The 142928-nt window shown below is 36.5% G+C and overlaps 11 protein-coding genes and 3 long non-coding RNA genes across 22 annotated transcripts in view; 7 read left to right on the top strand and 7 right to left on the bottom strand.

Moving 5' to 3' along the window:
• LOC147404078 (polyadenylate-binding protein 3-like) overlaps positions 1-9860 on the top strand; it is a 12811-nt gene extending 2951 nt beyond the window's left edge. The window contains exons 3-8 of the mRNA XM_086437655.1: positions 1491-2285; positions 2388-2465; positions 2580-2669; positions 3660-3968; positions 5089-5313; positions 6510-9860. Of these exons, the coding sequence (XP_086293781.1) occupies positions 1491-2285; positions 2388-2465; positions 2580-2669; positions 3660-3968; positions 5089-5313; positions 6510-6734 (1722 nt within the window). The 3' untranslated portion in view covers positions 6735-9860. The remainder of the gene's footprint in view (positions 1-1490; positions 2286-2387; positions 2466-2579; positions 2670-3659; positions 3969-5088; positions 5314-6509) is intronic.
• MGP1 (MALE GAMETOPHYTE DEFECTIVE 1) lies at positions 9726-17755 on the bottom strand. Its single transcript, XM_086439920.1, has 7 exons — positions 17594-17755; positions 15833-15935; positions 14631-14775; positions 12979-13089; positions 12133-12279; positions 11184-11306; positions 9726-10083 (listed from the first exon to the last, which is right to left on the bottom strand). The coding sequence occupies exons 1-7, from the start codon at positions 17630-17632 to the stop codon at positions 10020-10022; spliced, it is 732 nt and encodes a 243-aa protein (XP_086296046.1). The 5' UTR covers positions 17633-17755; the 3' UTR covers positions 9726-10019.
• Positions 17756-22415: 4660 nt separating this feature from the next.
• LOC147404076 (uncharacterized) lies at positions 22416-36400 on the bottom strand. Of its 3 annotated transcripts, XM_086439918.1 has the most exons (10): positions 36174-36400; positions 30193-30244; positions 29625-29698; positions 28145-28246; positions 27858-28001; positions 25398-25449; positions 24479-24552; positions 23953-24042; positions 23153-23231; positions 22416-22848 (listed from the first exon to the last, which is right to left on the bottom strand). In XM_086439918.1, exons 1-9 carry the CDS (start codon positions 36296-36298, stop codon positions 23189-23191), a joined length of 756 nt encoding a protein of 251 aa, XP_086296044.1. In that variant the 5' UTR covers positions 36299-36400; the 3' UTR covers positions 22416-22848; positions 23153-23188. The 3 variants fall into 3 exon arrangements, with proteins under 3 accessions (XP_086296044.1, XP_086296045.1, XP_086296043.1); XM_086439919.1 differs by lacking the exon at positions 23153-23231; XM_086439917.1 differs by lacking the exon at positions 22416-22848 and having other exon boundaries at positions 22990-23231; positions 36174-36399.
• Positions 36401-39962: 3562 nt separating this feature from the next.
• On the bottom strand, positions 39963-43520 carry LOC147404075 (disease resistance protein RPM1-like). Its single transcript, XM_086437654.1, is given in 4 exon segments — positions 39963-40242; positions 40497-41502; positions 41505-43062; positions 43064-43520. Coding segments are annotated over 3 exon segments (2847 nt in total). The 5' UTR covers positions 43361-43520; the 3' UTR covers positions 39963-40242; positions 40497-40510.
• Positions 43521-50525: 7005 nt separating this feature from the next.
• Positions 50526-52882, bottom strand: LPA66 (Pentatricopeptide repeat (PPR) superfamily protein). Its single transcript, XM_086439914.1, has one exon. The coding sequence runs from the start codon at positions 52721-52723 to the stop codon at positions 50828-50830; it is 1896 nt and encodes a 631-aa protein (XP_086296040.1). The 5' UTR covers positions 52724-52882; the 3' UTR covers positions 50526-50827.
• A 1049-nt stretch (positions 52883-53931) lies between these two features.
• On the bottom strand, positions 53932-63201 carry LOC147404073 (ras-related protein Rab7). Its single transcript, XM_086439916.1, has 7 exons — positions 62954-63201; positions 62726-62752; positions 62095-62194; positions 61857-62003; positions 56609-56689; positions 56392-56537; positions 53932-54310 (listed from the first exon to the last, which is right to left on the bottom strand). The coding sequence occupies exons 1-7, from the start codon at positions 63004-63006 to the stop codon at positions 54244-54246; spliced, it is 621 nt and encodes a 206-aa protein (XP_086296042.1). The 5' UTR covers positions 63007-63201; the 3' UTR covers positions 53932-54243.
• A 2068-nt stretch (positions 63202-65269) lies between these two features.
• Positions 65270-71080, bottom strand: LOC147404072 (uncharacterized). The gene is made up of 6 exons (XM_086439913.1): positions 70834-71080; positions 70667-70721; positions 70456-70506; positions 67660-67751; positions 67505-67582; positions 65270-65608 (listed from the first exon to the last, which is right to left on the bottom strand). The coding sequence occupies exons 1-6, from the start codon at positions 70887-70889 to the stop codon at positions 65458-65460; spliced, it is 483 nt and encodes a 160-aa protein (XP_086296039.1). The 5' UTR covers positions 70890-71080; the 3' UTR covers positions 65270-65457.
• A 2068-nt stretch (positions 71081-73148) lies between these two features.
• LOC147404068 (uncharacterized) lies at positions 73149-101381 on the bottom strand. Of its 2 annotated transcripts, XM_086439910.1 has the most exons (4): positions 80211-80370; positions 79181-79706; positions 75283-75342; positions 73149-73572 (listed from the first exon to the last, which is right to left on the bottom strand). In XM_086439910.1, the coding sequence occupies exons 2-4, from the start codon at positions 79673-79675 to the stop codon at positions 73258-73260; spliced, it is 870 nt and encodes a 289-aa protein (XP_086296036.1). In that variant the 5' UTR covers positions 79676-79706; positions 80211-80370; the 3' UTR covers positions 73149-73257. The 2 variants fall into 2 exon arrangements, with proteins under 2 accessions (XP_086296036.1, XP_086296037.1); XM_086439911.1 differs by lacking the exons at positions 79181-79706; positions 80211-80370 and adding an exon at positions 100665-101381.
• Positions 81548-83109, top strand: LOC147404071 (uncharacterized). Its single transcript, XR_015177211.1, has 2 exons — positions 81548-81923; positions 82592-83109. It is a non-coding gene; the product is annotated as an uncharacterized LOC147404071 (long non-coding RNA).
• LOC147404070 (disease resistance protein RPM1-like) lies at positions 85170-89824 on the top strand. 3 transcript variants are annotated; one of them, XM_086439909.1, is made up of 4 exons: positions 85170-88152; positions 88823-88932; positions 89027-89161; positions 89436-89824. In XM_086439909.1, the coding sequence occupies exon 1, from the start codon at positions 85269-85271 to the stop codon at positions 88134-88136; it is 2868 nt and encodes a 955-aa protein (XP_086296035.1). In that variant the 5' UTR covers positions 85170-85268; the 3' UTR covers positions 88137-88152; positions 88823-88932; positions 89027-89161; positions 89436-89824. The 3 variants fall into 3 exon arrangements, with proteins under 3 accessions (XP_086296035.1, XP_086296034.1, XP_086296033.1); XM_086439908.1 differs by having other exon boundaries at positions 89237-89824; XM_086439907.1 differs by having other exon boundaries at positions 89027-89824.
• Positions 95988-99885, top strand: LOC147404069 (uncharacterized). Of its 4 annotated transcripts, none has more exons than XR_015177694.1 (6): positions 95988-96410; positions 96666-96802; positions 97829-97897; positions 97983-98077; positions 98333-99182; positions 99473-99885. It is a non-coding gene; the product is annotated as an uncharacterized LOC147404069 (long non-coding RNA). The 4 variants fall into 4 exon arrangements; XR_015177695.1 differs by having other exon boundaries at positions 97983-98527; positions 98909-99182; XR_015177696.1 differs by adding an exon at positions 97400-97546 and having other exon boundaries at positions 97983-99182.
• Positions 101382-101729: 348 nt separating the features above from the next.
• LOC147404067 (uncharacterized) lies at positions 101730-105602 on the top strand. The gene is made up of 5 exons (XR_015177692.1): positions 101730-101952; positions 102046-102137; positions 103084-103183; positions 104706-104839; positions 105329-105602. It is a non-coding gene; the product is annotated as an uncharacterized LOC147404067 (long non-coding RNA).
• Positions 105603-113297: 7695 nt separating this feature from the next.
• Positions 113298-132141, top strand: LOC147404066 (uncharacterized). Its single transcript, XM_086437653.1, has 14 exons — positions 113298-114102; positions 115045-115144; positions 115216-115732; positions 115824-116446; positions 116532-116984; positions 118783-118930; positions 119126-119354; positions 120654-120741; positions 120842-121478; positions 122643-123039; positions 124173-126482; positions 130746-131178; positions 131262-131356; positions 131927-132141. The coding sequence occupies exons 1-12, from the start codon at positions 113540-113542 to the stop codon at positions 131173-131175; spliced, it is 6495 nt and encodes a 2164-aa protein (XP_086293779.1). The 5' UTR covers positions 113298-113539; the 3' UTR covers positions 131176-131178; positions 131262-131356; positions 131927-132141.
• Positions 132142-136536: 4395 nt separating this feature from the next.
• On the top strand, positions 136537-141184 carry LOC147404065 (uncharacterized). Its single transcript, XM_086439906.1, has 3 exons — positions 136537-136696; positions 137600-137833; positions 140961-141184. Exons 1-3 carry the CDS (start codon positions 136679-136681, stop codon positions 141006-141008), a joined length of 300 nt encoding a protein of 99 aa, XP_086296032.1. The 5' UTR covers positions 136537-136678; the 3' UTR covers positions 141009-141184.
• Positions 141185-142928: the final 1744 nt, after the last annotated feature.

The following is a 142928-nucleotide window of genomic DNA, read 5'->3' as shown; positions in this document are numbered from 1 at the left end:
ATTTTATACTTTTTCAAAAAAAAAAAAAAATGTTTTGGGAGGATGGTTGGTTAGAGTTTCTTATGGGTGCATTGCCTAGAGCGGTATTTGCAAAGTTTCTAGAGAGTTTCTTAAGTGCCTTAGATTCAAGGTTGGGAGAGGGGATCATGTTCACTTTTTGGAGGAGGAACCAATTTTTTAACCCAACCATTTTGGTTAGTTGAATTTGTCAGTGGATTCGACAAACGAAATAGTAAACATATAACTGATATTTTTGATAAATTTGATTATGCCTCTTAATCTTCCTTCTTCATACACACACACATATAAAAAAGCACAGCTTAGATGTTTTTAACGTTCTAGTTGTACTCGTAACTTGTCTGCACAAGCAAATTGAACTAGCACAAGCGAATTGAACAAATGAACTTAAGCGAACCAAGAAACGATTATTTCTGCCTACCCTTATGAACTGGGTTAATTTTAGAATGGTGAACCACAAACTGTGAACTGGAATTCAAATCAACGAACCCAGTAATATAGGTTTGATTTATTTGAATCCTTTTCAGGATTTGGTAGTGTGTTAACGTAGATGAGGTTTGCGTTGGTTGAAGTTGGTGTGACTTGGCAATCTGCTTATGCTGCACCCTTTGTGGGACCAAACTAGAACATAGTTCAAATGAAGTTTGTTTAGATTATTTTGGTGGATGAAGATCATGCTGGAGATTTTTCATCAATAAAGATATAAATCTTACAATTGTAAGATCTTGCAAATATAGAAAAAAAAATCAAAAGAACTGTCTTTTTTTTTTAAGGGCCACATAACTTGGTAAACTCTTTTTTCTTTTGTTTATCCATTCTTTTTTTTTTCTCCTCCATTTCAAAGACGGACTCTACATGTTAGAAAACAGCTTCTGCATGGTTGTATTAATGACTTGATGTGTGCTATAATTTGCCAGTCTCTTCTCCACACAATCGCTGCCACATTATATGATAAATTTTTTAGAAGCTATCTTTCACTGATTTGTTTTGTCCCAAAATTGAATGTATGTTTTGCTGGCTTTGTACCAAGCTTAGATTATTTTGGTGGATGAAGATCATGCTGGAGATTTTTCATCAATAAAGATATAAATCTTACTTTTGAAAAAAAAATTATCCATTCTTTTTTTTAAGGGCCACATCTCCTGGTAAATTTCAAAGATTCTTTTTTTTTTCGGACATTTACATGTTAGAAAACAGCTTCTGCATGGTTGTATTAATGACTTGATGTGTGCTATAATTTGCCAGTCTCTTCTCCACACAATCGCTGCCACATTATAGTGATAAATTTTTTAGAAGCTATCTTTCACTGATTTGTTTTGTCCCAAAAATTGAATGTATGTTTTGCTGGCTTTGTACCAAGCTTCATTATTTTTAATTTAGAACTTTAAGACCAATGATGGTTGTAATATCTGATGGCATATATTTTAAATTTTAAATGATCTTTCTGGAATGTGTTGGCTTGAATCTGATCATTTGAATTGCATATTGCAGCCACAAATGCCTTGGAGATTTTGAATTTTACACCCCTCAATGGGAAACCTATCAGGATCATGTTCTCACATCGAGATCCCAGTATTCGAAAAAGTGGGCATGCCAATATATTTATTAAGAATTTGGACACATCAATAGATCACAAGACCTTGCAAGATACTTTTGCTGCTTTTGGTACCATCCTTTCTTGCAAGGTGGCCACTGATAACAATGGTCAGTCAAAAGGATATGGGTTTGTACAGTTTGAACATGAAGAAGCAGCACAAAATGCCATTAGAAGACTGAATGGGATGTTGATAAATGATAAACAAGTCTATGTTGGCCTCTTTGTCCGTAGGCAAGAACGAGATCAAGCAAATGGATCACCAAAATTTACTAATGTATATGTAAAGAATTTGTCTGAAACAACTACTGATGAGTACCTTAAGCAAGTTTTTGAAAATTACGGTCCCATCACTAGTGCAGTTATTATGAAGGATGGAAATGGAAATTCTAGAGGTTTTGGTTTTGTTAATTTTCAGAACCCAGATGATGCTGCTTCTGCTGTTGAACAACTGAGTGGAGCTACTTTTGACGACAAGGCCTGGTATGTAGGAAAGGCTCAGAGGAAGGCTGAAAGAGAGGCTGAGTTGAAGGCCAAATATGAACAGGAAAGAAACGGTCGACTGGAAAAGTTACAAGGGGCTAATTTATATCTGAAAAATCTTGATGATGACATCAATGATGAAAAACTGGAGCATTTGTTTTCTGAATTCGGCACTATAACATCTTGCAAGGTAAGTGTCACACTAGGTGCAGCATCTTAAAAGGTTTCTACTGTTCTGGTCCTTGTAGAAGTTGAGTGTATATAAGAATGTAATGTTTTCTGCTTTATTCAGGTCATGCTTGATCCACAAGGGCAGAGCAGGGGTTCTGGTTTTGTTGCATTTTCTACCCCTGAGGAAGCTACTAGAGCTGTAAGTTGCTAATGCTCTTTTTATACTACATTTTTTTCCTTACTAAATATTTGTGCGTGAGTGAAGTCTTCTACATAGTTGATTCTCTCCCCCCTGTCCCCCTCTCCTTTTTAGGTGAATGAAATGAATGGCAAGATGATTGGGCGAAAACCTTTGTATGTTGCTGTGGCCCAACGAAAAGAAGAAAGGAAGGCAAGGCTGCAGGTGAGATACGCTATCGAAATTTTTTATTTCATGGAAATTGATTTGATCTTTGCCTGATCATATGTTTTTGTATTCTTACTAATTCATTGGACGCTCTGTAAAAGAAAGTACTGAGTGCCTGCAATTTTTTTTTTGAATCTAGAATGTTTAGGATTGTAATCAGATGCTAAAGAAATCAGAATCATTCTTTTGACCTAAGGAGGCAATAATGACTTCTTCCTTCCCATCCACATTTGCTGGAATAGCTGTAGTAAGAAAGAATACTCAAGTTGTTTCCCTGAACTTATCCTCATTTTTACTGTCCTCATGTGCTGAAGTACTCATAGCCAATATATGCTTTTAGTTCTGAAACGATACGGAATTACTGGCCAATATCCTCTTTTGGTGTTACGAATTGTAACTCTCAACCAGCTGTCTCTCTTTCTTGTTCGGTATCTCGCTTTCATAGCTGGTTGATTAAATTGCAGTGTTTTTTTTTGATAGCATTATCTTTTTTTTTGTGTGTGTGTGTGAGATTAATATGTAAATCAAACTTTACGTTGAATTAGTGGTTGGTTGAAGTTCATCAAATGCATAGGATGGTGTCAATCATTACTTCTGAAGAGGAAGATGCCATGACCCTGAGGTCACTATTTCTCCATGACTTCACGTGCCAAAACCAGTCACGTGGTGTGCTAAATCACCAGTCAGGATATTCTTGTGTATGGTTCACCAAGGCATTGGCCAAAAATATGGGGTCAGTGGACTCCTATATAATGCCATGTGGCTGTTTTGGGCATGTGGTGTCAAAACATTCTCCATTTTTAAAATCCAGCAAGTTCTTTGGCTTGTGCTTGGGATAACAGATTATGTCTGACAGTTTTTTTTTCCACATCTGGAAGTTAATTGATATGTTTTGTCATATTTGTTCTCATAAACTTGTCATTAATGAGGCATGTCTATCATTCTGATGTTAATTGTCAAATGATCCATGGTTATTTTCTTTTACAGGCACATTTTGCTCAGATTCGAGCACCTGGTGCAATTGCACCTGTGCCCTCGGGTATACCTGGATTCCACCCTGGGGCACCTAGGCTTGCCCCTCAGCAGATGTACTTTGGTCAAGGTACTCCTGGCCTGATTCCACCTCAGCCTGCAGGGTATGGCTTTCATCAACAACTCTTTCCTGGAATTAGGCCTGCTGTTCCACCAAACTTTATAATGCCATACCACCTCCAAAGGCAAGGACAACCCGGACAGCGGATTGGTGTCCGGAGAGGTGGAACTCCACAACAGATGCAGCAGCAGCAGCAGCAGCAGGTGCATTATTATTCTAACTCTGATCGTAATTTCTTTCATTTTCTGTTTTTTCCTTTTGGGGGCATGTCATGAGAGCACTACTTTATCGAGATATTCATACCAATACATTTTAAGGAAAAAATAAATTGACTTCTTATGGTCCCAAAGTTCCTTTGATTTTTTGGAATCGAAGTGTAGGATGCCTTTAACTGTGACACAAAGTCATTAAATTGATTCATCTCAATATTACCAAATATTCTTCCCAAAGGCCACTCCAGGTTGGCAGTGGGTAGTTAAAATATATGAGAAAGCTCATCACTCTTTTGATACTTGGGAGCCACACCCATTCATTCATCCTGTGTTTCTTTCTGTTGCTGAATGCTCTCCAGATGAGCATAGGGTTTTAAAGCTCGCCTCCTGGTTTTGGTTATTGCTGTAATTAAGTTTCTTCAAGGTATCACTAAGCAGGTGGTAGCTAACATGTCTTTGAATGCAGAATAATCATAGATTTCTACAACATTTGTTTTTATTTTTTTGTATTATTTCCAAATTTGTTGTTGCAATCTTAGCCATCCTAAAACTGGCATTGCTGCTGGGTCAGGGTAATTGAATATGATAGTTGGAGGTCTGTTTTTTGGGTGTAATGTAGATCTTTAGTAATTCCCTTAGGATAGTTCATAAATCTCTGAATGGTTTTTTATCTATAATTTTTTTTATAGGTAAATCAAGATATATTAAAATAAACTGACTGGTTGACATAACCAGCCACATTACAACAAGCAAATACAAGGAAACAAAATATTAAGACCTACAATACTAGTTCAAGCATAAAGAGTCCCATCTAAAAACAAAATCTTCAAAGAATACCCCTGTAAAATTGGCATCCAATTTGCTCCAAAAGAAAATAAAGCCTAATTTTTTTAATCTATAATGATGAGTGTGATGCGTACTTCTGCAATTACATCCATTTTGCTTAGCTCTCTTTTATGGCAAGTGAGCCGTAATTTTTTTAAAATGGAAATTCTTGTTTCTACACGCAACACCCATACTTTTTGATGTAGTCAAATTGATCTCGCTCCCTTTCTCATAGTAGGAGTGATGTATAACTCCTAAATAGTTTATTGATTTCTGATATTTTCAGTTGATACAGCGTAATGCGAATCAAAACTTCAGATACATGCCTAATGTAAGGAATGGGTTGGACCCGTCAGCAGTACCTCAGGGTCTTATGGGTCCAATGATGCCATTGCCACTAGATGTTTCTGGCATGCCTGTGACTCCAATTGATGTACAACGACCTGGGCCAGTGCCAATCACAACACTTGCCTCTGCTTTGGCTTCTGCAAGCCCAGAGCATCAACGCCAGGTTTATTAATTTCCCCCCTTTTTATCTGTGGCATGAATATGTTCTGTATGGTGAACAGGTGTTGCTTTACAAGCAGGTCTTCATTCATTTGCATTTAAGTCCCTTTCATTTATTTCAAGTTGCAACTTATGTGGCAATTAGATGGACACATGTTTTTGGTGTCTGACTCACATTTGAGGTGTCTGGCATGATGCCTAGGAGGCTAAACATCAATGTGACCATACAAATATATAATAATTTAGCTGTTATAAAAATTAAGATATTCATGGAAGTGAAAGAAAACATCTCCATACATCATAGAACATTATTAGGGAGGATCTGTTGGTCAAGGAATTTCAAGATGAGATGTTTCCTTGATTACACATCAATGCCACCTTTATAGATTTAATTCCGAAATAGAAGGGAACCAAGGACATCTTTCGTCAAAGGGAGTAAATGTTTTTTGAGTGTTCTAAGAGCCAATGAAAGCATCTACTCATGGGTGCAATCAGGTACCCCTAGGGTTATGTGCAAAAGTGACAGAGAAAAACATACGTTCATGTGAATTGGGTGTTTTTGAAGTATCTGTTGGGATGTATGGGTTTTGGGTACAGATGAATATCTTGGGTTATGAAATGTGTGTCTTTCCTTTACTTCTCTATTCTAGTGAACAGAAGTCTAGTTGGTGTTTTTAGGAGTTCTAGATGGCTAAGACAAGGTGTTGTCCTCATATCTATTATCGTTTTGTACTGGTTTTGGAAGCGTTGGGTAGGGGCTGATCAACAAGGGTGGCCATGTCTATTGCGAAGTTTTCTGGGATCATGGTTCGCATGATGGTCTGCTCCTTGGTATATATCTCTAGGTGGGGTAGGTGGGGGTTTCCTTTTGGGGACGTATCTTGCAGCTTCTTATTGTAGAATGCTACATGGTATCCTGTATCAAAAAATTTGTCCGAAACTTGAGGTCATGGAAGTCAAGATACTATCCAAAGGTTAGAAGTTGTGATCCTGATGAATTTTGTCTTGGCTGTTTTTTGTATTTTTTTGCATTTCTCTCCCAAATTTGGCGACAACCAATTTAACGTAACTGCCCTCCTACTTCTCAACCATTGCCTAAAACTATAGAGCTGATGTTGTACCATTTCTTCTATTTTATTTTATTTTTTTCCTTATGTAGATATTAATATCTATATTGTGTTCTACTTGGTAAAATTACAGATGCTGGGAGAACAGTTATTTCCGCTTGTTGATCGTCTCGAACATGAATTTGCTGGTAAGGTCACTGGGATGCTGCTGGAGATGGACCAAACAGAGGTCCTCCATCTCATAGAGTCCCCTGATGCTCTCAAGAAGAAAGTGGCTGAGGCCATGGATGTGCTTCAGTTATCTGTCTCGGGACCTGATGCTGCAGATCAACTTGGTTCACTGTCGCTCAACGACTGAATGGATGCCTTGGTAAGTAATAGGGGTGTTAAAGGGGGGCCCATTTTGTTATAATAGGGCGTGGTGAGCCGTCAATGCTTTAGGTTTTCTTCTAAATTAAACTTTAGACATTTAGTTATCTGGTTTTTTTTTTTTTTTCATATTTAACAAACTACCGAGCGTCTTCTTGCTTTTGACTCTCTATATGTGAGAGATTTGGAAACTTATTAATATTTATGGTACTCTATGGTTATTTTAAAGTTTGTTTAAAGTAATTTTCCTTGACAGGTTTCAGGATATGTTCTTGGTGGTGACTATCTTGTCCTTTGTTATGCTCTCTATTTTGTCGGTTGTTTTGTTGATGCTTGTCTAACTGCAGGGGTTAAAGTGGTACTGTGGCCACACAACTCAAAGGACCGCAATTGGTCATTTTGATGTTTGACGATTGCTCTCTTTATATATATATATTTCTTTTTTGAGTGCAATTTATGCTCTTTTAATATGGGGTTTTGCTGACCTTTCCTAATTTTGTTCGGGAAAGGCTTTCTGGGGCAATAGTAAATAGGCAGAGAAAGTTGATTTTCCCTGAAAGATGTGAACTTTTGGGGTGTGATTGCACATTTCGTGGAACTCATTTTTGAAAATATTTTCCCACCCTGTTGTGGGGAAATGGTTTTGCCACCTTGGCCCTTGAAATGATTTTCCTACATTTGACTATTAGCCTCTTACGCTTATATTATTATTATTATTAGGGTGATTTAGACTTGCCCCCATTTCTTTTTGTCAATATTAAAGATGCATCCCCATCGTTTTCAAACTGATGACATGCCCCCTTGGCCTAGGTTTGGTCTAAAGACACCAACTAGAAATTATGTTAAATGCGTTGCCTATGGCTTCAACCTCAAATCAAAACTCCCTTCTCTCACACAGAAAATCTGTCCTTTTCAAGTTTAGTACTACGAAGGTAAATTGTTTTTATTTTTAACTTACTCCAACCTCTTCTTCAATTAATTCATTATCTTCCATATAGTGTAGAGAATCATTGATTTTTCTAATAAAAAATCAATTCTTCTCTTTCAAATCCTATCTTGTTCATAAGGTTTGGAGGTTGAAGGAGATGGAATCTTAAGTTTGAGAAACCTTCAAATTTCAAAGCGGTAAATTCTAGGGTATAGTTTTTCAATTGGTCCTTTTCAATCTTCCTTCAATGTCTTAAGTGGAAAGGAGTCCATCGAATTACTTCTTCAAAACCTTATCTCAAGGTTGGAGAAGATGTCTCTTAAGCTTTACTCTTAAGGTTGAAAAGAAAAAGCTTAAGCCTAAGGTTGAATATGACTAGTTTTGGGGAGAAAATTAGTTAAAAGTTAAATGAGTGATTTTTGCCATTTGAAGATAAGACTCTTAAGGAAGAGGATTGAAAAACCAGGTTGAAGGTGACTGGATGGGGGAGAAAATCAGCTTGCGGTCAATGATGATTACATTTAGGTCTAGAATCTCACGGCACAGGGCAAGTCTAAATCACTTATTATTAATTATAATTATTGGAGGCAAGTAAGATAGGCTTTGAACTCAGTTCTTGGTTTCAGGTGGGATTCAAATTTTTTCTACTTAATTCAATTTGGTTCAAAATCCGATGACTGTTTTAAGTCATTTGCATTATTAGAGGGAGAAAAGAGAAAAAAAAAATGGAGAAAAAGAGAGATGTACTTTGTGAGTAGGGAGATAATGATCTGGATTAATCTTTCATTTTGTGTTGTAGAAATACAACTAGTTTTAGGGTCTTATTAATGTGTGTCCTTAGGACACACGTTATTGTGCAATAAACACAACCTAGAAAATTGAATTAAAATACCCTAACAAATTTGTTTTTACCAAAATACCCCTCAGATTCAAATTTCCCAGGTGTATTTATTGCAATTAACAAGACCCTTATATTTAATATAAAAATAAATGGTAAATGATTATGTCTTTGTTATTTAACGACTTAAAAGATGCAATAAAGTCTAAGATGAATTGCTAATTTTAACGAGGATAATCTCCGAACCCCTTTCACCATTTCCCATGACACGTGGAATGGTTTATTTGACATCATTCATATTCTGGGAAGTTACGTTATAAGTTCACCAAACCTAGTTGACCACTAACAATGAATATGACCATCAGCCACTCAGAAGCAGGTACTTCTCATCTCCCATCGCTACTTCTTTGCTAAAAAAAGATATATTGCTAAAAAAAGGAGGTCCTATGGGCACCCCAAGTTTTACTTATTATACACCTAAATTTCTTATATTATTTCACCCCTAATTAAGGATTAAAACACAGCATTCTAACATAACAAAAGTTTGGTTCAAATTATTACCTCAACATTATAAAACATACAAATAGAACCTCAATTAGGATTTAAGCTCATAAAATCCTAAATCTAAACAAAAATAAAATAAAAATAGAGTTTCTATCAGCACCCAACTTTTAGTTATTCTCAGCCATTGACATTATATATATATATATAGATATATAATAAGCCAAAGTTGGGGTGCCAATAACAGCCTTAAAAAATCAAACTTTAATTTTTTTCAAAGTATCACATCATTCCACAATGGTGATGATTTTATATTTGAATAATGCTGAAGTGACCTCAGGCTGTAACCTCATATCGCACTACTTGTTGAAAGTGTATGGGAATCATAGATACTTCCCTTGAGATATGAGTGAAAAAGCATCTATGATTCCTATCCATTTTCACGTCAAGAAGTGCAATATGAGTTTCCATCTTGAGGTCACTCCAGCATGATTCTCTATATTTAAAAAAGCATAGCAGACAGTCCAGCCAACCTTACATTAGAGTTTAGGGCTTTAGAAACAAAAGCCCATATCAATGAAGACCCAAATATTCTAACCTCCAGAGCTTTTGATAGAAAAGCTAAGGATGCGACCAACAGATTCTCTGCTGTGGTCCTGCAGGGATGGGTAAACTTACAGACATGACTAAGAGCATAAAATCCACAAAAGATCTATAAAAAAATCTCAGTCCACATTGCTGCCTTCATTTCAATGTAGTCAAAGCAGTTATGGCTACGAACATGCTTTAAAGTTAAAACAACTTGCAAGTAGTACACCTTGAAACAAACAAAAAAAAAAAAAAAACAATACTAGCCATAAAGTAGTAGTGTCAATTTCTCATATCCAGTCGCAACACCTTCCAACTGGCTGGTCATTGTTTATTTTTATTGGGGAAAATGACTACTATGCAATCCTGCATGTGGTGAAAGAAAGCAACTCTTATCAGCACAAACACCAACTTCAGTCTCATAAGAAGTTCCTAATGTCCAATGACTTAACGTCCACCATTTCCTCATCCTTGAACTCCTCCCTGAAATAAATATAAATGGAGGGTAGACATCAATTCCAAGATAAATAAATCTGTACCAATTACATTGACACAATGAGAGACTTCTTGATGCTTGAGCTTCACATGCGTTATGAAGGTTCCTCTTAGGATTTGGTAAAGTTTGTGTACAATACCAGACCAGGGTTCAAAAAAAAAAAAAAAAAAAGGAAAAAAAGAAGCTGCATACAGAGCATTCTCAAAGCTTAGCATCCAGGATACCACTCGACACATGGTAATCATCTTTAGACCATTTGAACCTAGTCACCATTCCTTGGGCTGCCTACAACCAACAAGGGCATATTAAACACCATCATCATTATTATCTTATGCCTTTTTCCCGAACATTGGATCAGATGTAAGACGATTTTCTTGAATCTATTGAACCTTCTTTGGCTCTTTTCACATGTCTAGATACAGACTGATCTATGGCACAGATGTTATCCTTTTTATTAGTATGATTGTTGTTGTTGTTGGGTATATTAAACACCATCATCAATATTATATTATGCCTCTTCCCAAATATTGGATCAGAGGTAAGACAATTTTCTTGAATCTATTGAATCTTTTGACACGTCCAGATACACATTCTGATATGTGTGGCACAGATGTTACTGTTTATTATTTATTAGTTTATTAGTTTAATGATTTTTTAAATACTACCATATTTGTTCATCTATTCTCATTTACAAATTTACTTTGCATTTATTTATTTATTATTGGACCGTGCTATAGCATATGAAATGTTATCTTTGACTTTTCTCCTATTTGTTTCATATCTTTATTTTAAAAAATATTCTAATTTGAATAAATCTAAAACATTTTATTATAGTGTACATGTGCAAGACATGTCTGCGGTTCAGGCTTCTTGAAGATGCCTTGTCAGACACCTCACATCTGTGCTAGATACTGACACAAGTCAGTGCAATGGGTTGGCAGTAAGTCATTTAAGAAAATATGGTGCATTTCATGAACAATTGTCAAATGCCAACAATACCACAGCAATCACAGCTACTATAAAGAATCTTCACTTAACAAAGTCATATTGGCAAAGAGCAAGTTTATTCAAGGAATATGGGGTGTACCGTTTCTTTTGAGTTTCCATTGCTTCAAGAGCCTCCTTTTTCAGCTCCTCCATCTGAGCCTTCGCAATTTTAAGCTCCAACTCTTCTTCATACTTTGGCAACTCTTCTTTCCGAATGCCGAGTCTGGTTTAAAATTAACAAATGCAACAAGAGCAATAAGAAGCATGTTCTCCCATATCTAAGAAAATATTGATCAGCAAAAATAACATTAAAATTTTGATTGGAATTATGTCAGACATCAATAGAGTTTTCACACAAGCATCACAATGCTACAAGTTGCAGAATGTTGGGCAAATTAAAAAAAGAATAATGATAAATTGACTCCCTCCTCTGACAAACTCCCCCCACGGCGATGTGCATAGAACCATAGATTTTTCCTTGGGATACACAACTGCATATATTTATGGGGACGTACAGTTGTATCCCGAGGAAAAATCTATGGTTCTATGCACAGCCACGTGGGGAGAGTTTGTCAGAGGGGGAGTTAGAAAATCATGACTCCAAAAAAACAGATACTTACGAATGAGATTGGCAAGATGAGAAAGCCGAGATATGGAAGAATGGCGTAAGCCAATTAGGAAGAAACACATCCAAAGCTGAAAGTAGTGCTACAATATCAATTTATGACAATATAATGAAGTTGATTGTGATGGATTGGTCATGTGCAATAAGTGCCAAGGTGGGTCAAGGTAGTAGTGACAAATGATTTGATGGTGTACCTGTTCATGAAGGAAACACCCTATATATGATGATGGTGGAATTGGATTTGTGGCAAACCAAATAATTGGGACAAGGCTTGGATGATGATAAATGGAAATTATAGAGGCATACAGTTATGCTGGACATACATCTGATGATACCTTGCCATGTCAGACTGAACACTTGATCATGCCTACCTTAAATAAGTTGTGATAATCTCATAATACCTAGGGTTTGGACCAGAACTTACTTCTTATTAATCTTATCAAACTCTGCCAGAAGAACAGCCATCCCCTTCTTGTCAGACCTCATAAGTGGCTTCTTAAGCTCTTTTTCAACTTTCTCCAATGCGTCCATCATCATAGCCTCTGCACCAAGTTCATCGGTGAGGCCTCTCCTGTAAAAACATGCGGTACATAAGGTATGAGTTGCAATGCACATACTATGGAGATAATTCACACACACAATCCTAACTACCACAGAAGTCTACTTGAAATTGAAAATCAAGACCATTCAAATAACCATCCCTTCAAGTCAACTTCCACCTGTTCAATCATTCAACACAGTTTCCAGGTGGGCCCACAAGCAGGAATACAAGTGGGGAGGAAGTGTAGAATGCCTTGTTAAAAAAACTTGGTTTTGTTACATCTAGATAGTATAGTCTTTTAATACATTTATTTTTAGTATAGGTCATAATTCCACATCTAGTTCACAGCCTAACTTGAATTGGTGAAAACACCTCATAATCCTAGTGGTGCTATGCTACGTGGTGGTGGACAGACAGACCGTAGGACCTGAAGGTTAATGTTATAAGGGTTTTTTTTTTTTTTTTGATGGGTGAGCTGGACTTGAACGCACAACCTCAGGGTTTCTTTGCAATGTGTCAAACCAACTGAGCTATGCGTCTAAGTCCTACTGTTTTAAGTTTCTTTGACGGTTACGTCAGTGATCATACCTCTCTAAAGGAGTTTGTCCAGATTAAGTATAAGAAAATGTCCAATTATCCAAAGGAACATAGTAAAGGCACAAAACTTAGATGCATTACTGAAACCTTACAAAATTCCAAATAGTGGAAGAATCATATATCAAAACATACTTGATCCTTATCTCCTTCAATGTCAACAGATATGATCGAGCATCTGGAATATTTTGTGTTCGCGTCTCGATGGTGTACTTGATCCTTTGGGATTCTGAGAACAAGTCTGCTCTGCATGTGAGACAAGACGATACATGTAAATGTGTCATGGCATAATAGTAGTAGCAAGTAGCAACAGCAGAGCAGTAGCAGCAGTAATAAAAAATATTTTTATATAAAAATAATACTAATGTAATAACTAATAAGAATAACAATTATAAGAATGTTGAATCATAGGACAACAAATAAGCAGAGGCACACCCAGTATCAAGGATATGGCTTCATTTATATCAAAGATTTTGAATTTCAATGTCAGTCTATATTTTAGTCATCTGCAAAATATATTTTTTTGTAGAAATATTTCCATCAGAGCAGAAGTACTGTAACCTTTTAGAAATCATGAAGTATTAGGAAAAAGGTAGGAAATATATAATAAATCTTAGGAGGTGATGAAATTAGTATAGAAAAACTCAAACCCATCACATCATAATAACAAACCATTTGAACAAAGAAAAAGTAAGATCAAAAGTGTCTAATAAACTTATCCCACTAAAAAATGGTGTTTGGCAAATGTTGACACAGGTAATTGAGAAATCATCTTATGCATTTATCTATTCATAATCATGTCATCTAAGAACAATAAAGCAAAGAATAAGAAATAAGAACATAACAGACTTGAAACCTGAGGACATAACCACATGAACTTAGACCAACTGATATCATATTTTTTTTTCACCTGTTACTTTTTCCATTTTCAACCAAAATAATATTTTATAATAAAAATAAACTTTAACCATTAAAAGCTAGATGATAATCCTCTGAAATTATAAGTTCTAACTACTACAACTTGAAAATTATGTGAAATATCATCCCATTGAATTTGTTACTTACTACTACCGTACATCATTCATATCTATAACTTACTAAAGTCACGAATCCCAAGTATTTATATTAAGAGAGATGAATACCAAGAGAAAAATACAACCTGGAGACAACGTCAATAGTCTGTAACAGAAAAGAATAGAACTAGCAGGTCTATTACAACCTAGAAACACATGCAAAGTGAAGACTTAATCTTCAAGACTATCTTCTCCATGGCTTCCACTTTCCCATTACAGTGGAGCATGGACCAAATAACTCAACCTGAAAAAAGTTAACTCATTTGCCTGCTCGCAGCTGAAAACCTCCACACACACTCTTGGACTTCCAATTTCCAACTAATGGCAAAGAGCATGTACCAGTTACAATGTTGTCAAATTGCATAAGCGATGCTGTATGACCATGCATATGTTGTTCGCATATGTGATGTAAGAATCACATATTTGATGGCATATGCACAAGAAGAAGAAAAAAATACAAAAAATGAAAAAAATACCACATACCTAGAAAAATATATTTGTTAACTTTTATTTCCACTTTGAATTTAATGTATTACTTTTGCATATTTAACAAGTATACAAGAAGCCAATAATGCATAAACTCAAAAACTTTAAGAAAAAAAAATCAATCACTTTCTTGCAGTCACTCCACCAAATCTTAAAAATAAAATAAAATGATGTACCAAGATGTAATATTTAATCTAGATATGCAATCAAACTAACTGAAAAGCTTACTCTTTTCTTACTGTCTTCATGACCTTTGCATACTGAGCTACCGCAGCCGGATCTTCTGGAGCAATGGTGATTTTCTCCTTTCGAAGTACCCCCATGGCTGTCTCAAATTTCTTCTTAACCTCCAAAAAGATGTTCTTCAACATTTCTTCAACCCATAAGCATGTGCAATTATCAGCAATAATACATAGAGAAATAAACATTAGCAAGCGAAATTGCCTACTTTTGACTAAAAGGTGATACAGATATTCAACTGTTGATCACAGAGACTGCAAAAAATGTTGACAAGTAAACTTTATCTAATGTTGAATGAGTGTTACGAAAGAATTGATAATAGATGGAGGTCCATCACAGATCGTATAGCTTTATCCTAACGGATTTAGGAGAGGACAAGGAGTTTCAGAAATATTATAGTTAATGATTTGTATCTTAGAAAAAATATACAAATAAAGAAATGAATACAAGAGTTGTAGGAAATCGAAAAACTAATGAAGAAAAGGTGCTAGCCTAAGAAATACTATATAAGAAGCCTAAGAAATACTATATAAGAAGGGTTCTTCACTTGTCAATCAAAATATAACAGAAAAAATAAATAATAAAAGCCACATGCACCAACTCAAAGACTGATATTTCCAACATGTAACGCACAAAAACTGATAAGTGTAAGAAATATTATAGAAGAGGTTCAAGAAAACTCGAAAAGAGCAATTTTTATTTGATATATAAACTTGAAAAAAAAAAAAGCAAACAACCCACATTCATAGTTTCAAGCACAAACCTAAATAAACTCCTATGAAGTCCCTTTACTTTTCTTTGGGGAATTCAACCCATGTTGCACAAACAATAATTTAAATGTCGCAGTCAATGCAGCTTGTGCTTCATCCAGGACAAAAAGCATATGCTTCCCTAAGATTACACTTCAAGATGCACCTAAAGGTTGAACATTATGCACCTTTACACCAAGCCCAAACTCTCATCAGCTTTTAAAAAGAAGAGAAGTTTATTGATCAATGTCAGCTCACAAAAACTGAAAATTGAAGGATTTTGTAAATATTATAGACAGCACACTGATTTCATTTTTATAAGTGACAGTTTCAAATCTTTTTTTTTTATAAGTGACAGTTTCGAATCTATTTGTCTAATACCCTTAAGGCTAGATATTTTGAGATGCTAAAAAAATATAATAAATCTACAAATCTACCGACCATCTCCCTTAAGGGCTGTGGGAGCTGGGGGTGCAGCTTCTTTGGCAAAGTAGCGGACGGGAACAGCATAATCCTGCTCCAGAATGATCTGACCAGCGTACAACTGTAAAAACACAAGAGTCAAAGAAACACTTATTTTATAATCAAAGAAACATAACAGAAAACAACGACTAAGGTAAAACATATCTTGAGAGAGTTCAGCAAGATAAGAGTTCAAACAAGAGCTTCACGCAACCCCTAAAAGCATCTCCAATGGTCTCTCAAATTGGGATGGAAATTCCAAAATTTGAAATAGCTTCTCAAAAATGCGCTCCAATGCACATCTCAAATGGTGTCTCAAAAATAGCACATGCTAAAATCAATGCTATATTTAACATTGGTTTTAGCATATCTCATAATTTGCTAAAGTGGTTTTTAGGTTATAAAAGGTGTCTTTGAATTGTTTTTTGACCAAATTGCCATCCAAAGCAAACAAATTGCGTTTTTTTTTTATAGATGAAGCATTGGAAAGGTAAGTGTCAAATGTGGCATTTTTGCACTCAAAAAATAGAATTGCTAAAGCAAATTTAGTATTAGCATTGGAGATGCTCTAACAAGGTAAAAATAGCATTCAAGAAACAGATATTTACAGAAAAAGGAAAGCAAATACTTGAAACAGAGCTCCTTTTGAAGCTCATTCAAGCTGAAAAACCATAGATGAAGTCTCCGAGAAACATAACCTAGTTTCAGTCCTAGAGATCATCGCAAGTCACAAAAAAACAGATGAAAAGAAGAGGAAACAAAGCTCTTGCAACAAATTGAAGCTTCAGCTAAATAAATTGATCATTTGAGTGCGAAGAATAAAATTAAGGGATGTTGGAAATGACGGAACCATTGGAGGAGGTTTTGCTGATCAGGTGGGATACTTCAATCCCTTAGAAGAACAAAATCTTTGGGATAAATTTTTTTTTATTTTTTTTGGATGAGTAAAAGAAACTCTATTTATAAAAAGTGGTCGAGATGATCAACAAATACAGCAACCGTTAAATACAATTTCACAGATTTGCCAAATAACAGACCCACACCCATCTTCCTATGAAGCAACAAAAAAGACTCCTCAAAAAACTTTGAACAACTTACTCCAAAAAAGCTGTGGACTTAAGAACATGGGATCCTATGATTACTGTAAGCTAGTACAGCAAAAACCAACCCCCACTCAAAAAAACAATTTTTTTGCAGGATAAATCTGTTAGTTTCTGAGAAAATTTGTCGACATAAAATGATGTCTTGGACAGCGTTCACAACTCAGTTACTGCTTCCATAGAGCTAAGCTCTTTTAACAAAGACCTAAAAAAAAAAGGGAATTTCAACCCAAGAATTAACAAAGCATAATCTTATATATATATATTTTTAAAAGCCATAATTGCTGTGCACCCGAACTCGATCACAAGCTTTTAACCAGAGCTGAGATCCATGATATGTTCGATTGAAGAAGAACGCAAAAATCTAAAGGTATTTAGAATGTTACCCACCATTTTTTAATCAGGAAAAACAGACACCATCCACCCAAAAAAAAAAAAAATGAGACCTTGAAATCCAAACAAAGTTCAGATCACCCACATTTCAATTTTCAGCGTGATTTGGATAAAAAATAAAACCCTAGTGTTTTATTTCTGATTTGAGATTCGAAATAACAGTCGTGATCTTATACAAAATCTAGATTTCATAGATAAAATGAAAAAAAACGAATCAAGAGTACTCGATCGATAAACAACAGGATACCTGTTTGGATTTCGATAAGAGACGGGAAGCGAACGCCATGATTGGGGTTTCTGTTTTTCGATATTTTTCAGGTTTTAGATCTCTCTCTCTCTGCCAAAATTATTTTGCCCTAAACAGAACCAGGTACTCAGCGTAGCAAAATTACTCTGTAGAAGGAATGGTTTTAAAACTCGGTTGCTCGTCTCGTCTCGTCCAGGCCCGATACCGAGTCATCTAGGACGAGTTTTCCGATACGTTGGAGACGTCTCGTGAGACTAATCAAAATATTGCACGTGAGTCCTAAATCTCGTTAAACAATGACTTTGTGAGTTGGTCTCGTTTAACTCTAACACCGAGTTAACTCGGATGATACTTCTAATTTTAGTTACATTTCATAATCTCTAAGGTGTGTCGTAACAAATGATATACTGCACATTATATTGTAGGTCCTCCTCCTTCTTGGTTTTAAACTCGGCAATTTAACCCATAAAATTACTTAGTTGAATCGTTCGAGTCATCTTATCTTGAAGAAATTAAATCCTTTAACTTGATTATCGAATGCTCATGAATATATATATATATATACACAAACACATATATTCACCATAGAGATCATCCTCACTAAAAATCAGTTTATTCCAAAACTTCTATCCCATGTAAGACAAAACACGTAGGGCAAATAGTAAGGTGCCGAACATATCACCATAGATATCATCATAACCAAAAATCAGCCCTTTTTGAAACTTCTAACTCTAATTTACAAGTTGAAATGTGAATTGGGCACAATGTTTGACTCTTTTTAAGGCCTTAGAGCGCCACCCATATACATATAAATTAGAGTTCGCCTGTGATTCGATGTTGAATCAATCCTTAACTTCGTTCGGTCACTTCAGAAGCTCATATTACATTGACCCTAATTCTATTGAGTTGATTCCATCTCCTTGACTTTGTTCACATTCAGTAGCAGCTTGCTGGTGTCCCTTCAGGTCAGGAACTCCTGCAATAGGCAGCTACCCTCATCCCTCTCTTAGGTAGCTACTAAAAGTATTCGTGCTCCTTAAAAGGGAAGGCCTGCCAAACTATATGCCCATGGGTGCAGGATTCTTTGAAAAGGCGCGAGTTGACTCGGAGACCTGGGATCTTGGCTTAACAACGAACGAAGGGAAGCTTGATATATATATATAAACTACAATTCACTTATGACATAGGCACAAACATCCTCTCTCGAATTAAGGGGTTAAAATGTAAAAAATAAAGTTGGAGGGGTATTATTAAAAAAATTTAAGGTTAAGAAAGTAAAAGATGAAAAATAATAAAGTGGATTAAAGGGTTAAAAAATAAAATATAAAAAAATTATAAGGGATGAAATGTAAAGAAAATAAAGTGGATCCCACATAATTATGGCTTAATGGAAGGGTTAAGGGGGTAAAAATGAAAAAAATAAAATTTGAAATGTATTATTAAAGAATTTTGAGGTTAAAAGGGTAAAAGATGAAAATAATAAAATAAGTTAAAATTAATTAAAGAGGAGATATAATAAAGTTAGAGAGAGTGAAGAAGAAAGAAAAAAATTTTGGTATAAGTCGAAGGGACATTTGTCCAACCATAAAATTGTAGTTGAGGGGACATTTATCCCAACTCAAAAAATACAAAATTGTAACAACTTGTGTTTTATTATATAGATAATTATAATTTTTTTTTTCTAGAAAAATTACATAAAGCACCCTGGTAAAGGGACGTTTTTTTCTAAATAGTCCCTAAGTTGTGGGCAGTTTCTTAATGGTTCAATTAGTAAACTTTTATTTTCTCAACAGCCCATGGACATCATCTCACATGTATAATGTCATTGAAATACCCAAACTATCATTTTCTCATCATCTTCACATAGTTAGATTTTCCAACAGTGATTGCGATCGTTTCTGACGATCGTTGATCATGAAAGATGAATGAAGAATGAGATCATCTTAATTTTGAATATCTAGATGTATTTTTTGATTTATTTAAAAAAAACGAAGAACGGAGTTGAGATTCAATTTTTATATTTTTTATGTTTATATCGTAACTTTTGATTTGCAACCATGATTTACACATTTTGGATATTTCAAAGAGATTTACCAAGTATCAAAATTGGAAAAGCGAAAAAAAAAAAGATTATAGTGTTCACCACTTTCATAAGAAAAAAAACTTGTCAAGTTGTCACTACTTTTGAAAAAAGAGATTATCTTAGTATCGAGTTCATCGCTTTTTTATTTAATTATTGTCAAGTTTGACAATATTTTCATAAGAAAAAAATTGTCGAACTTAACAATAAGTAAATAAAAAGAAGTGAACTTGATGTTGTAATGTGAACCAAAATTTTCATTTATTTTCTTCCATTTTTTCAACTTTGATATTTGGTAAATCTCTGAAAAATATATATAAAAAAAGCATAATTTATGATTACGAATCAAAAGTTACAATGCAATCATAAAAAAAAATCCAAATCTCAACTTCGTTCTTTAATTTTTTTTTATATATCATCGGAAAAAAAAATATATGTTTAGATGTTCAAAATTAAGAGAATATCATTCTCCATTCGTCATCCATGATCGAAGATTATCATAAATGATCACAATCACTGATGGAAAACCTAGCTATGTGAAGAAGATGAAAAAATGATAATTTGGGCTTTTCAAATACCTTATGCAGCATATGGGTGAGATGAGGTCAGGGACTGCTAAGGAATGAAAAGTTTACGAATAGATTATTAAGAGATCGCCCAAAACTTAGCGGCTATTTAGAAAAAAGTCCCACCCCCAAGTATCCCTTAAGTAATTTTTCCCTTTTTTTATTATAAAATAAGGTGAAATAAAATATTCCTATAACAAGACCATATTTTTATTTATATACTTAATATTTAAATTTAAAAAAAAACAATTATTTTAATCAAAATAAAAAATCTAATTGATGAGTTTTATTTACTCAGCCAAAAATTTCAAAATATTCCTTGAATCATCTTGGTTGTGAAGGAAATAATATGCGAGACGATTCACATTGAATATCTACTCATTCTTGAATAATACTGAGATTTTGAGCAAGTCATCTTAATGTCGAATGGGATTTGAAATGATGCTCCCCTCCGGCCCTCCCCATTGTTTAAAACCTGGTATCTCGTCTCGTCTTGCACCAGATCGATATCATGTTGACTCATCAAAATGATCTTGAAGCCGTTTAAATTATTTATTGACATTTTTTTATATTGAATTTATGGTCAGGATTCCTTGACTTTGGGGTGTCAATGGATAGCCGAAATCCGAATTCAAATTCGAAAAATCGAATATTATCCGAAATTTTCGGATATCGAATTCGGATTCAGATGTTATTTTAACATTCGAATGAGTTTCGGATACGAATTCGGATATTACGATATCCGATTTGATAATATCCACTCTGATAATAATACATATATTATGTATTTATGTTTGGGAAATGTTCAGCACCCTAAGTTTTACCACACACTTTAACAAACGTTTTTTGTCCTACATGGGTTAGAAGTTTTGGAATGGGCTGATTTTTGGGGAGGATGATCTTGAGATCATCCTCCCCAAAAATCAACCCATTCCGAAATGTTTAGCCCCATGTTTACACGTTGAAAAATCGTGGACCGTCCATTTTTTGTAAACCATTTTGATGGGGTTAGAAGTTTTGGAATGAGCTGATTTTTGGTGAGGATGATCTCCTCACCAAAAATCAGCCCATTCCGAAACTTGTAACCCATGTAGGACAAAACATGTTTGTTAAAGTGTGTGGTAAAACTTAGGGTGCCGAACGGGACCCTTTATGTTTTACAATAAAATTTTATATATGTAAATATACAGTGTTATGTATTCGTGTCATACAACAAAACTTATTTTTAAAACTTTCTTCTCAAAACTACCTTCAACACTAAAACACCAGACGATGTTAATGGTGGGTTTCCATTTTGATCGAATTCCGTAATCACCATTTTCTCCGGCCGACGAGCATTAGGTACATATTCTCTCTCTCTCTCTCTTCGATTTGAATCAATCGGAGTGATTTTTTGAAGGAAATATGTGGATTTCAACTGTGCGAACTCCGACACGTCTACTCCGATCTGTGAGCATCCAGGTATATATTCTCTCTCTCTCTCTCTACGATGTGAACCCGTCGGAGTGATTTTTCAGATGAAATCTGTGGATTTCGACTGTGCAAACTTCGATCAGATCGAATATCCGATATATTTTTCAGATTCGAATTTGAATGTTTGTTAGGGATATTTGATTAGATTCGAATTCAAATTCGGATAATAATTTTTTTTTTTCGGATTTGAATTCGGATATAACAGTATCCAATCGAATACCTATTCATTAACAGCCCTACCTTGACTCATGAAGAATGACTCATGAAAAAAACACATGGCCCCAATCATTTATACACAAAATTGAATGGTTGAGATTTATTATCAGAAAGAGTATCTCTGAGATGTGTGTTATCAAGATAAGCATAAATCTCAACTGTTGGGTATCGTATCTAAACAATTGCGATCACGTGTTTTCTCATAAGTCATTCCTCATGAGTCTAACTGGTCCCAAACCATTATTATATACTTTCTAAGTTTTTGTTTGTTTATTACAGTGTGAATTAGTAGATGACTCACTCAACTTCTTATTTTTATATAGATAATAAATATTTAATTCATTAAAAATTAATAATTTCAATAAAAACCGCAAAATCTGATTAAATTGTCAAATAAATATTTTTAAAATACCATACAAGCCATCTCGGATTTAATGTGATGGCTTCAAAGGCCTTTAGATTTTGAGAATCAAATAATGAAAAATGATTTACAAAATCAAGAAGTTCATTTTACTACACTGTTTCTCACAACTAATTTCAAAAATAATGAATCAAAAACCCCTTTTTGCTGGCCCCATTTCAACATTTGTGATACAAAATATTAAAATCATTATTTAAAAAAACAGATACCAAATGGATAGCCACACCAACTTTTTCTACCGCCACCCCAACTAGTGCAATTCTTTTGCAATCTACATTGGAATTGGTGTGGCATTAGCAAAAGTTAGTGTAGCAATATCAGTTCTCTTAAAATTATCATGCATATAAACCACACAAGCGGGAGTACAAATATAAACTCTCATTGTCTAATGTACAATTCTGAGCCAAGTTCCAAGAATTACAACTCCACGAAAGGCAAATGAGTTTGGCAACACTCCTCATCTCAATACTCCTTCAAACTCGTTAATAGCACCTGTTTTCTGTCGTACCATAAACATTAATAAAATTCTTATAAGACCCAAACTGTTTTTGAGCAAATAAGAATGAAAAATACGCTTTAGAAGTATATGGGAGATTTTTATATAGATAATCACTTAAATAAGATTTCCAATTAAATAAAATATTGTAAATTAGCAGTGCTTGAATTTGATATTTATATCCTCAAAAATTTGATCTACAAACAAACAATGAGTGAAAGATATCTGATAAGCATGCAATCCCAATATAGTTTCACAAATAGTAAGACACGACAATTAAATACTTTGAAACAGTGAAAAGTTTTGCCTTTTTCTTTGCCACAACCCAAGAAAAACGTAGTGATCAAGGACTTGCTGAAGATGTAATTAACATCTTAAAACCATCCCTGAAACAACACATTCAGATAATAAAAATTAAGATCAATCTGAAATACCCAGCAAAAGTATTGGTGAAAGAGTTAAGTCTCCCAGAACTGTAAAAGTCCTCATTTCGCAATCGATTTGGTCGACATATTGCAAAGCAACTTTGGGATCTTATGTTTAAGCTTACTCATAAAAATATAAGTGCAAAAGACATGAACTTCTAAACAAAACCCACTGAAGTGATTCCATCTACGTAATGTTAGAATGCGTCTCTCTAACCTTGCTTCTATTTCTCATTGCAAACACACCCTAAGATCACACTAATAGTGGGATTCAACATCTTATTTGTGACATGTAATCTTTATTATGATGATTTTCCCACTAAAACAATTTTCCAAAGAGTGATTCGCTACACATGTCACGGAGATGAAGTCGTTGATGCCACCATGTGAGCATAATGGCAGAAAACAAACACCACACAATATAAAATATTTCATGGAATATCTCATCAATCTGAGATACATTTTAATTTTACAGGGTAAGAGGAGGTTTCTTATGGGAAATTCAATGTTCTCTCCAAATTATTTTATATGTTACCTTCATCATTCACACATAATATTCATTGCAATATATCATAGAATACCCAGATGGTAATTCTTTTGGATTTGCAATTTAAATGAATTTCTGGCACTAATTACAGGTATAATGAGTATTTGAAACTTAAAACAAGTGCTTCATACTTGCCTGCTTCGACTACTTAATAAAACAAGGTAGAGCGGATCCTGGGGTGAGAGCTTGAAAAGCTGTATGACAATGTAGGTGCATGTAGTAAAGCTGAAATCAGAGAAACAAGATGTCAGTACTAACCTCAAAAACAAATTGATTCATATTCTAATGGTTTCAATGTCTAAATAACGTTTCAACCATGAAACTAATAGAAGACTTCCCCTAGAATTCAAATATATCAACTTATGAACGATGAGTTCCAACGGCAACATAAAAATCCAAAAAAGTAGAAACAAACAAATTTGGTTTGAATCCCATTCTACTTAATTGAGATTAAAGGAGAGGCATGAAGCAAGGCTGAATACTTATAGCATCATATTAGACATGTAACTCAAAAAAGGTTTCAAGAAAATGACTTATCATGCCAAGAAAAAGATAACAACAGATTGATATTCATAACTTGATATACAATAGTGTAGCGTATTGGCAGATAAAATGTGTAGAGGCTGAGATCTCAAAGATTGAAACAAAAGATTTACATTACCTGCCCAGACATATTAACATTACTATCCAAAAGAGTGCGGTTATCCAACTTGATTCTTTGTAGACAATCCAAACCTGATATGATAAATGTGTAAACAGGAACGTGTAAGATTATTTATTCAAATGAAACCATAAATTTTATAATTGAATCTCCACATAGTGGATGTGCTTCAACAAAAGAATTTCTGATAACAGTGAACCCAGAGGAAGGTTCTTTGACAATCTACTTATGAACATAAAGGAACATGGTACGACAGCTGTTCAACACTAAAGCAATTCCTAAAGAAGCTAAGACATAAGTGTTGGGAGTCTATTAAAGAGACCCACACTGTCTACAAAGGGTAAACAACTCTACAAAAAAGATATATAAATCGGCTCCCCCAACTTCATGACCAGATTCCTTGCCATGAACCATGTAAAATCCCTCTCTCTCTCTCTCTCTTTCACACACACTCCACTATCAACATGATTTTGATAGTGGCATGCAACCTGAGGTCTTACCACACACTTCAAACCAAGTAAACCTTCCTCAATCTGGTCTTGGGACCAGCAACACAAACGCTAATAGGGCTCAACATTGACAGAGTTTAAAAATCAACTCAGAGATCTTTTTAACTTCGAAGTACTGTATGATACAGATTCCACTCTATAAGTTACAGTTCCTATATCCCTACATAGTCATCAAAAGAAACTTGGAACATTTTGTGTACTGCATTGATTTTTAGTAAGATAGAATGAAACACTAATAAGAAAGCCACATAAGCTTAATAGTTATGTTGTTGTATTCCACAGAGCACAAATCATTTGTTTCAAGTTAACTTTTGCATGAGTTAATTTTCCCCCCATAGAAAATAAAATAATAACATCTAGTAACTTCTGTAGAGCAATGAAACAACAAATATGAAGTAGTTGTAACATACCGAGATAGCCACAATATTAATATAAAAATCAATCAGCGTTGCTTCCATCCACCTGCACACATTTTCATAACACCAATTTAATTCACATTAGCATATATGTGCAAACTAAGCACAAGTAAATCGACTTGATGGTTGGACTTTTCTATAGGTATTGAATGGTGTTCTATGCTTTGTAAACTGTATTACTAAATGATCAGAGCTTTGCACAAGAAAAAAATTCTAAAGATAAAATCAAGTGATAATAACTCCACCCACATAGTATTTTTTTTTCTCTTAACACTACATTGCTGATCCCACACTAAGGAGGAAGGTTACACTAAGTGGGAAGTCGGCACAGGAACTTTACATCTTCTAACATGAATCCCGATCCTTCCTTTCATTTAGTTCACGCTAGGGTCTTCCCTAAAAGTGAGTCAATGTAGTAGAGTTTGACTGCAGGGGGAGGCAGGGCAAAATACATTTAACAGATTATATAGCTTTAAACTGAATTGAATGGAGGAACGTGATTTGTTCAGCAGACCCCCAATGTTTGGATAAGGGTTTGATGATAATGATAACTTTTTGATAGGTAAAGATCAAGATAATTTCATTAAAAAAAAGGGGCAAGGTGACCAAGCAAAAGATTACAAAACCAAAAGACTTATCAAAAGAACACCCCACATGAGTCACTACTCCATGATTGGATTACAAACCCTCTCCCATCTTACAACAAAATCCTTAAAGAAGATGCCCCAAAATTCTTTGACAGTTTATATAAAAAAAACAAAAGAGCTAAGATGGCTAACTCAATGTCCTGAGGATGATGACAATGAGAATCAAGATTCAAGACTACATATCAATGAAATGGAAGGAGGGGCAAGACAACAGTCAACAACACAATCCCATGGGTAACCAATTAGTCAATGCCTGCCTGCCCAAAAATACGAGTGATTAAGAAGAAAGAAGCTATTGGCAGATCTTTAATGTTTTTAGTTTATTTTAAAATAAAGTGTACTTTCCAAGATACAAAAACACTATTTATCATATTATGTTTTTTTTTTTTTTTTCCCTACTTTGGATAGATAGAGAATTTTCTTATGATAGTGAAACCAAAAAGGAGGTCGAGTAGACCAGCCTACTGCAAGCATGAGGCTAGATTATGGGGCTTCTAATCTCATTACAAACTGACTCGCATTTAAAATTAAGATCATATAAAAGGAAACCCCCCTAAGTTACTTGAAAGCTGTACAACCAAAAGAACAAAGAGCCTAAATGCTAGTAAAAACCACCACAACGAATGCTCCGTCAGCCCTTCCCTTTGAAGATTTTGCTATTTCTTTCCTTTTAGATACCTCAACTTACAAGTTACAACAAAGGGAACTGGACTCCACAGGATCCTTGCTTTAGAAGAAAATGACATGATATATGGAAGAGGGAAAGGAGATGGGCCCAAATTTCTCACAAAAAGCTGCAATGTATGAATAGATGATTAACAATAGCTTTTCAAAAATAACAAAAATGGATTGAAATGGTACCCTTGACGATGATATGGAGCTAGTTAGATTCTTGTCAGGGCAGCAAACTAAATGAAAAAAAAAAAAAAAAAAAGAACTTTTGAAGGAACCTAGGGCTCCACATAGCAGATGCCAGATGGGTCAAGAAAGATGTAGGGTCTATATATTCATAACATGACCTAACAATGAATATTATTCCATCCTGATTAATGACCTACACCCTTTGATCCTCATCTAAAGATAACAAGTAAATGAAAGGGATTTGATTGATGAAAGAAGCAATAGAATGAAACTCCCAGTCATTGGCATTCCTTCTGAAACCAAAATCCATATACGACTCCCCGATCCAAACCATAAAATCTAGGATTGGTAACCTTTTTTGGATGATAACATATAAATGTGACCTGTTCCTTAGGAGGTGATATATCACATTAGCGATCCCACTAGAAACGGACTCTACACTATCCCTACCCTGACTTTGCATATTTTGATAGTACTCTTTATGTACATTTTACGGTTTACCAATTACTAATTTCTGTATAAGCTTACGGCTAGAAGGATTTATGATCCAAGATAATCTTCGAAACCCCACAAGAATTCTCCCTCTAGAAATCCACCTGAATTTAGTTTGATGCACCCCAAGCTAGGTTTATATTTGTTAATAAGAAAAGTTTTGGTTATCTTTAGATACATTTATGCAAGAGAACTAATAGTCCTTAAAATACAATTTCTTTAGAACTTTGGGGGAATACGAAGTTCATGTTAATACTGAAGTGGAAGCGCCTTGGAAGAATGCAACCAAATAAATGTACAGAAATGGATCATATTCCCTGGGATCCAAACTAATATTCTTAGTTATCATATCTGAAGTCTTCTCACCTCTACTCATATTCTTTTGATATAGATTTATTTCTTAACCTAAATAATAAGCAAAAACCAGACATAAAGCTGCAAAAGAAAAACTTACGGTGTCAAAAGCTCTCCGCGGAAAGGAGAGCCATCGGTCAAGATAGTATAAATTAGTGTGCCCAACATCAAGCAACCCAATGCACTGAATAGGAATCGTGCAGCCACAACATATGAAAACTTTGTCTTTCTTTCAATATCATCCCTAAAGAAATAAAATTTCTCATTTGTTAAATGAATCTAACTTTAGAGGAAAAATTGCAAAAAGAAACAGATTTGACTCCATCAAGTGGTTGATACAATCCCAAACTTTGGGATAAGTCTTTATTGAAGTGGTTGAGAACTTACTTGCTGTGATACCGCATTAAAATACAGTACATGGGATCTTGTGAAGGATCTTGAAAAGAGAACTTGAAAAGTTGCACAACAATGAAGGCACATGTAGCAATGCTGAAAATTTGATAAAAAAGAAGATTCAATATCAATCCAAAAACACATAAACATAATGAATGATGGGTGGCAATGAACTGCTAACTAACTATATCAAATGATTAAATAACCATTTTATATACGATCATAGCTAACAAATAGAACAATCATTAGCCAAGTAAACCACTTTATTTTTCATTCAATCCAAATCCAACTACATTGTTAACAAATAATCAGAAACTTATTACTGAACAATAGGACGAATAATGAATCATCAACCATATAAAACAATTACTAAGTATTTTATTCACTTGTTTCAAGGTATTTAGTAATTATTTAACTCAGTACAGATTGAGGGCTCTAAAAGGGATAGTAATGTAGGATGTGAATGATTATGCAAGAAAATATTTCAAGACACGTTCTAAGATAAGATATGGCTCTATCTTATATTAGAGGCAACCCCAAATGGTAGAGATAAGGCATTGATGATAATGGCTTTGTACAGTCACAGAGCAATGAGAAATCATCCATAAACATATGATGCAAAGATTTCTTTTATGATTTGAAAATTGTAGATGTCAATTAATGGACATATCCTAAATAACAGGACATTTAGCGTATTATAACAACCTTACTCCTCGGTGGGACCCATCACATGATGGTTACTGATCTCATATGTGCATCACATGCCCAAATATTCCATCTATGGATGGTAATTACTGAAATCTAAAATTAGAAATGAATGCATTCATAGAAGTGTGGGAGTATCTCCAATGGGTGATAAACTAAGAGAATGATGGTTAGGGCATGCGCAATGAAGGCCAATAACAACCCCAGTAAGAAGGAATGTGCAAGTTGAAGGTTCTAAAAGAGTGAGAAGAAGACCAAAGAGGATGTGATAATAGATTTGAACATATCTGAATGAACAAAAAACATCATTTGAGACAAAATTGAATGGAGGAACATGATTTGTTTATCTGACACTAAATTTTTGGGATAAGGTTTTGATGAAGATGATGAATTGATATCCATACCACTATAAATGAAGATTCACCCAGAAAAGAACCGACAATAACATTAAAGAATGAAAATGAAACTAGAGGGAGAAAGTTAAGTAACAATTATTATCTTTTTGAAAAATAACATGATTTTTCTGAATGAAGATGTGGCTTGGGCTAGTGGACTGGAGGAACAAGATTTGTTTTGCTGACCACAAATCTTAGGGACGAGGTTTTGTTGATGATGATTTTTTCTGAATCTTTTCACAACCTCCAACTACTAAAAGCAACTATGTTAAAGGTTTGCTGCCAAACTTTCCTTGAACATTTTGGTATAAACTTAAACAACTAGTACATTTAGCAATATACAAACATAAAGAAATATTAAAAGAAGTATATACCTTCCAAAACATACTAACAGGACTATCCAAAGTACTGCAGTGATCCAATTTGGTTCCTTGTATGAAACCCAAGCCTGACATAGTACACAAGAACATGTAAGGTATCTTCATTTAAAAATTAATGAATTGGAGGATTGGAAGGAACATAATGGCCAGTGCTCTGAGGGGAAGGGTGTGGCAGCTTCAGTTGTTCCTACATCTTTTCTTTTGATGTAAGGTCTTCCAAGAGTTTAGGGGAGTGTCCTTTGATTACTTTGTCGGTAGATGGGCTTGCATTTTTAGTATATTTGTTTCTTAGTTTTATTTTTTTCTTGTAACCTCTTTAGTTGGTCATCTCGACCACTTAATAAAATTTCTTTGCTTATCAATATATATATATATATATTCCTATGTCTAAACTACCTTAATTTTGTGCATTATAGGGAGAAAGATGTCCTGAGATTGCAATAAGAGCACGTTTCAGTTTAAGCTAGAAACTTTGCTAGCTCTCTAGAAAATTCAAATAAGTAACCTATCAAGCTTGTTTGCAGGAAAATAAGATAGAAGGCATAAGCTTTTTGTGACATACCGCTAGAGGTATAACATTGATATAGAAATCAATCAAGGTTGCGACCATCCACCTGTAAAAGATCCCAAAAAGTAAGTTTACTGAATATTGATTGTCTAGTAAATAGACTCTTTATTAATGTCCAGCTAGGGATCCTACGTTCTCGAAGAAAATTAACAAACAATTGAACAAGAAGAACCGGAAAAAACTTTGAAGCGGGCAGGCTGCTTAAAATTTTTGAAGGAACCCTCTCCATTAGATTACACGTGGAGTTTCGAAGGAGGTATTCCAAATTTTGGCAGAAATGTAGGGGTTAAATAAATTAAAAACGCCAACACATGCCTTGTAACGAAGAGGGTTTCTTCAAAATTTTGGACTCAGCAGAACCTGTTTAAAAAAGACATGGGAATATGTATCGGTATCCGACATAGGTACAAAGTGTTAAAAAGACTTATTAATTCCCACATACCCAATACAATGTTTATGTATTGTTCAGAGATGTGCCTTTTAGAGCAATTTAATTCATGTCATGTACACAAGATAGAAAGATTTGCATTTAGATCAGGTGAGGGCATTTAAACTATTTAAACAATGTATTAAGTTTGAATTTATTAAAGATCTCTTTGGTAAAGAATAGTGTATTGGCTGACACCACAAATTCTTTGTAAGACATAAGGTCCAAAAACATGCAAATTCTAACAGAGCATTGGAAATTTCCAGTAACATAATGTGTAAAATTCTTGTCAATCCCTAAAAGAGGTAACAGGATCTTAATGTGACAAGGGTTGAACTTGAATCCTTTAGTTGTAAAAATCAAGATTCTCCATCAGTTCTGTCGCTTATTTGTGTTTTTAACACACACACAGATTGAAATTTTAGTATATCTCTTAAAGTCCAAGAATGGGCTCTTAGTTGTCACGAAATTTATTCATCTTTGTATATAGAAGATTTAATAGGATATCTCCGGATTATTCTTGATTATTCTTTATTATTCTTGTAATATTCTAGATTATGATAGTTGGGACTTTCTAGATTATTCTTACAAACTTTTAGATTAGGATAGTTAAGACTTTCTAGATTATTCTTACAATCTTCTAGAATATGATAACTAAGACTTTCTAGATTATTCTTGTAATGCCTATAAATACCCTATTTGGGCATTTGTAACAATAATCTAAGAATTCTAAATCAAATAAGACCTTTACATGGTATCAGAGCCTCAAGGCTAACGCCACCCATTTCTTAACGCTAGCCGATCACACCTCCACCACAAAAATTTTCTTTCTAAGTCATGGCCTCCACTCCCACCACACCGTCATCAACCACCCCCCACCCCACCGTCATTAATCCTCTAGACAACACCACACACCTCATTGCTATTAACGTTTCAGCACAAGCACCCCTAAAACTCACATCCACAAATTACACCGCATGGAGGCTCCAATTTCAAACGCTTCTCATCGGCTACGACTTACTCGGATTTATTGATGGAACAAAGCCATGTCCACCTTCCACCATCATGCAAAACGGTGTCTCATCACCCAATCCCGATTATCTCATATGGATCCGTCAAGACCAACTCTTGCTCAACGCCATCATCGGTTCTCTCACACCGTCACTAATCCCATTCATTGCTACTGCAAAAACATCCTATGATGCTTGGACTACTCTTTCCAACACCTATGCTAAGCCGACTCGTGGTCGCATTCTCGGTCTCAAGGGCCGCCTCACCAACCCCGTCAAAGGTACTCAGTCTATCACTGAGTATATGCAAGGCATCAAAACCACTGTTGATGCACTAGCCCTTATGAACGTCTCGATTGATTCTGAAGATCTCGTCATGAAAATTCTTAATGGCCTTGACGAGAATTATAAAGAACTCTCTAATGCTATTCAAGCACGAGAAACATCCATCTCTTTCGATGAGCTACATGAGAAACTGCTCAACCATGAAGCACAACTGGCGGCCAAAACAGATTCATCTTCTCCTATCCCTGCCACAGCTTTCCCTACTACTCGGTCTTCCCCACATAGTTATGCTTCATCACCCCAACCATCGCGTGGTTTTCCCCGCCCCTTTAACCAAACTCGCGGTCAGTCAGTCCGATCGCCACACGCCTCCTTGACATCTCGACCTCCATTTTCCATCGACAATCAAGGACAACGCCCGTATCTCGGTCGCTGCCAATTGTGTGAACAACAAGGCCATTCCGCAAAACGTTGTTCCGTTTTCAAGCATATTCCATGGACTCCTACTGTCCAACAGTCACGTCCCCGGCCTCGTCCAGCCTATACGGTGCCAAGTGCTCACACGGCCACTCATCCATCAGCTTCTTCAACACCATCTGAATGGATCCTAGACTCTGGTGCTTCTCATCACGTCACTACTGATCTTGCGAACCTTTCGCTTCATTCTCCTTATGATGGTTTTGATGACATTGTCATCGGTAATGGTAAAGGCCTGGTCATCACTCATACTGGCTCTCTAAACCTACCCACTTCATCCTCATTATCCTTCCCAAATACTCTTTGTGTTCCAACTATGACAAAAAATCTTATCTCTGTCTCCCAATTATGTAACACTAACAATGTTGTTGTTATATTTTCCATGTCTGGCTTTCAGGTGAAGGATCGTCAAACGGGGGCCCTTCTTCTCCAAGGACCACATAAGGACGGAGTTTATTATTGGCCGGTCACGACGGGCTCGTCAGCTCCACCACGTGCTCTCTTGTCTGTCACTCACTCCTTGTCTTTGTGGCATTCCCGTCTTGGTCACCCATCCCACAAAATTATTCGTCATTTAGCCTCATCTAATGTTTTTTCTTTATCTTCCCGTCTTCTATCAAACTTTTCTTGTAATTCTTGTAAAATTAATAAAAGTCACAAGCTTCCGTTTTATGAATCTACCCTTTCATCTTCAACACCCCTTGAATTAATTTTTTCTGATGTGTGGTCTTCTCCTGTTCTCTCGGTTGATGGATTCAAGTACTATGTTGTTTTTGTTGACCACTTTACTAAGTACATTTGGTTATATCCTCTACGGCGAAAAGCAGATGTTCTTGAAACCTTTGTCAAATTTAAGTCTCTTGTAGAAAACTACTTCAAAACTAAAATAATTACCTTATACACAGACAACGGGGGGGAATATATTGCACTTCGTTCATTTCTTGCATCCAGTGGGATTACCCATCTCACAACACCTCCACATACTCCCGAACACAATGGCTTTTCAGAACGTCGACACCGTCATATTGTCGATACCGGTCTCACCCTCCTCCATCATGCGTCCATCCCTCTTACTTTTTGGCCCTTTGCTTTTGCCACAGCTACCTACCTCATCAACCGCCTACCCAAATCCAATCTCTCCATGATGTCTTCATTTGAAAAATTGTTTGGTCATCCCCCTAACTTTCAAAAGCTTCGTGTCTTTGGTTGTCAATGTTACCCATGGTTGCGTCCATATACCGTTCATAAATTGGAACCTCGATCTCGTGCTTGTGTCTTTCTCGGCTACTCCTTAACACAAAGTGCATATATCTGCTATGATCAATCTTCTTCCAAAATATTTACTTCTCGTCATGTTGAGTTCGTCGAAGACGTTTTTCCATTTTCCATGCCCGTCTCATCTGTCCCACCCTCGAGTCCTTCGTCATCTTCCCCTCTTTTCTTTAAAGTCCCGTCTACCTCACGTGGTGGTGCTGCCGGTTCGTCTCTTTTGCTCAATGATAAACCCTCATCCTCGGTCTCGCTCACGGCCTCCAACGATGATTCATCACCACCGAGCTCTTCCTCTGTCCCTCCCATTTCTCCGATTACTTCCACCTTGCCCAGACCCATTTCCAATAGCCACCCTATGCTCACCCGCTCCAAAAATAACATTCACAAGCCGAACCCCAAGTATTGCCTTATCTCTTCCCATCCATCTACTGACTTTGAGCCCACAAGTGTAACTCAAGCCCTTACTAATCCACGATGGCGTTCTGCGATGTCCACTGAGTTTGATGCTCTCCTTCGGAATGGTACGTGGGATCTTGTTCCTTCTACTGGCTCACAGAATATAGTTGGTTGTAAATGGGTGTTTCGAATCAAACGCAATCCTGATGGATCTATTGACAAATACAAAGCTCGTCTTGTTGCCAAAGGTTTTCACCAACGACCCGGCATTGATTACTATGACACTTTTAGCCCAGTTGTTAAGCCCACTACTGTTCGTCTTGTTCTGAGTCTAGCACTGTCACGAGGTTGGGCTCTTCGGCAACTTGACGTCAATAATGCTTTTCTCCATGGCCATCTTGATGAAGAGGTCTATATGGCACAACCACCTGGCTTTATTGATGCCAATTTTCCCTCTTATGTTTGTAAACTTAAGAAAGCCATCTACGGTCTTAAGCAAGCACCTCGGGCGTGGTATCAAGAACTTCGTAGCTTTTTGCTTCAGCTGGGCTTTGTTCATGCACAGTCGGACACGTCTCTCTTTGTGTTTAACCGTGATGGTCTCATTGCTTACTTCCTGGTATATGTTGATGACTTAATCATCACAGGTAGCGATACTGTTTTTGTTTCTCGCATCATTGATCAGCTGGCTGCCAGGTTCTCTATCAAAGACTTGGGATCGTTATCCTACTTTCTCGGTATCGAAGTTCTCTTGCACCAAAACTCATGTTTCCTCTCTCAACGGAAGTACATTGTGGACTTACTTGCTCGACACAACATGCTCTTTTCTAAACCGGTTCAGACACCTCTTGCAGTTGGTACTATACTTTCACTTTATGATGGCTCTCCCCCCACGGATGCCACTTTGTATCGACAGGTTATTGGAAGTCTTCAGTACCTCCTTGTCACGCGCCCAGACATTGCCTTCGCAGTTAATAAACTCTCACAATTTATGCATGCACCGTCTGAACGTCATTGGGGTGCTGCCAAGCGTCTGCTCCGCTATTTAAATGGTACTCGTGATCTTGGACTTCGACTTCGTGCAAGCTCTTCTCTGTCTCTTCACTGCTTCACCGATGCTGACTGGGCCGGAAACTCTGATGATCGCACCTCTACAGGGGCCTATGTTCTTTTTCTTGGTCATAATCCCATCTCTTGGAGCTCGAAGAAACAACGCTCTGTGGCCCGTTCCTCTACTGAAGCTGAGTACAGAGCGATTGCCTCTGCTGCATCAGAAGTTCAGTGGGTTAGGTCTCTACTTACTGAACTTGGGGTCTCACTCCCCTCACCACCAGTTATTTACAGTGATAACATTGGCGCAACGTATCTTTGTGCTAATCCCGTTTTTCACTCTCGCATGAAGCACATCTCCATTGATTATCATTTTGTCCGGGATCTTGTTCAACGCTCTATGCTTCGCGTGTCCCACGTTTCTTCCACTGATCAGCTTGCCGACGTTCTTACAAAGCCTCTTTCTCGGACTCGACTGCGTGACTTAGTTTTCAAGATTGGTGTCTCCTCTGGATCACCATCTTGAGGGGGCCTAATAGGATATCTCCGGATTATTCTTGATTATTCTTTATTATTCTTGTAATATTCTAGATTATGATAGTTGGGACTTTCTAGATTATTCTTACAAACTTTTAGATTAGGATAGTTAAGACTTTCTAGATTATTCTTACAATCTTCTAGAATATGATAACTAAGACTTTCTAGATTATTCTTGTAATGCCTATAAATACCCTATTTGGGCATTTGTAACAATAATCTAAGAATTCTAAATCAAATAAGACCTTTACAGAGATAATCAAAAGACAGAGAGAGAGAGAGATTTTAGTATATCTCTTAAAATCCAAGTTTGGGTTCTCTTAATTGTCAATGAATTTTTTCATATTTGTATATAAAAGATTGAGATAATCAAAAGTCGTAGAGAGAGATTCTCTTAAAATCCAAGTTTGGGTTCTCTTAGTTGTCACTGAATTTCTTCATATGTGTATATAAAGGACTGAGATAATCAAAGCTTATATATATATATATATATATAGAGAGAGAGAGAGAGAGAGACTAACGGTGTGAGAAGCTCTCTGCGGAAAGGAAGACCATCAATGGAGAGAGTGTAAATTAGAGTGGCCAACATCAAACAACCCAAGAAACAGAACAGACCTCTTAACCCATTAACAAGCAAATACCCCATTACCGCTACTATCTGCAACCCTCAAGTCTCAACAGAAAGAAGAATACAATTGCTAACAGAGAGGAAAAGAAGAGCTGGCCTGAAACTTGAAAGAAAAGAAAGCTTCTGTGGAAATGAAATTGTGGGTAAGTAATGTACACGTCATCAACTAAAATGCCACGTGTCACAATATTGCAGGATGTTTGGCCTGACAAAAGCTTTTCTAAATGTTAGTGGTGGGCCGGAACATTTTGTGGGACATATATATGAAATTGTTTTTTCGACGAAGGGAAAATTACTTGAAGGAGATCCAGCCGGAGGGATTTCTTTGTAACGAGGGCTCCTCTTAATAGTCTATTTAGTAAACAAAATTCTTTCTAATTGATTTCTAAAACTCACTCCTTACGTTTCTCACAATTAAAATGATGAATCTGTCCTAATTATTTGATTTCATCATTTTTATCCAAAAATATTAAATTTTCAGCATCCCAATCAAATTTCAGAGACTTCAATCCGACGAAAAAAATTTAAAAATGAAAAAGAAACTATTTTCAAGTATTTTAAAAATGTAAGTAATAAAACATATGTCTTTTTTTTTTTTTTTTTCCTTAATGAAAAATGATCGATGATGATTCTTTTGGTTTGAAATCATCTAAGACAAATCATTATGTTAAATTTTTAGTCTATCTTTCAATGTATTTTATTAGAAAAAACTCAAAAAATAAAAATAGGTGGATTTTACTAATGTCAAGTTCACCACTTTTTATTGTTGAGTTCGACATTTTTAAAAAATTATCGAATTTTAAAATATAAAAAAAATGTCGAATTCAACAATAAAAAATGGTGAGCTTGACAATAAAACGTTGACCTTGAAAATAAATAAAAGGAAAATTTTATTGACACGTCACAAATCTCTAAGAATAGGTTAAAATGAAAAAAAAAAAACAAAAAATAAATAAAGTTTTATTTTTCAAGGGCATCCCACAAAATTAAACTTCTTTTTCTGGTACCTCTTGTCTTCTAGGTGAACCAACACCCGGAAACTGGCTACAAACTGAAATCTTCTTCTTCTCCTCCTCCTCCTTCGACAATCTCTCTCTATCTTCTTCTGCTTCTCTCTTTATTCTCCTCCTCCTCCTCTTTCTCCTTCTCTCTCTCTCTCTCTCTTTTTGATCACCACCGGATTTGATGAAGTTACCTGAGTTGTCGAAATCGTTTGAGGATGAGAGAAATGCAAGGGGTGCCCTTTGATATGGAATGCTTGCAACAATTTTTTATTTTTAGAGGTAACCCTTAAAAGGAAGGACCATTAAGAAATAAAAAGTTTACTAAATGAATTATCAAGTTACCGTCCAAAATTTGGAGACTATTAGAAAGAAATCCCTTTGTCAGGTCGGTTAATTAATTTTACCTTTCATAAAGATGTCTTCATATTTGTTTTTTAAGGAAACATATAAAAATCAACATGATTGATAATCATCGATAGTCATTATATTGGAGCATTTTTTTTCTTAATAATCGGATTTGAAGGTTCTTGAGTGATGTCATGGATTCAAACGTACCTTCACTTACTAATTATTGACCACTAATCTTGTTTGTTTAGCAAAATAAAAAATGTGAATCTCTATACATATAGGGATATGGTAGCATCTAAGTCGAGCATGAGATGCTCATTGTGAAAATGATATTTTGAAGAACTATGGTTTTGGAGGTTGTCAAGATATATGAATATTAATGTAAGGAATGGACGATGGAAACACAAATATCCTTTGGGGAACTTTCAAATTCTAGCAACGGAACCAAACTACTTTTAAAATCCCTTCTTTAATCTAAAGGAGATGTTCCAGTATTCATTATCAAACCATCTATAGTGGTCATATCTATTTTATTACTTCGATATATATATTTATATATTTTGTTTTTTTTTTTTTTTTTCAAAAGTCTTTAAAAAACAATCTTTTTCGGTATTCTTGTAGGGGACTACATGTGCCCTGAGGATTCCTTAGGTGCTCTACAAGGTCTGGATACCTTAGTTCTAAAAGAAAGAAAAAAGAAAAACACCCAAAGATTTTTTTGTCATTGTATAATGTTTTGTTCATAATTATTACGAGCATGAGGGGATTGTTGAGAAAAACAGGAACAATTGAATCAGGAAATGAATAAAAAACAAAACACAAATCACACACAGAAACACAGATTTTTACGTGATTCCCTCAAGATTTGAGGTACGTCTACGGATCACACCGATTCCATTATGAAGAGAAAACTCGTAATTAAAGATTATACCTTTTCACCAAAACAAGAAATATAAATACCTTAAGAAACCTAACTAGTGTTTTACATAATATTAGTAAAATTAGAAAAATACCTTTGAAAATTTTCTTTTAGGGGCCGCTGCCCCATCAAACCCCCCCAGTGAAATCACCGCTAAACTTGACTAATGCGAAGGCGTGGTTTGATCTACAATACCTCATTGTTGACCAATATTGTCAGGCCCCACAAACCACAAAAGGGATTAGACCCATAGCACATATGGTTTGACACATTGCAAAACAACTTTGAGGTAGTAGGTTTAAGTCCAATTTACAGACAAAAATAAAATAAAATTACAAGCATGAAAAAGTTATGTACCAAAATATCATTATACAATGACCATAGAACGCCCATGCCTTCCGTCACTAGAAGACATAAAAGATTGCCTTCTAGATGCTTTTACGAAGAAAGACATAGTATTAGAGATTGCTAATATTCAATACTTGCATTGTTCAATATGGGTTCAATTCTCTATTTGCACCCCTGTGTAGCTTATAGAGATGACATTTTGAACAATCCAACAGTCCAATGAATTTTCCATTAATGAGAGACCATCCTCACAAAATTTCATTCAATTCGCGACCTTAACCTCATTAAAAATTGACTTGAATTTAAAGAATATGGATTGCTCATTTGAACCCAAAAATAGTAAATTTTATGTAGTTAGAAACTATGAGATGGAGTGATTTTTTAGTGACTATGATCATTGTGTTGAGAATGACTTTATGTATGGCTTGATTGCTCAAAATATTTTTCATACCCCAACCCACTAGAGAGAATACAACTCCAAAAAAAAAAAAAAGAAAAACGAGAAAAAAAGCGAACATTGTAACAGTTGAAGGATTATGACTCCGAGTAGTTTGGCATTCCAAACACGCACGTTGAAGCAGCAACACTCACTCCTAATTGCATGTTTCAAATCTCACCCTTGACTCAATACTCCTCCAAACTCGTTAATATCACTGGTTTTCTGTTGTGCCATAAACATTAACGAAATTCTTGTAGGTTCCAAAATGCTTTTGAGCAAATAAGAATGAAAGACAATTCATTAACGAAATTCTTGTAGGTTCCAAAATGCTTTTGAGCAAATAAGAATGAAAGACAATTTTCTGTCCAGTTTTATTTTATAAGCTTCATCATTCACACATAATTTGATTGCTATAAAGTAGAGAACACCCAGATGGGTAATTCTTAGGGACAAAACTTTATATGTGTACATATTTATCTAATAGCAACACACCCAAATTTGAAATATCATAGGGTTACATAATCATCTTCATTAAACTCAAGGAAATAAATCTATCAAATGGTGGAATTAACCCTTGTAAATGTTTTATGTATAACACAGAAAAGTCTTGAAGCTCCATCACTTAAAAAAACTAATTTAACACCACTGTCAAATTGATCTGTGTGTTACCACACCAAAGAGTTACATCAATATACGTTAAATATGCTATAAATCAAGAAAAATTTAATGCTCCATTGATCTCTGTACACAAACTTATACAAAAATCTTGAAAATAAAGAAGAGAACACATCAAGGATGATCCACCATAAATCCACACAGAAAAAAGAAGCATCTTTACAACCTTATTCGATCCCACTGATTACCTGCTTTGCAAGCCTTTCTTCATCTTCCCACCGTGAGAGACCTTTCAATTGAAAATTTACTAGAATAGTCAATAAAGGGTATAAATAAAATTTAACTCTTTTTCTTTTTATCTGCAACTACTGATAATTAATTTAGAATTGGCAGAAAAAAAAAATAAAAAAAATAAAAATAGATGGTTTACAACATACCAATGCTACTTTACTAAAGGGAAAAAATTTATAAGAAACAGGAAAGCTTAGGAAATCAATAAACAAATTATTAGTTTAAGTTTACTAGTATAGTGAAGAGACAAACCTTGTATATTTCAATTAATTTTTGTTGATGTTTTCCTGTGTGAGTAATACTAGTCCATCAAAGCTTTGATTTAAAACAGTAGGAATGTGTTGGATCATCCAATGGTCCTCTCCTTCTCCTTCTTCTACTATTTCACCTTCACGACATTGGCGCAATCTCTTGATGAAGTCATCTGGCATGTTTTGTATTCTGAAATTACGGAGAGATTTGAGATGTTGAAAACCAAGAGGAAGCTTTTTCAACTTTGGGCATTCATTTATAAAGAGATCTTGTAGGCAAGGCATTATCCCTTCTTGTATCTCACTCAACTCCTCCAGCTCAAGCATTTTCCTTATAAAGAAATATCTTAGTTTTGGAAAACTTAATCTTCCCTCATTTATGTTGTTGCCACCCCAACCAATCTGCTTTCCAAAGTAAACCTTCTCATGTATTACAAGTATCTCCAAATTAGGAAGTTGTGCCAAGATGCTAACTGGGTCTTCCATTAAATTGCTCCAATATAATTGACATTGCCGGAGGCATTTCAGAGAGCATATCCATTGAGGTAAGTGCCCTTCCTTCATAGCCGCAATTAAAACCAATTTCTCAAGACCAAGGGGAGGTGCTGACATGGTTCCCAAATCAAGGATTTCCTTTCTATCACCTTGATCTATACTTAAAGAGCGAAGAAATTGCATCTTCTCAATGGCAGCACAGAACTTTACACAATATTCTTCTTTGACTTTAATAAGATTTACTTTTCGAAGTTGGGTCAGGTAACAAAGTTGACTTACTAAGCTTTCATCAGCGAACACGTACCCCAATGTTTGCAGGTTACTTGAGCTTCTATTAATGGTTCTTTCTAATGCAGATAATCTCAAATGGACTGCAGGTTCGTAACTCAAGAGAAGATATCTCAGCTGTGGAAACAATAGAAGACTCTCCACCTTTGTATCACGAACATCTAAAGTTTGTAAGCTGTATAGCTTACGTAATGAATCCGGAATTTCATTCACCTGTGTCCCCTCACACTTAAATAACCCAAGTGAATCAAGTGAACCACATTACTTGGAAGATGTTCGATGTTTGTTCCCGACAGATCCAACACCCTCAACCTTTTTATGCTCAATACCATTTGAAATAAGGCTGATGACAAAAACTGGTTGACTGAAAATGTCAGAAAGGAGCGGGTCTTTATATTAACTGCATTCGATGGGGCGCTAACTAATGATGTGTTTTGAATTGTTACACAATGTTTTCCCTCAATGATTCTGTTATCACTTTGCCTCGTGAAAATCTCACCAAATTCTTCCTTCTTAATTACATGAATGGCAATGTCATGCATGAGGTCGTGCATTCTACAAGCCATCAACCCAAAATTGTAAGTCTCGTTATCAGCTTGCAACATGTTCCTATCAATGAGCTGAATGAGGTATCCATATGCTACCTCCTCTAGTGTTTTCCGAGGGTGATCTTCAATAAAACCTTCAGCCACCCACAAACGGATCAATCTTGATGTCTTGATTCGATAATCTTCCGGAAACATACCACAGTACAAGAAACAATATTTTAAGTGAGGAGGTAGAGAATTGTAACTTGTTAAGAAGACCCGACTTAATCTTTCAAGATCTTGATTATTACTTAGTTCCCAATCAAGATTCCGTAGTACGTTATTCCATTCTAATTCATTTGGACCCTTCTTTGACATGAGACCACCGATAACAACAATTGCCAGTGGCAATCCCCCACACCTTTTTACCATTTCCTTTCCGATTTCCTCCAAGTGTTGTGGACAATAACCCAGGAGGGATTCATTCTTGAATGCTTTTTTGCAAAAGAGACTCCAAGCTGATTCATTGGATAATGACTGAACTTGGTGAACATAGCAAGTCTCTCCTACAGGAGAAGCTACATCCCTATTGCGGGTCGTGAAGATGACGCTTTCAAGTGGTAATGCATATTTTACTCGTTCCCAAGCATTAAGATCCCAAATATCATCGAGGACGAGTACGTACCTTTTTCCTTGCAAATAGTTGTATATTGTTTCATGCAAGATATTTGGTGCCATCGCCTCCACATTACCAGGAATTGTCTCATGCCTACTTTCATGAAATCCTTGGAGCATTTGTTTCAACATCTCATTTACTTGGAAGTCTTGGGACACATAGACCCAAGCATTACATTCAAATTTCCCTCCCAATATGCTCTTGTAAGCTTTCTTGACCATGGTGGTCTTTCCGGATCCTCCCATACCAACCACTGAAACTATTGTTCGTCGATTGGCATGTTCTTGTTTTAGCAGCCATGCTCGTAACTTCTTCACATCTTTATCGATCCCGACGATATCATCTTCTTCGACAAAAGGATAAGACACACTGTGATCTCCTCCCCTTGTTTCTTCATCTTCTTCCAGGCTTGGGCCAGCTTCTTCTTGTCGAAGGTCATATCGCCACCTTCTCGTGGAGATGTCATTTAACCTCCTTCCTGATGGTTTCAATCTGAGAATGAAATTGATGACGAGCTCCCATTTGCTTGAAGAAGCGATATATAGAGAAATTACAGAACTTGATGTGTAGACAATTACTAGCTGTCGGTCTTCCAGAGTACTCCAGAGGACTTGTCGTTCTAAATAAGAATTCCTCGAGAACATCTTCAACTTTGTAAGCTTCATCTCTCACTTGTGCCACCCACTGATTTGCCACCTCATCTCTCGCTCTTCGTTTCTCCGCATCCCTTAGGAAGGCCTTCATGGTACAAAGTTCATCACGTATGAACCTAATGTCATCGCCAATTCCTCGTTGGAGGAGGAATTTTTTGACAATTTGTTCGATAATCAAGTCTGTTAATTTGGTGGTAACAACCGATAGTAAAACTTCGGCTGCCATTTCCAATTCTCTTCTGGATGTAAGAATTGGTTCAAACAGAACTCAAATCTCAGCAACAATACATTGCTCTTCAATCTCTTACTCTTTATTCTTTCATTTGTTTGGAAGCAAAGTGACCTTTAAAGTACAAATCCTCATCAAAGAAAAGAAAAAGATATGGGCATCTATTCTTACTTCATGCCTAAGCTCTGAATGGTGCAAGAACATATGCCTTACCCAATGATTCTAATTGCTCTATAAAAATAATCTAATTACTATCTTCTTCTTGTTGAAGTTTCCTAATCAGGTGACCTTAATAAATCGGTTGGGGTTCATGTAATAGGTGCTTTGCATTTTTAAAATTTTGCTCAAAAATAGAATTTCTTTCAAGTTTGGCAAACTGACAATAAATTAATTTGGTAATATTGTTAACTTGAATAGCTTAAGTGAAGATTATAGAGGTAAATTCTATATATTACAAAACCATTTCAAATGATTAAATGTTTATGAGTTGATAGTATAAGGATTTAAAAAAAAATGTGACAAAGGATTCATTTTCAACAGAGGCTATGTTCTTTCAGAGACAAAACCCATAAAAAAGAAAAAAGGATAAGCTTACAAAAAAAATTCGATTTCAATTAATCACTGTTGATGATTAAAAACATCAGGAATATGTAGTAGTCTGTTAAATTGTTAAAACCTTATAAACAACTTGAAGAAAAAATATCAAATAAAGAGGAACGCCAAATGCAATTCCATTGATTAGTTTAGTGATCGAATAGCTGCACACCATCCCTTACCAATTGCACTCCATCACTTAAAAATTCCATTTGGATGATTACGCTCCAAAAATAATTAAAAAATGTTGCACTCTTTTTTTTTTTCATTATTATTGATTGAGTAATTTTTTGTAAGGAATACTTGGTTGTTTCTAAACGATATTTACAAAGTTGCATTTTGCGAGAAATACTTTGGTCCAAAGAGAACACGAGTAAAATCAATCACGCCAGTAGAGATCATGAACAAAGTAGAGCATGAGCACAGAGGATACATAGCTGTAAAAGGTCACATGTTAACATCCAATCAGTAGGTTAAAAAAGTGGTTATAAAACCAAAAAAAGGAATTTTTTTAAAGGTTGGTGTGCAACTAGTTGGTCCCTTTATTTATTAAGATAGATCTTAATTGATTTCTAAGTTCGGTTGACGTCCATTTTCAACACCTTGGATCAAGCTAAAAAAAAAATTCTTTATATTTTTATTATTAATCTGAGGTTTTTTGTGAAACCTATAAGGGTATGGTGTTGGATTGCCAATTTGGTAATGCATGTGGCCCAATGGCCCTTCGAAAGATTTGAAATCTTCTAAGTTAATCAGTCTAGCCCAACTCAAAAAAAAAAAAAAAAAAAAAGATATTAATTAGTTTAACTTTACAAATATAGCGAGGAGAGAAACTTACTAGTCAATTTTGGATTTCAATTAGTTTGAGTTGATGCTTTCTGCAAAGACCAATTCTTCATTATTGGACCGACTTAGATTTAAAACAGTAGGAATGTGTTGGATCATCCAATGATCCTCTCATTCTTGTCAAACCCAACATGAGCACAAAGTAATAATCTCCACTACATGTATGATTAATGGTGAAGAAAATAAATTTTAGATTAATTAATAATCTCTTTCAAGATTCAGGCCACTCATCTTAGGTGTTGACTAATAATAACAGTACTTAAGTATAATAACTTAGGGTCAGGATCCCTTGACGACTCATGAAGGTTGGGATCATGCGTTTTTTTCATGAGTAATTCTTAGGAGTCAACGGATCCCAACCCAATAACTTATATTTTAATTTCTTGAAATTATGTAAGGGAATCAAAAATAAAAATTTCACTCTTGAGATAATATAACACTCTTACGTAAAATTGATAATAATTCTATAGTAATTGTTTTGTTTGTCTTGCAGCTTTGATCCTACTTCCTTTCACTGTTTGTTTGGATCTTTGAATCTTTGGAAAAAAAAAAAAAAAAAAGCAATTGGTTCAAGAACTAATTATGCCAATGAGAAGCCTCATTTAAAAAAAAAATTTAATGCTTCATTGATCTCCGTACACAAACTTATACAAAAATCATGAAAATAAAGAAGATGACACATCATGGATAATTCACTATAAATCCACATAAAAAGAGAATGTGAAACACCAATACCATGTAAGTTTAGTGAGGAAAATGAAGATCAGAATTATGACATTTCTGAACAAATTTCAATCACTATTTAAGAACAGTTGATAAGGACTGATCAAACTGGTCAGCATCCCTTCTCCCTTTCGAAAAGCTATGATAGACCATTAGAAGCATCTTTACAACCCTTTCTTGAATCGAAAATTTACTAGAATTTAATCAATAAAGGGTATAAATAAAATTAAACTCCTTTTCTTTTTATCTGCAACTACTGATATTTATAATTGACAGAAAAAAAATTTAAAAAAAAATTTGATGGTTTACAACATACCAATGCTACTTTACTAAAGGTCAAAAAGATATAAGAAAAAGGAAAGCTTAGGATTGTTAAACCCATGGGCCTAACTCATCCTCACAAAAACGACTTGCAAGGAGAGAGTTAGCCTCACTTTATGCATTGCACCTCCCAATAGTACCTAGATGATGTGGGACTATTCTAACACTCCCCCTCAATGCCAGGTTTGGAGACACTCGGCTCTCCCCCTCCATGTAGGACCCCTACCCATCCCTGATACCATGTTAAAGCCCATGGGCCTAACTCATCCTCACAAAACCGGCTTGCAAGGAGAGGGTTGCCCTCACTTTATACATTGCACTACCCAATGGTACCTAGGCGATGGAGGATTCTAACAAGGATATCAATAAACAAATAATTAATTTTAGTTTACTAGCATAGTGAAGAGAGAAACTTACCAATCAATTGTATATTTCAATTAATGTTGGTCGATGTTTTCCTGGCTGATTAGTCTTCTACGAGACACAAGCTGATTTAAAGCAGTAGGAATGTGTTGGATCATCCAATGGTCCTCTCGTTCTCCTTCTTCTACTATTTCACCTTCATGGTGGTGGTGCAATCTCTTGATGAAGGGGAGGTGCTGACATGGTTCCCAAATCCAGGATTTCCTTAGTATCAACTTTACATATACCTAAAGTGCGAAGGTATTGCATCTTCTCAATGGCACCACAAAGTTTTACACAATATTCTTGTTTGGCTTTAAGAAGAACTAATTTTCGAAGCTGGGTCAGGTGACAAAGTTGACTTACTAAGCTTTCATCAGTGAACACTCTCCCCGATGTTTGCAGGTTATTGGTTCTTTCTAATGCAGATTAATCTCAAATGGACTTCTGGTTCACCACTCAAAAGAAGATGCCTCAGTTGTGGAAACAATAGAAGACTCTCCACCTTTGTACCACGAACATCTAAAGTTTGTAAGTTGTACAACTTACATAATGAGGCTTGAATTTTATTCACCTGTGTCCCCCTCACACTTAAATAGCGCAAGTTAATCAAGTGAACCACATTACTTGGAAGATGTTCGATGTTTGTTCCTGACAGATCCAACACTCTCAACCTTTTGATGCTAAATACCATTTGAAATAAGGTATATGGAAAAAATTGATCAACAGAGAAAATGTTAGAAAGGACCGGGTCATTATATTAACTGCGTTAGATGGAATGATAACTGATGTGTTTTGAATTGTTACAAACTGTTGTCCCTCAATGATTCTGTTATCACTTTGCCGCATGAAAACCTCACCAAATTCTTCCTTCTTAATTACATGAATGGCAATGTCACGGAAGAGGTTGTGCATTCTACAAGCCATTAACCCAGAATTGTGAATCTGGTTATCAGCTTGCAACATGCTCCTATCAATGAGCTGAATGAGTTACACATGTGCAACCTCCTTTGTTGTTTTTTGAGGGTGATCTTCAACAAAACCTTCGGCCACCCACCAACATCAATCTTGATGTTTTGATTCGAAAATCTTCCGGAAACATACCACAATACAAGAAACAATATTTTAGGTGAGGAGGTAAATAATTGTAACTAGTTAATAAGACCCGACTTAATCTTTAAAGATCTTGATTATTACTTAGTTCCCAATCAAGATTCCCCAGTACGTTAGGAGCACCCTACAATAGTATCAAAATTTGGGATGGGGTGATCGAGAGATTGCAAAAAAGGTTAAGCACGTGGAAGGCCAAATATCTGTCTAAAGGAGGGAAAGTAACTTTGATTAAAAGTATCTTGACGAGTATTCCGGTTTACTTTCTCTCCTTGTTCACGCTTCCAAGATCCGTCGAAAATAGATTGGAAAGACTTATGAGAAACTTTTTGTGGAATGACAAGAATGGGAAGAGGAAATATCACCTGGTTAGATGGAAGGTTATTTGCTTACCCAAGAAGAATGGGGGGTTAGGGATTAGAGGCCTTAGATTGGCTAATAGAGAGCTTCTAGGAAAATGACTTTGGAGGTTTGGTGAGGAGAGGGAGAGTCTATGGAGGAGGGTCATTATGGCAAAGTACGGAGATAGGAGGTTAGGTTGGTTTAGTGGTGAGGCTAAAGGTTCCTACGGGTGTAGTGTGTGGAAGGGGATTCTCAATGTTGGTGAGGAGTTCGAAAAATGGATTAGATTTAAAGCGGGGAAGGGGGACAAGGTGAGATTTTGGGAGGATAATTGGTGCGGCACTTCGCCTCTAGCAGTTCAATTTCCGTCATTGTATGCTTGTTCTCTGAAAAAGAACCAGTTAATACAACAGTGTTTGATTCACAACGATTCCAGCTCTTCTTGGGATTTGGGGTTCAGGAGAAACTTTAATGATTGGGAGCTAACAGAATTGGCATCTTTCCTAGATTTCCTGCATTCAACTCATCTCAACAAAAGTGAACAGGACAGGTGGGAATGGTCGAGGGCTAAGGATTTGAGATTCTCTGTTAGTTCCTTTTACAAGTGTCTTACCCCCTTTGCCGAGAGATCCATCTTGGGATCCATCATTTGGTCTAAGTCAGTTCCTTCTAAAATATCTTTTTTGTTTGGTTGGCCTCCCTCGGGAGGATTCTTACGTTGGATAATTTGATTGTTCGGGGGTGGATCATTCCAAATTGTTGTCCACTTTGTTTGAGGGATGGAGAATCTGTAGATCATCTTTTAATTCATTGTTCCTTTTCTCACAATATCTGGTCAAATTTCCTTGATCTGTTCCGGATTCATTGGGTCTTTCCTTGTAAGTTTTCCTCGTTATTAGTAGAGTGGGCCAACAATGCTTTCTCATCCAGAAAAAGATTCCTTTGGACTATACTTCCCTCAGCTATTGCTTGGGGGGTGTGGAATGAGAAAAATAACAAGGTGTTCAACAATAAGATGAGAAGTCCACACGGCAATTTTTTGGAGATCTTGGGGTATTTGTATCTTTGGTCTAAACAGAACATAGACTTTGGGGGAACTTCTTTTGATGACTTTGTTTTTAGATGGAACTCTTTATGTAACTCTTGAAGTTTTTTCTTTATCTTTTCTTTTTTGTTTTGTTGCTCTTTGTGAGGCCTCCTCAACCTCCTTGTACTCTTTTCCACTTTATCAATAGATTATACTTATCAAAAAAAAAAAAAGATTCCCCGGTACGTCATTCCATTCTAATTCATTAGGGCTTTTCTTTGACATGAGACAACCAACAACGACAATTGCCAGTGGCAATCCACCACACCTTTTCACATTTCCTCTCCGATTTTCTTCAAGTGTTCTGGACAATAATCCAAGAGAGATTCACTCTTGGATGCTTTCTTGCAAAAGAGACTCCAAGCCATTTCATGGGATAATGGCTCAACTTGGTGAACAGAGCAACTCTCTTCTATAGGAGAAGCTACAGGCCTATTGCGGGTCGTGAAGATGACCCTATCCGCACTTTCTCGTGGTAATGCATATTTAATTCCCTTCCAAGTATTAACATTCCAAATATCATCAAGGACAAGAACATACCTTTTCCCTTGCAAATAGTTGTACATTGTTTCATGCAACTGGTATGGTGTCATTGGCTTGGAGCATTCATTTAAGTATCTCATTTACTTGGAAGTCATGGGACACATAAACCCAAGCATTACATTCGAATTCCCCTCCCAAAATGCTCTTGTAAACTTTCTTGACGACAGTGGTCTTTACAGACCATCCCATACCAACCACTGAAACTATTGTCCGTCGATTGTCCCTGTTCTTCTTTTAGCAGCCACTCTCGTAACTTCTTAACATCTCCATCAATACCTATGATATCTTCTTCTTCGATGAAAGGATTAGACACGACATGATCTCCCCATTTTTCTTCATCTTCTTCGAGGCTTGAGTTAATTCCTTCTTGTCGAAGGTTGTACTGCAGCCTTCTCATAGAGATATCATCACTATCCTTCTTAATGATTTCAATCTTAGAATGAAATTCATGACAAGCTCCCATCTTCTTGAAGAAAGTAAGTACATAATGAATGCAGAGCTCGATATCTAGACAACAACCTAATTCTCCTGACTCCTCCAGAATTTTCGATTATAAACTGGAACTCCTTGAGAACATCTTCGATTTTGTAGTCTTCATCTCTCACTTGTGCCATCTACTGATTCACCACCCCATCTCTTACTCTTCTCTTCTCTACATCCCTTAGGAAGGCCTTCATGGTAGACAGTTCGTCACAGAGGAACTTAATGTCGTTGCCAATCCCTTGTTGGATCTGCCATTCTGTGACAGCTTCTTCAATCTCCAAGTCTTTTAATTTGGTGATAACAGACTTTACTAAGCTTCTGCTGCCATTTCGAATTTTCTTCATAGATTCAAACAGAGCACACATCTCTCTTGAGCCAACTCTCTTAATTCTTTGCCTTCAAAAGTCAACCTCTCATCAAGGAAGGGAAAACATTAAAAAACAAACCTGCCATTAAGAATGATATTAATCCTTTAATAGAAATAATAGTGTCACTATCTTATTGGTGTTGACCCTAGAAGAATGGTTGCACACCACCAACTAGTCATCCATGGTTTCAACTTTCAAGCTATGTTTTAAAACAAACTCGAAAACACAAATTGATTGGACTCAGATTTCCATAGAATCTAATCAGCTGGATGAATTATGAACCGACCCAGGCGAGTCAACAAGTATACATTCAGGCCCTGCTTGGAACCCAAGAAAAAATCAATTCTGCGGAATATTTTTCTCCATATACTACTACCATTTCAAGGTCATTGGTGAGAAGATGTCGCAGTGCTCTTCTCTAATAATAAAAAAAAATTCAAACTCTGCTATTAAGATGTCACAAACCTCCCATCCTCGCAGGACTGCTTCTCAAATATGCATCTATTGGTACATATAACACAAAAACTTGATCAATAGATAATTTTATATTTCATCAAATAAAAGATACATTGTCGATTCAACCTCTTGATTACCAATTTAAGGGACTGAAGCTAACACGCACCATTCGTTTACGCACACTGTTAATTACCAATAGTCCATGCACGAGCATAACCCATTTTCAAAATGGTGGAAACGGTTCCGATCCCTCACAATTATCCTACGATTATAAATTTTTGAAAAAAGTTTTATAGACAAATGACAATCCCCACACATACGAAGGTTCTTCACTATTCGCAATGTTGTATCTGGCCTCGTACTAATTAAGCCAAAAGCAATCGCAATCTTCTCACTATGATAGTACAGAGCACTCTGTTTCTCTTCCTCTTCCATGTTAAGGAATACTTGTGTAGTGTCCGGTAAGTACCCACTCAACCTTAACTGCTTCATCATCTCCATCAACATTAAATGGATCTCTTTGGCTCTTGCATGAGAGTCATCTTCGACAAGAAACTCATGAATCGATCCATCAACTTCGATCCAACTACATCCCGGGTCTTTCCTTATATCCATCTCCTTCATCATTAGCCTCACCTCTGCAACAGCCTCCCAGTTTCCTAAAGAAGCATACATATTCGATAGAGCCACATAACATCCGCTATCACAAGGAGCCAACTCAATAAGATGCTTAGCGACACGTTTTCCCATCTCGATGTTACCATGTATTTTACAAGCACTAAGTAAGGCCTTCAATATCACGTCATCTGGCTTAATGGGCATGTTCAACATAAGTTCCTCGGCTTCTTTAAGTAATCCAGCACGACCTAAGAGATCAACCATACATCCATAATGTTCAATCCTAGGTCTTAACCCATCTATTCTAACCATGTGGTCAAAATACAATCTTCCCTCATCTACTAACCCTGCATGGCTACACGCATTCAACACACCAATGTAACACACATCAGAAGGCTTTACTCCCACTTGCTTCATCTTCGAGAAATAATTGAGAGCATCCTTAGCCCTACCGTGCATAGCTAGCCCTCCAATCATTGTACTCCAAGTGACGGCATTCCTCCAGGAAAGCCTCTCGAATACTTGAATCGCCTTCTCTATGCTCCCACACTTAGAATACATGTCAATCAAAGCGGATCCAAGTACATCATCCACCTCAATCTCATTCTTTTCTGCATACAAATGAACCCATTTGCCCAATTCAAGTGCCCCTAGACGTGAAATTGCGGGGAGAACACTAACCAAAGTCACATAATTCGGGCGCACATTTTCCATTTGCATCATGTGGAAGATCTCCAAGGCCTCCTTGAAAAATCCGTTTTGCGCGTACCCAGCTATCATTCCGTTCCAAGACACCACACTTCTTTGGGGCATTGCATCGAACAGTTCCCTTGCAGCTAAGAAATCCCTAATTCCAATATACCCATTAATCATCACATTCCAAAGAACCACAATTCCATTGTTCGAATAATCACAACGTCTAATAATGCTTTTTTCGAACAGTTGACGAGCATCACCCATGATCCCACAAATTGCATATAATCGAACAAGATTACTAAGAACGAATTCGTCGGAATCTAACCCTAAGCCACGCTTTATTATCTGACCATGAACCTGTCTTCCTTCTTCAACTCTACCCATTCGAGCACACGCTTTTAAAACAGATGGGAAGGTAAAACAATTGGGTTCGATTGATTCATTGTAAAGCATTTGACGGAAAATGATTAAAGCTTCTAGAGATTGGTGATCACTTTCGGAGAAAGCTCTGATAATGGTGTTCCAAGAAAAGCAATTAGGTTGCTCCATTCGATCAAAAACTAAACGAGCGTATTCAAGATCTCCATGCTCTGCCAAAGCACAGAATCGTAAGATCTCTGCAGCAGCAAAAGGGTCTCGAATTCGACCGGTTTTGATCTTTATGGTGTGAAGTTGCATCAAATCTCTCATGGTTTTGCAAGTTTTGATTTCTGTGTGAAGGCATGGTAAGGGCGTGTTGTTGAGTAGTGTGGAATTCGAAAGTGTGAGCATTGGTGACCGTTATTAACGGCTCATTTCATTTGATCTGCTTATAACTGAATTGGCAATCCTGATTTTGTACTCTAGGAGGGGCTGAATAGCTATCTAACTACATTACTACACACATTTTTGTACTTGTTTTTTTTTTTTTGTTAAGTATTTTTGTACTTGTAAATTGTAATGAAGAGGGATTTCTTTCCAAATTCCCCAGTAATTTCATAGTCCATTTAGTAACCTTTTTCTTTCTTAATGGCCCCTCAACCCCTTTCAATCAGTGAGATTGATGATTCAAAATGTCAAGATCGACAATTCAAACAATTGATATCAACTTTTGATCCAATCATCGATCTCATGATTTGACGTGAATATTGAGATCAACAATTCAAATTTGTTGAGATTGACCTTTTTACAATCGTTGATCCTGATGCATGAACATAAATTATTATTATTGAGATCAACAATTTTAATAGTAAATCATGACGATTTAAGTTCGAACCGTGCTAAATAACAATCAAATGGGTTGGAGCTTTAAAGGTCAGATCTGGGTTGGATTTGATTGGTTTGACCCAATTCTGTTCAGTGTTTTGGACTGAAGGAACCAAGGCATTTCAATTCATCTGATTCACTCTCCAGGGAACAGAAAATATTTCCAGAGACATTTTATTTTAGAGGCATCTTAATTAAGGAGGCTTACATGGAGTTGGCAGCCAGTGTAAAAATCCTCTGCCCACCAATATAAATCCTGCTCAGGCTTTGATGACCATATCATATTGTAGAGAATTTTTCAATTTTAGACTAAACCCGAAATGAAGCATAAAATATACTTCTTTGGAAGACAAGCTTTGAAATTTTTTGTTTCTTTGCCTTAAAAAAAAAAAAAAAAAACCATTTTAGACTTTGCAATAAAAAATTTCTTTTGGAAAAACATCTTTTAGAAAGAAAATACAAGAACAAAAAAATACAAACTTTCCATATAAGGCCTAAAAGGAAACTTAATACTGTTGTGTGGCATTTGGGATCACCAGCCACAATAGAAGAAATTCTTTTTCAGTAAGTGTTTTAGGTCCATCAACACTAATTTGAGCTTTTGACGATGGTGCTAGGCAACGTAGGTAAAATTTGTGAGCTTCAACCTAGATTTGAAAGCCGTCTTCACCAGCAAGAACATAGATTAGAAGCAATATCCATCTACTAATCAAAGCTGCATTTAATACCAGATGAAACAAACCAAATTGGGTCCATGAATTTAATCTTCATGAAAACTATAATTATTTGTTACAAAAATAACAACAGAAACACTAAGTGGAATTGATGATGAACCAAACCAAATTGGGCTTATTAATTTATTCTTCATGAAAACTAGAAATTTATACAAAAATAACAAGAGAAACACTTGGAGGTCTTTATGATGAGCATAGTATACAAACAGTGGGTACAAAAAAAAAATTGGTACGAATAATGAAAAGGGAAAAAAATGATGAATCATGCAAACCATATGGTTAAAGATAAGCCCATCCACAAATCAGTTTATTTCAACAAGCACAACCTCCGCCTCTTGGTTCAGTTTCTGAAACTGCCTCTGGGATGGTCTGGAAGTATCTGCAAATGGAAAAGCATCACACGAGATGATCCAGTAAAAAAATCAGTAACTTTCAGCACTCAAATGAGTATAGTGAGTTATTTATTGGAAGTTAAAATTTTGAAAATGCCATAGAAAAAGTGAAACAATTAATTGTGATCTGATCCCAAACTTGGCTTTAATACAACAAAATCTGAAAAAACGCGTGACCAAAAAAACACAACTTTGAGGGATAAAAAGAATAAGATTAATTAACCCCAATATTGCAGAAAGATGTGGACATGGCCAACATAAAGGATACAACAACTGTTCCCATCATTGATGCCTGCATCTCAAGGAGACCAGATGCACACCTGATAGGGAAGGTAACATTTTTACCGACCACCTATTGGTTCTACTGTTCTACCATTTGTGTCTGCTAGACATGTTTATAGTCTGTTCCACTTCCCTAAACTAATTAGCAGGTTTCGATTGAGTCCCATAAATGTTCAACTTCAAATAATTTTTCCTTTGGAGCATCCACTCGCATTAAATCCAATTGATATGTCAAATATAGGGATGTCCTATTGGCCATGACCGGATCATCTCTGAGGAAAACATTTTCTCCAGCACCCCTTTGGTAGAAAACCTTGTACAACATTCCAGGATTGGGGTGAGTTTTTTGGGCACATCCACCATATAACCCACCTTTACATTCAGACCAGGCCCTCAATGTTCAAGGAAAATTCTTCAACCTTGGATACATGGAAAAAATTCATCCATATTATGCAAAAAGAATGGTAGGCCAAAAGAAGAGATAAAACTTCGATCATCGTTGAAGCGATTTCTTAGGGAAATCTAGGAAAAATCTCGGAAATTAATTTGTGAACTCCTTTAAAATGTTCACATAACATCAGTTTATAAGAATACAAAATCCTAAAATCTAATTAAAGGTCTAAGTAGCAAATCTCAACAATATATCTAAACTACCATAAATAATTTTTTAATTATATTATAATACCCCTAAATCTCAGTCACTACTAGACTTAAACTTTCAACATAGTTTTGAGCACTAAAACTTCAGAATTGAGACAAAAGTAGTAAAATGACACTTGTGGATATCCAACACACATCACAACTTTTCAATAGGATATCTATGTAAAAGATTGTCTCAAAAGGAGTCTGCCTATGAGCCTGATAGTATTGAAATTTTTTGGACCTCCTTTTACGACATCTATGGACTGTGGCTTCAGACAAGCCTTTATCTTCAATCAACCATATGATTTACAATGCCTACTACTAAGCCACACCATTCTCCCCCGGTTGGAGAAAAACCTGTCATCAACTGTGATTGAATGCTCATTTTGGTTGGGTTCATGAAGCTTTTTCAAAGTAAACCTTCAAACACTAATGGACCTTTCACATATTAGAGCAGGAAAAGGAATTGATAATTTCACCTATAGCATCTTAGAAAACAACCCAATTCCAGTATGACCCAATGAACTCTATGCACTCCCATCAAAGAATTAAGTTAATCCACTTATCCACCTTCCTCTACTTTTTTCCAAATAAGACTCAATCTCCTCTACCAAAAACTGCCATATAGCAATCCCTTCAAAATTGCAACCTTATCCTCATTTTTTAACTATAACTTACTCAATTCATGTCAGGATTACATAATCCTGATCTCAATGTAAAGATAATCGGATACTCTTCTCATTGGTACCAAATAAAGACATTTAATTCCAATCATATCATGCATTCATGTGCAAAATCAATCTTTCTTGAATAAGTGATTAGCAGTTAAGTAGAAATATAAGTAATTGTGTTTTTTGTCTAGAAAGTTTCTCATGATTATTATATATATATATTAAAAATCAGGACTGCATGTCTGCATGCAAATAAAATACAATCTTCAAGAAGTTTATACTCTATACAATATGCAGCAAGTGTAATATCTAAACCAAACAGCCTGAATCTGTGCTGTGTGGACACTGAAAGAAATCAGTAGAACCCATGTATAACAACACTTCGATTAGGTGTAAATGCAGTGTCCATGGTGTACACAATCAACATAAGCCGAAATCAAGTCAAAACTGGAAAGAAATCAAGATATACTTACATATCCTGCTCGTGCTCATTGGCTAGGGCAGTCTTTGCAACACAAAGGAATGCAGCATCAACATTGAAATCCTCTTTTGCGGAGGTCTCGAAGTAAGGTATGTTTCCCCTAGATGAGCACCACTCCTTTGCTTTCTTTTCAGAAACCTGCACACATGGAAAACTTAGAACCAGATACAAGTCATAAAAGAACTTTGTGAGGCATTTCCTGTCCTTACCACTCGGCTGTTCCCACCATCTATGTCAACCTTATTTCCAAGTAAAATAAATGGAAAATTTTTGGGATCATGCGGACTTGCCTGGTGTACAATAAAGAGCAAATCAGTGTAACAATAAGAGCGCACAAGGCAACTGCAGGTGATGCATCTTCAGATATAAGTTAGCAGTCTCATACTCAAAGTAGCAAGACTATTTTTTTGATAAGTATAAAATTTCATAAATAATGAGAAAAAGTACAGGAAGGCCGAGATAGCCCCTAGAACCGAAAAGACAAATTAAAAGGACATAACAAAACACAAGCGTTGCACAAACATAAACCAATGGAAGACTAAAAGCATAATGAGCAAAACTAAAACTAAGGCTACACAAGCCCGTCCCATCTAAACACAAAATCTTCAAAGAAGACCCCAGCGAATTCCTTGTTAAGCTTGCCCCAAAAGAACATCAACCCTAATATCTCCATACAGACCAAGTGAGCATTTCTCACTTTTTCTTTGAAACCCCTGTTGTTTCTCTCCTTCTAGATGTTGAAACAATTATGGTTGTGTGTTCTTGAAACAAACAGATCTTAAATAATATTAGATTATAAAAGTAGGAAGAAAATGGAAGAACTTATCAGTGACTAAGGTACGGAGAAACCGCTGCCCTTAAAATCAATTTCACCCTCTCAGGATTGAATCCACAGTGCAATCAGTCTTAGGCTTCTAGTTTCTAAGATTCAACAGTCACACTCTCTGCTAACCGTGCACTCGTAAGTAGCAGATTTATGTCGAATTCGATCGTATCAAACGTTGCACAAGCAACCGAATATTTGTGAGGAAAATAGAATGTTTTTGAAGCTCTATTAGAGATAATAGCAGAGAAGAGTTTTTTGTGTATATATAGCACTAGGGCCCGATCTGTTTTATAGACAATGGGCCCAATGGTCCACTATAGTAATGATAGAAACGTTTGAACCTAATTGGCCCGTATCTGAATGTTGAAGGATCCAAAAGGTCAACATATTGACTCTAACGGTTAGTCAGATCAACGGTTGAGATGGAAAGAAGAAAAATGGATCTTAGAATAAAATGGACTAAATAAATTTTAGCAAAAGTGGGTCTTTCATGCACACCCACGTGAGACTTAAATCCGATATTTGCAACCCCCTTGCGGGCGCATCGCATACGCACAAGCGCACTAAGATTTTCCAATGAGTTGACCCCAAATACAATGGACTGCAGTCTCATAGTGCCTTAGCCCCCCATGTGCGCACGAAGCCCACTCTCTTTCTCACTCACATTCTAACACGAGAGAGCAGTTTTTTATTAGTTGAACAGTATTCTTGTATTTATTCGATGTGGGACTAAAGATTTGAAGAGTTGTTTCTATAACTCTCACAAACAAGAAAGTAAGGAGAATCTTCAACTTTCAACTTAAACAAAAAAGGAAAACGACTCTTTTAGCTTATGTTCCACCAATTAAAGAAATCTCTACACTTTACAAATAACACTCAAGAGGTCTTGAGTTCAAACCTTGCTCTCAACAAAATATATGAATAAAACTATGAATTTTACAACACCAGAGGTCCCATGCTATAGGCGAGGGAAGAATAGACCACAAATGCCTCTTCTTATGAAAGAAGATATTATAGCCCCTCCCTCTAGTAAAAAAAGGAAGTTATTGGGGAAAACCCAACTCATATGAAAGGAATTTATCTCCATATGCATGATGATAACTACTGTTCAATCCAATCGAGAGAGAGAGAAGGTTGATGAGCATGCACAAAATGTTGACGAAACCCAGAAGAAAAAAAAAAAAAAAAACATAGATGATTTATGGAGAAATGTTATTGGCGACATATTCAGTTCTTAACAAAATTGTGGGTTCATTAGTTTTAATCTATTGTATATTTGATCAACTCTCACAAAAAGTAATCCTACTGTTAGTTTTTGTGCATATATGATAGCTAGCTTCTAACATGCAAATGATGTTTGGAACTTCAAAGCACAAGCTTGTGCAACTTATGGGAATATTTTTTGTTCTTTTTTTTCTGCCTTACATCAGCAATTATTTAACGCCTAACAATTGATCAGGTTCCCACATCCAGGCAATATATCAACCTAAGAGAAATACTAGCACTAGTTAGATAACACAAATCATACGGTACTCATAATGTAGTACCAAACAACACAGATCCTAACTTGTGCCATGTGCAACCAAAGGTTCACTCAATAGCATAGTGTCAAGCCAGCTAGAGGTATGCCTGTAATTGTATAGTCCATCTTAAGCATGCATGGCATGATGAGATGTATATTAAGATAACCTAGACTGTTTTACCTTCACCATGCTATTAAAGTCCTTGTCATAATCCATGGTTTGTAATCTATGGATAGCAAGTGTGTCATTTATCCACGGATCAATGTGACTAAGCAGTGCCCCACCAAACCTAAAAATAATGGTGTGGAGAAAGAGAAACAAGTTTAAGGGGAAAAAATGGTATAGAATCATCAAGAATGAGAAATTTCCACAGAAATTGACAAATTGTCAATAGTTGTCAGAAAATGCCAATTATATCATAGCCTAAGGATTGTGTCAAATTGAATAATGCAAAGGAGAGACCAAAGTCATCTTCAATATGCATGTCGAGGCCTTATAGTTCAGATTGAGCAGTCTCATATAATCCCATGTGATTAGAGAGATCTTTTGTTATTGCAAAAGAAATGAAAAAACCATGACGAAAAATATGGTTTTGGGATTGATTTTATTGTAATAAGTAGGGTACCCTAGTGGTTGTGCACAACATTTCAATCAAATGCCTCAAATGGTTGATACCATTCATTCCTAGGAGAAAACACATTCAATATTCTTGAAAGAAATTGAAGCTTTCCCTTCTTCTTCTTTTTGCAAAATACTATTAAACATAAAAATAAATAAATAAAAAAATTCCCGAAAGTATAACAAATGTTAGTAGCACCTTCTTCATACTAAAAAAAAAAAAAAAAGGTAGAGCATGAGAAGTGGGGATAGAAACAAAAAATGGGGAGGTAAAGATTGAAAGACTCATGAAGAATTTTTTGTAGATTAACATAATGGTGGTAGAAAGTATCACTTGACGAATTGGAAGATGATTTGCACTCCAAAGAAAAATGAAGGTTGGGGATTAGAGGGTTAAGATAAACTAATAAAGCTCTCTTAAGTAGATAGCTTTGGAGATTCAGGGAAGAAAGAGACATTTTGTGAAGGGTGTTTTAGACTAAATATGGGAAGAAGAGGTTTGGTTGGTATAGTGGCGAAACAAGGACATATGGGTGTAGTGTGTGGAAAGGTATTTTAAAGAGTATTCACCAGTTTAATAGGGGGATTAGATTCAAAGTAGAGATGGGGGACAAGGTAAAATTTTGGGAGGATATTTGGTGCGGTAATTTGTCTATGTCTACCCAATTTCCATCCTTGTACACTTGTTCCTTGAAAAACAATAACTTAGTGAGGCATTGTCTAATTTAGGACAGAAACACGGATTCTTGGGATCTGGGATTCAAGAGGAATTTCAATGACTGGGAGTTAACAAAAGTGACATCTCTCCTAGATCTCCTTAATTCCTTCCAATTCAGAGAGAACGAGCAAGACAAGGGGGAATGGTTCAAGACTAAGGATAAGAGGTTTTCAGTTAAATCCCTCTATACATGCTTGCTTTCGTTGTTTGAGGTATCTTTCTCAAAGTCTATCACTTGGTCCATCCTTGTTCCTTCTAAGGTTTCTTTCTTTTCATGGCTTGCCTCATTGGGTAGAATTCTCACCTTGGATAATTTGATTTCTCGGGGATGGATTACCCCCGAACTTTTCTTATCTTTGTTCAATAGTTAGGGAGTCTTCTAAATTCTAATTCATTGTTCATTTTCCTTTGTTATTTTGATATTTTTCTTGTCTCGTTTCCAGGCAGATTAGTTTTTCCTCAATCTTTATTCATGTTTTTGGATAGTTGGAGTTTCAATATCTTCTTTCTTAGAAAAGGCATCTTTGGGCCATCCTTATTTCCGCCATTGACTAGGGTCTCTGGAAAAGCTTAACAACAGAGTGTTCCAAAGTAAGGAGAGCTCATCTCCAACGGTGATAATGAAGGTTTTGGATTTACTTTTCTTTTGGACAAAGATGAGAAAAGACTTTGCGGGAGTGTGCTTTCAGGATTTTGTTTTTAATTGAGATACTATATGTGACTCGTAGCCCCTCTTTGGGCATGTATTTTTTTTTTTTTGGTTTTGCTTGTTTTTACTTTTGTTTCTTTCCCATTGTTTGGGGGCTATCTCAGCCGCCTTTTTATCCTATTTTTTTCTAATAAAATTTTATATTTATAAAAAAAAAAATCATCAGACAGGCTAATTCCTAAACCTAGTTATAGAAAGATCATGTACACATGGTGCTACCCTGTATTCACCTCATTGTCTTCCTACTTTGGGGGCATTGAGTTTTCACCTTAAAACCTGGTTCGAATCCTTATTTGTAGTCCAACCAATCTTCAAATTTGACAACCACATAGAAACTACCCCAGGGTCAGCTACTGATTTTACCCAACTGATTATCACCACAAATCCTCCCTAAATCTAGTTCTTTACAAAAAAAAAAAAAAACACAAAGAACGTTCATTTGATCCATATTATACACGTTGAAGGTCTGCCACCACCTGATGTCCTCCCCCAATGTGGAGAAAATGACGTGTCAGAAACAATAGCACCCTTCACCAAATTGGTGGTTCTCAGGTCTGTAGTGCACCTTCGTCATACTTTGACCCCTTAAATGACAATCAAACCAGCTAACTTACTCCCATTCAGCACTTCTTGACTGCTGATCTTTTGACAACACATGTGGGTACACTATAGTCTAAGATTATTTCCTGATGTTCTTGAAAGATTTAGGGAAAGGAACATACATATACAATGCCTGTAAGCCTATCGCCTATCCGATGCAATTTCTAGCTTTCACAGTCTGGAGACCAAAAATCCTTGCAGAGGATATTTAAAGATACATAGAACATTCTTTGAAATCACTTGTAATACGAAAAGTATGGTGCAACATTGTGTGTACCCTGTATCTACAAATTGGTAAAAGAAAATATACACGGTTGCCTTAAATTGTCCACTTTATTTATGGCAGAGTATCAAGGAAATGAAAATTCTTCCAAAAACAACTTATTGACCTGGAAAAATTACAAGTCGCTCAACAAGCACTAAGAACAACATAACGAAGGAAACGAGGACAGGCATCACATACCTGCTTGAGAAACTCTTCATGCCAATTATCGAGTGTATCAAATGATTTGAGCACATTAACATCGTAAACTAGAACACAACAATCTGCACCTCTATAAAATGCAACACCAAGACTTTGAAATCTTTCCTGTCCTGCCGTGTCCCAAATCTATCGATGTGAAACAAGAAACTTTCAATAAAAAGAAGATTCGACAAAAAAATTCTCAAATAAATAAACACTCTTTGAACTAAGAACCAACTTGCAGAGTTACGAGTCTGTCATCAATCTGCAGTTCCTTTGTGACAAAATCGGCACCAATTGTAGCTTTGTACTGTTGACTGAACTTCTTATGCACATATCTATACCATCAGTTAAAAGGGACCAAACTAACAAAGAGAATTTGGTTTGTTAATATAATTCACTAATGATCTTTGAACCCAAATAACTGAAATATAAGGTTTTGTTTAGGAAATTGCAAGTTCTTTTTACTGACCAAAAAAAAAAAAAAACATTTTTTTGTTCTTCATTGAAACAAACAGAGCTCATGGAGAAATCATCTCACACAAGATCCAATTGACAGGTAAAATATTCAGCTCATATAACAATAATATTTCTACTGGACAGATGGGATCAAGCAACGATACATCATAAAACCCACAACTTTCAACAGCTATATTAAAACTTTAAAAAAGAAACAAGTAAAAATATTTCTCGATACGAATAAGTTTATCCAAATTTAGTATATGTAAAAAAAAAACGAAAAATGGAATATTGATATAAAAATTACAATAAAAAGTAACAAAAAAGTATTGATCGCTCAACAATGAAAACAATAACAGAGAAATAATCATAGAACATAGCTCACAGATCCAATCATTACTTAGGGATACTGATTCATCAAGGAAGTCTTTCCAACCCTGAAATTTGAAAAAATAATTGCATTAGAAGTAAAACAAACCAATCGAAATTCGAAAAGAAAAAGCAAAAAAATCAACAAAAGAGCCAAATTTTTTTAACAAAACCTAGAAATCTGGAGCTAAGTAACCAGAAGGAACAGTAAATAATAGAAATAGATTACAGAAACAGAGAGAGATACAAAGATCGGAAACTGTACGAACCCACTATCGCCAAGAACAATGACCTTAAGCAAGGTTCGTCTTCGGATTGACATGATAATGGCGGAAGGATCGAATATTTCTTCAGGTTGATTAACTAATTTATTCGATTCCGTTGAGTTTTTAGGTCAAATTTTTTTATCCGAAGCTCTGCTCTCTCTCTCTCTCTGGAGATTTTGTGAGATATCTTCTAAAAAAAACTTTGGCGGCGAAACAAATGTACGCGCCTGCGATGCTGTCTTTTGAAAATCGTGGTTCCAACTTCCGAAAGACTCGTGCGTCCCTCACCTTTATACTAAAATGACTTAAATACCACTGTTTTATTATAAAAATTACAATCAGATCAGCGGATTTTTTGGGGAATTTTAGTAAAACCTCCCTTAGAAATTTGTAATATTAGGCTAACCTCCCAAGAAATGCAAGATGAGACCCACCCTTGATTTTTGTTGACCCAATCTCTCCATTAATGTTGAAGTTGTATTTTCTAAATGCCCCCTCCCCCTCCCCCTCCCCCCAAGAATTTAATTTGCCAAAATGCCATTATATATATAATGAAAAAGAAATTAATCTACATTGTTGGATTTAACTAAGAGTTGTTTTAAACTGACTTTGACTTTCTTTGACATTGTGATGCGTATAAAAAATCATAGATTTTTTTCTTTGTATCTCAAGAAAAATCTGCAATTCTATGCACACTACCACGTTAGTGCAGTGTTGAACGCGGTGTTGAAGCAAGTCAGATCATTATTTTTCTTTAACTAATCTACGTTGTTGGATTTAACAAAACATCACTTCATTTATTTTAATGATAATCAATTAAGAGATTTTGTTTTCTCATCTCGATCGTGTTTGACAATTTTGGATTTTTTCTCATCATTGGGTTGATCTCAATCTCTCTATTAACAAAGCTTCATGTCATTTGCTTATCATATTCAACGTATTTTGATTTATGTCATTAAAAACTTTTAATTTTTAAGATTTCAAAAACCCATTTTTCGTGTTTGGAAAATTTAGATTTTTTTTCTCATCATTGGGTTGATCTCAACCTCTCTATTAACAAAGCTTCATGTCATCTTTATCTCATATTCGATGTATTTTGATTTTGTTATTAAAAACTTTTTAGTTTTTAGACTTCAAAAAATTTCTTATGTGGAGGTGAAATTGTCATGTGAGTTTTTATGTGATTCCAAAACTTCATTTTCTACTGAACAAATCAAGAAAACAAAAGAAAAAAAGCATAAATTTTCATATTAGTCAAGAAGGGGGATAACACTAATATTATTATTTACATTCAAATTTAAAAATATGCCGTGTTTCTCATATTGGATTGATCACTTGAAATACATATCACACTTTTGATTATGTTTCTTGATAGAGATCGAAAGAGATTTGCATATAAATCATGTTTCTCAATCGAGATCAAAGAGAGCTATTGATAGATTGATTTCTCATATTAGGTTGAGAGTGATGACAATTGGGATTAAGAACGATGAGATTAATAAGTGGAGAGTGATTAGATGATGAGCATTTTTGTAATTTCAATTTTTTTAGGTATTTTAGTCATTTTAAAAGAAATTGGTAAAAAGGTTAGGCCTCACCTTATAATTCAGGGGTGACTTTAATATCGTCAATTTCGCAAGGGTGTTATACTAATTTTCCTTTATTTCTCTTATGGACCCGTGACAGGTGAACACGTGACACGGTTTTTTTTTTTTTTAAGTCCATTAATGTTTTAGGTAGGTTCGTGATTGTGGACTCGGATGTGTGAGCGATTTTCTCAGGGACCCTTAACAGGTGGACACGTGACACTTTTTTAAAGTATTATTTCTCTGCCACGTGGAAAGATTTTATCAAGGGATAACTAATTACGTGATATTGGAGAAGAGGGGTACAGATTTGATCCGAACCCAAACCAAAATTGGAACCAATACAACAGAACAGTTTATTGGAAGTTGAAACCGATTTAAGTCGGGTCTCATGTTTTTATGTGATTTCAAAACTTCTGGTGCACCAAAGGGGGCGCCGACTATGACCAATTACTCAGTATTGAGGTCGATCAGCTATAACCAATTCTCCCAAGTGATGCACCCAAAAGTGTTGATTGCAGTGGGAGCCCAACTTACGTGGACGGTCCATAGTTAATGGGTTTGACAACAACATTGCCTTATCCCAAATATTTGAGGTCGCCTAAAGGATTATGTTCATAGTTAATGGGTTTGGCAACAACGTAGCCTTATCCCAAATATATGAGGTCACCTAAAGAATTATGTTCAAGGGGTTGCTGGGCACCGAGTGAATTTGCCACCATAAATCAGGATCTCCAAGCGATATAACATGAGATTTTATAATGGTGTAAAATGCTATTTGGGCTAATCATGCAAGAGTGGCTCACCAATTAAGTGGACCACAACAACGTTTGGGTTGCAAAACTGAAACCATAACTTGAAAATTCTACATATGTTGTAGACAACCAAAATTTCCAGTGTTTAAGTTCGATGACATCCACTTCAAATGCTAGATTGGGAGCTATGATCCTCTTTAGGGGGTGCTAACTGCCGGGTTAGGCGTGATCGAGTCCATGGATCCATGGCGGCTTTTTGTTCTGGTTGAGGGGTTGCTGGTTTCGACTGTCTAAGTTCATTCTCTCTGTCAACAAACCTGCATGAGCAATGGGAACGTTAGGTTGGAATATCAGAAAATATCAAGACTAAGCATATTTCTCCCACGACCTCGGAAGTTAATAGGGTCTAACATTCTTTTATATAATAAATGACAAGAACATAATTTTTGTTTTGTTTTTGGAAACCGAGACTCTTAGAGAACCTGACTAATCCTCGGGGCTAGTGGAATCCCCTCCCATCACGCTCACAGGGTAAATCTGGGAGAATCCCCAATATTGGCTAACAAGCATGTGTAGTACTAATGGGGGGTTCCCACCAGAGGATCCAAGTCCATAACCTTTTTTGGCAATCATAATAACCAAGTTCGGATTTGGGAAAATTATTTGGTGAGGGTCAATTTGGGAAAATCCATAAAAAAAAAATCGGGATTAGAGGTTACAATTGATTCAGTAAATCACAAGGAAAAAAATTATTCAACAATTGGATGATTAATTCCACAAACTGCAGATTAATATCGAATTAATCAGGCAACACCTTACTTGACAAAATTTTCTGAAAAATTCAACGAATTTTGACAGGCCACTGGAATGGCAAAAACAGGCTTGGTTCTTTTAAATGTATTTTCTACTAAAATGTCAAATATATACATGGATCAGGATCCCTTGACTCCTAAGAACGATTCATGAAAAAAACACATGAACCCAACCCTTTAAATGAAAAATCCAATGGTTGAGATTTATCCTCGGGATAAGAATCTCCAAGATTTGAGTTATCAAGATACTCATAAATCTCAACTGTTGGATTTTGTGTTTAAATGGTTCGGATCATGTGTTTTTTTCACGAGTCATTCTTAGTAGTCAACGGATCCCAACCCTATACCTATATATATATGGGGGAGCATTCAAGGGGCATATGTAAAAACAATCATTTTTTGAAGGATTTAGAAGTTTCAGATTGGGCTAATTTTTTGTGAGGATGATCTTCTCATCATAGAGTTCATCCTCACAAAAATCAGCTCGATCTGAAACTTCTAACCCATATTTTGAAAAATGATTGTTTTTACATATATTTTCATTTATATCCCTTGAACACTCCCCTATATATATATATAGGGTGGCGTTCGGAGGCCCTAAACATTGTGCCAAACATATTTTTAATGTTTGGGTTAGAAGTTTCAGAATGGGCTGATTTTTTATGAGGATGATCTCTATGATAAGGATATCATCGAGATCATCCTCACCAAAAATCAGCCCATTCTGAAACTTCTAACCCTATCAAAAGTGATCTACAAAAATCAAATGGTCCATGATTCTTAAACTTGTAAACTAGGGTTAGAAGTTTTGGAATGAGCTGATTTTTGGCGAGGATGATCTCTTCACCATAGAGATCCTCCTCACAAAAAATCAGTGCATTCCGAAACTTCTAACCTCTATTTTGAAAAATGTTTGGCTCTCTTTAAGGTCTCCGAACGCTTCCCATATAGATATAAAATTATAATTTTTTTTAAAGTAAGATAGATTAGAAGATGTTTAAACATAAGATTATTTTTTATTTCGATAATAACTACTTAAAAAATTAAAAAAAATTATTTTAATTAAAATATACAAAATCCCAGTTGACTCAGACGAGTTTTACTGACTTGATTTTCAAAATATCATCCGGGTCATTTGCACATGTGAGACGCATTTTCTATCCATCTTGTTCATGGACGATACCGAGATGACTTAGGCGAGTCATCTCGGTCTCGGACAAGATTTAAAACCATGATTAAGATAGACCACCATCAAATGATCAATTTGGATGGCAACATAAGCTCCCCTATGGCACAAAATGGCGGTGCAGCCAAGAGAAGAGGTTTCCAAAGACTAAAGAAAATAATTTTCGCAAATAAAGAAAAAAAAGTTATCAATAAATACAAAGTATGGATGCTTACTCAATATACGCCATGGGTGCTGCGTCCCCCACTCGTATGCGAGTTCGGAGCAATCTTGTATATCCACCAGCCCTATCTCTGCTTACACATCAATTTCCACCTAAGCCTATGAAGATGACTTCCAAACAAAGACACACAGGCAGAAGAATAATTACTTGTAGCGATAAGCCAGCTCAGTAAATAGCTTGTGAATGACATCATCTCCTCGCACAAAAGCAGCGGCACGCCTTGCAGCACAAAGAGTGCCCTGAAAGAAAAAAAAAACCAGTAAGAACTCACGTAAGACTATCAACATATTACTATTCATGGCCCTTTGACCTATTCAATTTGGTCCCACATTGTGTACCCAATCATTATCGATTCAAATCTTATTTAAGAGTTGGCATGCCTTGCAGTTCAATAATAGATAAATTAACTTGTGCCTTATGCTGTTTGTTGGGACATCTAGCAAGAAAGGAAGAACAGAATTTTCCTGGCAAGGAGTGTTCTCTCCGTGAGGTATTCTTTAGCATTCTAGGGATGAGGTTTTACAATATCTAGAACTAATGGAGACTTTTAAAAGATTTTATTTTACTTTAGGTTTGCAATGAGAAAGGTGTGTCTTTTCTTTGGCCTTGTGAGGCTTCATGTCTGTTATCTTGTTTCTGGTTCCACATAGGTCTTCTCTATCTCCTTTCTTTTGATGGATTAATACAATTTATCTTTATTTTTTTTTATATAGAGTAAGGTTCCGGTGACTGGTGAAAAACACACGATTCTGACCGTCTAAACATGAAATCCAACTGTTGGGATCTTTATCTTTTTATTTGAGATTGGGTTATATGAACCGCAGGACCAGCTATCTATATGGACAAAATGTCCATGTAGCACCCAAAACAATGATCAGTAGCCACAGGAATACAGTGCATAAAATTTAATGAACTATAATTTATATATATGAATTTTTCCCAACTTTGCCGACTTCTGCCCTTTTTTTCTGAATTTTTCCCTTGCCTGATTATTCCCAAATCCTGACTTTGACCCTATGGTCCACACACACAAAAAGAAAACCATGTTAGACATGACTCTCACCCCCATATAACTAAGGAAGGGAAGGAAGAGCCACCTGAGGGAATCAAGGATTGGTAGAATGGTTTTGTCAAACAGATACATTTTCGATCCTTCACCCACACTCGAGAGTCCTCATTCAGAGGTTAATTGGAATGTCAGAAATACGACAAATTAGGAGAGCCAGTGATTCCACCTCCCAATCAATGAAGTTTCTTCTAAAACCAAAATTCCATGAGATTCCATTCTCGGACCACACCATGAAATTTTGGACGGGCTTACTTTTCAATATGAAATTGCATACAATTCATCTAAATAAGATTTTAGAAGAGGAGCACCACACAACAATCTTTTGATAATTGAACATTGTCACCCTTATCAATTCTATATGTTATCCTCTTTATGAAACAGGATCAACACACTCATTGTGCTTCTTTTTTTTCAAATACTGCAATCATAAGGCATAGACACCATCCCACTTTCCTAACCCAAATTTGTAAAACCCATAGTTTCTTCCAATCTCAATTCCAAACCTTCACAACCATTTACTTAATAGAGCTTTATTCATCAAATGGATAATGTGGATCTCCAATCCATTTGGATGCATAAATTGATCTCCAACATACTAAGTGCAGCTATTGCTCACACCACTGTTCCACAAAAAGTCCCTTACTTGGTTTTCTAGACTCTGCTCCACACTCCTATGGATAGAAATAAGGACAAAAAATAAGCAAAAATATCTTACTCAAAAACCTGGTTTTCCATGACCATAACCTTGAACTAATTTTCCCTAGAATTGGATCCCAGATACCCTTATTAGTTCTATATGCAGCCCCGAGAGGTAAAGCCAGATAGGTCGAAGGGAAAACAGCAACTTTGCAAATACTGGCTAAATCAGCAATTCTGGGAACATCCCCAGTCTTATGCACTTGGCTTTTGGATAGATTGATGGCAAGACCACGCACACAGCTTCAAAGCAATACAACCAAACCCTCTTAAGAAATCTGAGTTGAATGGGGAGGCCCCTCTGAAAACATGAGTGCATCATTAGCAAATTGAAGATGGGAGGCCATAAGTCTCCTTTATGTGACCCTGAAGCCTAACAACTGACCTACTTCCAAGGCCATACTAACTAATCTACCCAACACTTCAATGGGGAAATGGTCTTATGTTCAATCTCTATTAAAACTGTAAGGGAGGATGAGATCACTTGATGATTTTTCTCGAAGGTTGCTTATGCTTTTGAGTTTAGTGGATTGACATGTCTGAGATGGGGAATAGGACTACATGAACTAAGAAATATCCTTCTAGAGCTTCTGCCTTAGTAACCAGAGCATGGATTGGACGTAATTTCAAGCAAATTAACCAAGTTAGGAGGTCAAAATTATTCGGTAGGGGGTCAGTTTTGTTAAATTTAGGAACGACTCATAAAAAGAATTGAAATAAAAAAATCGTCAATTACGGAGTTAGGGTTTTGAAAGATGGAGAGAGGCGAGATTCAAATTAATTCAGTCAATAAAAAAAAATTGATTCAACAATTTGCTGATTAATTTGGAGAATCCTTGATTAATTCACCAAATTAATCGAACAACTTCTTATTTGCCAAATTAATGGTAAAAATACAAAGAATTTTGAGACAGTGGCAATGAAACTATTGCAAGACGACCATCGATATTGAAAATGCTTCCCACAAATGTCTATTTCATTTAAGGATAAGCACATAAATCTAGATTTTGCACTTTTACAAGTATTAGCTTTATAATGAACCTCCAACAACAGAAACAAGCTTCAGATTCATACAAGTTCTCATGCATATTTGCAGATGAGATTTACCAAATCTAAAATCTACATATCGAAGTAAATAAATTTACTTTATAGCTCATTTGAATCATTCTCATACACACCTCTTTCCCAAGCTGCACCATATTATCAGCAAGACGCCTAATTTCTTTTGCCTGAAAATCAAGAAAATAAAATTTCCCTTTTTTCATCTCTGCTACTTAACACCATGAAACCCAATTCATTTAATAAAAAACCCATTTAGTTTCATAAATCTGAACCATGTAATTCTCACCCAAAAAAAAATCCCTAAAGCCCTACAAATTTAAAATTTACCTTTGCGACGGTAGTTTCAATCCGCTCATGTTTAACCAATTGAGAAACCATTGTCCTACACAAACGATCAAAACCAAAACCCTAAAAATGTAAGATCAAATCACCATAAAATTTAAATAAATAAAAAAAAACAAAAAATTGGGAGATTTCGAGAAAGAGAATAGAACCTGAACATCGACATTCGATGAGCAGCGGGGCGATTGAGCTTACGAAACTTCGTCATGGCGATAATGGAGGAGAAACCCTAAACCTGCAAATGTAAAGAGTTCCTGATGGAGTAGAAGGAAGAAAGAGAGCTAGGTATTGGGTTTAAAACCAGACCGGATATTGAACCGGTTCGGTACCGAGCTGGACCAATCCGATTCAACCGGACGGTTTGACCAGTGGACCCAACATCACATCAGCTAGTAACGAAATGATTATTACGCTGATACGGAGATGGTTCGGTTTCACGGTTGTGTAAGCATATTTGAACCTACTTTTTGAGAATTTTAAATATTTTTGTTAATTATGTAGCAACCATGTGCATTTGGTTATCATCCACAGTTGAACTTTACAACTCGTCTTCGTCGTCGTCCTATAAAGAATTTCACAACAAACCATCTTCATCTCCGGTCAGGAGTCGCTCTGAATCTTATTAGGCATCAAACTTGAGTTTTTTTTTTATTTGTTTATCATCTCTATTTTGTAATGTGAAAAATCATTAAAAATAAATAAATCATAAGATAAATAGTTAGAATTGATTTAGGCTAAAACTTTAATATATAACATTTGAATGCTTAAAAACGCTAACAAATGTTTTAAAAAAAAAAAAAATCAAACAAACATTTTTGTGTTTGCTTATGTTGACCTGAAAAGTCGGCGTGACATATCTAACATGTCGATGTAATCCATGTCAAATGTGTCATGTTGACATTTTTTTTTTTGACTTAAAAAATTTGCGTCAACAAAACAAATTTGGCATGACTTAAATATGTCAAGTCATGTCAACATAAAGATTTTTTTTTGTACAACATAAACGCACAAAAAATGAAAAATCAATAAATGCATGAAAAAATACCAATTTTATCTACAGCTTTTAAACTATACTATTCATTGTAATTGTGATAATTTGATTCAGTTATTTCTCTTTTTAAATTGAGTTCTTGAGAATCATTCATTTGCGTTTAAACAAATTAAATAAATTAATGAGAAAATCTAAAATAGAATGATATTTCTATAATAACTAGGTTTCATTGTTGTAATCCGTTGAAATAATGATTTTTAGAACCTTTTAAACTCTAGAATAAAAAAAAAATAAAAATAAAAATAAATGAAAAAATTGAGATGAGTTATCTTCTTCTTGCCAAACGGTGTGAACTGAAATTTCAGGTTTTAAATTTCAAATGGTTATTTGTATACATGGGTAGAAGTACTAAAATTAATGGGATTCAATCATCATTTTATTTTATTTTATTTTATTTTATTTTTAAGTGGATGTAGATGCCTCAAAAAGTGGGTGCAAATATTCTCACCCTTTTAAGGTTTTGTGTGTGTAAAGTGGAGAAAAAAAATGAATGGTTAATATTTGATCGCTCATTTTTGAAATGTAGGGATGACCATAGATAATTGAAATTTCGAATCTGATTTGAATTCGTATTCTAAAAATCAAACGTTAACTAAATTTTTTGGATTCGAATAACATTATATATTGGAACACTTAACGTATTTTTTTATTTTTATGAGGGAGTGTTTAGAGTCTGGATTGGCAGAGGCGTGAACACATATAGATTATCTCTACCTACCAATGATTTCATAATTTTGGAAAAAATTTCATTTCTCAAGTTAAAATTTTGAGATTATGTTTTCATAATGAATAATGATTTTCTAACTTAACTTCGACAAACGACTCAAAAACTCACTAGCGTGGCATGTGCAAGAACAATATATATTTTTTCCTTAGGGATACACAACTGCACATGTTTACGGGGATGTGTATCTTGAGGGAAAAAAAATCTATGGCTTCCTACACAAGCCATGTCAGTGAGTTTTTGAGTTGGTCTGTCCAAGTGAGTTATAAAGTCAGAACTCTTTCATCATGGAAAGATTCTTTAATATTCTAACTTTTGTAGTTCAAATTAATGTTTTTCTTGAGCACAATTTAAAGAAATTGTGGGGGGGAAAAACACCTCAATTTAATTGACTTCAACGATTTACTTTAGTGCTCGATTGGAACTGTTTTATGATTATTTTTTTAAAAAAAATGGGCTTCACAATGATTTATATGCACCCACCCACTCCGCAACTAGCAATCAAGCACCTATATATAGTAAATTCCCAACTGAGCCGTGCTGGAGAGACCTCAAGATTTACTTTAGTGCTCGATTCTTAGGATAGAAAATAGCTTTTGATATGTGGTCCAAACAAGAAGAAGAACAAGGCAGTGGGTAGAGATGTCCATCTAAACGTATTAAAATTCCAAATCAACTTGGCACTGTTAGTAGGGAGAAAAATCAAATCTTGTACTCTTCTTCTTCATGAGTAAATTCAGAAAACAAAAAATAACGTGTAGGAAGTCATGTCAAGGAAGTAATATGTGTTTACTACTACTACTACTCAGGGCAAAACTCAGTAAAAACAGGCAACCTCCGTGTTCGAGGAGGGCCATACAGAACATTGTTGATGTATTGGTCCAATGCTTCCCTTGAAATGCAGACCACAATGCCATCATCTTCTGGGGACCAGTCCTTGGTGCCACTCACTTCTTGTTGTTGTGCTTGTTGTTCCACCACTACTTTCTTCATCCTGCTTTTCACTCCTAATCGCCAATAATGTGTCTCGTTAGAACGGTCTTTTATGCCACAAGTGCTTGGCACCTCCACTGCTGCAGTCATTTTTTTAGCCACTGCTCCTGGCCAATAATTAGACTGTTGCACAATGGACACACATAATTGGAATAAGCATAAATATAGATTAAGAAGCCAATACTTAAATGGAATGTACATTCGAGTTAATTCAACTTGATCACTCATTTTCGAGCCATCTTGTTTAGGTAAAATAATTATATTATATTAAACTATTACTAGTGCGTGGCAATGTGGGTTTGTACATGTTTTGGACAAAAAAAGTGAATATTCATCTATGGTTAGAACTGTTCTTATAATTAATTTTAGATTTATGGGGTTGTTTAGATATTTTAAATAGAGTATAGTGTCATTGTATATGATGGTAGGATATTTTCGTAATGGGTTGGGATCCGTCGACTCCTAAGAATGACTCATGAAAAAAACATACGATCCCAACTCTTTATACACAAAATCCATTGGTTGACATTTATGAGTATTATGATAGCACAAATCTCAAAGATATTTATCCTAAGGATAGATCTCAACCATTGGATTTTGTATTTAAAAGGTTGGGATCGTGTGTTTTTTTCATGAGTCATTCTTAGGAGTCAAGGGATCATGACCCTTTTGTAATATATATATATCTTTTCTAAAAAAATACTATAAAATCACAATTTTGAATTTGGTTGAGAAAATATCCAGGTTGACTCATCAAGTTTGTAAGTCAAATCAGTAAATTGATTAGAATATAATTTTTTTGGGAATCACCACTTTTGACTCAACTGAATTTTAAAACCATATGTAAGCATTATGAAAATAAAAATATTTTTGTGCTTTTTGATGAATGTGATTTAGATGGAAGGAAAACATGGCATGCTTTCAAAGGAATCCCCGAGAATGTCTTCCTATATTAGGAGTACAATTATCAATTTTTTTAGAGATTAGAATTTTCCAAAATTAAAACAGACATGCCCTACACTGTTTTTGTGAATATTTGAGGTACCCTAGATTTTCAAATTGATGACATGCTCTTGTCCTTCTCTTATAGGGTCAGAAAATGTGCACATCTTCAACCTCTAACCAAAATCCTTTCATTTATCTTTTTGAAATCACACATCTTCAAGCTCTTAAACCTCATTGGAAAATTATTCTAAATCTATTCATTTTCGATCCATCATTTTCTACCTCGTCTTAATCCCTTATAGAAATCTCTCAATTTTTTCTATCCAAGATTTCAGGTAAATAAATCTTAAGGTTTAAGATGAGGGTAAAATGAATTTATACAAGAGGAATTGGTGTCTTGGTTTGGTATGAGATAAAAAATAAAGATTTCTAATTAGAAGTTGAAGATGAGGGCATTTATATCATTTGTCTATTAGGGAAGACAGAAGTCAAGGGGTATGGTGGGTATCTAAAATGTTTACAAAATGAGGGATACGTCTAAATCACCCATCACCAAATAGAAAAGGAAAGTTGTAACGGGCAGAGCATACGTCCCACAAGTAAACTCAGCGGAGTTTTTTCCCACAATGGGGTGACATGACACGTTCACAATGTAAAGCTCGCACAAAACCCAGAAGATGGCCAAGATTTAAAACTATGGATTCAAAACTTTGTTCATCGAGATCTCACTCATCTCGGTGAAAAGCATCTATGACTCCTACACACACTTCCACATCAGAAATGTCCCCCCACAATGTTACTTCATCATTATCCTTGAAAAAATACCCTTCTTTGCAAGTTAATTGGAAACTAAATAGGTTTATATAACAGGCCGAGTCACTGAGTTACCTCTTGCTTGTTATTACTCGAGTTTCCAATGGGACGAAGGTCCTCCTTTCCATGAGCAAACTGCAAAGGAAAAAAAATGATGCAATACAATTAACAACGTTGAATACTGTACACTTATTATGTTTCTCAAAGAATTTTTTCCAACCTAAAATCACCTCTGATTAAGGCACAGAATAAACAATATGGTTGATATGGGACAATAATCCTAGGGATTCACAATCAAACATGAACTATACAAAACCCTCTTGTGAATTGTGATCCCTAGGAATCTGTGTTACTTAGAACAACAAAAAGACTAGCTATCTTACTTTACCTTATTAGAGACCTTCGAAGGCGGCATACTTGTTAGAGAGAAGGAGAGAATCCATTTGGTATTGAGAGAGGTTTATGGGAAGGGGTCATCGGGGCTTAATGTCTGAAGTAACCTTTTTTATAAAAGAAATACGTTTTTTTCGGTAACTAAAATATATTATGCTTAAAATAGAAACCTACGATTGTTATACTTCGTTTTGATAGTTGCCGAAATAAGAAGCCCGCGTAAAAGAGTGATGAAAAAACAATGGTAACTAGCTTGTTAAGAAAGAGTGCTTGTTTTAAAGCTATTTATCAAAGCTTTTACTTGCTAAAATATATATATATATAAACATTGGGTCAGGATCAAGGGACATGTGAAAAAACATATGTAAAAATAATGTACCATTAATAAAATTTTAAAATATAGGTTAGAAGTTTCGGATTGAGCTGATTTTTTGTGAGGATGATCTCTATGATGGGAAGATCATCTAAAAAAAAAATCAGTCCAATCTAAAACTTCTAACCCCATTAAAAGTGATTTAGAATGTGGATTGTCGATTTTTTGACAATTTTTTTCAATAATTTGTAAATCACTTTTGATGGATTTAAAATTTTCAGATTGAGCTGATTTTTTGTGAGGATGATCTTTTCATTATAGTGACCAACCTCGCAAAAAATCAGCTTAATCCAAAACCTCTAACCCATATTTTGAAAAATCATTGTTTTTACATATGTTTTTTCATATGGCCCTTGAACCGCCCCAATATATATATATATATATATATATATATATATATATATATATATATATATATATATATATTGTATATATCCTATTTTTGTTGAGTGAAGCTATACGCACTTCGTCCAATCGGACATCTAGTCAATCACACCATGAAGATCACATAGCAACAAATATTAGAATCCAACGCTGTTAGCTATATTAACTAAGTTTAAATGAATATCCAATACTCTTCGTATTCAAGTCAAGTTTTAGTAAATTATTTGTATGTTAGAAATGATTGAAATCATATGAGGTTGGTCTTCAAGACATGAATAATTCATTGTTTAACTGGACGATCTAACATTTTAATCCACGTGGCCCCATGTGAGAATACAAAAAGGGAGTATCTTTGTCCTATTTATTTTGGTTTATTTTCTTCCAAATTCAGCATATTATCTTGAATAAGCATCTAGTTAATGATTTGATTACATTACCTAGCGTTCAATTTTTTTCTAAAACATTTAAAAAAAATTTCATGACAAATAATTTTATATCTTTACTACTAATTATTCAATTTATATTATTATAGGGAAAGAGTGGAATATTTTTATGCAAATATACAATAATTAATTTTTAGAATTACAAAAGTTCTTTAAAACATTGTTTAGATTGAGAGAACCAGAGAGAAGAGGAGAGAGAAAATAAATGAGTTTCTCTCCATTTCTTTTGTTTAGATTGTTAAGTGATGAGAGAAGAGAAAAGAATTAAAGAGAAAAAAATATGAGTTTTCTTTCTCTCCAAAAGCGGAGAGAAGATGAGAGAAATGGCGAGAAACCCTTTTAAAATATATTTATAATTCCAACTCTACTCCTAGATCTCTTTTAAGATATTTTAAAATTTTAAAGTTGTCCTAAGTTCTCTCCTATCAATCCAAACATGGTGGAGAGAAATTGAGTTTCTCTTCTCTTCTCTAAGAGAAGATAATTTTGAACAACTTTGAAATTTTAAAATATCTTAAAAATGATTTAGGGGCAAAGTTGAAATTATAAATTTTTTTAAAGGTTTCTCTCCTCTTATCTCCACTTTTGGAGAGAAATAAAACTTACCTTTTTTCTCTCCAAGTATTTTCTCTTCTCTTCCCACTTAATAATCCAAACAAGAGAAATGGAGAGAAACTCATTTATTTTCTCTTCTCTTCTCTCCATTTCTCTCAATCCAAACACATCGTAAATAAATTTATTAACACATCCCTTTGATAGAGGTTGGCATGTGCATTTTCACGATTTACAAAAATTAACATTTATGAGAGGTTAAAATTATTAGTATAATTAATTTGAGAGTAGGGGTATCAATGGCTACCCATTTAACCAAAACCAAATTGGAATCGAAAATTCCGGTTTTGATTTCCTTTTTATTGGAACCGATTAGAGATGAGTCTAAAATGGAACCAAACCAGTAAGAACCAGAGGGGTACCCGAAACCAATTTATTTTGTCATTTGATTTTATACTATAGATAATTTAAGGTATTCTTTTATTTCAAAATTAATGTATGTTATATAAAGTTCTTCAATTTTTTATATAAAATATTGATTGGAGCTCAAAACGTCTCATCTCTTTTAACAAATTATTACTTTAAATAAGATAACTTTTTATTTTTCGAAAAAAACATTAACTTATTTCTTTAGTAGAACAAATTATAACTAAGTTAATAATTTTGTAGATAATATGAACATTTTTTGAAAGGAATTTTTATTATTATTATAATGATTGAAAATATTTTGTTTGTATCATTCCATTATTGAGAATAGGAACCAATGGGTACTCATGTTTTTTGGTGGTTCCGATTCTATTTATTTTGGAATCGGATCCTGAATCGAAACCGAAATAAATATAATGGCTATGATTCTATGTTCGCTAAGAACCGACCCATTGGCACCCCTAATTGAGAGATTATTTTTTAAATTTCCAATAAATAGTTTCATTTTATAATGTGTTAAAACAAAATGTCACTCAATAATCATGGATCTTATTAACAAGAGCACATGTTAAGGTGCATTAAATACACCTTGAAAACAAGCATTTGAGAGCATTTTTGGTAATAATTTGTTTAAGTCAGTTTTGATTTTTAAAATAATTCCCTTCGCAATATGTATTTAATGCACTTTAGCATGTGCCCTAAGGACATACGTTAACAAAACTTAATAATCAATTTAAAATAACATAAATATACTTAAATGCTCTAAATAGGGATGGTCAATTGATTTCTATAAAGTAAACTCTTTGAAAATTGCCAGTGTCAATCCACGGTTAAAGCTCTCCGTCCATCAACATAATAGTTGGGATGGTAGGGATTCCCAAAAATAGTGCATCCCTAGGAAAAAGAGCCCATATATTCCTAGAAAATTTCCATTTTCCATCTCATCCTAGTGCCATGTTGATGGAGAGTCTCAACCTTAGGGTGATGCTAGAAAAATTCTACAAAAGAGAAAGGTAGAAATTATTTACATCAATTAAATTTTTTAAATTCTTTTATTTACATTAAAAGGCATACTCTGTTCAACTTAATTGGATTGTATCCAACGAATGGCTAAGATGAGATATTAACCTGATCCCTAGTAACAAATACTAATCCCTATGGAGATTAGAAAAGTCCCCATTGGAAAATACTAAACTCAAATGCGGCCTATAAAAGAACAACAAGCCTACGATTGAGATGGAGAATGTTCCTAAAGGTTCTCCAAATCAATCTCTAGGAAATGTAACCTTCATCTCAACCGTATGTTTGACATTAGAAAGTCCTTTTATGTCTGATGTATTACCAGCTACAGAGCGATGTCAGTGGAAGACAAAGATGGGTTTCAAGGAGAAATGACACGCACCTGACACTTAGATCCGTAACGGCAGTTACCGAAGTCCTCCCACGTTCGACAAATCTCCGTCTTATAAGACGATCCAGATTCTATGGCCGGCCTCCCCCGGTTTCCAGGTGATGATCCGACCAGAATTCCGTCCATCACCAGTACATCTTCTTCAACCTTCACCGGAGTAGAGAACATAGGTGGAGATCTCGATGGAGGTGTCTCGAGATTCTCAATTGCAGACAGAGGAGACGACGAAGATGAAGACAAGTTCGAGTGCTGTTGCAGAAGTAGTTGATGAAACTTACCAGAATCAATGGCTGGTGGTACGAACACGGATCGAGAATAACGGATCAGTGGAGAATCCATATCGAAAGGATCCAATGTTGGAGAATCGATTCCGCGGCCTGCGAATGGAGGATATCGTGATTTGCTGTGTAGTAATTTGAGATTCTTCTGTGAATCAGTTGGAGAAGCACTTCTGCTCCCTGTTATCTTCGAATTGAACACATTCATATTTGCTTTGCTTGGCTTGATTCCTCTGTTTCTGAAGCGAAAACAAAGGAATCAGAAATACAATTATTCGAATCGAAACCAAATAATTAAAGAAAATTTGCTGAAATTAGTTTTAATTTCTCTTTTTCCCGCCAAATTGATCAAGAAAAAAGAATAAAAGAAATCAAGAACGTTCTCTGGTTCCTCGTCAGAGCATCTCAGACCCATGAACGAAATAACAGTTTACAAGAGCTTGATCCAAATAAAGAGCCAAAAAAACAGAGTAATTACAGTCGAAAATAGAATTCAAGCATGTCTGAACCTGGAAATTGAATCTAGTTCCACAAAATTAAACGAGAGAAAAAAATCGAAGAATTTCTGACCGTGATTTTTCCAGTTTTTTGGGGAGATTTTCTAAATGTGACTCGATAAAACCCTAAAACATTATCCGATCCTAATAGCAATTAGAAATTAGATCTACAAAGAAGTTTTTTTTACGAAATTCAACTTTTCTTTGACAGAAAACAAGTGCGATAAAGATCGAAAGAAAGTATACCTTGAGTTCTAAAGAGTTTCTTGAAATTCGACAACTTGATCTTAGATCTCTGGAGAGTCCAGCGAAAACTCTTGCTCTAGAGTCTCAGCTTAAGAGTTTAGAGTGAAAAACTGAACTGTCGATGGCGTTTTATAAGTTAGCGCGAGTAGAAAAGGCGCCTCTGAGAGAGAGAGAGAGAGAGAGATGTGGTCCCCTGAATAGGTGGCATCTTGAGAGAGAAAATGTGGTCCTGCTGAACACGTGGCATCATTGTCATCCACGATCAGATAACTGTTCTGCAAGAAAGCCCGTGGGGAATCTGATATGGCGAATAAGAAGTTTTAGAACACTGTTTAACGGTGACGATCACTGCCATAAACGGAAAAGCTACGAACGAAAATACAGTTTTGCTTGAGATTGATTTAATTCCTAGGGATTTGCACGAAATGAATATCTTTATTTCTACACCACTAAACTATAATGAGCTTGGAACGAAAATACAGTTTTGCTTGAGATTGATTTAATTCCTAGGGATTTGCACCAAATGAATATCTTTATTTCTACACCACTAAACTATAATGAGCTTGGAACGAAAATACAGTTTTGCTTGAGATTGATTTAATTCCTAGGGATTTGCACGAAATGAATATCTTTATTTCTACACCACTAAACTATAATGAGCTTGGAACGAAAATACAGTTTTGCTTGAGATTGATTTAATTCCTAAGGATTTGCACCAAATGAATATCTTTATTTCTACACCACTCATTGGATAAAGGCGTTCGAATGAACTTTTCTAACCTGAAACGACGTTTGAGGCTGAGCATCAAACCATACGGTCCTCTCCAAGCTGTTTAACATCACACGTGGCGCACTCAATCTTATGACAAATTTGAAAACCGTAGATCTATGTGGCTCGGGATACACAATTTTATGGGGGAATGCGGTTTGTATTCCGAGACTTACAGATCTACCGTTTCTGAACTTGCCAAATGAGAAGAATCGATTGAGTGCCACATGGGGTAGTTAGATTATCACGATTCAACTATGAAGGCACTTTTGGGTGGTTGTTCCATGGCTACTTAACCCAACTCTGGAAATTATTTCTATTTGGAGTAAAACAAGAATATTGTGTCAAGCTTGGTGTTGCCTTTGAGAAAATGCAACACTCTTTGTCAATAATCTCATACGGTGCAGACGTCCTTGATTTGGAAACCACCCCCTCACCCCCATATTGAGAAATTGGTGTTATATGCGGAAATGAAGTAAGGCCGATTACCACCGTGGACATGTTCTCTAACATGCTAAGGAAATGTGTATTAGGTCTTAACAAATTAATAGAAGACCACCTTGGCACAACTACCCAATTTGGAGGTGCTTAATCTATATAGGAATGTTTACTTGGGAAAGCAGATTGGTTGGGGTGGCACTAGCAATGAGGGACCATTACATTTTCCACAACTAAAATTTTAAAGTACAAGGTACGTTTGCCTAAGGTGGAGGAGTTGAGTGAGATAGAAGAGGGGATGATGCCATGCTTACAAAAACTTCTTATGGATAATTGCCCAAAGTTGAAGAAGTTTCCCCTTGGCTTTCAACATCTCAAGTCCCTTCATGAAAGGAGAAAAATGGACATTCATGAAGACTTCATCAAGAGGTTGCACAACCTTGGTGAAGGTGAAATAGTAGAAGGCGAAGGAGAATTCTATTGGATGCATGATCTAAAATTGCTTTGTAAGTTTCTCTATTCTTTATTTTGTAATATTAAACGACCTTAATTATTTTAGAAATATCTAAAGCTTTCCTTTGAAGTACCTTTCCCTATATAAATATCAATTTCCATGCTTTTATTCATGGGGAAATTCCCAAAAAGGTAGGGGAAATTTGAAAGTTTTCCACAATGTATTAAAAAATTAAGAAAATTTAACTAAAAAATCAAATCTCAAGGGTTGTTTTCAATGAAATGAAATGTCATTTTTTTTTTTGGGTGGTCATGTTTTACAAAATTGAATGTTGGAAACTGTTCGGGGTACAATAGGCCCAAAGGCTATTATTTGGTACTGATTTCATTATCTAATGTGTGGGTGTTTGGGACCGATTCTAAGATCTAATGCATGGTTGATTAGAACTGTTTTCATGTGAACGTTTTTCAATGTTTCGAGGTGCTTAAATTTGGTTGAATTTTATTGACAAAATTCAAGTTTTCAAGTATCTTACATTTTTGCAAGATTCATGAAAATTTGTAAAATTGAAAATTCCAGATTAGTTATTGAGTCGACTCGATGTAACGTAGGACCAAAATTGCATAAGTCCTATGTAATATTAGTTGCTATGCTTTCATTCATTTGTTTTCATTAATTATATTCTCTTAAGAGATTAGTTTTATTTATGGCCTTAATTAGTTTTGGAAGCTTTGATGAGAAGATGCACTAAGGTCTGGAAAGCAAACTTGCGAATGAGAACGATGTCATATCGATGCTTCTGAGGATCTATAATAAGATAGTCTTGATCAGGTTGGTGCCTTAAATTGTTGTTGAATTTTTTTTAAATGTGACATATTTGTAATCTCATACCTATTCTTCTTTATGTCCTTTCCCCCCCTTAACCTACCGAGTGTTGGTGTTTAATATTCTCTCTCCGTGTGAATTTATGGAGGATTGTATACGTGCGGTGTTCTAGAGTTAAGAGAAATTTCCTCTGAAGCTTCATTAGCTTTTTCTAATCATCAAGGGATGCCACCACAACTTTCATTTTGACATCAAAGCGAATACGATGGCCTTCTTTATTCTTGAGATCTTTCTATAAGTGTGCGTAAAATAGAACCTTATGTTATACAGACTGGTAATGTGTGTGCGCAGTTCCATGGATCCTTCTTGTAATTCTTTGATTCATACATATATATAGTTGGCTTCATATCTAACATTTTGGTGTGGTGATACTCTTTGTGTATTAGTGTTTGATTAGTTTTTTTTTTTCATTGGTTCTTATTTATGGGTTGATCACACATTTGATAGATTAAGTTTTTGGATCAGTAATCCGCTCAATTAATTGCATCCAATATATTGCATCTTAAAATAAATAATCTATAACAATCTCAGACAATATTTTATAATTCACATTAATCCAGTTTTCTCATTGGAGATGAGATCTACTTAGATGCTAGATGCATGATCTTTAGCATAAAACAGGTTATGGCAAAAAAAATAGGAGAGAGATTCTATTGCCCCCACCGACTAAGATCGCCTTGCACTGCTTGTCTCACTTCAGAGGTAAAGAAGCTATAGAATATGTCACCAGGGATTTCTTAGTTCTTGAAGTAAGTTTTACCAAAGCATCGGCCACATTATTTTTCTAGCAAATATGCACATCTCAACAAATATATAATATAATTTATATACATTCTAAAATATTATCGGATCGGATCCTTATCGGATTGGGACATGGTTGATCTAGATCCGATTCAATAAGATATCAGATTGAAACTTAACCTTCCCGGATAAGATCCTTATCGAAATTCAAAACATTGATCCAAACCCGAAGTTATGAGATATATCGAAACGAATTGGATATTAGGTCTAATCCGATCCATTGACAGCCATACTTTCTATATCCGTAGATACTCGCAACTTGCAACTCCAAAGTTATTAGTTAATTCTTTTTTATAAAATAACTTATATTAATGCTACTACTTAATCGACACCTACTTCTTTGTTAATTTTTTTAATATAAAGAAAAGTGGTGTGGAAGAGATAATTAAATAGTTTAAAGAGTAGATTATTAATTAATTTATTAAATGTGTTCTCAAATGCAACCTTAAGAAATGAGGTGATAGGTAATACGATTCAGTACCTTTCTCTTCTACTCATCTTTTTGTGTTCTTTTGTTCTTCTTTGAAAGCTATAGCTTAATATTAATTCATAAAATACAGATTGACAAAAGCTAGGGCACGGGCTTACATAATGCTTCTAATAGGGAATAATAGAGTTGAAGGAAGATCCCCTAAATTCCTTGAGCAGTTATTTGCTTCTGAAAAATAGAACTCCTCTCATGAAAATTGTTATATTTGTACCTTAAATTCTATTTCGTAATTTTATTGTCACTAAAATGATTTCGCTATTCCTATATTTCCTTAGATACAATAAACAATGAAAGAAAACAGTTACTATTTTGATCCTTTTCCCTCCTAAGGTCTAAAATTACTAATGCAAAATTTATTAGTTTTAGTGTACGATCCTTGAAAGTTGAAAGTGAAATTGTTATTTTCAAATCCCATTTATTATTATTATTTTAGTTAAATTATTATATTTGATTATAAAATATCTTAATTGATGCTATTACTTGGTCAACAACTACTTCTTAGTTTAAAAATTATTTTTTTCTCCACTACTCATATATAGTATATAATTAGTTGTGCACCAGACAGCCCATACCCACATGTTGTGTTTGAACAGAATGGGTCCATTAAAGTGTGGGTTTGTTGCGTAGCACTACAAGGAAATGTGTCCAGTGATTCCAAATACTCTGATTAAGTGTGATGGAAAATATTCAAATCTATGGGTTTAGGACTATAGTATGAAAATTTGCTTAAATCCAATGGTTAGAAATCTTTTGAGCATGTAAGGCCAGCTAGTGGTGGGTCAAATCATTTGTCTTGCAGTTTGAGTTGACTCGGGTAAATAAAATTTGTTTGAACTTTGAACCAACATGTCCTGTCCATTTGGATATGTACTTAATTAGCCAAGATCAAATTAGAGCTCGAACAAGTTGTGTCATATTTAATCTTTTTCAGAAAACAAATAGGTTGAATAATGGAGCATCTGTCGGTGGTACTGGCCAAGGATTCTTCAAATACACAAATTAAATTACTAATATTATTTTATTTAACGGCTAAGATCACTTAATGACCAAGATGATATTCTCACCATTGAAATTTGAAAGACGTTTTTTTAATCATTTTCTCTTGCTTGAGAAGGGGTTGAATTTTAAAGGTGAAGAGAGTTGTCTCAACTACATTGCTGATCAGCAAAGTATTGTTGGAGTGATTTGTGCTGTGTTTGAATCCACAAAGAGAATTAGAAAATGGCAGTAGAAGCTTTAGTGAAGTCTGTCATCACCAAATTAAAAGACTTGGCGATTGAAGAAGGTCTCACAGAATGGCGAATCCAACGAGGAGGAATCGACAATGACATTAAGTTCATCTGCGATGAACTTTCTACGATGAAGGCAGCCCTAAGGGATGCAGAGAAGAGAAGAGTGAGAGATGAGGTAGTGAATCAGTGGGTGGCACAAGTGAGAGATGAAGCCTACAAAATAGAAGATGTTCTCGAGGAGTTCCAATTTATGATGGAAAGTTCTCTCATCGAGTCAGGAGAAGCGGCTGGGGGTTGTCTAGATATCAAGTATTGCATTCATTACATGCATACTTTCTTCAAGCAGATGGGAACCCGTCATCAATTTCATTCTCAGATTGAAATCATCAGGAAGGAGGTTGATGACATCTCTACAAGAAGGCTGCGATACAACCTTCGACAAGAAGGAACTGGCCCAAGCCTCGAAGACGATGAAGAAACATGGGGCGGAGATCACTTCCTGTCTAATCCTTTCATTGAAGAAGATGAAATCATCGGGATCGATAAAGTTGTGAAGAAGTTAAGTAAGTGGCTGCTAAAGAAAGAAAACGGCAATCGGCGATCAATAGTTTCAGTTGTTGGTATGGGTGGATCCGGAAAGACCACCATAGTCAAGAAACTTTACAAGAACATATTGGGAGGGAAATTTCAATGTAATGCTTGGGTCTCTGTGTCCCAAGACTTCCAAGTTAAAGATATGCTGAAACAAATGCTCCAAGGATTTTACGAAAGTGGGCAGGAGGCAATTCCTGTTAATGTGGAGGTGATGGCACCGAATAAGTTACTTGAAACAATATACAAGTATTTGGAAGGGAAAAGCTATGTCCTCGTTCTTGATGATATTTGGGATGTTAATGCTTGGGAAGGGGTTAAATATGCATTACCATGTGAAAGTGGGAGTAGGGTTATCTTCACGACCCGCAATATGCATGTAGCTTCTCCTGCAGGAGATACTTGCTATGTTCACCAAGTTAAGCCATTATCCAATGAATCAACTTGGAGTCTCTTTTGCAAAAAAGCATTCAAGAAGGAATCTCTCATGGGTTATTGTCCAAAACATTTGGAGAAAATCGGAAAGGAAATGGTAAAAAGGTGTGGGGGATTACCACTAGCAATTGTTGTTATTGGTGGTCTCATGTCAAAGCGAGACACAAATGAATTAGAATGGAACGACGTACTAGGGAATCTTGATTGGGAACTAAGTAATAATCAAGATCTTGAAAGACTAATTCGAGTCTTGTTAACAAGCTACAATTATTTACCTTCTTGTCTAAAATATTGTTTCTTGTACTGTGGTATGTTTCCGGAAGATTATCAAATCAGGACATCAAGATTGATCCGTTTGTGGGTGGCTGAAGGTTTTGTCGAAGATCACCCTCGGAAAACACTAGAGGAGGTTGCACGTGGGTACATCATTCAGCTCATTGATAGGAACATGTTGCAAGCTGATAACAGGTATCATGATGTTGGGCTAGAAGCTTGTCGAATGCATGATCTCATGCGTGACATTGCCATTCACGCAATTAAGAAGGAAGAATTTGGTGAGATTTTCATCAAGCAAAGCAATAACACAATCGAGGGACAACGTCGTGTATCAATGCAGAGCACTTCAGTTAGCATTCCATCAAACACAGTTAATATAAAAACCCGCTCCTTTCTAACATTTTCTGCCGACCAATTTTTCCCATTGCCGTCACTTGAAATGGTATCATGCTTAAAATCATTGCGAGTGTTAGATATGATGGGATCAAACATCGAAATTTTGCCAAGTAGTGTGGTTCAGTTGATTCATTTGCGCTATTTAAGTGTGAGGGGGACACACATCAGTGAAATTCCATCTTCATTGTATAAGTTATACTACTTACAAACTTTAGATGTGCGTGATACAAAGGTGAAGAGTTTGCAAATGTTTCCACAATTGAGGCATCTTCTCTTGAGTGAGATACAAAATGTCCATGTGACATTGTCTCCATTTGAAAGAACCAATTACATCTCAAATAACCTGCAAACACTAGGGAGTGTGGCCGCTAATGACAACTTAGTAAGCCAACTTTGTTACTTAACCCAGCTCCGGAAATTAACTCTCCATGAAGTCAGAGGGGAACATTGCATAAATCTTTGTGCTGCTATTGAGAAGATGCAGCATCTTCGCTCTTTGTCAATACACAATTTCGAAACAGTCCTTGATTTGGAAACCAATATATCAACACCTCCCCTCCATCTTGAGAAATTGCGATTATGTGGGACTACGAAGGAAGGGCACTTACCGCTGTGGACACGTTTTTTGACATGCCTCAGGAAATGTTTTTTAGGATTTAACAGATTAAGGGAAGATCCATTTAGCACCTTGGCACAACTACCCAATTTGGAGGTACTTCAAGTATTTAAGAAGGCTTACATGGGAAGGCGGATTGGTTGGGGTGGTAGTAGCAGCAATGAGGAACTATTAAATTTTCCAAAACTAAGAGTTTTGACTATAAATCATTGTCCTGAGCTGGAGGAGTTGAGTGAAATAGAGGAGGGGATGATGCCATGCTTGCAAACACTTATTATACATGATTGCCCGAAGTTGAAGAAGCTTCCCCATGGCTTTCAATATCTCAAATCCCTCTGTTATTTCACAATGCTACACATGCCGGAGGACTTCATCAAGAGATTGCGCCACCACCATCGATATCGTGAAGGAGAAATAGTAGAAGAAGGAGAAGGAGAAGGAGAGGACTATTGGATGATCCAACACATTCCTAGTGTTCAAATCGGTATTGGTCAGATGGAGAATATTGATCTTGGGAATTCATCAACCGACAAAAGTAATTGAAATCCAAAATTGACTGGTAAGTTGCTCTCTTCACTATATATACTTGTAGGGTTCACTATATATACTCGGCCCCAAACACCAACACATTATATGGTGTCGGCAGAAAGCTCAAATTTTTTACCACACTTCTTGGGCACAAGGAAGTTGTCAATTGCACTAAGGATTCGTTCAAAACGTACAATTATAATCATTCAAAGTCAATTGTAGTAGTTTTGTTCACTTTAATTTTCAAAATTTAAAACCCCAATTTTTCTAAGATCCAGAATTGTGGATCTGAGATTTGAATACAAATAAAAATCTAGTTTTACATGAATGGGGATTTAAGGTAATTGGGTAATCTTGGTGACATGATGAATCGGGTTTCGGCATTATTGAGTGGGTCAGCCCAATTAGATTTTGTGGAATTGCTTCCATGATTTACTTGACATAATAAAAATCAAATCTCTGAGTGCTATTTTTAATGAAATGAAATGTCAATTTTTTTGGGGTGGTTGTCACATATTATATAATCGAATCTTGGAAAATGTTCGGGGTACAATAGCCGCAAAGACTATTATTTGGGACTAATTTCACGATATAATGTGTTGGTGTTTGGGGCCGATTCTAAGACATAATGCATGGCTGATTAGAACTGTTTTCATGTGTATATTTTGCAATGTTTGAGGTGTTAAATTTGCTTAAATTAGGATGTACCGTAGTAGCTTTCTAAAGGAGATAAGAAGAAAGGGGACATTAAACTGTCTACAAATATGATTGGAAGTTGGAAGTCCAAGTGACTAAACATAGTCTTGATCAGGTTGGTTCCTTAAATTGTTGTTGAATTTCTTTAAATATGACAGAATTGTGTTCTCAAAGCTTTCTTTCTTCCTTTTCCCCCCTCTAAATTACAGGGTTTTGGTGCTTCACATTCTCGGTTTGTGTGAATTTATGGTGGATTATACGTATCGTGTTCTATAGTTAGAGAAATTTCCTCTGAACCTCCAATCATTAAGGGATGCTACCACATGTTTCATTCTGGCATTAAGGTGAATACAATTTGCCATCTTTGTATTTGAGATGTTTGTGTAAGTGTATCTAAAACAGAACCTTATGTTATATAGACTGATAAGGTGGAGAGTTTGCAAATGCTTCCACAATTGAGGCATCTTCTCTCGAGTTGGCATGTAGGTGTTCATGTGACAATTTCCACATTTGGAAGAATCAATAACATCTCAAATAACCTGCAAACACTAGTGCTGATGAAGGCTTAGTAAGCCAACTTTGTTACTTAACCCAACTCCAAAAATTATTTCTCTGTAGAGTCAAAGAAGAATATTGCATAAAGCTTTGCGTTGCCATTGAGAAGATGCAAAACCTTCGCTCTTTGTCAATATGTGCATCCAGTGCCAAAGACATCCTTGATTTGGAATCCAATATGTCAGCACCTCCTCTCCATCTTGAGAAATTGTTGTTATATGGTGTTATGAAGGAAGGGCACTTACTGCAGTGGACATGTTCTCTTAAATGCCTCAGGTTATGTCTATTAATGGAAAACAATGTAATGGAAGACCCAGTTAGCACCTTGGCACAACTACCCAATTTGGAGGTACTTCAACTAAATGACAAGGCTTACTTGGGAAGGTAGATTGGTTGGGGTGGCACTAGCAGCAATGAGGGATGATTAAATTTTCCAAAACTAAATTTTTTTGGTATGATGTGTTTGCTTGAGTTGGAGGAGTTGAGTGGGATAGAGGAGGGGATGATGCCATGCTTGCAAGTACTTATTGTACATGATTGCCCAAAGTTGAAGAAATTTCCCAATGGCTTTCAGAATTGAGAATAATGGACATGCCGGAAGACTTCATCAAGAGGTTGCCCCACCACCATCATGAAGGTGTGAAATAGTAGAAGAAGGAGAGGACCATTGGATGGTCCAACACATTCAAATTGTTTTAAATCAGCATTGGTCCAATGATGGTGAATTGGTCTCTCATGAAAATATCAACGAATTAAAATTAATAATCCAGATTTGACTGGTAAGTCTCTCTTCACTCTATTTGTAGGGTTTAGAATCTCTTTTGCGGTAATGAAGAATTTTTTCCCCTGTTTTTGTCTGTAGAAAGCTCTAATTTTTTACAACATTTCCTGGGCACAAGGTAGTTGTCAATTGCACCCAACCCAATGGGTTCCTAGCGCTAATGATTCATTCAAAAGGTACAATTATGCCTCATTCAAAGGCCGTTGTAGTAGAAAAGGTATGCAATTTCAGATAAAGAAAAGAAGATGCGCTAGAAAAGGTTTGCAAAGCAAAGTAGTGAGTGATAATGAGGTCACAAAGATGCTTCTTAGAATCTATCATAGCTTCCTAAAGGAGATTAGAAGAAAGGTGACATTAAACTGTCTACAAATATGATTGGAAGTCCAAGTGCTTAAACATAGTCTTGAACAGGCTGGTGCCTTAAATTGTTGTTAAATTTGTTTAAATATGACATAATTGTATTCTCTAAGCTTTCCTTCGTTCTGTTTTTTTTTTCCTCTAAACTACAGGGTTTTGGTGCTTCACATTCTTTGTTTGTGTGAATTTATGGTGGATTATACGTGTGGTGTTCTATTGTTAGAGAAATTTCCTCTGATGCACTAGCAAGGTCTTGATGCTACCACATGTTTCATTTTGTCATTAAGGCGAATACTGTAGACACCCTATTTTTGCACTCGCCTGATTAATCAACTTGTCAACCTGATCGCAATGATTCCCAATGATGGATGTTTATTCCAATGCTTTATTTTGTTACTGGATATGTTTCAGAAATCCGGATGAGGTATCTCGAACTGACAAAACCTAGAAATCACGCTACGCTAGGAAAATATGACCCCAGAAATCTAGAAATCATCATTTTTCAGACAAAAAGAAGCTTCACGATAAAAATCACTAAAAAATGACAAAATTACCAAAATACCCCTAACATCAAAACAATCCTAGAGCCTACATTACGCTTAGGAAAACCCATTCAAACATATAAAACAATAAATTGAAATCAAATAAATCATTTCGCCAATTTTCACAGAATTCGATAAAATTATGAAAATACCCCTCATCAAGTTCACAACCATTTCATACAAAAAACTTCATAAATGACAAAAATCAACACTCCCATTGAATTTCTTACGAAAAACTGATTCCAAAACATCTTGGAACATTGAAAAACGACTTAAAACGTAAAAAATCGTTCCGAGGGTAAAATGGTAATTTCACAATTTTAATAATTAAAATTTTAAAAATTAATAAATAAATCATTAAATAATGTAAAGTGAAACATTAATAAAATTAATTTTAAAATTTGAACCTAAAAAATCGATCAATCAGGCTTTCAGGCAAAATTGTTGACGGTTCGCAAGATATTTCTTTAAGGACCCCTCCATTTGGGGGTCCAAAGAATTAAAGATATAATAGAGGAGGGTTTTCCAAAAATTTAAAGTCAATCAAGCAAGACTAAAGTCAAGATATTAAAGTCAATCAAATAAGACTAAAGTCAAGATATTAAAAGTCAACCAAGAAAGGCTAAAGTCAAAGTATTAAAGTCAATCTCATAAAACTAAAGTCAAAACCTTAAACCAAAATCCTAATCTAAACTAATCAAGTCAATCTCATAAGACTAAATTCAAAACCCTAAATCAAAATCCTAATTTAAACTAATCAAGTCAATCTCATAAAACTAAAGTCAAAACCCTAAATTAAAACCCTAAAGACTAAGCCAATCTCATAAGACCAAATTTAAAACCCTAATTAAAACTCTAAAAGAAATCCTAATCAAATCCTAATGCTTCTAAAAACTTTATAAATAGGAGCCTCCACACCCTATTTTCGTATCAAATAAAAAATCCTAAAAAAAGTAGATGAAGAAGCCTCCACAATCTCCCTAAAATCCTAATTTTGGAATCCCAACTCCTGACCTAACACCCGTACTTCCATTTCAGCCTAAAAAACACCTAGAAACCTTTAAAAAACATCCCAAAAATCTATAACAAATTCGAAGCATCCAGATCCAAGAAGGAGATACATTGCCTCGGAGATCAGAAATTAGATCCGGAGACAGAACGAAGTAAGGAGTACGGTACAAGGAGCAATTTCACCAGATCTGAGGGAATAAAACCTTTGCATATTGAAGGTAACATTTCTATTATTTTTTATCTAGGTTTTGTCATTAGCAATGTAGTCTTATTTGAGATAAGTAGAGACCGACATTGGCCGGACGGGGTTGGCACCTTCCAACTCCATAATGTGATCCCCGGATTCAGTTTTTTTTTTTCTGTAGTAGATTAGTTTTTTATCCGTTTTAGAGTCAGTTTGGTTTTTAGACCATAATAACTAGGTGGCGACTCCCAAACTTCAAGGGTCAAAAACGGATCCGCACACCCCGCGGATCGAGGGTGCTTTCAAATACGATTTTCTTCTTTGTTTTTGAGATATTGGTATAAGTGTATCTAAAACAGAACCTTATGTTATATAAACTGATAATGGGTGTACACAATTCCACGGATCTTTCTCGTAATTCTTGAATTATAACATATGTAGTTCGCTCCATATGTAACTCTTTGGTGTGGTAATACTCTGTGTATTGGTGTTTGATTGGTTTTTATTTATGGGCTGATCCCATGTTCGCCATATTAATTTCTTGTTAACAAGCTACAATTATTTACCTCCTCATCTAAAATAATGTTTCTTGTATTGTGGTATATTACCGGAAGTTTCCATGAGCAAACTGCAAAGGAAAAGAATATGATGAAATACAATTAACAACGTTGAATACTGTACACTTATTATGTTTCTCAAAGGATTTTTTCTAACCGAAAATCACCTCTAATTGAGGCACAGAATAAATAATATAGTTGAGATGGGACAATAATCCTAAGGATTCACAATAAAACATAAACTTTAAAAAATCCTCTTGTGAATTGTGATCCTAGGAATCTGTGTTACTTAGAACAACGAAAAGACTAGCCATCTTACTTTACCTTATTAGAGACCTTCAAAGGCTTGGAAGGCGGCATACTTGTTAGAGAGAAGGAGAATCCATTTGGCATTGAGAGACGTTTATGGGAAGGGGTCATCGGGACTTAATGTCTGAAGTAACCTATTTTCTAAAAGAAATACGTTTTTTTCGGTAACTAATAGATATTATGCTTAAAATAGAAACCTACGATTGTTATACTTCGTTTTGATAATTGCCGATATAGGAAGCCCACGTAAAAGAGTGATCCAAAAACAATGGTACCTAGCTTGTTAAGAAAGAGTGCTTGTTTTAAAGCTATTTATCAAAGCTTTTACTTGCCAAAAAAACAATTATATATATTGTATATCTCCTATTTTTGTTTGGGTGAAGCTATACACACTTCGTCCCATCGGACATCTAGTCAATCACACCATGAAGATCACATAGCAACAAATATTTGAATCCAACGCTGGTAGCTATATTGGCTAAGTTTAAATGAATATCCAATACTCTTCATATTCAAGTCAAGTTTTAGTAAATTATTTGTATCTTAGAAACGATTGAAATCATTTAAGGTTGGTCTTCAAGACATGAATACTTCATTGTTTAGCTGGACGATCTAACATTTTAATCCACATGGCCCCATGTGAGAATACAAAAAGGGTGTTTCTTTGTCCTATTTATTTTGGTTTATTTTCTTCCAAATTCAACATATTATCTTGAATAAGCATCTAATTAATGATTTGATCACATTACCTAGCGTTCAATATTTTTTCTTGAACATTTAAAAAAAAATTTCATGACAGATAATTTTAAAATCTTTACTACTAATTATTCAATTTATACTATTACAAGGAAATAGTGGAATATTTTTATGCAAATCCACTATAATTAATTTTTAGAATTACAAAAGTTCTTTAAAATTGTGTTTGGATTGAGAGAATTGGAGAGAAGAGGAGAGAGAAAATAAATGAATTTCTCTTGTTTGGATTGTTAAGTGATGAGAGAAGAGAAAATAATTGGAGAGAAAAAAAATGTGAGTTTTCTTTCTCCTCCAAATGCGGAGAGAAGAGGAGAGAAATGGTGAGAAACACTTTTAAAATATATTTATAATTCCAACTCTACCCCTAGATATCTTTTACGATATTTTAAAATTTCGAAGTTGTCCCAAATTATATTCTCTTAGAGAAGAGAAGATAAACTCAATTTCTTTCCATCATGTTTGGATTGACAGGAGAGAATTTGCGATAACTTTAAAATTTTAAAATATCTTAAAAGTGATTTAAGGGTAAAGTTGAAATTATAAAATACTTTAAAAGGTTTCTCTCCTCTTCTCTCCGCTTTTGGAAAGAAAGAAAACTTACATTTTTTTCTCTCAAAGTATTTTCTCTTCTCTCCCCACTTAACAATCCAAACAAGAAAAATGGTCAGAAACTCATTTATATTCTCTTCTCTTCTCTCCATTTCTCTCAATCCAAACACATCGTAAATAAATTTATTTGCACGTCCTATTGATAGAGGGTGGCATGTGCATTTTCATGATTTACAAAAATTAACATTTATGAGAGGTTAAAATTATTAGTATAATTAATTTGAGAGTAGGGGTATCAATGGGCACCCATTTGACCAAAACCAAATTGGAACTGAAAATCCCGGTTTCAATTTCTTTTTTGTTAGAATCAATTAGAGATGAGTCTACAATGGAACCAAACCAATAAGAACCAGAGGGCAGTCAAAACCAATTTATTTTGTCATTTGATTTTATACTAAAGATGATTTAAGGTATTCTTTTATTTTAAAATTAATATGTGTTATATAAAATTCTTCAATTTTTTTATAAATTATCGATTGGAGCTTAAAATGTGTCATCTCTTTTAACAAATTATTACTTTAAATAAGATAAATTTTTATTTTTCAAAAAAATCATTAAATTATTTCTTTAGTATAACAAGTTATAACTAAGTTAGTAATTTTGTAGATAATATGATAATTTTTTGAAAGAATTTTTTTAAATAAGGATTGAAAATATTTCTTTGCATCATTCCACTCTTGAGAATAGGAAACAATGGGTACTCATGTTTTTTGGCGGTTCTAATTCTATTTATTTTGGAATCGGACCCCAAACCAAAACCAAAATAAATATAATGACTATGATTCTAAATTCCCTAAGAACCGACCCATTGGCACCCCTAGTTGAGAGATTATTTCATAAATTTCCAATAAATAATTTCATTTTATGATTTGTTAAAATAAAATGTCACTCAATAATCATGGGTCTTATTAGAAAGGACACATGTTAAGGTGCATTAAATACATCCTGGGTATTTTCGATAATACTTTTTTTAGATCAGTTTTGATTTTAAAAAAATTTTACTTGGCAATATGAATTTAATGCACTTTAGCATGTGCCCTAAGGACACACGTTAACAAAACCTAATAATCAATTTAAAATAACATAAATATACTTAAATACTCAAAAGAGGGATGGTCAATTGATTTATATAAAGTAAACTCTTTGAAAATTGCTAGTGTCAATCCACGGTTAAAGCTCTCCGTCCATCACCATAGTGGTTGGGATGGTAGGGATTCCCAACAAAAGTGCATCCCTAGGAAAAAGAGCCCATCTATTCCTAGAAAATTTCGGTTTTCCCTCTCATCCTAGTAGGGGTGTCAATGGATAGCCGAAATCCGAATCCGTATCCGAAAAATTGGATATTATCCGAAAATTTCGGATATCAGATTCGGATAGTTTTAAATATCCGATAGAGTTTCGGATACGGATTCGGATACGATGAATTCGAATTCGATAATATCCGATCCGAAAAGAATAAATATTATTTTATTTTTTAAATAATGATTTTTTTTTCGTTTAGGGTTTAGACTTTAGAATTTCTGTCGAACAGTCGAAGTCTAACACAGTAACACTCGAACTCTCGAACCCATTCAGCGGCTCAGCCATCGCCATTGCCATCGGCCATCGCCCTTCAGGCTTCATCGTCTTCAAGATTTCAACCGTTCAACGATCTCAACTCAATCCCTCGTAGTCTGGCACTCACCTCACCATTGGAATCTCTCTCAGTGGCTCAACCCGACAGGCGACAAGTCGACAACCCCTCGCGGTCACGACCTCACCATTAGAATCTATCTCAGCGGTCAACCCCTCATCTCCTTACGATCTCACCTCTTTGGCTCTTCCTCACGATCTCAGCCCCTCACTGTCACGGCCTCACTGGCATCGACATCGAAATCTTTCTCTCCCTCTCTGAAAGCTCTTAACGACATCGCCGGTTAGAACTCTTTGCTGGTACTCATTCTCCCTCTCCCTCTTGCAGATCTTGGAAAGTTGCTTTCCATGACAGATTTTGTACTCATTCTTAAGAAATTACTGAAATCAATGGTTATTGAAATCAATAGCTTGATGAGAAAAAAAAAAAAAAAAAGAAAGATTGATGAGAAAATTTCCAATGGTTATTGAAATCAATAGTTGTTTCCTCACCAAATTAATTTATTTGTCTTTGATTTATGCGCTTATGTTTGTTTGTTTTTTGTTTTTTGGTAGAATTTCAACTCTACTGTTCTCGTATTTGACTGAACCATAGAGAGGGGAAACCAAAAGGGATTTAGCCATTTAGGGCCCGACTTAAATTAATAAATATTCAATCAAGATCCAATCGAAGTTCCGTTTGACTTCCAAAGGTAAGAAAAGTGTATTTCTTCAATAAATTCCAAGAAGCTTAATTTCTTCAAATTTCATACTTTCTGATTTTGTTTTTCGTCTAATTGATGATCCATAGAATATATGACCTACAAAATGCCTGATCCATATATTTCATAAAGTATGTCATATAAATGATGATCCATATATTTTATGGATTGTCTAATATATATGATCCATATATATCTTACCTTTGGAATTTATTACATGATCCATAAAATATATGAAATCCAACTATCAATTAGAGCAGGTTTCATACTTTATGAAATATATGTTTTTTGTCTAATTGATGATCCATAAAAACATGCTCTAATTGATAGTTGGATTTCATTTTTTCTGCTTTTTTCATGAGCCTTGATCCCAACTCTATAGAAATAGGTTCACTACCATTTTATTACTAAGTAGTTTAGATCTTTTGTGTTTTGTTAGATCTCCGAGTTAAGAGGGGATTGAAGTTTCAATTCTTCATGTTTAGAATTTTTAATTATGTTTTTGTTGAATATTATCCATGCATAACTTTTGAACCTTTTTGGTTGTTTACATTTACTGACAATAGGTATAAATTTCATTTCGTACAGTATTCGGATCTTCTCCATTGCTGCTATCATCTGCATATTTCTAGTGCTTCCTCCGAATTATTATGGGCAAGAGATGGTTCACAAGAAAATTCCTTCAGAGTCTTTAGATGTTTTTACCATTGCTAATGTGAAAGAAGGATCGAAATGGTATGACTTGAACTTCTCTTGACGGATCCTAATCATCAAAGTGAAGAACCATATCCTATATCTTTTAATTTTGACTAGTTTTTGAAGTTGTATGCACAAGCGTTTATGCATTTCTATGTTTCTTCTCATATTAGAAAGCTTTAGTTAAAATGCCACAACTTTTTTTCCTCGTATCCACATAGTTGCTACTAAATATGTTCCGAGTCCAACTCATTTTATATTGAACTATGGGTGTGTTAGTATTCATAATTTAGTTTCCAATATTCTATATTACTGTTGCAGGCTTTGGGCACACTGTGTTGCCTTATATTATATGTCATATCTTGTTCAACCTGCGTTCTTCTATACTTTGTAAGATTACTTTACAATTGTGATTTTTTTTTTTTTAGTTTCTTTTGTAAATGAATATCTTGAAAGACTGTTTATATGGATTTAGGAGTACAAGAGCATTGCTAGAATGAGGCTAGCACACATTACTAGATCTCCTCCCAACCCGAGTCATTTTTCAATTCTTGTTCGTGCCATCCCATGGTCAGCAGAAGAATCCTACAGCATCTTAGTAAAGAATTTCTTTTCAAATTATCATGAAGCTACGTGATTCTGTATAATTATATCTTTTATGTAGGTCTGGGATATTTTTCAATTTCTACCTTTTAGGCACATTACTGGGGCAAAACTATTTTCATTTGTAGAATCCTGCCCTTTAACTTTGGCATGGATAGAAACCCTTCTTTTGGGTGTTCTTTGATGTTTTACTCCTGATGTTTAGCTATTCTTTGTTTGCAGAATGATGCAAAAAAGATGTATAACAAGCTTTCACAAATTACAACCACTTCTACTGGACAGACTTGTGAACCATGTCTAATAAGATGTGGCCTCTGTGGAGGAACAACAAATTCTTTCAAGATACTACCTAATGAACCTCCACATCTTGAGGAGAAACCTAGCCTTGACCACTTGGATTCAGATAAAAGAGAAAAGGTCAGTATGCTCCATTTGAATTCAGTGTCCAAATTTAATCTAGTGTGTATTTATTATATTTGCATACTTGACATGTAGTTTGTGCTGGTTGGATCTGTTTAAATGTATTTTGATCTTCTTTTTTAAGTGATTTTTCTTGCTGAGCATTAAATTCTGGGTTAATTTGATTCACCTTCTACAAGTGATTTCACCTTGATAATTTCTAAATAGTAGTGTGTTTTGCCATAAACATTGTCAGTCTTACAACCGAGATTAACTAATCTTACGGTCTTACCTGCCTTCTTTGGGAATTAATAGTCTTCTTTTCTCAAATGACTAAAAACCATAATTGATAAAATGATATTAGTTTGGGACGATTGACTCGAATCTCTCCTGCTTTAGGCAGGTTGGTAAAAGCCTCATTTGAAGTGCTTGTTTGTCTTATTTTGGTTCTATTATTTATAAAGAGATGAGGACAATTGCCATATAATAAGAGCAGAGTTGAAGACACTTGCCTTAATGGACAGCATGGATAGCTATATGGTTTCAAAATAGGAGGGCAAGATGGAAGACAAAGCAACTTGAGAAAGATTATGATCTCCTAAAGAGACAATTTGAAGTAATTAAGGCTGATAATGATTCTCTCCAAGCTCAGAACAAGAAACTTCATGCAGAGGTAAGAGTTTAATTGAATTATGCTTTATTTGAATCACTTTATTAATTATTTATTTATATGGTTTTATTTTTATTTTTTTTATATCTAGATCTTATAAGATCCTTGATATTGGTGTAGGATATTTAATTTTGTAAATTTTCTTTTATGGGATTGAACAATTTTAAATTTTGTGTTTAGTAATGTGTTGAAGATGTTATTTTCTTTAGAAATATTATTTAACTGCTATAGAGGAAATCTTTGTCACTAACTGGTCGTGTCTTTCACTAACTCTGGTCACATTTTATTGGTAGCCTACTAATGATACTGACAAGTGGTCGCAAGATCAGGAGGCCATAAGCCTAATCCAAGAAAACAAGAAGCTCCAAGCACAAGGTTACGACAAAGATCAGCATGAGTAATGGACTGGCAACTGTAAAAATGTATCAAAATGGGAATGCAAATAAGCTCAGCTATGGGTTATTAAACGGTGTGTGCGTTAATGGTAATGGCAATGGAAATGGTGTGCACTTGTGAACACGATGTGGTATAATATTTTATTTTATGATCATGTTGTGTTGGGTCAATTTTGTTGACAGTCCTCTAGATTGTGATATGTACAGTAGTATGGATAAATGTTTTAGCTCTCAAGTGACTGATTGGTGTAACAGCGATGGTTTTGAGCTTTTTAAATGGGACATCCTGTTAATTTCGAGTAAAATATGGTTAAGGGTGTAGAAATTTTCTCTCTACATCCAATTCATAATTTCGGATAATTTCAGATAGTAAACAAGTTTCGGATAATTTCGGATAAATTTCGGATATTAAACAAGTTTCGGATAATTTCGGATAGTAAACAAGTTTCGGATAATTTCGGATATACATTTCGGATAATTTTCGAATATTAAATTTCGGATTCGAATCGGATAATATCGGATATCCGATAATTTATTCGGATACGAATTCGAATATTCATTAGTGATATCCGATCGGATTCGAATTCGGATTTGGATATTGCATTATCCGATCGGATATGTATCCGTTGACAGCCCTACATCCTAATGCTCAACCTTGGGGTGATGCTAGAAAAATTCTACAAAAGAGAAAGGTAGAAATTATTTACATCAATTAATTTTTTTTCAATTCTTTTCTTTACATTAACTAACTTAAAAGGCATACTCTACAGTTCAACTTAATTGGACTGTATCCAACGAATGGCTGAGATGGGGCTACAAACCTGATCCCTAATAAAACTAATCCCTATGGAGATTAGAAAAGTCCCCATTGGAAAATACTAGACTTAAATCCGGCTTATAAAAAAACAAGAAGCCTACGATTGAGATGGAGAATATTCCTAAAGGTTCTCCAAATCAATCTCTAGGAAAAGTAACCTTCATCTCAACCGTATGTTGACATTAGAAAGTCCTTTTATGTCTGATGTATTACCAGCTACAGAGGGATGTCAGTGGAAGACAAAGATGAGTTTCAAGGAGAAATGACACGCACCTGACACTTAGATCCGTAACGGCAGTTACCGAAGTCCTCCCACGTTCGACAAATCTCCGTCTTATACGACGATCCAGATTCCATGGCCGGCCTCCCCCGGTTTCCAGGTGATGATCCGAACAGAATTCCGTCCATCACCAGTACATCTTCTTCTACCTTCACCGGAGTAGAGAACATAGGTGGAGATCTCGATGGAGGTGTCTCCAGATTCTCAATTGCAGACAGAGGAGACGACGAAGATGAAGACAAGTTCGAGTGCTGTTGCAGAAGTATTTGATGAAACTTATCAGAATCAATGGCTGGTGGTACGAACACGGATCGAGAATAACGGATCAGTGGAGAATCCATATCGAAAGGATCCGATGTTGGAGAATCGATTCCGCGGCCTGTGAATGGAGGATATCGTGATTTACTGTGCAGTAATTTGAGATTCTTCTGTGAATCAGTTGGAGAAGCGCTTCTGCTCCCTGTTATCTTCGAATTGAACACATTCATATTTGCTTTGCTTGGCTTGATTCCTTTGTTTCTGAAGCGAAAACAAAGGAATCAGAAGTACAATTACTCGAATCGAAACCAAATAATTAAAGAAAATTTGCTGAAATTCGTGGATATTAGTTTTAATTTCTCTTTTTCCCGCCAGATCGATCAAGAAAAAAGAATAAAAGAAATCAAGAACGTTCTCTGGTTACTCATCAGAGTATCTCAGACCTATGAACGAAATAACAGTTTACAAGAGCTTGATCCAAATAAAGAGCCAAAAAAAAAACAGAGTAATTACAGTCGAAAATAGAATCAAGCATGTCTGAACCTGGAAATTGAATCTAGTTCCACAAAATTAAACGAGAGAAAAAAAAATCGAAGAATTTCTGAAATACCAGGACGATCGGCCGTGATTTTTCCAGTTTTTTGGGGAGATTTTCTAAATGTGACTCGATAAAACCCTAAAACATTATCCGATCCTAATAGCAATTAGAAATTAGATATATAAAGAAGTTTTTTAACGAAATTCAGCTTTTCTTTGAAAGAAAACAATCGAGTGACGAGGAGGGAAGGGAAGGGAACAAAATTTTGATTTCAAATTTGTCCTCCAACATTTTCAAAATTTCCAAAAATCCAAAATGTGAGAACGAAAAATTTGCAGATCGACTTCATTTTCCATCGTTTTCGAAGAACAGCTGAAGCTCTTCACCTTCATCTACAACTACAATGGGTTCCCAAAACCCTAAAATGAAACTTCGACCGATAGTTCGTATTGGGATCTTTCTCATCTCTCACAGTGCTTTGTTAGGTATTTTATTTCTCATTCTCTCTTTTTCTCTCAAATCGATCATCTGATTACGATACTGATCTACTGTTCTTCTCTGTGGGTTTTTGGATTTAGTGTGGTGTGCTGTGTTGTGGGGATTGTGACTCTCTTTCTCATCCCTATTTTGGCCAAGAACACCTACATTTCTGAGAACGCTCTCATGCCAGGTCGATCTCAAATTAATCCATTTTTTCTTGTAAATTGAGGGAAATTATGAACTTGTAGTAGCAATTCTCATGCCCATTAACATAAATTGAATTTATGGATTTCTAGGTTTTGTGAAATTTAGATTGGTGGACGAAATTGGAAATTGACGTTGGTTTAACTGAGTTCTTGTACTTTCTTTTTTTTTTATATAATTTTTTTTGTTTTCAAGCCCTGATTAAGAGATTCTATTGTCACCAACTTTTACTTATAACGCACCAATCATTTTGAAATTGACAGATTGTTTATAGGCTAAATTACCATTTCGTGGGCTGAATGTGACGAAATTCCAATTCGGGCTCACTGTTCATTTTAATTCTCAAAATATGAAGTGCAAGATCGCAGGTTCTTCAAAGTGATGATCTTGCTGATATTTTTTTCTTCTTTTCAAATTGACAATCTCCCTGGTTTATATAGCGAGGATCTCGCTAAAAAGTGGTGAACTTTCGAGATCAACACTTTTATAACCAGCAATATTGTCACTTTTCAAATAATTATCAGCAATCTCGCCACTTTATATCAGTGAGATCGTCACTTTGAAGAACATGCTATCTCGCGTTGGGAATATCGTACAGTGAACCGGAATGGGAATTTCGTCAAAGGTTGATCACGTTTTGCGAAATTTCTCTTGTTTATATGTAAATTAGTGTGTTGTGAGTAAAAGTTGGTGTGTTAATAGAATTTTTCTGCCTGATTTTGACTAATAAGGTTCTAATATTAGGCTCTATTAAACTTTTGGAAAATACTCATATGGACTAAACATGATTAGCGGCCATTAGATTATACGTATTTCAGCTTCCCCAATGTGACATGCATGCTCAATGGATTCATGGAAGCCGTTTGATTTAAATATTTACTTTCCTGATTTACTACTTATATGTTTGATTTAATAAATTTAGTATTTCACAGGTTCCGCCAATCCCACATTCTCTGGTCTCGACACAATGGAGGCAAACCGATTGGTTAAGGATATAATGAGCTCGAAACGAAAGTCGGGAGAAGCAGGAATGTATGTACTATCTCCACGTAGCATTATACCATTTTTTTTTCCAATTTATATATCGATATCCATTCAAATTATTTTACTACGATGAGCATTATTTTCAGTTGGTCACCTCAACCGACCATTATACATTTTTTGTCCTCTTCTTGAATAAGTTTATACTTCAAAAAAAAAAAAAAATCTATTTCTTTGATGATGTATGATGGTAAGCAACAGAGTGGGATTTCTTTTGATAGGAAAATTACCCTGGTTTAAAGTGTTATAATTTAACTGACTTTGTTGACTAATAAGAAACTTTATTTTATCCAAGCGTTCAACCATTAGCAAATAATGCCTTTAAATCTTGTAAATCCATGGTTGGTTGCAGAAAATAGTTAGCAAAACTGGATTATACCATTATATTGAACTTGTACAATTGCTTCACAGTTCACACCCCTATATGGTTAAATTATTGATTTTGATATATATGTGAGTCCCATCGATCAAAAAAAAATATATATGAGTCCCGTTCGGCAGCCAACGTTTGGGAGCCAAAATTTGTCCTCTATGGGCTAAAAGTTTTGGATTGGGATGATTTTTGGTGGGGCAATGTTTGGCAGCCAACGTTGGGAGCAGATTTTTTTCCTATATGGGTTAGAAGTTTCAGAATGGGCAGATGGGACTCACATTTGGCTGGATCTCATCAATATTGTGCACTATTTGGCTGTACATAGACAAGGTTTGCGTGTAAAGGTGGAGAAATTATATTTATTACTTAGCTCTAAATGGCTCGAGGTTGTTGGTGAAACACTTGAGTTGATAGGAAAAATTGCTAAACGTTTAAATCCTCAATGGAAATTTGGTATCTCTGTCTCTGATTACATCGAAGGCATGGCTACACTCACAAGTTCATTGTATTATCAAGTAAGCATCATAAATGGTCTGTGTTGTTGTTGCTAGACGAACAAAGTATAAAGAACTAGCATAAGGGAAATCTAAGCACAAACAGTCAAGCACTAGGCATGGAACCCATATGATGTACCACTACACATGATGCATGTGCAGGGTGTGGGGTTCACCAGTTTATGGCGTCAATCACCTAGTCTACCACCTTATTTTGGATAATATGTAGTTTGTAGATCTGATGTTTCTATCATCTGCTTGGATGAATTTTTTGGATTTAAGAATAATGATAAACTGACTCAAAAACTGATGCTCAAATATGGTCAACTGACATGGAATGTGCACAGAACCATATATTTTCCATGTGTATCTCAAGGAAAAAATCTGTGGTTCTGTGCACATGTTTGTTTATATTTTTTTTATTCAGTTTATCATGACTTTTTCTCCTCAGGTAATATCCATTGATTGGTGTCCCCCACCCCCCCACACACACTGCGTGTGATCCATGAATTGTTATGCTGTTGATGGTATATTTTTTGCTTTACCTGATGGGTATTGCATGCGTTCTCATAGAGGAAAACTGAAAGAAGCTTCACTTTTGTCATTCAATTAAGATACTGATGTTTTTCATTTCTTTTCTTGATAGGCACTAGGTGTTCCGACTGGTTCGCATGGTGCTTTCTGTGATTACCAAGGTGATGCAATTACTTTGGAGATTTCACCCAAAATTTCTTTGAATAATGAGGCCAGGCGATTTAAGTTCCTTCTACGGGGCGACAGGTCAGCATTCACACACTTTTTCCGTTCTCTTTAGGATTTGCCTTAGATAATTAATATATGCAATTTCTAATCCCTAGGGTATGGTTCTGGTCATTGGTTATTCTAAAGTAGTGTTGTGGGGATTTGGTCTGTGGAAAGCTAAAGATCTTTCACTCTACTTTTGTCATTGAGATGGCCAAGCAAAGTTTTTCTATTTCGGCACCAACTTTTTTTTTTTCTGATGGGTGAGCTGGGCTTGAACCCACTACCTCAAAGTTGCTTTGCAATGTGTTAAACCTACTGAACTATGGGTCTAATACCACCAACTTTGATCTTGGCTAAGAGAGAAATGAAATCTTTAAACTTCACCAAATTTTAGTGACAAATTAAATATTGGAAAAATTTTATGGTTCAGTTGACATTGGTCAAATTTCAAGACGTTTAAATTTTTGGTTAGGCCTAGTTTTAAGTTTTATTTTTGAGTTCCTATTTCCTCTACTTCCATGATAGGTCTACCTTAAATGTTTAATCACCGGTGAGCAGGGGCGGATTTACAGTGGGGGCTGTGGGGGCACTTGCCTCCACAAGAATTTTCAAAATTCTATGGTGGGAGTTCTGATCCATCTTCCTTGTTGGGTTTTATGCATACACGTGTTACTTCATCCTTGTTGACTACTCTTGTTGTAAGATTGCCCTCAGAAACATTTTTCTAATTGGGTTATTACTAAATTATTTAGTTAAAACCATAACAATCAGAAGGGAAATGAATCCCACATATTTTGTTTTTTGTTTTCTAAATGCTTGCCAGAAAACATGCTCTAATAGGGAAATAATATAGGCATCTGCTTGGGTTTTAAACAACCTTGCTAAACATCAATTTGTGGTGTCTATTGATGGCCATGCTCTTGGATTTGCGGAAGAAAGATCATTGCCATTGTTACATACAAAACAAATACATTGAAAAATGGGCCTTTAAAACAAGACTGCAGTGTAGCATATTAAGGACATGGGTGTCAAGCTTGGGAAGATCTAGGCCCTGAATGTCCCTTTATAAATGATGGAATGTATTACAAGGGCTTGGACTATTTCGACCCATCTTTTGAAAAGTCATGGAAGGTTTAATCAATGTCAGATGCAATCATTTTCTAGTGCAGGGCAGAGTCTTTGCCTGTGGACAGGTTGGGTTTCTTAGTCCTTTTCAATGTTCTTAGTTAGATGCCTATAATCCTCAACGACTTCATCCCTAGCAAGGTTAGTGCTAGTGAATGTGTTGATTCTTACCATATCCTTCAATAAGTGAACTTCTACTTGATTCATCAAGTGTTTCCGAGTTTGAATTATGATCCCATTGTGCTATAAAATTTGAATTTGGTTGCATTAGCCAGAGTAACAAATTTCAAAATAATCTAAATTTTATTGCGTCCTTGCAGGAAGTTGGCAATATCCTTTATGTCGTAGACAATGGTGCGGGTGTCTTCTCTTGAAGCTCAAAGGAAACAGCAAGACTTGTTGCTGAATGGTTCAGCTCCAAAACAAAAGAACTCAAGAAAATGTTCACAAACGCACTTAAACTATCACAACCAGAGGCCGTGTTCAACATTGTTAAGGACATCCATGATCTGGCAACATCGGGTATTCGTTGATTACCTCATCTTTCTTGTGTCCAATCTAATTAAAATCATCTGGTACTATGGTTGTAATCATTATGGGTTTGACTAGTGTCATGTACAGCTAAGTTTTAATATCGTTCTTTGGATTTGTAGCATTAGATGTGAGGAGTGAAATGGATTTGGAATGGTAACTTTTACTTATTAAAAAAAATGCCTTGCATTGTTTGAGCATTATTTCTCAGTTAGGTAAATCTAATCTAGTTTTGTTAATCTTACTAATGTATTCTTCTCTCTCTATTAATAACTAATGTTAGGGACGGCATACAGAAGCTCTTCATAGTTATTGTATTCAAGGGCTTTTATGCTTTCTTAGTTCTGTTTTGTGAGTTGAGCTTGAAATGCTGCAAATGTGGGTTCTCTATACTCACTAATTTCATTAGCTTGTTAGAACAGTGAATGAACCATGAGAAATCATAATACTCTGTTAAGGCTATAGAACTCCCACACTTGGATTGTATCTTTTACCTTGTTAAGCATTTCATATAGTAGGGGAAAAAGGCGAAAACCTTATGCATTAATAATGGCCGTTTGAGCAGAGTTCGAAGTTTATTTTAGTAAAAAAAAACTAGTCCATCATCAGATTTTCAGATTAGGACCTTAATTGAATCCATTTCTAATATAAGGGATTTCTACGTGTTCCCTTAGGATACTTGTTAACAAAATCCTTATATTAGAGAGATTCTATTGCCACACCAACTTTTGCTTAGGATGTTCTTCGTAAAAGTGGGTGTGGCAATAGAAACTCTCATTTATATGCATTCAAACGAAAGGTACTCTTCAAATTGATCTTGAACATTTGGTTGTTTATATTTTGTATCATTGTACAAGAAGAATTTTGTTTTTTAGATTATGAAGGGTATAATAGTCATTTGACAATAATAATTTCTCTTCTCTTCTCTTATGAATCCTAACCAAACAGAAGAAACTTGACTTTTTCTCTTCTCTTCTCTTTCAATCCAAACAGGGTGAAGAGAAACTTCCCTTCCCTTCCCTTCCCTTCCCTTAATGAGTTTCTCTTCCCTCCCCTTCCCTCAATCCAAACACAGCGTTATAGTTCGCGGGAGTAGAAAAAGCGCCTTTAAGAGAGAGAGAGAGAGAGAGAGATGTGGTCCCCTAGTGGCATCTTGAGAGAGAAAATGTGGTCCGCTAAACACGTGGCATCATTGTCATCCACGATCACTGTTCTGCAAGAAAGCCCTTGGGGAATCTGATATGGCGAATAAGAAGTTGTAGAACACTGTTTAGCGGGGACGATCACTACCTTTAACTCGTATCTTTCGGAAAAGCATCTACGGTTATGTGAGCGCCAGCACATCATTGTGTCACCTTTGTGTCTCCCACCCCAACACAACGCTTGAGAAAATGCAACACCTTCCCTCTTTGTCAATAGTCTCGTACGGTGCATACGTCCTTGATTTGGAAACCACCCATATTGAGAAATTGGTGTTACATGCGGAAATGAAGGGTGGGCGCTTGTCACATTGGACATGCTCTCTAACGTGCCTATGGAAATGTGTATTAGGTCTTAACAAATTAATAGAAGACCACCTTGGCACAACAACCTAATTTGAAGGTACTTAATCTATATAGAAGGCAGATTGGTTGGGGTGGCACTAGCAACGAGCGACCATTACATTTTTCACAACTAAAATTTTAGGATATGTTTGATTGCACATGAAAAATAGGGTGAAAAATTAATTTTCATGAAAAATGATATTTTTCAAGTGTTTGATTGCACATGAAAATGAAAATTCATTTTCCACCCCATTCAAAAAGTCTACTAAATCATGGATTTCACTTTCCCATCCATATAGGTGGAAAAATGAAATCCACCCATATTTTCCATTATCAATTCTTCCCTATCACCACCACTACTACCACCATTACACTAACCTCGTCGTCGTCGTCATTGCCGTTGTCACCATCGCCATCGTCGTCGCCGTCGATTCTGTCTCCGACCACCTTCTCTCTCTTTTATTCTTCTCCTTCTTCTCCATCCCTCACCTCGCCCGTCACCACCACCACCACGTTCTCTTCCCATCTTCCTCACTTACCTCCGTCGTCGCCATCGTCACTGTCATCGTCGTCGTCATAGCCGCCTCCGCCACATTCGTCGCCACATCCTCCCCCCTCCCTCTTCCTTGTCATCTTCTTCTTCCTCTCCCCCTCCTCTCATCTTCTTCCTCCTTCTCCTCTTCTTCTTTTTTCTCATATTTTTCCATGATTTTATCCAAGTGAAATCAAACAATGGAATTTGATTTTCCAATCCTATCTATTTTCCACAACTAATTTTTCATAGATTTCAAATTCCATAGAAAATGACTTTCCATGCAATCAAACATACCCTTAAGGTATAAAGTGTTTGCTTGAGTAAGAGGAATTGAGTGAGATAGAAGAAGGGACGATGCCATGCTTACAAAAACTTCTTATGGATAGTTGCCCAAAGTTGAAGAAGCTTCCATGTGGCTTTCAACATCTCAAATCCTTTTGTGTAAGGAGAATAATGGACATGCATGAAGACTTCATCAAGAGGTTGCGCAACCATGGCGAAGGTGAAGTAGTAGAAGGCGAAGGAAATTGCTTTGTAAGTTTCTCTATTCCCTATTTTGTAATATTAAACTACCTTAATTATTTTAGAAATATCTAAAGCTTTCCTTTGAAGTACCTTTCCTTATATAAGTATCAATTTCCATGCTTTTATTCATGGGGGAATTCCCAAAAAAGGTAGAGAAAAATTGAAAGTTTTCCTAAATGTATTAAAAAATTAAGAAAATTTAACTAAAAATAAAATCTCAAGGGCTGTTTTCAATGAAATGAAATGTCATTTTTTTGTTGTTGTCATGATTTACAAAATTGAACGTTGGAAACTGTTCGGGGTACAATAGGCCCAAAGGCTATTATTTGGTACTGATTTCATTGTCTAATGTGTGGGTGTTTGGGACCGATTCTAAGATCTAATGCTTGGTTGATTAGAACTGTTTTCAGGTGAATGTTTTTCAATTTTTGAGGTGCTTAAATTTGGTTGACCAAATTCAAGATTTCAAGTATCTTACATTTTTGCAAGATTCATGAAAATTTGTAAAATTGAAAATTCCAGATTAGTTATTGAGTTGACTCGATGTAACGTAGGACCATAATTGCATAAGTCCCATGCTTTCATTCATTTGTTTTCATCAATTATATTCTCTTAAGAGATTAGTTTTATTTATGGCCTTTATTAGTTTTGGAAGCTTTGATGAGAAGATGCACTAAGGTCTGGAAAGCAAACTAGTGAGTGAGAACGATGTCATATCGATGCTTCTGGGGATCATTCGTAAGATAGGCTTGATCAGGTTGGTGCCTTAAATTGTTGTTGAATTTGTTTAAATGTGACATAATTGTAATTTCATACCTTTCCTTCTTTGTGTCCTTTCCCCCCCTTAACTTACACAGTGTTGGTGTTTCATATCTCTCTCTGTGTGAATTTATGGTGGATTATATACGCGTGCTGTGTTCTAGAGTCAAGAGAAATTTCCTCTCACGCTTCATTAGCTTTTTCTAATCATCAAGGAATGCCACCACAAATTTCATTTTGGCATCAAAGTGAATACGATTGCCTTCTTTATTTTTGAGATCTTTTTACAAGTGTGCGTAAAATAGAACCTTATGTTATACAGACTGATAATGTGTGTGCGCAGTTCCATGGATCCTTCTTGTAATTCTTTGATTCATGCATGTACAGTTGGCTTCATATCTAACTTTTTGGTGTGGTGATACTCTTTGTTTATTGGTGTTTGATTAGTATTTTTTTTTCATTGGTTCTTATTTATGGGTTGATCACACATTTGATAGATCAAGTTTTTGGATCAGTAATCCGCCCAAGTAATGCCATCCAATATATTGCATCTTAAAATAAATAATCTATAACAATCTCAGACAATATTTTATAATTCACATTAATTCAGTTTTCTCATTGGAGATGAGATCTACTTAGATGCTAGATGCATGATCTTTAGCATAAAACAGGTTATGGCAGAAAAGGAGGGGAAAATGAGATGTTAAAAAAGGCGAGAGATTCCCACCAACTTTTACTAAGAACATCCCAATTTACGTAACACGAATGGAGGTTAAGCCTCTAAAATTGCCTTGCACTGCTTGTCTCACTTCAGAGGTAAAGAAGCTATAGAATATGTCACCAAGGATTTCTTAGGCTCTGTGTGGATATACACCTCTCCGCGTAAGAGCAAAAACTCAATCTCTCTCCACAAGAGCAAAAAGCCTCTCCGCGGAAGAGTAGGTTTTTGGCGCTTCTCAACAAAGAGCAAAAAACCACTCCCCGTAAGAGCAAAAATCTATCAAAACGTTTGTCAACTCCCCACAAGAGCAGAAATCGTCAAGAAGCTCTATCCAAATGCAATGTTAGTTCTTGAAGTAAGTTTTACCAAGGCATCGGCCACATTATTTTTCTAGCAAATATGTCACCATGGATCCCTCCATGTCTTGATCAATACTCGAGATACCTTTGTGTTTTATGAAATACTTCTTGACTTTGCTCTTTTCTAAGGGAGTAGGAGCATCTCCAATGGAGATGTTAAAATCCACAAGTTAAAGATGCCACGTAAGTACTTTCATAAGATGTTAGCCCATATCTTACAAGTGAATTTACTAAACGTGTTCAAGAACTCCAACGTAAACACTAATGTGCACAAGTTAGCTACTATTTTGTGACTTTTTAAAAAAAAATTTAAACTAATAAAATAGTAATTGTTGACTATGGTTTTTAAAACTAACATTTTAGTAAGCTGACGTGGTTAGCCAAACTGTTAGCCACAGTTAACACAGGCTAGCATCCGACACCCTTAACAAGTCCACTAATTTGTCCATTGGAGCTTTTGCTAGCTAAAGTTTAGCTTCTAACACTAATATTCAAGACCCAAATGTCTTTATATGAAATCTCTTAACAAAAGAATCCTTCCCCAAAAATTTAGAAAGAAACCCCTCCACCAGGGTTGGTTAAGTAATTTTCATCAAAAATGGTCAGATGGGTGATGTGAGGGGTTCTGACAGATCAAGCAACGCTTCCAAAAGCAAGGTCAAGGCCCAGGCTAACAAGGCTTCAGGCCGCTCCTAGAGTCAGTCAAACTTGGTCCCAAAGAACAAGATCAGGCCAAGTTAGGTTTCCTTCCCAAGGCTAGGGCTGTCAATGGTTCGGATTGGATCAGGATTGATTTGGTACTGATCCAATAAGACTTGGATCAGATCCGAGACTAATCCGATAAGTATTGGATCAGATCCTTATCGGATCAGATTTACTATCGAAACTCAATGATAAGATCCAGACCTGACCCATTAACAATCGGATCAGGCCAAACCTGATTTTATATACAAAATCTAAATAAACTTTGCACATCTCAACAAATATATAATATAATTTATAGAAATTCTAAAATATTATCGGATCAGGTCCTTATCGGATTGGGACATGGTTGATCTAGATCCGATTCATTAAGATATCAGATTGAAACTTTACTGGATTTGATCCCTATCGAAATCCAAAACATCTATGCAAGCCCAAAGTTATGAGATATAGCAAAACGCATTGAATTTTGGGTCTAATCCGATCCATTGACAACCCTACCCAAGGCATTTTCTACATCCGTAGATACTCACAACTTGCAACTCCAACGTTATATGTAATTCTTTTTTATAAAATAATTTATATTAATGCTAGTACTTAATCAACACCTACTTCTTTGTTAATTTTTTTAATATAAAGAAAAGTGGTATGGAAGAGATAATTAAATAGTTTAAAGAGTAGATTATTAATTTATTAAATGTGTTCTCAAATGCAACCTTAAGAAATGAGGTGATAGGTAATACGATTCATTACCTTTCTCTTCTACTCATCTTTTTGTGTTCTTTTGTTCTTCTTTGAAAGCTATAGCTTAATATTAATTCGTAAAGTACAGATTGACAAAAGCTAAGGCACGGGCTTAGATAATACTTCTAATAGGGAATAATAGATTTTCAAGGAAGATCCCCAAAATTCCTTGAGCAGTTATTTGCTTCTTAAAAAAAGACCTCCTATGATGAAAATTGTTATAATTGTACCTTAAATTCTATTCACAATTTCATTAATCAATTTCGTCACTAAAATGATTTGGCTATTCCTATATTTCCATAGATACAATAAACAATGAAAGAAAATAATTACTATTTTGATCCTTTTCCTGCACACAAACAATGAACAGATTAAAGAAGGATTACAAATAAATAAACAATTATTGTAAAATTTATTAGTTTTACTGTATGATCTTATCATTACCTTAATCCCATTTTATTTATTTTTAAGTTAAATTATTATACTTGCATATAGAATATCTTCATTGATGTTATACTTGGTCAACACCTACTTCTTTAAAAAATATTTTTTTCCCCACTTGTGCACCAGCCAGCCCATACCCACATGTTGTGTTTGATTAGAATGGATCCATTAAAGTGTGCGTTTGTTGGGTAGGACTGAAAAAAATGTGTCCTGCAAAATTATGAATTATCAATTTTTACTATTAGTTTGTAATCACTTTTCATTAAATTAAAAAGTTTTAGCTGATTTTTTGTGAGGATGATCTAGTGATCATAGAGATCATCTTCACAAAAAATCATTTTATTTCACAAGTTTTTAATTATATAAGATAAAATTTTATCTAAAATATTGGTTAGGATAGAGGAACGCTGCCCATACTTAATTAGCCAAGTTGTGTCATATTTAATCCTTTTCAGAAAACAAATAGGTTGTAATAATGGAGCATCTGTCGGCAGTACCGGCCAAGGATTCTTCAAACACGCAAATTAAATTACTAATATTATTTTTTTAAACGATTATGATCACTTAATGACCAAGATGATATTCTCACCAATGAAATTTGAAAGACGTTTTTTTAATCATTTTATTTTGCTTAACAAGGGGTTGACTTTTTAAAGGTGAAGAGAGTTGCCTCAACAACATTGCTGATCAGCAAAGTATTGTTGGAGTGATTTGTGCTGTGTTTGAATCCACAAATAGAATTAGAAAATGGCAGTAGAAGCTTTAGTGAAGACTGTTATCACCAAATTAAAAGATTTGGCGATTGAAGAAGGTCTCACAGAATGGCGAATCCAACGAGGAATCGGCAATGACATTAAGTTCATCTGCGATGAATTTTCTACGACGAAGGCGGTCCTAAGGGATGCAGAGACGAGAAGAGTGAGAGATGAGGTGGTGAATCAGTGGGTGGCACAAGTGAGAGATGAAGCCTACAAAATTGAAGATGTTATCGAGGAGTTCCAATTTATGATGGAAAGTTCTCTCATTGAGTCAGGAGAATCGACTGGTTGTCTAGATATCAAGTATTGCATTGGTTATGTGCATACTTTCTTCAAGCAAATGGGAACTCGTCATCAATTTCATTCTCAGATAGAAATCATCAGGAAGGAGGTTGATGACATCTCTACAAGAAGGCTGCGATACGGCCTTCGAAAAGAAGGAACTGGCCCAAGCCTCGAAGACGATGAAGAAACAAGTGGAGGAGATCACGGTGTTTCTATTCCTTTTGTCGAAGAAGATGATATCGTTGGGATCTGTAGATGCACGAAATGGCACTACACTTTCCTTCTCTTTAAGCTCGGGGGACCTGCAAAACAGCCCACTCCGACGATCAAGTTAGCCAAATTGATCAGTGTAATGTGCTTTTGAGAAGAAGAATTCGAACCTTTTTTACTCGTAGTTTTCTCCCTTATATAGGCGTTCAACCTGATCGTTTTCCGTGTCATCCCTTGAGGTGACCTGGGGTAGTTAGCCTACTCTCTGACATGACTCTCTGACATGTCAGCTGCAGGGGTTGTTGCAACTGCCCTATTGCTTCTGAGAAAATCAGGTTTGGTCTGACGTGACGTGGGTGGTTAGAACTGGTATTGCAGGCTTATCTGTCAGACCCCTCATACCGACCTGCGAGCTGATGGCACAGTTCCGAGCTTCGAATACATGCATTCGTCGGGATTAATAAACCGAGCCCCGATCTCGAGTCATTAATCTTGGCCCCTGATCGAGCCACGTGTCCGTGCTCAAGAATTTTCCCCCACAATACCCCCTCCCGAGGGCTCGGTCAGAATGATCGGGTACTCGGGAATATTAATAACAAAAATTGACACGTGGATGCCTCTCATTGGATCTCAGCTAAGATTAATGATATCTTTACGGCGAATAAAGAGATCATTCTCACTTCTCGAGGGCGGCGGTCGGTTGGGCTCTTCTCGCAGTTCGCGCCCCGTCTGCTGGTTTAAACGGCGCAATTATTGCGTGGTGTACACGTGGCGCCCGGGGAATGGCTCGATTCGCGTGCAGTGGGGCGAACGGTCGTATTGGGTTTCTCAGCATTTAATACCTCATCATTATGAGCTTAAAAGGCCCCAGCCGTTGATTTTGATAACGCATCTCAAGGCTTCTCAGGCCTATAAATATCCCATCCATTTCTCATTCTCATTTTCACTCTCATCTACTTTGCCGTTATTCTGCCCGATTGTTCTCTCGCAATCCTTCAGTCTTTTCGGACGTTCCTGCTCGTGCCTCCGCTGCGCCATCGCCGTGCCATTCTGCCGATCGTTGTTCGGATTCCAGGAGTTACCAACTTTTCTTGTAGAGGTAATCCGGTCAAGGCCCATCCTCTCTCCTCTGCCCCTTCCCCCTCACCTTTTCTCTTTTAAATGGCCAAGGGGAAAACCTATTCCCCTGTTCGCCCTCCACTGGATGCTGTTCGGGATACTTTTGGTGTCCCTAGGGCCGTGCGTCTGTCCTATGTGGACGAGACCTTTGTCCAGCGTGAATGCCCCCCAGGTACCTCGGTGGTATACTGGGGGCAGCTGAAGGCAGGCCTCCGAGTTCCCCTTAGCAGGCTAACTCGAGAGGTCCTGAACTTCTTCAGGAGGGCTCCGGGCCAGATGAGCGGGAACTTCTTCCGTCTCATTCATGCTTTCGAGCTAATGAATGAGAGGCTGGAAGAAGGCCTGCAACTCGGCCTAGCGGACATTAGGGCCCAGTTTGCCCTTAAAAAGTGCCCGAGTAGACCGGGTTTCTTCTATCTTTCCAAGAGGAGAGGGAAGCCGTCCTTGATCGAGCTTCCCGACTCGGATAAGGAATGGTTCTTATTCCCTATTCAGTTGTCCGGGCAGTGGGAGAGCGCTCCCGGGGACGAGCTCCCTCCCTTGACGCACCATTCCTTCAACCCTCATGGTGAGTCTTACTCTGTTCTTATTATCCAGTTTTCGTTATAGTCTGTATTTGCTAGGCTCCTGAGGCTAACTTTTCTCCGTCATGTTCGCAGGTCCTAGCAAGGACAAGTTCTCTGAGGAATCGGTGGTGATAACGCATTTGTTATCAAACCCCGACCTTTTCATTCACGTTACCGAGCTCCTGCCACCAGCGCTTCGCCCTTCATCCATGGCACTCCAGTCCAAGCGTCCTCCACCAGTCCTGCGATCCGATTCCGAGGACGAGGCTGCGGAAGTCGCGCCCACCCTACCGACCGAGACCCCGAGGGTGGGTGGCTTTGCTTTTGAAGAAGAAGAGGAAGAAGAGGATCACCGGCCTCTTCTCAAGAGGCTGAGGAGGGGGCCTCATCCTTCTAGGTCCCCAGCACCAGCGCCGGTGCTGCAACTACCTCCGCCTCCCGCCGCTGACGAAGCAGCTCATCCAGCCGAACCATCGCACGCGTCCTCGGCTGGATCTGCCCGAAGGGAGGATCAGCCTCTTCCTACCCCCTGGGTGGTACGACCATCAGTTAGGGGTAGGCCGGTATCGGATAAGGATTCTGCCCTATCTGATCCGGCCGTTGCCAGGGCGATCTTCGACGCGTCCGCGCTTCCGCGGGATGTGGAGAAGGTGCGTCGTAGTTTTGTCGGAGACTCGGCAAAATTTTCGAATGAGGCATTCCGAGCTTTGGCCTTGGTAAGTTTTCTACTTTTTGTTTCTGTTTTGGTGCTATCCCGCTGCGCTTGTATCTTTCTAACGCTTTGCTCTTCTTTTCTTCCAGGTCCAACACGCCGTGGCCAAACTCGTTGAGGCTGGCGACACCTCCGCGCAGGACCTTAAATCCGCGGAGGGTCGCATGTCTCAGCTCCAAGCTGAGAGGGATATGGCTGCGGCCAGCTCCCAAAAACTCCAAAAAAGCTTGGATAGCGCACTATCCAAGCTGGAGCAGAATAAAGACAAGCTGGCTCTGGCGGAGGGGAAGATTTCGTCGCTGGAGGAGCTAGTGAAGGCAAAGGAGGCGGAGCAAGAGAGAGCTCTTCAAGACCAGCTCAACTCCCTCCAAGCGCAACTGGATTCCTCGGAGGAGGCCTGGGAGGCGGCATACAACAGGCTGAAAGCGAAACTAAGGAAAGCCGAGGCTGCTGCGAAGAGGCCAGAGGTGATTCCTGAAGTTGAAACTGTCGCTGCCCCCGAGCCACCTATCGAAGATCAGCCTATTACGACCGAGGAACAAGTCCCTGATGAAGCCGAAGCCACTCCTGCCGCGGATGCTTGATCGATTTTTTTTTTTTTTTTTTTTTCTTTCTTTTTGTAGCACAATTTTTTGATCCCGTATGTAATCAACGAGCGTATATATGAATAGATATTTTTCTGAAATTTTTGTGTCCTTTGCTGTTCTGCATTCTTTCCTCTATTTACCATATTGAGGTCTTTTGCTTAAGAAATAAGTGAAATAATTACCTATACCTAGCTCCTTAGGTCCGACCATAGGATTTTTCCGTGGATTTGATGCCAGCAAAGAACCGGAGCTCCGATTCCGAACTAGACTCCATAGCTTATCTTGGCTCCCGTATTGGAGCTAAAGCTTTTCCATCAAACCGACTCCCTAGTTGGGCTCGGCTCCTATGGAGGGGCCGAGGCTTTTCCTTAGACCAACTCCCCAGTTGGGCTTGGTCCCCGTGGTGGGACCAAGGCTTTTCTCCAGACCAACCCCTCGGTTGGGCTCGGCTCCTATGGAGGGGCCGAGGCTTTTCCTTAGACCAACTCCCCAGTTGGGCTTGGTCCCCGTGGTGGGACCAAGGCTTTTCCTCCAGACCAACCCCTCGGTTGGGCTCGGCTCCTATGGAGGGGCCGAGGCTTTTCCTTAGACCAACTCCCCAGTTGGGCTTGGTCCCCGTGGTGGGACCAAGGCTTTTCCTCCAGACCAACCCCTCGGTTGGGCTCGGCTCCTATGGAGGGGCCGAGGCTTTTCCTTAGACCAACTCCCCAGTTGGGCTTGGTCCCCGTGGTGGGACCAAGGCTTTTCCTCCAGACCAACCCCTCGGTTGGGCTCGGCTCCTATGGAGGGGCCGAGGCTTTTCCTTAGACCAACTCCCCAGTTGGGCTTGGTCCCCGTGGTGGGACCAAGGCTTTTCCTCCAGACCAACCCCTCGGTTGGGCTCGGCTCCTATGGAGGGGCCGAGGCTTTTCCTTAGACCAACTCCCCAGTTGGGCTTGGTCCCCGTGGTGGGACCAAGGCTTTTCCTCCAGACCAACCCCTCGGTTGGGCTCGGCTCCTATGGAGGGGCCGAGGCTTTTTCTTAGACCAACTCCCCAGTTGGGCTTGGTCCCCGTGGTGGGACCAAGGCTTTTCCTCCAGACCAACCCCTCGGTTGGGCTCGGCTCCTATGGAGGGGCCGAGGCTTTTCCTTAGACCGCAGGGCTGTTGCACAAAGATGACTTTATTGATAGTATTTCTTTAAATTGAATACATTCCATGGTGATTGAATTTCATCACCGGTCGGAGTCTCCAAGTAGTAAGCGCCATTTTCCCCGATTTTTCGCACAATATACGGTCCTTCCCAGTTGCAGCTGAGCTTCCCACTATTAATTTCCTTGGTATTAGGAAATACCTTTCGTAACACCATATCCCCGACTTTGAACTCCCTGCAACGTACCTTCCGGTCATAAGATCTCTTCAACACCTGTTGGTACCGCGCCAACCTCTCTACGACCCTTTCCCGCGTCTCATCCAACCAGTCCAAATTCCGAGCCACCATTTCGTCGTTGAATTCTGTCTCGGCCACCAGCGTCCTTGTTGTAGGAATCTGTATCTCGGTAGGAATGACAGCTTCTGTTCCATAGGCTAGTGCGAACGGAGCGAAACCTGTCGCCCTTCTTGCCGTGGTCCGGTATGCCCATAAGACACTATGTAGCTCGTCTACCCACCTTCCCTTGTGTTCCTCCAGCTTCTTTTTCAAGTTTGCGAGGATTGTCTTGTTTGATGCTTCAGCTTGGCCGTTTCCCTGTGGATATCTTGGCGATGATTGCAGAGAACGGATTCCGTATTCCTTGAAGTACGATTGTACGCGGTTGCCCTTGAACTGAGTCCCATTGTCCGAGATCAGTGCATAAGGGATCCCGAACCGCGTTATGATGTGCTCCCACGTGAATTTGATAACTTCTTCCTCCCGGATCCGTGTAAGGGGAACAGCTTCCACCCATTTAGTAAAATAGTCCGTGGCCACCAGGATAAATAGCTTGCCCCCCTTTCCCCGAGGCAGAGGTCCCACGATGTCCATTCCCCATATCGAGAACGGCCAGGGTGATTTCATAGGGTGGAGTTCACTGGCTGGCTGCAGATGCATGGGGGCATGTTTTTGGCATTGACCACAGGTCCTCACATACCTCTTACAGTCTTCCTGCATCCTTGGCCAGAAGTAGCCCTGGGTGATAACCTTATTGGCGAGCGACCGTCCTCCCGAATGATTGCCACAGATTCCCTCGTGGATTTCCGCCATTATGAGCTCGGACTCTTCCTTAGTAAGGCACTTAAGAAGTGGCCCCCCGAAGGACATTCTATACAACTCCTCCCCAACGAGAGTGTACTTGCTGACCTGCCGAAGTAACTTTCTGGCCTCCCCTCTGTCTTCTGGCAGCACCTTTGAACGCAGATACTGAGTAAATTCTTCTATCCACCCCGACGTTCTATCGACCTGCGAGCACTCCCTTTCCACATATTCGATACTTGCTTTAGGCAGGTACTCCACAGGTAAAGACCGTCCCTCCGTCTCCCCTAGCATTGAGGCAATGTAAGCCAACGAATCCGCATGCCTGTTCTCATCCCTGGGAATCTGGCATATTTCCACTTGGTCGAACTTCTCAATTTCTCGTTTAACTGAGATCAGGTATCTCGCCATGCGTTCATCCTTTGCTTCAAATTTCCCGTTGCATTGATTGGCTATAAGTTGAGAGTCGGTGCATAATTTTACCCGGCCGATTTTCAATTCGCTCGCCATTCTTAGCCCGTGGATGACGGCCTCGTACTCTGCTTCGTTATTTGATGCCCCGTACCCAAGTTTAATTACTTTTTCCAGTCTATCGTTGCTCGGTGTTACAATTACTATCCCAACCCCCGAGCCCGAGTAGTTTGACGACCCATCGACAAAAATTCTCCATCCTGCCTGCTTGTCCCACAGCTCTACTTCTTCCGTCCCTTCATCCTCGTTCTCCAACTCTACCCAGTTCGGATCCTCTACCGGGAAGTCCGCAAGGAAATCTGCCAACACCTGCCCTTTTATCGCCGTCCGGGATTCAAACTGTAAGTCGTACTCTCCGAGGATTACAGCCCACCTCGCCATCCTCCTTGACTTTTCGGATCTGTGCATCATCTCTTTCAGCGGGGTGTCCGTCACAACTCGGATGCGGTGGGAAAGGAAGTAAGGCCTGAGTTTGTGCGCCGAGTAAACGAGTGACAATCCCATTTTCTCCGTCCTGGTGTACTTAACCTCCGATATGCCCAATGTCTTGCTGACATAATAAATAGGATATTCCCGTCCCATTTCAACTTTAAAGAGAACTGAGCTTACCGATGATGGACTGGTCGCCAGATAAATCCCCAGCTCCTCTCCATCTTCCGGAGAGCTAAGGATCGGTGGCTGCCCCAAATACCTTTTTAAGGTCGCTAAAGGCTACCTCGCACTCCGTACTCCATGCAAAATTCTTCTCCTTCTGTAATAACATGAAGAGCGGGCGGCATCGATCGGACACCCTGGAGATAAACCTGTTTAGCGCAGCTATTCTCCCCGCCAACTTCTGCACTGCTTTTGATTAACGGGGCTCGGCATTTCTACCAATGCCCGGATCTGGTCTGGGTTTGCCTCGATACCTCTCCTGGTGATAATGTGCCCGAGGAATTTCCCAGAGGAAACGGCGAAGACACACTTCTTCGGATTCAACTTCATTTTGAAACTCCTCAGCCGATCAAATGTTTGCTTGAGGTCCGCCAGATGGTCTCCCGCTCTCTTGCTTTTTACCAACAGATCGTCGATATACACCTCCACAGTCTTCCCGATCAATCCTTCGAACATTTTTGTCACAAGTCTCTGGTAGGTTGCCCCGGCATTTCTAAGACCGAACGGCATAACTTTAAAACAGAACAGCCCTTGCTCGGTGATGAACGATGTCCGTTCCTGGTCTTCCACTGCTAAGGGGATCTGGTTATACCCCGAATATCCGTCCATAAACGACATTCTCTCATGTCCAGCCGTGGCGTCGACCAACCTATCAATCCTTGGTAGCGGGAAGCTATCCTTTGGGCATGCCTTATTCAGGTTCGTGAAGTCGATGCACACTCTCACCCTTCCATCCTTCTTCGGCACTGCTACTATGTTTGCTATCCATTCCGGGTACTCTACCTCCCTGATAAACCCGGCCTTTAAAAGCTTTTCGATTTCCTCATTCACCCCCTGCCTGAGGCGCGGCGACAGCCTCCGTGGCTTCTGCCTAATAGGTCGGAAACTTTCATCAACATTTAGTCGATGGCATGCCACCGACGGGTCTATCCCTGGCATGTCCTCCAATGACCATGCGAATACATCCTTGTTTGCCCTCAGAAGTTGGAGTATTGCTGCCCTCTCCTCCTCCAACATCGTGGTACCAACACTAACTATCTGTCCTCCATCGCCCTCGAGATCCACGGCTTCGACTTCCTCAACTGTTACTCGCTGCTCGGGCAGCGGCTGCTTCTGTAATTGCTACGAAGATTCATTAACAGTTGGATTCACCTTTCTCTTCTTCGGTGGGACGGCCTCAGAGCCTCGGTCCTGCTTCAAAGCCAAGTGAAAACACCTCTGCGCCATCTCCTGATCTCCCCTGATTTCCATTATTCCTTCCTTACCTGGGAAACGGATGACTTGATGATAGGTCGACGGGACTGCTTTCATCTCGTGTATCCATCTCCGGCCCAAGATCGCGTTATAAGCCGAGTCTGCATCTATTACCACAAATCTTGTCATTACCACTTTAGACCCTGCTGAGATCGGGAGCGTGATTTCTCCTATCGAGCTGCTGGCGGCGCCGTTGAACCCATAGACGAGGGTCGGCGTTGGCTCCAAACTTTCTGAAACCCCCATTCTCTTAGCCGCGCTCAGGAAGAGAATGTCCACCGCGCTCCCCGAATCCACGAGTATTCTTCGGAGCTCGACGTTTCCCACTGGAAGCGCGATTACTAACGCGTCCTGATGGGGCCCTGCCGTCCCCCTTAGGTCACTCTCTGTGAAAACGATTGCCCGGGGATCTGCTCCGTGGTTTGTCGTTCCAACCACCCGTACTCCTGACGCCACACTGTTAACCCCGACCATATGTCGGATCTTTTTTACCTTCTCCCGAATGTCACGCCTAGACGGCACTTCGGCCCCCAATAATCCTGTGATGGTATGAATTATCCTGCGCTCTTCCGTCTCTCGACGCCCTCCTTTAGCCGGCCTTCTTTGCTCGGGCTTTCGCTCAGCTCTCTCGGTAGTCTCCCCACTTCTCCTTCCTCCCGTGGAAACATAACCTTTGAGCTTCCCAGCGTCGATCATATCCTGGATGATATGGCGCAGCCTGTAGCAGTCCTCAGTAGGGTGATCCTCAGCCTCATGATACTCGCAGAATGGTTTTCCGGGTTTCCCCTTATACCCCCGTGGCGGCTGAACGAAGTCGGGCTCCCCCCTTATGCGCCTCAGTATCACGGATAGTTTTTCGTTGAGCGGGGTATACACCCGGCCTCTTTTCCACCACGACTGCTCGTTCGAATCTCTCCGCCTTTTCTTACTTCCTTCCACTCCGGGGTGGGTCGGTACCTTTGAAGCGTCCACTCCTCCTTCGCTGTTAGCCACTGTCTGGGTGCTTCTTCTTCTGCCCTTCACAGATTCTTCCACCAGGATGTATTTTTCCACCTTCGCATACAAATCCTCTAGACGAGTAGGATCAGACTTGATCAAGGACTCATGCAACCGTGTTCCCGGGATCACCGCAGCGATGCACGCCGCGCATGCTGTGGCCTCGTCCATGCCCTCTACGTCCAGGGCTCTCGTTCGAAAACGGGTTACGAACGACCTAATACTCTCCCCGGGCTCCTGTCGAAGGTTAAATAGAGTGTTAACTCCGACCTTCTTCCTTCGCAGGTGCACGAACTGCCCAACGAACGCTTCTTCCAGCTCGGAAAAGTTCGTGATGGACCCAGCTGGTAAGGCCTGGAACCACATCATGGCCCCGAGCCTCAAGGTTGACGGAAACAGCTTGCAGAGCAACGGATCATCATTTTGGTACAGCACCATTTGACTTCTGTAGTGCAGTATATGGTCCATGGGATCTCGCGTCCCATCGTAAGTTTCAAACTTTGGCATGTGGAACGACCTGGGTGGTTCTGACTTCATTATCGCCTGCGAGAATGGTGTCCCCTTGAGTTCCCGAATCGCGTTCCGTACCTTTTGCGCGGGATCCTTTCCTCGCGCGAGCTCCTCATCCCTCCTTTTGAGCATCTCCTCCACTTCCTTCCTCGTCATGGTTTCTTTAACTTCGGAGCTTCCCTGCTGCGTTTTTACTGCTGCTGAATCTTCAGTCCAATCTACCTCCGTTCTTGCCGTTCGAACAGGGTGGTCGCTGCTCTGCTCTGCCCCTGGGCCCTCCTCGGTCTCCGCACGCTCGCCTAACCTTTGCCTGAGCTCTTCGTTTTCCTCTCTGATTTTCACTATCTCATCATTTTGTTTCTCCAACCCCCTGCGCATTTCCTCCCTCATCTCTGCGAGTAAGTTGTACATTGCTAGCATTGGATCCGGCGCATTTGGGGGCGAGTCTGCTGGTAGTGGATTTGATGGCTCTCCACGATTTTCGCCCCTAGCTCTTCCCATATTGGTCGTTTTTCTCCTTGTAAGTTTCCCACGGACGGCGCCAAATTGTAGATGCACGAAATGGCACTACACTTTCCTTCTCTTTAAGCTCGGGGGACCTGCAAAACAGCCCACTCCGACGATCAAGTTAGCCAAATTGATCAGTGTAATGTGCTTTTGAGAAGAAGAATTCGAACCTTTTTTACTCGTAGTTTTCTCCCTTATATAGGCGTTCAACCTGATCGTTTTCCGTGTCATCCCTTGAGGTGACCTGGGGTAGTTAGCCTACTCTCTGACATGACTCTCTGACATGTCAGCTGCAGGGGTTGTTGCAACTGCCCTATTGCTTCTGAGAAAATCAGGTTTGGTCTGACGTGACGTGGGTGGTTAGAACTGGTATTGCAGGCTTATCTGTCAGACCCCTCATACCGACCTGCGAGCTGATGGCACAGTTCCGAGCTTCGAATACATGCATTCGTCGGGATTAATAAACCGAGCCCCGATCTCGAGTCATTAATCTTGGCCCCTGATCGAGCCACGTGTCCGTGCTCAAGAATTTTCCCCCACAGGATCGATAAAGATGTGACGAAGATACAAGAGTGGCTGTTAAAGAGAGAAGAGGCGCATCGACGATCAATAATTTCAGTTGTTGGTATGGGTGGATCCGGAAAAACCACTATAGTCAAGAAAGTTAACAAGAACATATTGGGAGAGAAATTTCAATGTAATGCTTGGGTCTATGTGTCCCAAGACTTCCAAGTTAAAGATATGCTGAAACAAATGCTCCAAGGATTTTACGAAAGTAGGCAGGAGCCAATTCCTGTTAATGTGGAGGTGATGGCACTGAATAAGTTGCTTGAAACAATATACAGCTATTTGGAAGGGAAAAGGTATGTCCTCGTTCTTGATGATATTTGGGATGTTAATGCTTGGGAAGGGGTTAAATATGCATTACCACGTGAAAGTGGGAGCAGGGTCATCTTCACCACCCGCAATATGCATGTAGCTTCTCCTGCAGGAGAAACTTGCTATGTTCACCAAGTTAAGCCATTATCCAATGAATTGGCTTGGAGTCTCTTTTGCAAGAAAGCATTCAAGAATGAATCTCTAATGGGTTATTGTCCAAAACATTTGGAGCAAATCGGAAAGGAAATGGTAAAAAGGTGTGGGGGATTACCACTAGCAATTGTTGTTATTGGTGGTCTCATGTCAAAGCGAGACACAAATGAATTAGAATGGAATGACGTACTAGGGAATCTTGATTGGGAACTAAGTAATAATCAAGATCTTGAAAGATTAAGTCGAGTCTTGTTAACAAGCTACAATTATTTACCTTCTCGTCTAAAATATTGTTTCTTGTACTGTGGTATGTTTCCGGAAGATTATCGAATCAAGACATCAAGATTGATCCGTTTGTGGGTGGCTGAAGGTTTTGTCGAAGATCACCCTCGGAAAACACTAGAGGAGGTTGCACGTGGGTACATCATTCAGCTCATTGATAGGAACATGTTGCAAGCTGATAACAAGTATCAAAATGTTGGGCTAGTAGCTTGTCGAATGCATGATCTCATGCGTGACATTGCCATTCACGCAATTAAGAAGGAAGATTTTGGTGATATTTTCATCAAGCAAAGCAATAACACAATCGAGGGACAACGTCGTGTATCAATTCAGAGCACTTCAGTTAGCATTCCATCAAACACAGTAAATATAAAAACCCGCTCCTTTCTAACATTTTCTGCTGACCAATTTTTCCTGTTGCCGTCACTTGAAATGGTATCATGCTTAAAATCATTGCGAGTGTTAGATATGACGGGATCAAACATCGAAATTTTGCCAAGTAGTGTGGTTCAGTTGATTCATTTGCGCTATTTAAGTGTGAGGGGGACATGCGTCAGTGAAATTCCATCTTCATTGTGTAAGTTATTCAACTTACAAACTTTAGATGTGCGGGCTACAAAGGTGAAGAGTTTGCAAATGTTTCCACAATTGAGGCATCTTCTCTTGACTGGGAGTCAAAATGTCCATGTGACATTGTCTCCATTTGAAAGAACCAATTACATCTCAAATAACCTGCAAACACTAGGGAGGGTGACCACTAATGACGACTTAGTAAGCCAACTTTGTTACTTAACCCAGCTCCGGAAATTATATATCCGTAAAGTCAGAGGAGAACATAGCATAAATCTTTGTGCTGCTATTGAGAAGATGCAACATCTTCGCTCTTTGTCAATAATCAATGCCAAAGCAATCCTTGATTTGGAAACCAATATGTCAACACCTCCCCTCCATCTTGAGAAATTGCGATTATATGGGATTACGAAGGAAGGGCACTTACCGCAGTGGACACGTTCTTTGACATGCCTCAGGAAATGTACATTAAAATTTAACAGATTAAGGGAAGATCCATTTAGCACCTTGGCACAACTACCCAATTTGGAGGTACTTCAAGCATTTAGGAAGGCTTACATGGGAAGGAAGATTGGTTGGGGTGGTAGTAGCAGCAATGAGGAACTATTAAATTTTCCAAAACTAAAAGTTTTGAGTATACATCATTGTCTTGAGCTGGAGGAGTTGAGTGAAATAGAGGAGGGGATGATGCCATGCTTGCAAACACTTATTATACATGATTGCCCGAAGTTGAAGAAGCTTCCCCATGGCTTTCAATATCTCAAATCCCTCCGTGATTTCAGAATACGACACATGCCAGAGGACTTCATCAAGAGATTGCGCCACCACCATCGATATCGTGAAGGAGAAATAGTAGAAGAAGGAGAAGGAGAAGGAGAGGACTATTGGATGATCCAACACATTCCTACTGTTTCAAATCGGTATTGGTCAGATGGAGAATTCTTCTCTCGGGAATTCATCAACCGAAAGTAATTGAAATCCAAAATTGACTGGTAAGTTTCTCTCTTCACTATATATGCTTGTAGAGTTCACTATATATACTCGGCCCCAAACACCAACACATTATATGGTGTTAGCAGAAAGCTCAAATTTTTTACAACACTTCTTGGGCACAAGGAAGTTGTCAATTACACTAAGGATTCGTTCAAAAGGTACAATTATATATAATCATTCAAAGTCAATTGTAGTAGTTTTGTTCACTTTAATTTTCAAAATTTAAAACCCCAATTTTTCTAAGATCCAGAATTGTGGATCTGAGATTTGAATACAAATGAAAATCTAGTTTTATATGAATGGGGATTTAAGGTAATTGGGTAATCTTGGTGACATGATGAATCTGGTTTCGGCATTATTGAGTGGGTCAGCCCAATTAGTTTTTGTGGAATTGCTTCCATGATTTACTTGACATAATAAAAATCAAATCTCTGAGTGCTATTTTTAATGAAATGAAATGTCAATTTTTTTTGGGGGTTGTCACATTATATAATTGAATCTTGGAAACTGTTCGGGGTACAATAGCCCCAAAGACTATTATTTTGGACTAATTTCACGATATAATGTGTTGGTGTTTGGGGCCGATTCGAAGACATAATGCATGGCTGATTAGAACTGTTGTCATGTGTATATTTTGCAATGTCTGAGGTGCTTAAATTTGGTTGAATTGTATTGACAAAATTCAAAATTTCAAGAATCTTAGAATGTAAATATTTTGTTGCAAGCTTTCATGAGAAGATGCATTAGCAAAGGTTTGCAAAGCAAAGTAGCGAGTGATAACGGGGTCCTAAAGATGCTTCTTAGGATGTACCGTAGTAGCTTTCTAAAGGAGATAAGAAGAAAGGGGACATTAAACTGTCCACAAATATGATTGGAAGTCCAAGTGCCTAAGCATAGTCTTGATCAGGTTGGTTCCTTAAATTGTTGTTGAATTTCTTTAAATATGACATAATTGTGTTCTCAAAGCTTTCTTTCTTTCTTTTTTTCCCCTCTAAATTACAGGGTTTTGGTGCTTCACATTCTCTGTTTGTGTGAATTTATGGTGGATTATACATATCGTGTTCTATAGTTAGAGAAATTTCCTCTGAAGCTCCAATCATTAAGGGATGCTACCACATATTTCATTCTGGCATTAAGGTGAATACGATTTGCCGTCTTTGTTTTTGAGACGTTTGTGTAAGTGTATCTAAAACAGAACCTTATGTTATGTAGACTGATAATGTGTGTACACAATTCCACAGATCCTTCTAGTTCTCTCCATATGAAACTCTTTGAAACTCTCAGGGGTGGTAATACTCTGTGTATTGGTGCTTGATTAGTTTTTATTTATGGGTAGATCACACATTTGATAGATTACTTTCTTGGATCAATAATTAATTCCATTAATGAGTCATCAGCCATCTACCATATTGCATCTTTTTATCAATAATTAAGTCAATGAATGAGTCATTAGGCTAAACAACACTGGTTTCAAACAGTCACAAAACTCTCCAAAACTTTCAAAACATTTGCAAAAATTCCCCAAATAAGGGACTAGTCAATTAAATTGGTGAATCAATGAATTACACAACGATTTATAATTTAATCATCAAATATTAGTACATTTTTACCCTTCACCATCAAATTTAACTTTTTTCGACATTCTAGTATGTAGAACAAGGTAAGGTTTTTAGGGAGGTTGAAGATGATTGGTTTTGGTAAGAACACCCAAAAAAAAAAAAAAAAAATTCATGTTATATATATCAAAATTTTCCCTATTTTTTCTTTGAAATATTCCCAAATTTTTACAAATTAACAGAGTTGAAGTTGAACCCCTACGGAATAGCTAGTGAATCCGAATTTGGTTGCTATGGTTTCAAATATTAGTTTTAAAAGTCGTTAGATTCAAGTCGACTTGATTGGATTTTGAGCTGGCTTGGCCCCAATTAGCCAACATTGTAAATCAAGTTAACTACCCACTCATCAATTAGCCTGACCCAGATTATATATAAATTTTTGTGCAAACTTCCTAATCTGTAGATGCTTGAACTATGCAAGGACACTTACATGGGAGGCAGATTGGATGGGAAAAAACTTTGAAGCGGGAGAGGGAGAGGGCAGCCCGCTTTAACATTTTGAAGGAAACCTCTCCATTGGATTACACGTGGCATTTCTAAAGAGGTATTTCAAATTTTGGCAGAAATGTTGGGGCATGAAATAAATTCAAACGCATTTTGTATAAAAACTCGCTCCTTTATAACATTTTCTGTTGACAAGTTTTTGCCATTGACTTCGCTTCAAATGGTATTCAAGAGCATCAAATGGTTGCGGGTGTCAGATTTGTCAGGAACTAACATCCAACATTTGCCAAGCAATGTGGTTCACTTGATTTACTTGCGCTATTTAAGTGTGAGGGAAACACGGGTGAATAAAATTCCATCTTCATTGCGTAAGTTATACAACTTACAAACTTTAGATGTTCGTGATACAAAGGTGGAGAGTTTGCAAATGCTTCCACAATTGAGGCATCTTCTCTCAAGTTGGCATCTAGGTGTTCACGTGACAATTTCCACATTTGGAAGAATCATTAACATCTCAAATAACCTGCAAACACTAGGGAGAGTGTCTGCTGATGAAGACTTAGTAAGCCAACTTTGTTACTTAACCCAACTCCGAAAATTATTTCTCTATAGAGTCAAATAAGAATATTGCATAAAGCTTTGATATGCCGTTGAGAAGATGCAAAACCTTCGCTCTTTGTCAATATGTGCATCCAATGCCGAAGACATCCTTGATTTGGAATCCAACATGTCAGCACCTCCTCTCCATCTTAAGAAATTGTTGTTATATGGTGTTATGAAGGAAGGGCGCTTACCGCAGTGGACTTGTTCTCTTAAATGCCTTAGGATATGTCTATTAATGGAAAACAATTGATAAGGTCCCAATAATTTCATTTTGGGACCGTAATTTCACCAAAATTATCAAAAGTTTAAGTACTAGTTCCCTTAAAATAATAATAAATTTTATTAAATCCCAAATTAATGTGGCTAACAATAGTTTGTTACTAATTTCAGGTGAAAAGGGTATATTCGAAAATCAACAAAAGGTGTAATATTTACTATTACAACATGCGAGCAAAGAGGAAGCATCCGGCAAAATCTCGAGGAATTTGAGCGTCACGTCACCGCGCCGCGATCACTTCGAGGAATTTGTCCTCGAGATTTTCATAGAAGCTTCGGTGGTTGTAACTGATTGAGTCATTCGAATCGAATTATCCGTCAAATCACCCCGATTACCCGAATACGAACATTATAAATTGGGAGGTTGATTTCAAAGGAAGGGGCTCTTCTCTCCTTCTCTTCTTTCATAATTTTTGGTATTTCTTTCTCTGTAATTTTTCTTTTGTGAGAGTTCTTGAGTGGAGTGAGAACATCAAGAGTGATCCATCAATACTTTTAGTAGTTCTTTTGGGAGTTATTAAAGAAGGATTAAAGTGCATCTTCTTCTTCACTTATCTTCTCCTTTATTTTGTTATTTTTCTTCAATTACAATGCTTGCAATGATTGGCTAAATTCTCATTAGAGAAGTTAAGGAAGCCATAGCAAATTAATCCCTCTAGTGTAGATTTAAAATTCTTGTTTTGCTTACATGTTTTAATTCTAAAAATTCTCTTCTGATTAAGGTAATCCAGCTTATAATTCTGATCCAACTTAGATAGCCATTACTTAGATAAGTTCAAGAATGACTATGCTCTGTGAAAAATCAGAAGATAAGTTGGGCAATCTCAATCATACTAGTGTTTTCATGAATATCTTTTGATTGCTCTTAAGGATTTAATTATTCCACCGTCCGATCCATGAGCAATGACTTGCTCCATGGATTGAGTTATATTCAGAATTTATCTACATTATGGATTAATTGCAAAGGTTTGATTGACTTCTCTAATCTCTCTTTCTTTTATCTTCAATCTTTATTTTCTATTTTTAATTTCAATTGCAAGTAATTTTCATTTCATTTGTGCAACAAATCAATTCTATTTTTTAAATCAATCTGTTTCAAAACTTTGTTTTGGTTTCTAACCGAATGAATCTTTGAATCTTCATTGTCCCTATGGAACGAATTCGACTTACCAAAGTCCATCTCTTAAATCCCTATCTCTGCATTTACACAACAAGCTTTACAATCGATCAACAATGTAATGGAAGACCCAGTTAGCACCTTGGCTCAACTACCCAATTTGGAGGTACTTCAACTAAATGACAAGGCTTACTTGGGAAGGCAGATTGGTTGGGTGGCACTAGCAGCAATGAGGGACGATTAAATTTTCCAAAACTAAAATATTTTGGTATAACGCATTTGCTTGAGTTAGAGGAGTTGAGTGAGATAGAGGAGGGGATGATGCCATGCTTGCAAGTACTTATTATACATGATTGCCCAAAGTTGAAGAAGTTTCCCAATGGCTTTCAGTATCTCAAATCTCTTCATGAATTGAGAATAATGGACATACCGGAAGACTTCATCAAGAGGTTGCTCCACCACCATCGTGAAGGTGAAATAGTAGAAGAAGGAGAGGACCGTTGGATGGTCCAACACATTCCTATTGTTGTAAATCAGCATTGGTCCAATGATGGTGAATTGGTTTCTCACGAAAACATCAACGAATTAAAATTAATCGAAATCCAGAATTGACTGGTAAGCCTCTCTTCACTATATTTGTAGGGTTTAGAATCTATTTTGCTGTAATGAAGAATTCTTTCCCCTTTTTTTTTCTGCAGAAAGCTCAAATTTTTTACAACATTTCCTGGGCACTGGACAATTGTCAATTGCACCCAACCCAATGGGTTCCAAGCGCTAATGATTCATTCAAAAGGTACAATTATGCCCCGTTCAAAGGTAGTTGTAGTAGTTTGGTTCACTTTAGTTTTTTTCTGAGAGTCGCAATCTAGAATTGTGTTCTGTTCCTACAGCAACATACAGTGTCTACGTGGCACCTGTTTCAATTGGAGACTAAACACATTCAGTTGTGGCCATGTAGAAAACGGCTTGTTCAGGGACCGTGTTTTAAACTTCAACAAAAACATGACGCATAGACACACCATTCCTATTCTATAGGGATTGGACATCTTACATGATCCTGATTCTTTTTCTAAAGCATCAGTTTTAGAAAATTAGAATCGACAAGAATCAAAACTGGTAAAATATGATGATTGCAGTTCTAGATGTCCTTGTTTTGAGTTGTTGTCTTGTATTACAAAATTGAACCTTGGAAAGTGTTCGGGGTACAATAGCCCCCGAAGGCTATTATTTGGGACCGATTTCATGATATAATGTGTGGGTGTTTGGGACCGATTAGGTCTGTTTTCATGTGTATATTTTGCATTGGTCCTATGTAATATTAGCTTCTCTGCTTTAATTTATTTATGGATATGCGCAATTTCAGATAAAGAAAAGAAGATGCATTAGAAAAGGTTTGCAAAGCAAAGTAGTGAGTGATAATGAGATCATAAAGATGCTTCTTAGAATCTATCATAGCTTTCTAAAGGAGATGAGAAGAAAGGTGACATTAAATTGTCTACAAATATGATTGGAAGTCCAAGTGCTTAAACATAGTTTTGAACAGGTTGGTGCCTTAAATTGTTGTTGAATTTCTTTAAATATGACTCAAAGCTTTCCTTCTTTTTTTTTCCTCTAAACTACAGGGTTTTGGTGCTTCACATTCTCTGTTTGTGTGAATTTATGGTGGATTATACGTGTTGTGTTCTATTGTTAGAGAAATTTCCTCTGATGCACTAGCAAGGTTTTGATGCTACCACATGTTTCATTCTGGCATTAAGGCGAATGAGATTTCCTTCTTTGTTCTTGAGATATTTGTGTAAGTGTATCTAAAACGGAACCTTATGTTATATAGACTGATAATGGGTGTACACAATTCCACGGATCCTTCTCGTAATTCTTGAATTATAGCATATGTAGTTCTCTCCATATGTAACTCTTTGGTGTGGTAATACTCTGTGTATTGGTGTTTGATTGGTTTTTATTTATGGGCTGATCCCATATTTGATACATTAATTTCTTGTTGACAAGCTACAATTATCTACCTTCTCATCTAAAATAATGTTACTTGTACTGTGGTATGTTTTCAGAAGATTATCAAATAAAAACATCAAGATTGATCCGTTCGTAGGTGGCTGAAGGTTTTGTAGAGGATCAACCTCGGAAAACACTAGAAGAGGTTGCACATGGGTACCTCATTCAGCTCATTGAAAGGAGCATGTTGCAAGTTGATTAATAAAGTTTTCCGATATTGGGCTAGTAGCTTGTAGAATGCACGATCTCATGCGTGACATTGCCATTCACATAATTAATGAGGAGTTTGGTGAGATTTTCATTAAGCTAAGCAATAACACGTTAATCAAGGGACAATGTCGTGTTGTGTAAATGTCTTGTATTCTGTTGTGTTACGCAAAGTTGAGGGGTCTTGTTCCGAATTTTTTTAAAGAGTATGAAAATGACAATAGTGTAATATTTTCTTAAGGAGTTTTTATTTTGGGGGTTTCTGTTTTGAGGAGTTATGGTAACATTTTCACACTTTACTCTCAAAATTTTATTTTCAAAACATTCAAATCCCAAGAACAAGATACGATTTTGAGGGAGGTTGATGATCATGGATTTTAGGAAGATATCCAAAAACTATTCCACCAAAGTTTTCCTATTTTTTGCAAAAAATTTCCACATTTATTCGAATAAGCAAACTAACCTGTTTTAACTTTTAAGTACTTTTTTTCACTAAAATACATCTTATCAAAATAAGCAAAGGGACTAAAGTGCACATTTTTAATTCCATATCTACCCACAGATGTCAGCCAACTGGCGCCGAAAGCAATGGGAATAATGGGTGCCCATTTGTCTTTTAGTCGTCAAAGAAGCAAAGGAATTGCCACTTTTCAACAGGTCATTAAGAAGAGTGGAATCGATCCGGATGACAGATGGGTTTTTGGTTAGGAAAAATTACTTAAAGGACCTTGGTGGTGGAATTTCTTTCTAATTAGTCTCCAAGATTTAGGGTTTCTCTTAATAATTTATTAAGTAAAATTTTATTTTCTATTTAGTCCATGAATCCCCACATTCACCACATTTCTCATGATTGAATGTCCTAACTATTCGATCTCACTGTTTTCGTCCAAACAAATAAGATTTTTGATATTTCAATTGAGTTTCGAAGACTCCTTTCCAATTTAAGAGGGAAGAATAGGTCATTTTCAAATTTTTTGAAGTTGCATGTAAAATTTAGGATTTTTTTCAAAATTTTCTTCATTATTTTATTTATGAAAATCGATCAAGGATGATTCTTTTTGGCATTCCAATTGAGTTTCGGAGACTCCTTTCCGATTTAAGAAGGAAGAAGAGGTCATTTTCAAACCTTTTGAAAATCCATATAAAAATTAGGATTTTTTTCAATTTTTTTTTTTGTTTAATTTATAAAAATTGATCAAGGATGATCCTTTTGTTTTGAAATCATTTAGACAAGTCTTTCTCTCAAGTTTTTAATTGATTTTTTTATTTTATGTATTTATTAAAAAAAACTCGAAAAATGAAAATGGGTGGGTCTTACTTGTCAAGGGTGCATGCAGTTTAGATTAGGGGAATAATTAGAATCGAACCAACTCAAACGGACCTTAGTTCAGTTTGATTCTCGGAACACCAAATTATGTATTCAAATACAAACTTGAAAGTAATCTTGAGTTGAACAATTTCAAATACAAAGTGTAATATGAGATCAAACACAACTTAAGTGATTTTGCTATAAAATCATATCATAAGTTAATGGATCGTAGTATCACAGAATCCCAATCACAACTAGTGGATGGAAAAAAATATATATTTGACAGCTCCAATGGTATTTTAAAATGTAACGCACCTCAACCGGTGGATTGACTAAGAATGACACTTTATACTTCATCTTATGTCTCTCAATCAAACAACAGGGTCATTGAATATTTAGTGGCTCGAAGGGCATGAGAGGTTTATACGACACTAATAGTCCAACACTAAGATCAACAAACAGATAGAGAGAACCGAGAGTCTTTACTTTTTTTACTTTTTAAATATAAATAATAAATATAACATAATATTTATATTATAAATGTGGGTGGGGTTATGTAGACACATAAAACTACTCATAAAACTACAATGTTTTTGTCTTATATGATTAAAAAGATTCGGAATGGGCTAATTTTTTATGAGAATGATCTCTGTGGTGAGGGGATCATCCTTACAAAAAATCATTACATTCCAAAACTTCTAACCCCATCAAAAGTGATTTACAAAAATTGGACGGTCTAAAATTTTTCAATTTGTAAACATGAGGCTAGAAGTTTCACAATGGGCTGATTTTTGGCAAGGATGATCTCCTCACCATAGAGATCATCCTCACAAAAAATCAGTCCATTCCAAACATTTTTGCCCATATAAGATAAAACACGTTGTAGCTTTATGAGTAGCTTTATGTGTATACGGATCTTAACCGTTCGGGTTTGATTCTAAATTTGACCCAATTCAATATACACTCCTATTACTAACGTCAAGCTCACCACTTTTATTATTTAGTTCGACAAATTTATTTTTAAATGAATTATTATCAAATTATTGTCTAAAATTCAAAGATTATTTAGAAAAAAATCCATTTGTCAAGGTCTTTTTCAATGGTATTTAACCAAATTTAGAAAGAAATTTGATATGTTTCTTATGAATCAAATAGCAACATCTTTGAAGGGAATGGACATCTTTTGCACGAAATTCTTATATTCATCCCAGGATTCATCTTTTATTCGGGCAAAAGAGTTTTTGGAGTTCAAATGAACTATTTTTTTAGGATCTTTTATTTGAGAATAATGATTTCTTGACGCCCCCCTACTTCCCCATCACAGATTCGCAAATCATTTGCCTCGGGATATATAAAACTATAAATATTTTTCTTGTGTATCCTAAGGCAAATGATCTACAATTCTATGATGGGGATGTATGTTAGAGGGGGACTTTAGATTATCACGACTCTTTATTTAAGTGGGCTATCAAGTGTGAGAATGTTGTACTCTACTACTACTTTATTTATTTATTTTGTAATCTTGTGGCGGCCACCTTGGTTACCTTTCTCTTTCAATTTTAATAAAATCTTTTATTTATATATAAATAAATAAAAAAGAATAATACGTTGGTGAACTCATTATCTGACACTTTTTTTCCCATCAAAACACCAAAATATTCTCAAATTAACAATCAATTAGATTGCAACAACAAATATGACAATGGATCATATGGAAATGAAATTCATAACAAGCTAATAACTTTGAATTTGTTTTCTGAAAACAACTTTCATTCATTTAATAAGAGGATTGGATTGGATAATCTACTGGGTCTATTATGAATCAATCAATAATGTTCAAATCCAATCCGATAAAATGTGAGAAATATTTTATTAAAATTTATTTAGAATTTGTATATCAAATCAAGTTTGATCCTATACAATCCCAATCCGGACCAATTGCTATCACTTGGAGTTGGATCATGATATTAAGATCTTGTAAGAACCCAATCCAACAAAAATCTGACCCGATACTTATTGGATCAATTCAAGGTCCGATCCAACCCTTATCAGTGAGTCGACAGAAGACAATCATTTAAGGAGGTCTAACTAATTTGTAAATTATTCACAGGAGTCTGTTAACAAATTACTAATAGAAGTCCGAATTTGCTGTTAACAAACTGCTAAGTTTATAAATAAATGAAATGCTGACACGCGTATAAAGAGCGAAATTCCACCATCCAACTATTACTCGCGACTTTATGATCAATAATTCTACGTTTTACAAGACACGTGGTAACATGCTATTGGTTCACAGCTTAACAGCAAGCACTATTAAAAGCGAAAGAGACCCCTTCAGGATAGAATCGTTAACGCGTGTAGCCGTGTAATGTGCGTGTGGGCAGTGGTAGTTTCGTAATTTGAAGACTAAGGAGGTTTATGGTATTTCCATGTCTATATAACAGGATGTCCGGCTTCACGAATCTGATCTTGCTGTCATAAGCTGTCGTTTCGCGTTATTGTTCAGAGCTTTCTCTGCTCTCTCTCGTTCTTCGTGTTTATCTTCCACTAAACCCTAGAAATTTTCTACCAAGATTTGAATTTGAATCCATGGAGGACCGCAAGGAGGTGATCATCTCCTTTTTCTCTGCTCTTCTTTGAATTTCGTTTGGATTCTGCTTTTAATTGATTTTTCTTCCATGTTTTGATAATTTTTTAGGAGTAAAATACGTCAAAAGTCACTTATTTAATCGACTGGAGAGGTTTCAATTTTGATTTTCTGCATTTTGTGTAAAAATTTCGAAATTTCATGCTCGTATGCCTTCTTTGTCGAAAGAATTGGAGATTTAATGCATTAAATACAAAAAGAAAAAAAAAAGACGTTAAATCTGTGAGGTCAACATATTTTTTGTTCTTATATCGGCAATAAGGTTCGAAATTTCGGTTATTCTATTTCGTGCTTGATTTTAACGAATTAATCGCTTTAAATCATGGGAAATCGGTTCAGAGTCTGTTAAAGCAGCTCAAGATCTTTGCTTTTATCGACCTATAAGTCTCTTTCTCTCTACTTTGGTCTCTTTGGATTCGAAAAGTTCAAAGTTCCTGTTTTCCCCTTTTTTTCTGAATGATTCAAAATTAATTTTCTACCTTTTGACAGTCAAATTAGTTCTTTTTTGAACGGTTTGATTGAGAGAAATCCAATAGTCTTCCATTGTAATCGAGTACCCAACTGTAAGGACTTGTTTGGATGGTCAATTTAGATTTCCACACCAGAAAGATAGCTTTTTGAGGAATTATTTTGAAGAGCTTCTATTGCCACACTAGCTATTACTAAGAGCATCCCAATATCTGTGCTCATTCTTTAGTGGTTTTATATGAATTGGGGTGCTGTTTTCAAAACTTGGTGTGGTAATGGAATCTTCCTTATTTTGGCCATCCAAACAAACCCGGAAATTTCTTAATGATGAGAATTGATCTATGGAGTTTTCTGAAATTAAGCATGAAATTGAGGGGTCCATTTGATATTTACAGAAGATTGCGCCTTGGATGTCTGTGCCGCAATTTGGGGACTGGGATCATCAAAATGGAAACTTACCAGATTACTCTGTGGATTTCTCAAAGATAAGAGAGATGAGAAAGCAGAACAAGAGGGACATCTCAAGAGCTAGTCTGGGAAACGAGGATGAGTTCGTTTCACAATGCAGTAGTAACGATGATCCCCCAGTACCACGTCACCATCCTCATCACAACAACCACTCTCCAACTGTAAGTCTCTCTCTCACTGTTCTCTATCTAGATGTTTAATTTAGTTTTGAGTGAGAAAAAACTTAAACTCAATTATTTACTGGACAAGTCCATTACCACTACGTGTTCACTTTCAATTTAAAATGGGCTCATGTTGATGTGGTGATCTGTGGATCCCTACCAAATGCATAGATTGGATTAACTGCTATTCCCCACATTTGGAATCCAAGCAAGGCACCACGCACCAACTGGGTTGTAAAAATAGAGAGCTGCTATTGGCACCCCAACTTTTACTTATTACACCCAATTAAAAATAAAGAAAAAAGTGAATGGTTGAGAATAAGTAAAAGTTGGGGAGCCATAGAAGCTCTCTCAATTTTTTTGGCTAGATTTCTATTTTTTTTTGGTTTAGGATTTTAGTAACCCTAATCATTATTGTAAACAACTGCTGAGATTATAATTTGAGCCAAACCTTTGTAATCGTTTGAAGAGTGTGTTTTAATTTTTAATTGGGTGTGATAAATAATTTAAGAAATTGGGGGTGTAATAAGTAAAAAAGGTTGGATGCCAATAGTAGCTTTCTAAAAAAATATCTACTGGTGATATTATATATATGACATCCACTTAGGGGCCAATGGTCACCATGACTCATTGGCCCTTTTTTGGTGGACGACAATGCCGGCTCCATTCATGATTTTCAACTGTTTTTGAGTTAAATATAGTTTTTGTGGGGCATACACAATGTCTTTTACCCATGTCTGGCCCATGATAAATAATGCTCAAATTCACAACAAGAAATCAAAACTCAGGAAAATTTCAGGGCTCAGCTAGGTTGTTGTGACTTATACATAATGTTTCGGATGTAGCGCGTCTAAGTCCAAGCATAGTACCTGCGTGGCACTAGAGATGTTCTCCTGTACGCCAAGTCTGTCTTATTAGATGAGTAATTTTTTTATAATATGAATGAAAAGATTGTATTCAAGAGGGGATGGCCAAGTTGACCAATCCAAAAAGAGGAATACAAAAAGATAGAAAGAGTTCTTAGATGAGTCCTAGAAATTTCCTCAACTCCCCCAGGCACCCAACTAACCTCTCAAGTGATCACTCAAAGAGAGTACAAGCGGTTTAGAAAGCTAACTTGTATTACTCACCTCTAAGTTATCCGAGTGATGATTTCAAAGGAGGAGCTTCCCCCAATACCCCTTAAAGATTTGGGGAGGGCCTAGATCGAACCATATAACAAAAATTGGCAGTGGAACTTTTTAGAGAATTCTACTAAGATTTATAACTCTGTAACCTTTGTAGGACCTTTCTAGAACTCCTTGACCCAATATATACATCTTGTATTATATATAACTAGAAGTTGGCATTTGCAAACACACATGTTAAGAAGGGCTTGTTTGAATATAAAATATTGATTAAAGGGTTTTTGAAGACTACATAACAAGATTGTAAGGTAGTGGGTTGCAATTTTCTTTGTTTTTGACCAAAGTGACCCTGATTGTATTAAGTTTAAATATAAAAGTGGGGGCATTTATGGCCACTCAAATTTTGGTGTCGAACCACTTCTACTCCTCCTCTCATTATAATAGTAAAGATTTGTGACTTTGTACTTGCTTTTTTCATTTATTTTTGGCTTGGTGGGGGTTAGTGGTTAACAGTTAACATATTAGTATAAGAAGGGGTTTGAACCTAAAGACCTTTAGGAACATCCTCCCAAAGTCTTACCACTTAGCTAAGTGGTCGATATTGACTTTGTAAATGATTATGGTACAACAGAAGAACTCCCTGTTTGACTCACTATCTAAGATCTTTCCAAACTCTTCTGGTCTCGAGATTTTCCGAAGACCTAATTAAAAGTAGAAATGCACGTTGGACCAAAATGTGAGCTTTAGGCCTTGGGTGAAAATATGGTTGAGCAAAGAGAACAGTCTAAAACTTATATTGTTAGATATTTACCCAAAGTCTTTCACAGTCTAAGCCTTATATTGTTCAAGTAATTTCATTTTCTTTAGGTGATAAACTGAGAATATAGAAAAGTAACTGGAATATATTTAATTTTTTTAATTAGATTTGTTTATTTTAAATGTTCTTCACTCCCAGGACCACTCTTTGAACTTTTTACATGTTTTGAGTAGGGAGCATATAAATGTTGTGGGGGCTGTTTTGGCTGTCCCACTAAGGCATGCACATGGATCATCCTTTTTATGTGTCGAAGTAGAGGCCCAGTAGAATCATGTGGGCTTCACATCAGTGCCCTCTTTTAAGCTGCCTCACCTAGTTTTGGTTTCAGTTTATGCTGTCATGGACAGACCAGAGTCGTTAACATGCCAGCTAGGATCACATGAATTAATTTGGTTATTTTAGGCGGTTGGAAACATAGTCACAAAGTCAGAGTACGGGTTTAAAATAATAAGGGAAAAATTTTGGGGGGAAAAAAGATTAAACATTAAAAATTATGAAAAATTTATATATCTAATAATACATAAAATATTTATTTTAATTTATTTTATGTTTTCAATATATCATGTTCTCAAACATAATTATACATGTTATGATGCCAAAAAAAAAAGTTTACTCAACACATCTTTTGTTCAAAATAATACACTATTGAAAAAATGATGAAAAATCATCACCTCAAGATATTATCATCAAATCCATATTTGTACATTTATGAATCACCAAATTCTATTATATATCAAATCCCACATTAAAAAACATTTATGAATAAAATAAAATCACTAACAACCATAAGGCTACAAAGAAAGTATTTATGCTTACAAAAAATAATAATAATAGAAAAGACCTTGTTTAAAACGTAAAAAAATGGATTTAAAATAATAAAAAAAAAACACAATTTTTTTTATTTATTTAATTGTTAGAGGTACATTATGTGTTTTGAGCACGCTTTAAAAAACAAAAAAAGCCTTTTTTTTGTACTATGGTTGGAAATGGACAATTAATGTGACCAAAGGCCTTTAGAAAAGATTCTAAATGAAACTTTACAAGATCAACAGTGTTAAATAAGTGAAGAGTACTGAATAAAATGAGTATTATAAAGCTCTGGTCTGTTCCTAACTGTATTTTGTTTCTGAGTAAACTAGATTTCTGACAAGATTTATAAAATTTGTTTGTGGGATTAATACAGGGAAGGAAGAGATTTTTCAGCTATTTCAGCTGCTGTATAAAAGCCTAAGGAGGTTTATTGGACCACAAGTTGATGTTTTTTTTTATTATGTATAATGACCAAACTGGAGATTTATTAGTGTATTTATTGTTTCGTTTCTTTTCTTTTATGTTTGTAAAAAAGCCTACGATCTGATAATTCGATCAAAGACAAAGAGGGATGATATTGTTTTGTTTTTCTCCAAAGGTTCTTAGTTTAGTTTGTTTTCTCCACACATGAAACTTTAGGGTGCAATTAGGAGTTCTGTAAACTTGACCGAACCTGTGGTGTAGAAGATAATGGATTGAGACCTCAACTTCTAAAAGTAATAATCAGAAACTTTTATTAAAAGAGAAATGGGAAACAAAAGTTAGTTTATATTCTCTCTTTTTTTAAATTTATATTTGGGATAATTACTAAATGAGAGTTAAATATTTTAATATTTAATATTTACCAAAAAAGAATTAAGTGGCTGGACAGTCCAGCGTTTTGAAAGAAGGCCAAATTGCTGGGGGTGTTAAATCAACTCATTAAAATGCTGGACAGTCCAGCCATCTAATCATTAGGAGGGCATTTTTGGTAAAGTAATATAATTTAACACGTCGAAATGCAGGACAGTCCAGTGAGTTTCTAAGACGCCGGATTGCGACTTAATTTGTTTTTGATAATTTTTTGAAAAAGAGATTCATTTTACCTTTTTTAAGTAATTTTCCCTTCATATTATTATTATTAGAGACTAAGTTGAAGCTCAGTTACAAGATCTTATTTTTTTACTCTGAATCTCAAGAATTGAAGTCAATCCATTGAGTGAGGTCTCTTGAGGTCCCCAAAATGGCTCTAATCAAAGATAAATTAGAAAAATGAATAAAAAAAAATTATTCTTTGCAATGCACAAATAACCATAGATTTATTTACTTGAGATACAAATTGAAAAATCAATGGTTCTTTATGCACTACCACGCAGTGTTGCACACAATGTGCAATAAAGGCAGTCCATCATTTTCCCCTAATTCAGTTTTAAATATGTATACTTTTTCTTAAACTTCTATTTTAACTTACTAATTGCGTTTCCTTAGGGTAATCTTATGATTTCCGGCTATATTTTTGTTGGCACCCATTGAAGGTATTGATTTTTCAGTCTTTAGTTAGGCCTTGTTTAAAAATTGATTAAAGTGCATGTTTGATCTAATCTCTTGAAATTCTATGATCATTGGTCAGTCCGAAGTATCAACATTGATGCCAACAAATTTATTAAGTCATAACAATACTTTTAAAATCATCAAAGCCATCCCTTCCTTGATTTATAAATCCGAATACTTGGTAATTAAAAAGGATTTGTGATGCTTGCAAATATATTTGATCATATAAAAATAATTAAACCAACAATAATATATGTGGGCATGATGTTTGAAAAAGAAGAAAGTAAGTGCAATATTTTTCTATTATTTTTATTTTTGAGTAGATTGTCATATCATTGGGAAATGTGTTGTATTTCAACTGTTGGATTTCTTATTTTTCATTAATCACTTTTCACGAACTACGTGGTTTGACCCATAAAAGATATTGAGAAACATTTCCTGATTCAAGAGTACAGATGAATAGTGGAATACTTTCATGTTGCCTTATCAATTTTGGAATTAAACCATATTGAGATTTCTTTTGAATTTTTTTTTTAATGGGACATACTGATTGCAATAATTCTAAGTTGCTACCTTCAATGGTGTGAGGAGTGTTAGATCTCATAACCTAACGTCAAATCTCGTTGAACTCTTCTTCACGTTGACTTCTAATCATCTTGTTTGCCTAGCAAAGAAAAAGTTCAAGTCCCTCCAAAGCGTGTCAGGTTAGTTAGCTATGCAAAGGAATCAAGAGATTTTTCTTATGATTTTAGTCACCTTAACCTCTTTTTTTTAAGAGTCGTGCTTTTTTGAGACCCCCTCTAACATATGC

Source organism: Akebia trifoliata, chromosome 4 (genome assembly GCF_017979445.1).
Source record: "Akebia trifoliata isolate Shusen 1 chromosome 4, ASM1797944v1, whole genome shotgun sequence".
Lineage (NCBI taxonomy): Eukaryota > Viridiplantae > Streptophyta > Magnoliopsida > Ranunculales > Lardizabalaceae > Akebia > Akebia trifoliata.
The sequence above is the reverse complement of the archived record's forward strand: the minus strand, read 5'-3'. Positions and strand labels throughout refer to the sequence as shown.

Excerpts from the sequence above, each read along its gene's own strand:
- LOC147404072 (XM_086439913.1), bottom strand. The coding sequence starts at position 70,889 with ATGACGAAGTTTCGTAAGCTCAATCGCCCCGCTGCTCATCGAATGTCG. Across the intron at positions 70,507-70,666 it reads TTGAAACTACCGTCGCAAAG|GCAAAAGAAATTAGGCGTCT; the intron begins GTAAATTTTAAA and ends CTTGATTTTCAG. Across the intron at positions 67,752-70,455 it reads TGGTGCAGCTTGGGAAAGAG|GGCACTCTTTGTGCTGCAAG; the intron begins GTGTGTATGAGA and ends TTTTTCTTTCAG.
- LOC147404068 (XM_086439911.1), bottom strand. The coding sequence starts at position 101,159 with ATGAATGTGTTCAATTCGAAGATAACAGGGAGCAGAAGCGCTTCTCCA. Across the intron at positions 75,343-100,664 it reads GTTACGGATCTAAGTGTCAG|TTTGCTCATGGAAAGGAGGA; the intron begins GTGCGTGTCATT and ends TTTCCTTTGCAG. Across the intron at positions 73,573-75,282 it reads CGAGTAATAACAAGCAAGAG|TCTAATTATTGGCCAGGAGC; the intron begins GTAACTCAGTGA and ends ATTGTGCAACAG.
- MGP1 (XM_086439920.1), bottom strand. The coding sequence starts at position 17,632 with ATGGCGTTCGCTTCCCGTCTCTTATCGAAATCCAAACAG. Across the intron at positions 12,280-12,978 it reads TTGAAGGAGATAAGGATCAA|GAGAGGCCTCACCGATGAAC; the intron begins GTATGTTTTGAT and ends ATGTTTTTACAG. Across the intron at positions 10,084-11,183 it reads ATGGAAACTCAAAAGAAACG|GGAGGAGTTCAAGGATGAGG; the intron begins GTACACCCCATA and ends TATTTATTTCAG.
- LOC147404070 (XM_086439909.1), top strand. The coding sequence starts at position 85,269 with ATGGCAGTAGAAGCTTTAGTGAAGTCTGTCATCACCAAATTAAAAGAC.
- LPA66 (XM_086439914.1), bottom strand. The coding sequence starts at position 52,723 with ATGCTCACACTTTCGAATTCCACACTACTCAACAACACGCCCTTACCA.
- LOC147404065 (XM_086439906.1), top strand. Across the intron at positions 137,834-140,960 it reads ACAACAACCACTCTCCAACT|GGAAGGAAGAGATTTTTCAG; the intron begins GTAAGTCTCTCT and ends GGATTAATACAG.
- LOC147404066 (XM_086437653.1), top strand. The coding sequence starts at position 113,540 with ATGGCAGTAGAAGCTTTAGTGAAGACTGTTATCACCAAATTAAAAGAT. Across the intron at positions 115,733-115,823 it reads CCATTCCTTCAACCCTCATG|GTCCTAGCAAGGACAAGTTC; the intron begins GTGAGTCTTACT and ends TCATGTTCGCAG. Across the intron at positions 120,742-120,841 it reads TGCTTGAGGTCCGCCAGATG|GTTGCCCCGGCATTTCTAAG; the intron begins GTCTCCCGCTCT and ends AGTCTCTGGTAG.
- LOC147404076 (XM_086439918.1), bottom strand. The coding sequence starts at position 36,298 with ATGGGGTATTTGCTTGTTAATGGGTTAAGAGGTCTGTTCTGTTTCTTG. Across the intron at positions 29,699-30,192 it reads TCAATGTTATACCTCTAGCG|GCTTGGGTTTCATACAAGGA; the intron begins GTATGTCACAAA and ends GTACTATGTCAG. Across the intron at positions 25,450-27,857 it reads CGCGGAGAGCTTTTGACACC|GTGGATGGAAGCAACGCTGA; the intron begins GTAAGTTTTTCT and ends AAATGTGTGCAG.
- LOC147404073 (XM_086439916.1), bottom strand. The coding sequence starts at position 63,006 with ATGTCAATCCGAAGACGAACCTTGCTTAAGGTCATTGTTCTTGGCGAT. Across the intron at positions 56,690-61,856 it reads ATGAAGAGTTTCTCAAGCAG|GCAAGTCCGCATGATCCCAA; the intron begins GTATGTGATGCC and ends ATTGTACACCAG. Across the intron at positions 54,311-56,391 it reads AATGAGCACGAGCAGGATAT|ATACTTCCAGACCATCCCAG; the intron begins GTAAGTATATCT and ends TTCCATTTGCAG.